This window comes from Peromyscus eremicus, chromosome 16_21, assembly GCF_949786415.1.
Source record: "Peromyscus eremicus chromosome 16_21, PerEre_H2_v1, whole genome shotgun sequence".
In the NCBI taxonomy this organism is placed as follows: domain Eukaryota; kingdom Metazoa; phylum Chordata; class Mammalia; order Rodentia; family Cricetidae; genus Peromyscus; species Peromyscus eremicus.
Window position 1 is genome coordinate 22866911 of NC_081432.1, and position 144179 is coordinate 23011089.

General features: G+C 43.4%; 2 protein-coding genes and 1 non-coding gene across 6 annotated transcripts in view; all 3 read left to right on the plus strand.

Moving 5' to 3' along the window:
- The first annotated feature begins 4355 nt into the window (after nt 1-4355).
- On the plus strand, nt 4356-77644 carry Tet1 (tet methylcytosine dioxygenase 1). Its single transcript, XM_059281977.1, is given in 18 exon segments — nt 4356-6206; nt 20353-20406; nt 43218-44402; nt 44404-44454; nt 44456-44602; nt 44605-44712; nt 44714-44878; nt 44881-45358; nt 45361-45438; nt 50549-50639; nt 51148-51241; nt 59632-59843; nt 62271-62421; nt 62730-62845; nt 65545-65626; nt 66838-66975; nt 70135-70420; nt 74857-77644. Coding segments are annotated over 18 exon segments (6168 nt in total). The 3' UTR covers nt 75738-77644.
- A 22955-nt stretch (nt 77645-100599) lies between these two features.
- Nucleotides 100600-144179, plus strand: part of Ccar1 (cell division cycle and apoptosis regulator 1) — a 49439-nt gene continuing 5859 nt past the window's right edge. The window contains exons 1-19 of one of the 4 annotated variants that reach the window (XM_059244083.1): nt 100600-100748; nt 101997-102117; nt 108158-108330; nt 109769-109813; nt 110718-110750; nt 114381-114574; nt 117538-117652; nt 117755-117947; nt 121759-121888; nt 122580-122741; nt 126314-126539; nt 127062-127175; nt 127681-127847; nt 128585-128795; nt 129600-129683; nt 134278-134463; nt 138377-138568; nt 140613-140852; nt 141648-141759. In XM_059244083.1, the coding sequence (XP_059100066.1) occupies nt 102045-102117; nt 108158-108330; nt 109769-109813; nt 110718-110750; nt 114381-114574; nt 117538-117652; nt 117755-117947; nt 121759-121888; nt 122580-122741; nt 126314-126539; nt 127062-127175; nt 127681-127847; nt 128585-128795; nt 129600-129683; nt 134278-134463; nt 138377-138568; nt 140613-140852; nt 141648-141759 (2650 nt within the window). In that variant the 5' untranslated portion in view covers nt 100600-100748; nt 101997-102044. Of the gene's footprint in view, nt 100749-101191; nt 101443-101996; nt 102118-108157; nt 108331-109768; nt 109814-110717; nt 110751-114380; nt 114575-117537; nt 117653-117754; nt 117948-121758; nt 121889-122579; nt 122742-126313; nt 126540-127061; nt 127176-127680; nt 127848-128584; nt 128796-129599; nt 129684-134277; nt 134464-138376; nt 138569-140612; nt 140853-141647; nt 141760-144179 lie in introns of those variants that run through there. The other 3 variants (XM_059244081.1, XM_059244082.1, XM_059244084.1) reach the window with 3 other exon arrangements.
- Nucleotides 127486-127550, plus strand: LOC131893989 (small nucleolar RNA SNORD98). The gene has a single exon (XR_009374784.1). It is a non-coding gene; the product is annotated as a small nucleolar RNA SNORD98 (small nucleolar RNA).

Genomic DNA, 144179 nt, shown 5'->3' on the forward strand with positions numbered 1-144179 from the left:
AACTCACTCTGTAGATCATCCTGGCCTTGAACTCACAGAGATCCTCCTGCCTCTGCCCCCCCCCCCCCCAGTGCTGAGATTAAAGGCACGCACTACCTCCCAATAAATACTTTTATTTTTAAAAACTTGGGCGTGCTGTACCATCACCTGGTACTAAAAGTAAATACTTTCAGTTTTAAAAAATTAACTACATTTACTGCGTGCGCGCGTGCGTGCGTGCGTGCGTGCGTGCGTGCGTGTGTGTGTGTGTGTGTGTTGTGTGTGTGTGTGTGTGTGTGTGTACTGAGTGTGCTGTGCCTGTACTGTGTGTACTAGTGCTTGTGGAGGACAGGACAGTCTGTAGGAATCCTATTGCGTGTTCTCAGAATCAAACTAAGTTTCTCAGCCTTATCGTTTAGAGACTTTACCCTGCTGAGCCACGCTTGCTGCCCTGATGATTATTTTAATAATTGCAAAACAGAATCTTAAGAGCTCTTAGGGAAAAAATTCATAAAATTCATATCATATTGAGGCAATTTTTTTTTGTTGTTTTTTTTTGGTTTTTTGTTTTTGTTTTTTTTTTTGGTTTTTCGAGACAGGGTTTCTCTGTAGCTTTAGAGCCTGTCCTGGACTAACTCTGTAGACCAGGCTGGCCTTGAGGCAATGTTTTAATCTTATCTGTTCACTAATTAGGTTAGATGAATTTAAATTTTGGTGGCACATACCCCCAATCCCAGCACTTGAGTGAGGCTTTGAGAAGGATCTTAAGTTCTTCAGTTTGCCACTTAGCAAGAAGACCCTGGTTGGATGGGGAGAGCTGGATGCGCACGACTTAGTGGTGGAGCACTTGCCTAGCATGTTCTAGGCCTTGGCTTCTACCCTCGACCTCATTATGTTTCATGTCTCAGAGATTTGTTTGTTTGTTTTGCAACAGGGTTTCTCTGTGTAGCCCTGGCTGTCCTAAAACTCCCTCTGTAGCCCAGGCTGGCCCTCCAACTCACAGAGATCCGCCTGCCTCTGCCTCTGAGTACTGGGATTATTAAAATTAAAGGTGTGTTCACCCCCACCACCCAGCTGATGGTTTTGCTTTGATTTCCCTGCCAGGACAATAGGAACTCATAGAACGGTATTAATGACACATGGTCGCCCTGGGCATTGCTATGTGTGTGTACTAAAAGGGGCACCAGGTGTATTTTCTTAGACAACGCTATATTTCATTGAAATACTTGGATACATTCGGAGGTTAGAATAAAACATTCTGAAATACTGAAACTTCTTTTGAGGATTAAACCTAGGGCGTTCCCAAGCCCTTTTCATTGTGAGACAGGGTCCAGTTGGACAGGCTGGCCCAGAGCTCACTCTGGGTCATGAATTTTCTAATCTCCCTCAGCCATTCAAGTAGTTGGAATTACAGACCTGTACTGCCAAGTTTGAAAGAAACTCAGTTTCCTTTATTTTATGGATGAGTGCTTTGTCTGCAATATCCCTGCCTGCCAGAAGAGGGTACCAGATCTCATTTTAGATGGTTGTTAGCCACCATGTGAGTACTGGGAATTGAACTCAGGACCTCTGGAAGAGCAGCCAGTGCTCTTAACTGCTGAGCGAGCCATCTCCAGCCCCCAGAAACTCAATTGTCCTCAAAAAGAAAGAAAGCAAAAAGAAAAGAAAAATCACACACACATAAAGGCTAGCTCAGGCTAGTTTCCAAACCCCTACATCCCACCCCCTCCAGCTTCCACCATACAAGTATTGGGATTAGTGACATATACCACCCAGCATGGCATTTTTGTTTACTGTTTTTGTGACAGGCTCTGGCTATCCTTGAAAGTGGCTTTGAACTCAGATTCTGCTGCTTCCTAATGTTTGTGGACAGGGTTTCATGCTTATGAGTCTGGTCTACATCTATAGGTTGACCTTGATTTTGACTCTCCTGCCTCTGCCTGGGTGCTGGGATTACAGACATCCACCACATTTGGCTTTGGGTTGCATTTTGTTTGTTTGGAGATAGTCCTGGCTGGCCTGAAACTTGCTTTGTAGCCCAAGCTTCTTTGGAACTCATCAATCTGCATGTCTGTGCATCTTGAGTACTGGGTTTAAAGGTGTGTGCCTCCCTCTCCTGGCTGGCTTTTTAATAGTGTCTACAATTTTTTTTTTCAGTTTCAAGATAGATTTTTCTTGGTGTTGCCCTGGCCTCAGCCTGCTTCGGCCTCCCAAGCGCTGGGATTAAAGACCACGTGCAACCACACCTGGCATAATGTTTATAAAATTAAAAGTTAAATTTTAGGGCACATTTTGTAATTAATCACTATTATCAACCTCCTTACTATGGCTACATTACACTTTTTTTTTTTTTTTTTTTTGGCCTCCCTCACGGTTTTCAAAAAGCATCCTTTCCTTGGAGACACTTTGGTTTATCACAAAAGGTTCCATTGCATCAGTGACTTCTCGGTGGTAAAGTTCAAGGGGCCGTGTTTTCTTCTGATTGTCTCAGAAGCCTGCCTGTTCAGTCACCGGCTTCTTCTTCTATAGTTGGGATTTTAGGGGTCACTGACCTCTTTCACAAAAACAAAAAACTGTTCAGTTGTGAAAAGACCTCCTCTTCGAGTCCACCTCTGCACCTCATTTCTTCAGCCATTTCTGTTTTCCGTTTCTGTCCCCCCCCCCATAAAGCTTGAGCAGTAATTTAACTACACTCTGAGTTTCTTAAGCACTTCAATTAAAAACAGAGAATTGACAGATCAATTTGTAAACCGCTTTCAAAAGCAGATCCCGGGATGTCCTCTGGTTTATCCAGATTACTGGCCCACATACCTGAATTTTAATTTTCTTTCCAGCACCTAGATTATATGCTTCTGTATGTTTTTCATCCTGCCTTCTTGGTGGGAGATTAAAAAACATACCTTGACACTTAAGTTTGTAGTGATTGGAATGGCTGTTAGTAAGATAATTCTTGGCTGTCTGAGGATAGTTCTCACTGTATCTAAGGATGTGTGTACACGGCTACAGGCGTCCTCGGAGCCTGTGTTCGTACCTCTGGAGCGCCCCCTATGTGTGGGTGCTAGGCAGCAAGCACAGGTTACCTGCAAGATGAGTACTGGAGAAGTTCACCTGGCTTCCTGTGGTTGATTTTTGCCTTGTGGTGGTGGCACACACAGGCAAACACTCAGGCACATAAAAATTAAGAGGAAAAGCCAGGCTGGGCAGTGGTGTTGCACTGTACGCCTTTAATCCCAGCACTCGGGAGGCAGAGGCAGGTGGATCTCTTGTGAGTTCAAGGCCAGTCAGGTCTACAGAACTAGTTCTGGGACAGTTAGGGCTACAAAGCGAGTTCCAGGACAGGCTCCAAAGCTACACAGAGAAACCCTGTCTCAAAACCAAAAATAAAAGAAAAAAGATTAAAAAAAGAAGCTGGGCATGGTGGAGCACACCTTTAATCCCAGCAGAAGTAGCCATATCTCTTGAGTTTAAGGCCGGCCTGGTCTCTTCAGGGCAGATAAGGCCAGAGACACCTTGTCTTGAAAAAAAAAAAGACGAGTGTTTGCCTCTGTGCACGTATGTGCACCCAGTGACATGCCTGGTGCTCACGGAGGCCAGAAGAGGGCATCAGATGCCCTGGGACTGAAGTCACAGACAGTTGGGAGCAACCATGTGGGAGCTGGAAATTGAGCCCAGGTCCTCTGGGTAAGCAAGCCATCCTAGCTCCTTTTTTTTCTTTCCCTCTCCTTGAGACAAGGTCTCATGTAGCACAGACTGAGCTCAAATTCACTGTGTAGCTGTGAATGGTCTCAAACTCATGATCATCCTACTGTACCTCAATTTCTGGGATTGCTGGTGGAACACCTTTTGTTTTGTTTTGTTTTGTTTTGTTTTGTTTTTCGGGACAGGGTTTCTCTGTGTATCTTTGCGCCTTTCCTGGAACTCACTTGGTAGCCCAGGCTGGCCTCGAACTCACAGAGATCTGCCTGGCTCTGCCTCCCGAGTGCTGGGATTAAAGGTGTGCGCAGCAGCCGCCACCACCACCACCCAGCGGAACACCTTTTTTTCTTGAGAGTCTCATACTGTAACCCAGGATATCCTACAACTCCATCTCATATGCTGGGAATATAAATTTGAGCCGCTCTGCCCAGTTAAATACTACCTGTATATTTTTTCCTTTGGCAGTAAACATTCTGTTTCTTTATTAATTTATTAGGAAATATCTTCACAGTAGAGTACAAAGACTAATCGTGATAATAAGTTTTTGTTTGTTTGTTTTAGACCCAAACCTCACGGGACCGAGCTTGGCAACAGCTCCTGATTCTCCTCAGAAGGAAGACTTTGCAAAGGACCAATGACTCTGTGTCCTGCATCCTTGCATCTTTTCCTACTCGGCAGCCATGTCTCGTTCCCGCCATGCAAAGCCTTCCAAACCAGTCAGGACAGATCTACACATAAAGAAAAGCAGCCACAAGGAGAAGACGTTAAAGCAGGCTGTCAAACATGGGGCTTTAGGGAAGGCGATAACCCCCGGAAGACTCAAGCAATTAATTCAAGGAAGAGATGGTAAGAAAGAAACAGAGGTTAAAACCCCCACACCGACCAGAAGCCTTCTGACCAGAGCTGGGGCAGCCCGAATGAATCAGGATAAAACCCAAGTCCTTTTTCAGAATCCAGAGTCCTTAACTTGTAACGGGTTTACGATGGCTCTCCGAAGGACCTCTCTTAGCAGGCGACTCTCCCAGTGCCCAGTACTTACACCCAAGCCTAAGAAAGTACCGCCTTCTAAGAAGCAGCAGTGTAGTCAGGATACCCAGGATGAGAGGGTGGTAACGCACTCAGAAAATGATTCAGTCCCCAGCCAAGACCCTAGCACATTCCCAGACACAGAGAACCTAACTGGTGAACAGAGCATGTGTCTAGCTGAAGGTGAGATCCAAGAGCTTCCCCAGTCTTGGCCTCAAAGGGCAGAAGAAGATTCCCAAAGCTATACTTCCACCTGTGGGAGTCCTGCAACAGATATCCTTTCTGGGCCACCTGAAGGGACACACTGTGAAGGGCTACTCCCGAGTCAGTCATCCGATGATGGTGGTATTTCCCCTCAGGAGTGCCCGCCTTTGCCCCAAAGATCAGCTCCCGAAGCCACCTCTCAGAAAAACATCAGCAGTCAGTTTGGAGACTTGGAGTCCCAAGTAGACTCTCTTAAGCTATCAAATCCTCCGAACCCCATGGGAAGTGAACATAGTTGCTTTCCCACCTCCAGTTTTAAGATCCTCCCTGAATTGGACCTTAAGAACTGCACGTCTCTTGATGGGTCTATCTATCCCGCAGCTCTGGTAAAATTCCTCTTGGCAGGCACACAGCCAGATACCTTTGGTGCTAAACTCCAAGAAGAAACCCTCAAAACTAACCCAGATCCAGGGGGCTGCTACCCAGATCAATTTCTGGACGCCACCTCTGTCCTAGGACAGGCTTTCAGTACTCTCTCTCCTCAGTGGGGATTTCCTGGTGCTAACTTAGTTCCTGGTGAGGCCCTGGGCAAGGTCTCCGACTCACCGGAGGATCTTGGTGCTATTACTCTGCCAAAACAGCAAGAAACTATGAATGTGGATGTGGGAGCTTCCCCAGACCTACCTGTCTTCCTTCCTAAGCTTCCAAACACAGTTGCTACCTACAATACTCCCGGGCCCCAGCCCCACAGCTATGCCTCCTGTGGGTTTGAGGTCCAAGGTGCTAAACCTTTAACTCTGGACTCAGGACATGCTCCCCAACCCCCACCGAACTCTGAGTTAAGTTCAATACCTCCAGCAATAGCTGCAAACAGTCTCGGAAATGAGAAGCAGTTTTGTGCGAGCCCTTTGCCGGCTAACACACAAGGGTTTGCAACGGCCCTTGAAAATGGACTCCAGCATGCGCCGGTGGATCTTACCCAGCGCTCTCAGGCTGCTCCCAGCAAATTGGAAGGAGGGATTTCTCAGGTCAACTTGACCAGCTCAGCTGATGTCAAAACCACAGGGATGCCTCTACCAGTGTCACAGGCCAGTGCCGCCTCCTCTCTTTCACGGAAGTCTACGCCGCCAACTGGGGAGAAAAGGAAACGCAAGCCCTGCGGCGTCTGCGAGCCCTGCCAGCAGAAGACCAACTGTGGCGAGTGTACCTACTGCAAGAACAGAAAGAACAGCCACCAGATCTGTAAGAAGAGGAAATGTGAGGTGCTCAAAAAGAGGCCGGTCAGCACCTCACAGGTACAGGTGAGGGAGCAGCCAGGGCTCGGGAGTATCTTCAGTGCTTGGTGGAGGGTGCTCCCCTCCCCACCTTAAAACGTTGATGTCTATTTATTTATTTTGGTTTTTCCGTAACAAGGTTTCTCAGTAAAACACTCCTGGCTGTCCTGGAACTCGCTCTGTAGACCAGGCTGGCCCTAAACTAACAAGAGATCCTGCTTGCCTCAGCTTCCCGACCGAGCATGCGCGACCACCCCAATGCTGTCTTGTGGTGGAGCGATGCTGGGAATTGAACCTAGGGGGTTCCAGTTCCAGCAAGCTGAGCATGTTCTCTACTCTCACGTGCTTCCTCAGCCTTACTTAAATCTTTTTTTTTCTTCTTGATTGGTAGCCAAGGTTGTATGTAGCTAGGCGAGGATGACCATAGTCTCTAGTCCTGTATTTAGGTGGTTCAGGACTGCCCGACACTCCCGCTGCGCCCCACCCCAAGTCTGATAACCTGAGCCTGCCACCTGGGACCTGCATAGTGGAAGGAAAAAACCAACTCTTGAAACTTTACATGACGTGCATGTCAGGCATGGGCCCACATGTGATTCAGGGTTCCTGTGAATTTGGGGCCAACCTGGACAACACAGCAAGTCCCAGGGTAACCTGGGCTATAGTGTGAGCTGCCCCAGCCTTCCAGCCTTCCAAGAAGTTATTGGGATTTTTTTTGTTATTTATTTATTTATTTGTTTGTTTGTTTGTTTTTCAAGACAGGGTTTCTCTGTGTAGCTTTTGCGCCTTTTCCTGGAACTCGCTTTGTAGACCAGGCTGGCCTCGAACTCACAAAGATCCACCTGCCTCTGCCTCCCAAGTGCTGGGATTAAAGGCGTGCGCCACCACTGCCCGGCTTAGGCTTCAGTTTATTAGCAACTAATATGAGATATTCAAGAGGGCGACTGAATTGCCCACTGACTCTCTTTTCCTTTGAGAAATGGCCTCATCCCAGCTGGAGTGAAGAATATCTTTGTGGGGAGGTTTATTTGGCTTACAGGTTACATTATCAGAAGCCAAGGTAGGAACTCAGGGCAGAAACCTGGAGGCAGGAAAGGAAGCAGAAACCACTGAGGAGCACTGCTTACTGGCTTGCTCTTCATGCACTGCTCAGCCTTTCTTTGTTCCTTTTTTAAATTTTTTTTTTTTTTTAAGATTTATTTATTATGCATACAGTGTTCTGCCTGCATGTATGCCTGCAGGCCAGAAGAGGGCACCAGATCTCATTACAGATGGTTGTGAGCCACCATGTGGTTGCTGGGAATTGAACTCAGGACCTCTGGAAGAGCAGCCAGTGCTCTTAACCTCTGAGCCATCTCTCCAGCCCCCTTTTTTTAAATTTTTGTGGCAGGGTTTCTCTGTCCTGGAGCTCACTCTATAGACCAGGCTAGCCTGGAGCTCAGGTTCACCTGCCTCTGCCTCTCTAGTGCGGGCATTAAAGGTGTGCACCACCCTCGCTGCTGGTCAGCTTGCTTCCTCCCAGGACCACAAGCCACAATCAGCTGGCCCCTCACTGAGGATGCTCTTAAACTTCTTTTTTTAAATTCATTTGCTTTGGTGTTTTGCCTGCATATATATGTCTGTGAGGGTATCAGATGGATGCCCTGGAACTGAAATTACAGATAGTTGTGAGCTGCCACATGGGTGCTGGGAATTGAACCCTGGTCTTCTGGAAGAGCAGCCAGTGCTCTTAACTGCTGAGCCATCTCTCCAGTACCAATATCTCCTGCCTTTACTTCTGAAATGTTTAATGTATTATACCTGGCTGAACTGGACTTATATTTATTATATTAGATGGACCATAGTCTCTTGTTAGCATTATTTAATTTGAGGGATTGAATACATGTGGCTGTTTGCATGTTAAATGTGTATTCTTCCAACAATTCATGTACCCCAGTCCCCTCTATTTGACACCCAAATTATCTCAAAATTAGCACAGTCGTACCTCCAGCAGTTGTATTTTTTGGCACAATATTCTGCTGACACTGTGTATGCGATCTTTACTGCTTCAGATCCCAAGCCAGCTGTTTATCAAAGGGGAGTTGGTTTTAGTGGCGAAGTGCAGCTAGGAACCACTACCTTGACGATAAAAATATTATTGCAGTGTTAGAAAGTTGTTACGGGGGGCCAAGCAGACAGATCAGTGGTAAAGGTGCTTGCCTTCCCATCTGACTTCTATTCTTGAGACCTATACGATACAGGGAGAGGACCAAGATCTTCTGACCTCCACATTTGTGCCATGATGTGCAGGCCAGCCCACCAGGAAATAGGGGTTTTTTTTGTTTGTTTGTTTTGTTTTGTTGTATTGTTTTGTTTTGTCATATAGTTTCTCTGTATAATCCTGGCTGTCCTGGAACTAACCCTATAGACCAGGCTGGCCTTGAACTCAGAGATGCACCTGCCTCTGCCTCCCAAGTGCTGGGATTAAAGACCTGTGCCCCCACTGCCTGGCTCTAGTAAATAAATGTAATACATTTCAAGAAGTTGTTACTTGTTTTGAGAGAAGGGCAGGTCTCAAACTTACAATGTAGCTAAGGCTGGCCTTTAATTAATTGCTGATCTTCCTGCCGCCACTTTCCAACTTCCTATGGGGTAAGGTCATGCCCCCTTTGCTTTGTTTTATGAGACAATGTATCCCTATGCTGCACAGGTTGGTCTGAAACTAATAGCATTCCCCTTAGCTCAAGATCTGGCTAGGTGTGGTGGGCACGCCTTTTAATGCAGAGGTAAATCCTATATTGGAAAATCAAGAAAAATCTAAAGAAGAAAGAGAGGGAGGGGGGGGGGAGAGAGAGAGAGAGAGAGAGAGAGAGAGAGAGAGAGAGAGAGAGAGAGAGAGAGAGAGAGAGACTGTGCTTCAGTTCCTGCCTTGATGCTCTGACTCCCTTTTATGATGATGATGGGTGGGAATTGGAATATGCAAGCCCAAACCCTTTATCCTCCCATAATTGTTTTTGGTCAGCATTTGGCAAGTCTAGCCAAATGGGTGAGCTCCTGGTTCACTAAGACGCTGCTTCAAAAAACAAGGTGGATGGCTGCTGAGGAACAGCTTAGGTTCACATGACCTCTGGCCTCCACACATGCTCGCATTCACACAGAGGAACCCAGGAGCAACCAGGACTCACCAGTTCTTCTTGTCTGCCGAAGAATTTTTTTTTCCCCTGCCGGGGCATTGTAAATAACCTGGTTTGTTCCCATGTGAAACATAACTCTCCTCTTGGTTTCCATTGACATAACTATGACACAGCCATTTTCTTGTCCCTGTGTACTAAGAGGCTTTTGGTATCTCTGTTTTTAGCTCTACAGCTTGTTTTCATTTATTTCGTATGCGAACCTATTTTGTGATCAAGTTTTCTGTCAAAGCGCAAAAGTGGGGTCAAGACGGGAGCACCTGGGAGGGCAGGACGGGGTGGCTACAGCTGACCCAAGCCATGGAATGTTGGGTAGAGTGCATACAGGGTACATACAGCAAAGAGTTCTTGCCTTTGTGTGTGAGTCACTTCTTAGAGAGCTAATTTGCATCTGCAGATCGTAAGATTTGCCAGAAATTAAAAAAAAAAAATTTTACAAAAGATTTGCTTATTTTTCTGCAAGAGGGTTTGCCTGCATGTATGTAGATACACTGCATACATGTTGCCCCCAGAGGTCAGAAGGGGACTTTAGATCCCCTAGAACTGGAGTTACAGATAGCCATGAGCCACCATGTGGGTGCCAAAAATGGAACCCAGGTCCTCTCTGCAAGAGCTTTGAACACTGAGCCATCTCAATAGCTCCTTAAAAAAATTTTTTTTAATTAAATTTTTTTTTTTTTAAATTTTGAGATGGGGGTTTCTCTGTGAAGCCCTGGCCTGGAACTCTTTGTAGACCAGGCTGGCCTCCAGCTAGATCCACCTGCCTCTGCCTCCTAAGTGCTGGGATTAAAGGCATGCACCACTACCACCCAGCTAAAACTTTGCTTTAAATTGTATTTTATTTATTTTACTAAATAACTTTTGTACTTTTATTAAGAACCGACCGCCAAGTCAGGTGTGGTAGCTTAAGCCTGTAATCCCAGCTCCTGGGAAGTGAAGACAGTTCAAAGCCACCCCTGGATGTCTAGAAATCTAGCCTGGACTATAGGAGTCCCTGATTCAGAGACAAATCTTGTTCAAGGAAGAACAAGAATAAACCCATACATACCTGAAGACTATGTCTTCATTACCAGCTAACCATGCAACTCTTAAGACTATTTAGATTTTGGCTTGCAACACTCCAGGAGAGTGGAGCAGACTAGCATGAGGTTGCTGTGGGCCAGACGCAGGTCATTCCCTCAGACAGGGTCTCAAATAGCCCAGGCTGGCCTCAAACTTGCCATGTAGCTGAGGACCACGAACTTCGCATCCTCCTGCCCCAACCTCTGTATTATTGGGAGGACAGATGTGTACCACATGGGGGGCGCTGCAGCTGGAACCTAGGGATCTGTGTGGGTTAGACAAGCACTCTGTCAGCCGCTCTGCCTGCAGCTCACTTCTCCGGGGTGGGGAAAGTGTGCCTGGCATTTTTCCAGTGAAAAACTGGAAACCAGCATATCCCAATTTACTGAAGAGATTTATGAAGGGTTCACAGGACAGATAAAGATGGTTTTAATTTCTTCACAGTCTTACTAACACATGTAAAATATTTTAAGTGTGTGTGTGTGTGTGTGTGTGTGAGAGAGAGAGAGAGAGACAGACAGACAGACAGACAGACAGACAGACAGACATCATAGCATGTTCTGAGCATCACAGCCCATATGCGGAGGTCAGAGGACAGACAACCTTGAGGTGAGTCTTCACCTTGTGGGAACTGGGGACTGAACTCAGATTGTTTAGCCTGGAAGCACCCTTATCTGATGAGCCATCTCCAACCTCACAGGATTGGGTATTTCCACAGTACGCCATCCTACTTACTTTGTTTAGTATTTTCAGTGTTGAGTCTCAGCATTGTCCCGGCTGTGGGCTCTTGAACAGTGGTGTCTACAGGGTATACCCAGTGCCTGGCTTTCACTATAATTTTTGTTTCACATGACAATTTTAACATGACAATGGTGTCATATTCCTTGTGCTGTGGCCTTTTACCCCCCCCTCTCTCTCTCTTTCTCTCTCTCGCGCGCGCGCTCTCGTGTGCGTGTGTGTGTGTGTGTGTGTGTGTGTGTGTGTGTTTGTTTGTTCGTTCGAGGCAGGGTTTATCTGTGTAGCTTTGCACCTTTCTTGGAACTCACTCTGTAGACCAGGCTGGCCTTGAACTCAGAGATCCACCTGGCTCTGCCTCCCGAGTGCTGGGATTAAAGATGTGCACCTCTTAAATGCTCTTGGTCCCACGCACTCACTTCAGTGGCAGGTCTGTGGGGCTAGGATTTTCTTCTCTCCCTCTTCAGTCCTTTTCCCATTGTGCTTGGTGGGTACAAGAACCTGGTGGAGGTGGATTCCATATAGATATTGATTGAATTGGAACTGTGTGTATATAGTAAACATTGCTATCTGCTTTTGCTTTTTTTTTTTTCTTCATATTTTTGTTCATTTTGGGAAAGGGTCTGGCTATGTATCCCCAGCTGTCCTGGAACTTGGCTCTCATCTCACTCAGCCCCTGAAGTTCTGGGACTGCAGTATGTCCTGCCACAAGTCAGGCAAGGCAACATTGGTGTCTTGAAACAGGTTGATAATTTGTTCCCTGACTATTGGGTCTCCAAAATGTGCTGGAAACATTTGACACACATTGACACTCCTCCCCCGCACCCCCAGACAGGGTTTCTCTGTGTAGTTTGGGTGCCTGTCCTGGATCTCGATCTGTAGACCAGGCTGGCCTCGAACTCACAGAGATCTGCCTGGCTCTGCCTCCCAAGATGCTGGGATTAAAGGTGTGTGCCCCCACCGCCCGGCCTGACACACATTTACTCTTGCACAGTTCTCTGCAAGACGCTGCCTCCAGCTGTTGAAATAACCCACTGGGACTTCGAGAGGCCAGATGCCTTGCCTGGGGCTGTGGTTGATGTGGAATCAGGATGTGTGCGGGAGGTCTGTTCGTTTTATCCACCATCTCTCTGAGCTGGGGTGATAGGCAGAGTAGGAGGGCTGGAGCAGCAGAACTACAGCAGCAGCCTGCTGGGGGGACCGTCACTGAACGAGATGCGATGGAATCCTAAATTCCTTTTCGGGTATAAAAATACTTACCTTGTTGCATTGAACTTGTGTGTGTGTGCATGCTTTTGTATAGAGGACAGAGGTCAATAGGGTTGTCTTCCTCACTCTTCCTTAGACTGGCTGGCCAGCAAGTCCAAGGGAATCCTCTTAATTAATGCCTGCCTCTCCAGTGCTAAGATTACAGCCCCTCGCTCCAAGTGGCTTTTTACTTACTTTAAAAAAAAAAAAAATCTTGTGTGGGGGTGGGGTGGTAGGGTGGTACTCAGGATTCACTCTGGAGCCTCAAGCAGACAGATGAACGTTCTTCTGAGAAAACCTGCATCACCAGGCCTCCGCAGTCTTGATACCAGATTTTTTAAAAATTATTTATTTATTTATTTATTTATTTATTTATTTATTTTTTGGTTTTTTGAGACAGGGTTTCTCTGTGTAGCTTTGCGCCTTTCCTGGGACTCACTTGGTAGCCCAGGCTGGCCTCGAACTCACAGAGATCCGCCTGGCTCTGCCTCCCGAGTGCTGGGATTAAAGGCGTGCGCCACCACCGCCCGGCTTAATTATTTATTTTATGTGCATTGATGTCTTGCCTGCATGTACATCTGTGTGAGGGTGTAGGATCCTCTAGAACTGGAGTTATAGATAATTATGAGCTGCCATGTGTTTGCTGGGAATTGAACCCAGGTCCTCTGGAAGAGCAGCTAGTACTCTTCACCACTGAGCCATCTCTCCAGCCCCTTGATACCAGATTTTTCTTGGCTTATATTTTCAGTTTTTCTCTGTGTATGTAGCCCTGGCCTGCCTCTGCCTCCCGAGTGCTGGGATTAAAGGCGTGTGTCACCACTGCCTGGCATAGACACAGAATATGGAGTTTTAATCGTTCATTACATTGTTCACTTGCAGTTGGTTTTATTAATTATGGACAGCCATAGTTCTCCACTGACATAATTACATTGGCTACAAATCCAGGGCATTCAGCGTTCAGTTTAATACCAGCACCAGTGGAGTGTGGGCCCTGCCAAGGACGTATGGATCTTGTATAAGACCGCATTATCTATCCCCTGCCCTCAAAGATGATGAGGCTAGCATACCTTTGAGTTCAGAGCCAGCCTCATGTCTCTAGAAAAAGGAGGAAATGGGGGAGAAATTAGTCACGTTAACAGCATGAGAGGACTTGAGCTGTGACTTGCAGGGAACCTGGGTGGCAGACACAGCCATCCCTAATTTAGTTCCAGGGGAATCTGACTCCCTGTATCTGATTTCCACATGCCTCAGAAACACATGTGGTTTATAGATACACATGCAAGCAAAGCATGTACATAAAATACTGTTCCAGTTGGGTTTTTTTACTAAGATGTTTCTGACAGAAATAGGCAATTTAAAAAAATTTGCATGAGTCTGCTCTGTTAAAGTCTTGTAAGGTTGAGGTCGGCACTGTTGGCTGTTCTTCCTGACCCCAGACCCCAACATGTGCACTGAATGTACTCCAACGCTCTATCCACCAACTGTCTTTTAAGGTGGCCTGTGGCAAAATAGCCCCGGTGCAACCCCTTAAGCTCCTGACACCTACAAGCTATCCCTAAAGGCTTTGCATTGCAAAGTCCTACACAATCAGCTTTCCTGGTTCAGAAATGGAGCAAGCACAGAAGCTTTTCTGGGTGGAGTAAGAATGTCAAAGGCCTTTCTTTGTGTTTTGACTTTTTGAGACAGGGTTTCTCTGTGTAGTTTTGGTGCCTGTCCTGGATCTCGCTCTGTAGACCAGGCTGGCCTCGAACTCACAGAGATCCGCCTGGTTCTGTCTCCCGAGTGTGATTAAAGGCGTGCGCCACCAACACCACCGCCATTAAAAACTGAAACAGTTTAGCTGTGTAGCCCAGGTTGACCAACTAACCTCAGGTTCATGAGTGCTTTTAATTATTTTATTTCAATATATATTCCTATTGTTTGTGTGTGTCTGAATCTGAGTGTATGTCACCTGTGTTGGGGTGCCTGGAGGTCGGAAGAGGAGGGAGGTCAGATCCCCTGGAGCTGTGTAACAGGCCAGTTGGTGGAGAGCAGCCTATAGTAGATGCAGGAAACCAAACTCAGGTCCAAGAGCAGCAAGCCATTCTCCAGCCCCTATTTGTATATCTTAGTCCGTACTTGGATAACAGAAAACTTTAATCATTGACGTCCTGCTATAGTGTATTTCTAGACCTGGGGAAGAGTTGGGGGCTTCCACTATAAATGTAGGCTCAACATTATTATATATATTGGGGGGCATTCTTTAGAAACAAGTTCTCACCGGCGGTGGTAGCACACACTTTTAATCTCAGCGCTTGGAGGCAGAGGCAAGAGGAGCTCTGTGAGTTCGAGGCCAGCCTGGTCTATCTACAAAGCAAGTTCCAGGACAGATAGGACTGTTACACAGAGAAACCCTGTCTCGGAAAAAAAAAGAAACAAGGTCTCATTTAATCCAGGTCAGCCTCTCCGTTCACTATGTAGCAAAGGATGGCCTCAAATTTGCAAGTCTCTGACCTGAAGGTTGACTACAGGTCTGAGCCAACTGTTCAGGCTTAGTTCTGCTTTTTCACACATTTTTTCCCCCTCTCCTTGGGAAATAACCCTTTTTCTGGGGGTGTGGGGGCATATTGAGACTAGATCACACCATGAGGCTAGGCTACGTTTGGCCTGGAACTTGCTACGTAGACCAGGCTGGCCTCCTAGCTCAAATCATGGGATTAAAAGTGTGATCTATCACAATTGGCCCAGCACAAAACTGCAAATTTTTTTTTTCCTCTGTGTAGCCCTGGGATCAAAGACATGGGCCTTTGATTGCCAAAACTGAAATTCTTTACCTGAATTATATGTTATCAAAAATCCACCATTTCAAAGATCGCCAAGGTGTTGAGCACGTATCAGTCTTTCTGCGCACTTTCTGGAGTGAATGTCAAAAAGAACAGTCTACTTAGTGAGTTTGGACCAAGCTGAAGAAGCTATGTGAGATCATAAAAGGAAGGAGGCTGGGGCTAACTTGCGAGGATGTAGAGCAGGTCTTCCTAGAACCACGCTAAGTGAACAAACACAATCCCACATTGACTGAGCTGTGCTCCATCTACTGCCTTTATTATGTGTGCATGTGTGGACATGTTCACGATGCTTGCGCGGGTCAGGTCAGAGAACAACTTGTGGGAGTGGGTTCTTTTCTACCAGGTGGGTCCTAGCTAACTCAGATTCTCAGGCTGGGTGGTGTGTGGCCATCTCACTGACCCCTAATTTATATATTTTACCAGACCTGACTTCCATGGGAACAGCGAGTTTTAGTGACTGACGTAGGTTCTGGGTTTTCTCCTTCTGGACTGCCTTACTTTCCAAGTGCTGGAACCACAAGGGTGTGCCGCCACACCTGGTTCCTAAAGCAAATGTAGGACTCACACTCTTACCTTTCTACAGCATCCACTTGATAATGGCATGGTTCTCTGAAATCTTTATTTAATATTCATTTATTGTATATGTAATGTATGTATGTGAATCTGCCGTGGCATTAATGTAGATGTCAAGATGGATTTGTCTCTGTGTCATTTGGCTTGGCAGAAAGTGCCTTTAACCACGGAGCCATCTTCCCATCCTAGAATGGTTCTCAGGGTTAAACGATTTTTTTTTTTCTTTTGGTTTTTGGAGACAGTTTCTCTGTCACAGCCTTGGCTGTCCTGGAACTTGCTCTGGCCTCGAACTCAAGAGAGATCCAGCTTCCTGTTGCTGGGATTAAAGTCGTATGCCACCACCACCCGACTGGTTAAATAATCTTTAATTATGCATGCCTGTGTGTATGTGTTCAGGTGAGTGTAGAGGTCATTGGATTCCAAGAGTTAGAGAGTTGGAGTTAGAGATTGGGAGCCACCCGCCATGGGTGCTGGGAATGAATCCACATCCTGTAAAGAGCAGCATACATTTTTTTTTTCTTTTGTGGACAGACACTGTTGAAACATTTTTTTATTTTATTTTTCTATCATACAAATTCTTATCCTAATAGTGAAATGTTTCACTGACAGCATACACTCTTAAACACTGAGTCGGACAACGGTTCTCTTGAATGCCTTCTATTGATTTCTGATTTATCCTATTAAAACTCACTGTTATCTAAGCTCTGAAGTGAACTGTCAGATCTTCAAGGTGTAGGCACCGGAACAGATTGCTGTGGGAATAGACACCCTAACTCTGAGCCTCTGTGTACCCCCATCCTACATCCTACTGGTTTGATACTGGAAGTCCATATAGCTCAGGGCACTTTCATGAACTACCTATTTGACTCGGACAAGCTTTGCCTTTATTATCTAATTTTTCAGAACACTGCATGCTTCCACTTTCTCTTAAGTCACCAAGTGCAGCGTTGTGTGGGTTCACAAGTACCACATCTAGCATGGGGCATCAGTTAACACATTTGTTTGAAATATATAATCATAATAATGTGTCGTGATGACTATATTAAATACTGAGCACTCAATGGGAAAGATACTGCTTTCTACAAGTCATTCATATGTGCAAAGGGTACCGTCCCTGGGAGAGTCATTCATATGTGCAAAGGGTACCGTCCCTGGGAGAGTCATTCATATGTGCAAAGGGTACCGTCCCTGGGAGAGTCATTCATATGTGCAAAGGGTACCGTCCCTGGGAGAGTCATTCATATGTGCAAAGGGTAACATCCCTGGGAGAAAGGCATGGCACTCCAGTAAGGGAGGGGCTGTCCTGAGTGACTGGTTGATGGGGTTGCACAGTGGTGTGGCGGATGGCAGAATGCTCTGGCAGTTCCTTGAAAAAACATAGGCCCCTTGAGGCGATTCGTAGGGTTAAAGAAAGGCTGTCGAGCCTGCCCTAAATTTCATCTCTGGGACCACTAATAGTGCAAGGAGGCAGTGAACTCCAATACTAATCCTTTGAACTCCATGCTATGGAGTGTGTACCCACCCAAACACATGCGTGCAAATAAATGCTTGGTAATGTGAAGGAAAAGGGAGTTGTGGTGTCCTTCAAGGTTCAACTAAATGAGGAGTAAGTGCTGTCTACCAGCTCTCCAAATGGTGACTGTGTATTTTCACCTGCTTCATGGCTGCTTGGACTTCTCACAGAGCCTCCAACCCCCCACCCCCCAAACAAGGTCTCACTAAGTAGCTCTTGCTGTCCTGGAACTCACTATGGAGACGAGGCTGGCCTTGAAATCACAGACATCTGCTTGGGATTGATGATAGGTGTGTGCCACTACATCCCGTTCCTCAGAGGTTCTTAGTGTGTGCTTGCTGTGTGGTTGCACTGGAGTTATGGTTAGGTCAGAATCCCTCTGTTTTTGGTTTAATAAAAAACTGAACAGCCTACACGTACTGGGTTGAGTAGAGTGTGCACCTTTCTTCCTGCTTCTTTGTTTTCCCTTTTTCTTTCTTTTTTTGGTTTTTCGAGACAGGGTTTCTCTGTGTAGCTTTTGCGCCTTTTCCTGGAACTCACTTGGTAGGCCAGGCTGGCCTCGAACTCACAGAGATCCGCCTGGCTCTGCCTCCAAGTGCTGGGATTAAAGGCGTGCGCCATCACCGCCCGGCTCTTTCTTTTTTTTGAGATAGAATCGTGCTATATACAGCTATGGCTGACCTGGTATTTGCTATGTGTCCCAGCCTGACCTTGAACTCTTGGTAGTGCTCCTGCCTCAGTTTCCCCTGGATGCTTCAATTGTAGGCATGGACATGTTTTTGTTGTTGTTGCGTGGTTGTTTATTTGAAGACAGGGTCTCACTCTAGCTGAAGCTCCTGTCTCGGCCTCCATAGTGGTAGAGTTAGTCGAAAGTGTTGTCGCCATGTCTAACTTCAATAGGTTTTCTTTTTCTCCCTGTCTGTGAATTAGTTAAAAAAAAAAAATCTGTGGATGGCAGGGCAGTTTGGGGGGAATGATGTAAAGTGGGGAATCTGGGAACAGGGGAGTATGGATAGCGCATTAGTACAGCATTTGTTTAGCATGCCCGAGTCCCTGGGTTCAAGCCACAAGAATAATAAATAGATAACTAAATAAATGGGAAAACAAGGAAAGCCCGCTTTCGCGGCAGCCTCGGAGCCTCCGAGGGGAGGGTGATGAAACGCAGGCCTTCCGGCCCTCACTCAGTTCCGAGTTTCTGCTTGTGGGAATCTGTTCCGAATCCAACTGCAAGTGGAAAACCCATTTTTGGCCCCGGGGCCAGGCAAGCCATCCTATCCTGCCAATCCTGCAAATGTACTGCAGAAACTTTGGCCCCAGGAGGCAGGAGCTTGGGCTTGCTTCCCAAGATCTGTGCAGCTGTCAAGGTGGCTGGGATGTGACTGAGATCTGTCCCCTGTATGGCTTTTTTGGCAGTGACCTTGGGATCAGCCCAGCTTGCCACAGCCACTCTGGTCCCCTGCCACTAGAGTCTGTTAAAAGAAGCGCCAAGGGAGCTAACAGAAGGGAGACTGCTCTCGGTCCTGCCTTTCCTGGGGTCTGGCAGGTGCCGCGTGGTGCCAGCTCCCAATGGCTACCACCCACCGAGCATGGGTGCAGTCTAGGTGTGTGTGTGTGTGTGTGTGTGTGTGTGTCTCGCAGAGGGGTGAGGGAGTTGGTGGCGTGTTCACCGCTGGCTCAGGTTCAGCGTCTGGGGAAGTGGGTGGTTGACTATTAGTATGGTGTGCAGGCAGGCTCCACCTGGGAACCTAGTTGGCGGCTGAGAAGGGAGGCTTAGTTGCAATTGATCTTGGGAGGAGAGGAGCCAGAAACGCCTCCTTTCCCCCCAAAGGTTCCGGTTGGAGTCTGCCGGGGATTTCTTTGGACACTGAAGGTCACCCGGCTTACATACAAGTCTTCCATCTCTGTAGTCACCGAGAGAGTGTGACAAGTGTATTTTGAAAATACACCGCCGCCCCCTCTCCTGTCCACATCCTGTCCTGTTTCTCTTCTAAGTGGCTGCATTTTTTTTTTGTAATCCGACTTTGTCGTTGGACATTTATTGACAGAAATCAAACCGTTGTTTCTGGGCCAAGCTCCGGCTGCACCGAGGTGTGGTTCCCAGGAATGAGACAACCAGCCCAACAGCTGAGCCTGCCCTGTCCTCACTTAACCTCCCTGCCTTCGATATCGCCAATATTTAGTCTTGCCTTATAAAGTCAAAATGCACAGTACCTTCCAGGGTTGCTGTGAGCCCCGATGCCCCCTTAGGCTATCTCCTGCCGGGTGGTAGAGAGCAGCGCGCCCCTCCCTGCGCCAACCTGTCCTGGTGCCACCCAGAGGTTCCTGCTCAGGGAGACTCCGCCATCGATCTGATGGTGGCGACCTGGGGGATTTGCGAACATTGTCTCTTGCAGAAGCCTCCTGTGATTTCGGTGGCGGTGACCAGATCCTCTGCAGAGAACTCCATGTCGCAGCTTGTGGCTGCCTGTGTCCTGTGGTGAGAGCCCAGCCTCACAGGAGATCCTTTGTCTGGGATAGTGCTAGGCTGCGAAGATCACTTTGGAGTCTCTAAGCTCTGCCTTGCCATTGGCTGCACTCTTTGTGGGGCTGTTTTTTGCAAAAGGCATGCCCAGCACGTCTACAGTGCTGGCAGGCCAGGGCTGCCTTTAAACACCATGATAATGATACCAAAAGCAGTTTGCAGAACTGCTCTCTGTGGAGGCTTCCTCTGCAGAAGCAGGCAAGATGGCTACCTCGTGGGCTTCGCCGTGAAGAATGCAGAGGCTAATTAAGAAAGACTTTTAGGGGGAAAGGGGGCATTTCCCTCCATCTTTATTTATGCAAGGTTGTTGGTTGTTTTTCTTTCCAGTGACTTTTAAAGTATGCATTTTACATGAGCTCTTCAGGGACTGACTGGCTAATATGTTGATGGTATTAAATGATATATAAGCAGTTTTTACAGAGAAGTAGCAAAAATAGTTTTTTTGGGGGGGGGAAGGGTGGGAGCTGATATATATATATTTTTAATGGAGGCTCATATTTCAATTTTACTTTTTTTTTTTAAATTTTAGGTTACAAAAGAAAACAAGAGGCCCCAGAGGGAAAAGAAGTCCAAAGTTTCCAAGGTAATCAGCTGTTGATTAAATGATATTATCCTTTTCCATTTCCTATGGCGTTTTTCTGTCACCTGAGGGTGAAATTTGTAGTGCAGTGGATTCTCCCAGGTTGTCAGTGGGTACATGAATTTTTCACTCAGCAAAAGTCTCTCTCTTCCTCCCTGCCTCCTGCAAGGTCCACATGAGCATCCTTTATTTTCAGTGTCTTACACAAGTCTTGCACGGAAGGAAAACTTTATATGCAAAGTGTTGAGTAATTCCTTCTCCTCTCCAGCCCCACCGACTGCCACCTGCGTCTGTGGCTTTACCCCCGGTGGACGTCAGCTCCACGGTAGAGAAGTTGATGGCTATGACTCATTGTGATTTTTTTGTTTTTAAACACACAGAAAATACTATTGTAAAATCTGGTATTTTTTCCCCCCCAAAGTGGGGGAAGGTGAATGTCCTAGGTTTGAATTCAATTTTACATGCATGGAGACCTTATAGCTACACTGTAATTGCTCAATATCAAGTGTTCACTATGTCTTCCTTAGTTGTTGTTGTTGTTGTTGGTTTTTTTTTGGCTGCCATAGATTTTAAGGAATCAGCATCGTATAGATTGCACGCTGATACAGATTGCACGCTGAGAGTTCAGCAGTAACCTGATTTGGTTGTTAGCTCGGGATCTGTTTGCAGCTTAGTTACGGTATTCGGAAGAGTTAATTTAAAAGCCCGTGGTCTCACTAGAAGTTCAAGGCTAGGGCTAGCCTTAGCCTAGCAAATTGCTTACAGGTTTAAGATTTAAAATGCTGTACAGCAAATCCTATTAAGGTAAGCAAGCCTTTTAATTGTGGAGGAAATAGTAAGCAGTAAAACCACCGGTCTATAGAATTGTTCTGTATGTTTACTGTAAAGGGACTTAAGTATGATCAGGGTTTTGTGTTTGCGAATAAAGTTTTGGCCCTCCAGCATGCTGAACTGTGGCAGATTCCCATTTCACTTGCTGCTGCCTGTTGTATCTACTGGAAATGCTGGCACTGAGAGCCAGGCATCACCTTGCTCGCTGGTTTTACTGACCACCTTGAGGTTTCTGTTTCCTGTGTGCACACAGAAAGGGCATGAACATTATTCATCAAATAAGAAGTGCTTACTAGGAATTGACCACAGAGTCAGCAAAGTGTGGTAGGCTCTGTGAAATGAGTGTAACTCATTTCATGAGGCCTGGACAAATCAAGTGGGGGATGGTGTGTAGGTGTATAAACCATCTTTTTCTTCATGTGAGCTATCCACCCACAACCTGTTATACCTCCCAATTATACACGAGACTATCAATGACTTTAAATCCATCTATTGCCTGTTTTGTGTGTGTCCGTTTCAGGTATTAGATTGTTCAAGTGAGAATGTTATTGGGTTGTGGTGATGCACACCTGTAATCCTATTGCTTTGGAGGTAGAAGCAGAAGGATTAGGCATTCAGGGGCAGCCTCACCTACATAGTGAGTTTGAGTCTAGCCTGGGTTACTTGACTCCCCCCACCCCAGACAGGGTTTCTCTGTATAACAGCCCTTGCTGTCCTGGAGCTTTGTCTAGACTAATCTGGTCTTGAACTCAGAGATCTGCCTGCCTCTGCCTCCCCAGTGCTGGGGTCCTGTCTTAAAACCACAAAGAAGCAATTTCAGTGTTTCTGTTGTAAATGGCTCTTAAATGGTAGAGGTGTGCGTGCGTGCGTGCGTGCGTGCGTGCGTGCGTGCGTGCGTGCGTGTGTGTGTGTGTGAAGCAGACTATATGTAGAACTAATTGTGTGTCCATCCTTGTTAGGACACAAAATAGGCTGGGGTGGGGTCATTTAATTAATTCTATGTTAGTTTGTGCATGTCTGTTACCTGTTGGAAGTAAATGCAGCATATGTTTCTTTGAGGACTCATGCATTAGACTGTGACCTTTTTACTTTTTATTTTTTGGGGACCGTTTTATTTTTTAAAGTGTCTATGGATGGCCTAATTTCTTCTGCTCTGGGAAGAAGGATTGAATCCTTGCTTATCAGCCACTCATAGTTAGTGTCCATTGAAGAATAGTAAGGAATTACATAAAAAATATTGTTTGTTTGTTTGTTTGTTTGTTTGTTTAACCCAGAGTGAAAATATTTCTTTGGGGGCATTGGGTGGCTTGGAACAGTGTTTATTCCTGTAGACCAGGCTGGCCTCAGATCTATCTGCTTCTGCCTCCCAAGTGCTAGGACTAAAGGTGTGCACCATCACCACCTGGCTGAAAATGTTACTTTGAATTTTTTGTGTATTTCTGTGTATGTGCAAATGAGTGTGGGTAACCATGGAGTCCAGAAGAGGGCGTCACTGAGTCACTTGACATGGGTGAAACTGAGTTAAGTGCCCTTAACTGCTGAGTCATCTCTTCAGTCAGGCTTTTACTATATTCTTTTTATTGTTTTTCTTCTTAAAATTTTTTCTTTGCTTTAAGACAGGATCTCACCATGTAGCACAAGGTGGCATGGAAGTTGCTATGTTGTCCACACCTCAAACTCCAGATCTTCTTGCCTCAGACTTCTGAATGCTAGAATTTCCACCATGAGCCAATATTTCTGGCTAACCTGAACGCATTTAATGTTGAGGTTTAAAAAGTTTTTTGTTTTGTTTCTTTTCTTTCTGGAGACTCATTTTTCTCTGTAGCCCTAGCTGTCCTAGAACTTGCTCTGTAGACCAGGAACTCACAGAGATCTACCTGCCTCTGCCTCCTGAGTGTTGGGATTAAAGGTATGAGTCATTACATCTCAGCTTTTTGTTTTGTTTTGTTTTTTAATTTAAGATATTTGGGGCTGGAGAGATGGCTCAGGGTTAAGAGCACTGGCTGCTCTTTCAGAGGACCCGGGTTCAATTCTCAGCACCCCACAGCTTACAACTGTCTGTAACTCCACTTTCAGGGGATCTGACACCTTCATACCAATGCACGTAAAATAAAGTTAAAAAATTAAGGGGTCACGTGGTGGTGGCAGCGGTGGCACATGCCTTTAATCCCAGCACTCGGGAGGTAGAGGCAGGCGGACCTCTGAATTTGAGGTCAGCCTGGTCTACAGAGTGAGTTCCAGGATAGACTCCAAAGCTACACAGAGAGAAACAAAAAACAAACAAAATTATTAAGGAAAAAAAAAAGATATTTGTAAGTATCTAGTACAGTGAATTTTGATCCTATTTATTTTTTTTAGTGTCCTGTCCTGTGTATATGTATACACACAGATGGAAATAAAAATCTTTAAAAAGAGATTTTTGTTTCTCTGCATCTTAGTAGAAGAAATTCAGATTTTTAACTATGGATGTGTTAGAGTTCAACTAGAGGAAACAGCCTTGTAGCTCCAGCGTTCTTTGGCATGTGATGCAGGATTTAGGGATAGTGTATCCCAAAGGTTCTATTTGACTGGCCTCTCTATCTGGGGGCTCAGTGACAGGACTCTGCAGATGGGGTTGGTCACCTGTCGCTTTTGAAGAGGTGACATTTTGCCAAAGTTCTGTTTCCCTTGGGTTTACTCTGATTCCTTAGACCTTCAAATATCCCAGGTCCCCTGCCATAATGGGTGGGGCAAATGACTGATTTTTTAGGTCCCTCCCTCCCCCATTATCATCTATCTGTCTAGGAGGCAGTTGCACGTGGAACCTGGTGATGGAGGAAATTGAAATTTAATTACATCCTGCCCTGAACATGGTAACTCGAGTCCAGTTGCTGGGCTAAATTTGCATTATGTCATATCTCCTTTTTTTTTTTTTTTTTTTTGAGACAAAGCCTCACTATGTAGACTGGCTGGCTTGGAGCTCACAAAGATCCTCCTGCCTCTGCTTCCCAAGTGCTGGGATTAAAGGCATGAGCCGCCATGCCTGGCCTCTTTAATTCTTTGTTAAAAAACTTTTATCTAATTGGGTTCCATTACTTATGTAAATTGATCTTTGAAAATGTTTATTGGCTTGGGGTTGGGGATTTAGCACAGTAGTAGAGCGCTTGCCTAGCAAGTGCAAGGCCCTGGGTTCGGTCCTCAGCTCCAGGAAAAAAAATGTTTATTGGCATATTAATTGTGCATAATACATTATGATTCTCCATTATGCACGTCTGCGTGGCATGCATCTGCAGAGACCGGAAGTCACTGTCTAGTGTCTTTCTCAATTTCTCTCCAGTTTATTTTCCAGACAAGGTCTCTCACTGACCCTCAGCCAAGCCCCTGGCATCCTCCTGTCCTAGCTCCACCTCTGAGCACCTGGGAGGGACTTTTCAAGTGGTGTTGGGGACCTGAATTCAGGTCTTCATGCTCAGTAAGACTTGCTGACTGGGCCATCTCCCCAGGACCTCCTTATGACATTTCATATATGTACAAACTGTATTTTGATCACATTCACCCTCTCATTACTCTTTCTTGGGTCCTTCCTACTCCTAAGTTGCTCCCCTTTCAGGCAGTGTTTCACTATGTAGCCTTGGCTGGCCTAGAACTTCCTATATAGACTAGGTTGGTCCAAAACTCAGAGTTCCTCCTGTTTCTTCATGAGTGCTGGGATTAAGGGCATGTGTCTCCATGTGCATGTGCCTATAGAGGTGAAAAGAAGAATTAGATCCCATGGAACTTTAGTTGCAGATGTTTGTGAGCCATCATGGGGGTGCTGGGGTTGGGCCCTGGTCCTCTGCAACAGCAACAACTGCTCTTGGGGACCATTTGTCTAGCCCCATCTCCCCAATATCTTTTATTCATCATATGATGATGTAAGTCTATAAGTACCAACACTTTGGAGGTTTAAGTCTGTCTGTGACAGACAAATTTTTGAGCCAATGGTGGTTTATACCTGTAATCCCAGCACGTGGGAAGCAGAGTTCAATTCCCAGACTCTACTTCCAAAAGTTGTCCTCTGATCCCCATATGCATATATATATATAGAGGGGACCAGGAAGGGGCCTGGCAGGATGGGACGGGTGGTAAATGAGGCTAATATGGGGGATGTGGTCAAAGCATATTATACAAGTATGAAGTTATAGAATAAAAAATAACTTGGTGGTTTGTTTTCTTTTTTTTCTTTCTTTCTTTTTTTTTTAAAAAGGACCAAAGCCAGGATTACGGAAATAGTAGCATCCGTGAGTCAGGCTGAAGTCAAGCTGATGCCAGTTTCACAACTCACCTATAAGTCTAAAACCATCTCAGACCCAAATGGGTATTCTAGGGAGGGGGGCACATAATATTCTTCACTTGGACCATGGTCCTTCATCACTAGGGGACATTTTCTAGTACCTGGTTATAAAATATTGTGAAAGTATTCGCTTTATTTGAAATAACTGGGAGAATAAATAAATGTCAGTGGATATTAAACCAGGAAGCTGTCTGCAGAAGCAGCTTCTAAAGAAGTGATGTTGTATCAACCCTTCTTAGTGTTTCCTTCCTTCTTGATGCTGATGAAGGAGAAACATGAATGGGGACTGGGAGAGAGGGAGACACTGGGTTTGTGTCACGCTAGCAGAAGACAGGGCACTTGCATGTATCGTGTATCTATGCATGCATGAAAGCGTGGTCTTGAATGGCACCCTTTTCAGAACATTTAGAACTATTCCCTCGCCTCATTTGAATGTTCCCTAAAAGTTTCTTTCTGAGTAACAATATTAACAATAATGGCTAAATGGTTTTCAAGTACATACAACAGCATGGGGCCACAGTGGTGTTTGTAGTACACACACACACACACACACACACACACACACACACACACTCCAATGTGTTTCCTGCCACAACTAGGAGATTAAAGGGTAACAAAAAAAGGCAAGCCTAAAAGCTAAAAAAAAACAAGTGAATAAATTATAAATTGTGCTCACTGCCTAGAAGGAAAGGAAAGGAAGACTGGGTGCTTTTTAGGTTTTCTTTCATAGTGTTTTGAAACAGGATGCAGGGTGGTTACCAGAATTTCCAGTTGTATCTTTGAGACATACTGTTTCCTTCACTTGCCAATTGTTACTATAATATTCTAGGGCTACATTATGTAGACTTGATACCTTTTTATTTTGAAACGTTTCAATCTGCTATAAATGTAAGATTATAACAGAATAGCTAAGGATTTCCCACACCTACTTATTTGCAACATTGTTTATTTTATTTATTTTATCTTTTTGAGTTTTTCAAGACAGGGTTTCTTTATGTAACCTTGGCTGTCCTGGAACTAGCTCTGTAGACCAGGTGCAGCTAAAAGTTTTCCTCCGGTCCTGTCCAGCCCCGCAGTCCGCAGCTGCTTATGAAATAATTACTCAGAAGCTTGTATTAATTAAAACTGCTCGGCCATTAGCTCAGGCTTACTACTGACTAGCTCTTACACTTAAACTCAGCCCATTTCTGTTAATCTATATGTTACCATGTATTCTGTGGCTTTACCTGTGTGCCATTACATGCTGCTCCCTGGACAGTGGGCTGGCGTCTCCTGACTCAGCCTTCCTCTTCCCAGACTTCTTGTCTGCTTATCTTGCCTATACTTCCTGCCTGGCTACTGGCCAATTATTGTTTTATTAATCCAGTATACAAAAGCATTATCCTGCCGGGCGGCAGCAGTGGTGGTAGTGGTGCATACCTTTAATTCCAACACTCGGGAGGCAGAGTCAGGCAGATGTCTGAGATCGAGGCCAGCCTGGTCTACAGAGTGAGACCAAAAGCTACACTGAGAAACTCTGTCTCAAAAAAAAAAAAAAAAAAAAAGCATTATCTCACAGCAGACCAGGCTGGCCCGCCTCACAGAGATTTGTCTGCCTCTGCCTCCTGAGTGCTGTGTTTAAAGGCATGAGCCACCACCAACCTGACTTAAATGTGTTTTAATTTTATTTGTTTTATTTTCTGTTCATTGGTGTTTTGCCTGCATGTATGTCTGTGGATCCTCTGGAACTGGAGTTACAGCCAGTTATGAGCTCCAATATGGGTGCTGGGAGTTCAACCTGGGTCTATGAAAGAGCAGCCCGTGCTTATAACCACTGAGCCGTTTCTGCAACCATTGTTTACATTTTTCAAGGAAATATTGGTGGCAGGGTTGAGGGGCTGTTGGGAAAGTGGGGTTTGGGGGTGTGGGGTGATGGCTGTTGTCGGTGGTGACACGCTCCTTTAATCCCAGAATTCAGTAGGTAGAGACAGGCAGATCTCTGAGTTTAAGGCCAGCCTGGTCTACAGAGTTAGTTCCGGGACAACCAGGGCTACACAGAGAAACTCTGTCTCAAAGAAAAGAAATAGCAGTGTAGCTGGGCATGATTGGTAATCCCACCACTATGGAGGTTGAAAATAGGAGGAAGCCAGCCTGCTCCTATAGTTGAGTTCTTAGCTCCAAAAAATCAAGGGTTGCTTAGGGATGTAGCTCAGCCTGTAGAGTGCTTGTTGCTTAAGTGTGAACAAAATCTCGATTCCATTCCCACTACTTCACCCACACAATGTGGTGGCACACATCTGTAATACTAGCATTCTAATCCCACCACTCAGAAGGCAGAGGCAGAAACAGCAGCTTCTAGGTTATCCTGTTAAATAGTGAATTAAGGCTAGTCTGGATTACATGAGACTGTCATAAAACTAACACACACACACACACACACACACACACACACACACACACAGTAGATGCAAGGCTAGAAAGAAATAATTTCAACACAGAAAGGGGTTTTGTGTGTGATTTCAATGGTCAGGTAAAGTGCTGTGCTGCAATGTTTATTCACAGGCACAACAGGGCTTCTGGTTTGCATGCCCAGAACTGTACAAACCATTTTGCCTAGAAATGACCAAACTGATTTCAGGGCTGGATTCTCACGAAGCCATCCTACCTGCAAGCATTTGTTTATCACTGCAACGTCAAAATTTTAATAATCTAAGATGCAGGTCCAACTGGGTGTGTTGCTTTGCACCTGTAATCCCAGTATCGGAGAGGCTAGGAGAGAATGATCGCTTTGAGGTTGAGGCCAGCCTGGCAACCTACTGAGAGCCTGGCTAGCCAGGCTATAAACCACTCGTGTGTCCATCTTGTGATTTCTAGGAATTATCGCAGAGAACTGGAGTCAATACAAGGCAAGTGGGGTGAATGGGCTGCAGAAAATCTGCATTCAGACTCTTCCAAAACAGCAAAACAGCTGTCATCCTTTGCTAAAAAAAAAAAAAACCCTGTGTGTGTGGTATGTGGTGTGTGTGTGTGTGTGTGCGTGCGAGCGCGTGTGTGTGTCTGTGTGTGTGTGTGTGTGTGTGTGTGTAGCCCAGAATTCAGTGTTCAGTTTCTTGCTCCCTCCTCATTCCCCCCTCCACTTTTTGAGGCATTGAACCTGGAGCTCACAGATTGGCTGGGCTGGCCAGCCAGTGAGCTCTGAGAGTCAGCCTGTCTCCAAGCCACATGTCTCCTAGTGCTATTGTTACAGACGTGCTTGTACAATAAGCACCTTAGGGTCTTAGCCGTCTCCCGGCCCCTGTATTTGTTCTGATGGTGCTAGATTCACCATCCCTGAGGTCACCTTCTTTATATCTATGGTTTTCCACATATTCATCATAATAATTCACCTATGAGAGACACAAATAACTACATTAAACATTTGTTAAGCAGTCACTCGGTTGCTTTTAATTTCATTTTCAAATGATAATGATGTTTATAGTAGAAGGTCTTTGGTATTTAGCTTTTTAAAGTTACATTTATTTACTTGTGGGGATTGGTGGCTATGTGCCAGCTTGAAGTGGTGGAGGTCAGAGACCACCTTGTAGGAATCCGTTTCTGAACCATCTCTGTGGTGTTTTTTTTTTTTTTTTTACAGTTTTCATTATATAGTCCAGCCAGTCCTAGTAGCCGAGGCTCCTCCTGCACCCACAATCTTTCTGCCTTTGCCACTCCACTGCTAGGATTAGAAGTGTGCACCAACACTCACAGGTTGGAAAAGCTTTCGGTGATGGAATTATTATTATTGTTGTTTGGTTTTTCGAAACAGGGTTCTCTGTAATAATCCTGGCTGTTGTGGAACTCACTCTGTAGACGAGGCTGGTTTTGAACTCAGAGATCTGCTTACCTCTGCCTTCCAAGTGCTGGGATTAAAGGCGTGCGCCACTGCTGCCTTTAGTGATGAAATTGTTGTTTGTTGTATTCGTAAGTGGTAAAGCACCAGGGCTACTGTCCTGTCATCCTTGCTGCCTGGGTCAGAGTCAGTTCTTAAAACAGCAGGACATTTCAGTATGTCTGCCCTCAATCCCAGCGTCTTTTTTTCTAAACATTGCAACACTTAGCTTGCTCTTCCCTAGATGGAATTCTCACATGTGACCTCCGACCATTTCATTATTGCTTTGTGTATTAAATCACAAAGTTTTCTCCTAAATTGTATTGTATTTGTTTTGTGTGTTTGCACAGAAGCCAGACAATTACTTGAGAGTCAGTTCTCTTATGTAGGACCCAGGGCCTGAACTCAGGCCAGCTGGCTGTTCCTGGCATCAGGTGCTCCCAGCCACTAAACCATCTCCCCAGGTTTATTTAATTCCTTGATTTCATTTTATTTCTGGGTAAAAGTATGCCTGTGGGTAAGGCCCTTCATTCTGAGCTATGAGAAACTTTGAAATAGTTACAAATGGGATAAACAGTAGTAAGAGGGGCAGGGAGACAGGATAGAAATGACAAGTGTCTCCAGCTTTGAAGAGCATGGGTTTTTATTGTTGTTGTTGTTGTTTTGTTTTGTTTTGTTTTTTGAGACAGGGTTTCTCTGTGTAGCTTTGCACCTTTCCTGGAACTCACTCTGTAGACCAGGCTGGCCTCGAACTCACAGAGATCCGCCTGCCTCTGCCTCCCGAGTGCTGGGATTAAAGGCGTGCGCCACCACCGCCGGCGAAGAGCATGGTTTTCGATCAGTGTACAATGATCATCTGGGGAGCTCAAGGCCCTAGGCTTGCATCTTGGTTATTGTTTTATCTGTTTGGGACAGGATCTCTCCATAGCCCTGGAACTCACTGTGTAGACCAGAGATCTGCTTGGGTTTGGAGGCATGTGCCGCCATGCCTGGCAACATTTCTTTCTTTTTGGGACAGGGTCAGAGGCCATGCTGGCTTCTGTCTGCTATAGGTTCTAACCCTGGAATTAACAGGCGTGAGTCACCCAGGCAGCTTGTGGCTCTGGTTAATTTTCAGATGACTGTAAGTCCACCAGTTAATGAGGCTGTGAAGCTGCAGTTAAGGTTACCACAGTGGCCACCAGTGGAATGTGAAACAGACTTCGTTCCCCCTTTATCTGCCTTTCACAACTCCTCCTCCTCGCCCTTCCTGCCTTATCTTACCTGCAAGGCAGAGCATGAGAAAGAATCCCAGCTTGGACAACGGGACTTCAACCCCCTCAGCCTGACCAGCCACTTCTCCAGACCTGGGTGGTGTCAGCTCTGAGGGAAAGATTTGCCTCTGGTCAAGATAACGAAGTAAGTGGTATCAAGTGTCTGTCGGCCTGCCAGACGCAGGAAACAAACACCACGGAATCTCTTAGGACCCCTCTGAGATATTTATTATTGGCCTATGCTTGGCAAGTTAGCTCAGTGATAGCAAGAGCAAGGTCTTAGGATCTGTGCATAGCGACAGGAACAGGAAAGCTTTGTTAGACAATGTCACTCAGTGTAGTCAATTAAATTTATTTAGGAAAAAGTTGTTTGCCAGGTAGCAGTGGCGCACACCTTTGATCCCAGCACTCGGGAGGCAGAGGCAGGCGGGTCTCTGTGAGTTCGAGGCCAGCCTGGTCTACAGAATGAGTTCTAGGAAAGGCGCAAAGCTACACAGAGAAACCCTGTCTCAAAAAAGAAAAAGAAGAAGAATAAAAAATTTTTTTTTGGAGACAGGATCTCACTATGTAGCTTTGGCCATCCTGCAACTCACTATGTAGCCTAGCACTCTGTCTTCTGAGTGCTGGGGTTAAAGGTGAGCAACACACACACACACACACACACACACACACACACACACACACACGATTAGATATCTTTTGCAGATTTATTTATTTATTTTTTTGAGCTGAGGATCGAACCCAGGGCCTTGCGCTTGCTAGTCAAGCGCTCTACCACTGAGCTAAATTCCCAACCTCTTTTGCAGGGTTTAAGTAGCCCAGGCCCATGTCCTGACAGCTGGGCACTGTGTTTGTTTGGTAATAGTCCTTCTGATGGGTTTGTGCCTGCTGATCTAGAGGAAAATGTCAGTTTTTGTCTCTTCATGAAATCCATCCTGGACTGGAATTTCTGATCTCTGGATGGATGGATGGATCTAAAGTTGCTACTTAGCTAAAGATGACATTGAACTTCTCATCATCCTGCTTCCCCCTCCAAATATGGGGCTTACATGCCAGCCTCAAGGAACTTTGCATGGTGTGGCTGCATGTTCTTGTAATTCTAGAATTTTGGAGACTCAGGACACAGGACTGAAGAACTTTAAATTATACTTGGCCTATATAGTGGAACTATTTCAAAACAAAACAAAAGACAAAAAAAACTATTCTTGAAAAGTGTCAAAGCAATATAATGAAAAAGTAAATTGTCCACATTGTTTCCTGTTTTGATGCCTTGGATATTGTGTGGGAATTTTTGGTTTTTCGAGACAGGGTTTCTCTATGTAGCTCTGGCTGTCCCAGAACTCACTCTGTAGACCAGGCTAGCCTCGAACTCAGAGATCGGCCTGCTTCTGCCTTCTGAGTCCTGGGATTAAAGACTTGCGTGCCACTACCGCCTGGCAATGCATTCATTTTAATGTCTTTGTTCTTTGAATTCTTAAATGTACAAGAAGACATTCGGATTGTAAATAATAATGTCTAATTAATTTTTTTGAATCTATAGCAAAACACCAGTCATCTCTATCATCCCAACATGGCTTTGCACTTCTTCAAAGCATTAATGTTTCCACTCTTTCAATAATTATTCTTTAAGTGGATCAATAAATTGATGGACAAAATATACCACCTGGTCTCCTTTGCCCATGCAGCCTTGAGAATCACTGTTGTCTAGGCCGTCCTCAAACTTGGGGGACTCATCTTGGCCTTAGACTCCCAGGTATTGGGATGACAGGGTCCAGCCAGGATACCTGATGCACCACTGTTGTTGGTTTTGAGGTAGGGTCTCAGGTTGCCCAGGTTGGCTTCAGTTTTGCTATTCAGCCAAGAATAATTTTGGACTCCGGATTCTGATCTTCCACCCTTCGCCTCCTGGTTGCTGACATGATAGGTATGCTCTGTCTTTCTTTTTCTTAGGCATTTGCTTTGTTAGAATGTAATTCCTATATCATATATGTGTATGTATAATATGAAAACAAGCCTGCGGTTTCTACTGTATTCAGAATTGTGTATCTATCATTACAATCAATTTAAATTTTTTCCATTACCATATCACCTTGGCTTTCGCTGTCCAGGTCTTCCATCTGCCTCAACTCTTGGTGGTCACTGTAACCTACTTCTGTGTCTGTATTCACCTCTTTTTCTTTTTTCCTTAAGATTTATTTATTTATTATGTATTCAGCATATACGCCTGCACGCTAGAAGAGAGCCCCGGAATGCATTATAGGTGGTTGTGAGTCACCATGTGGTTGCTGGGAACTGAACTCAGGACCTCTGGAAGAGCAGCCAGTGCTCTTCACTGCCCACCCGCCAGCCATCTCTCCAGCCCCATGTATTCGCCTCTTAAATTTCATATAAATGGAATCATACAAATCTTGCCTGTTGCTATAAACCTTTGTCTATAAATCCAGCAGTTGGAAGGATGAGACAGAAGGATAATTGAGTTCAAGTCCAGCTTGAGGTGTGTGGCAAGACTCTCAGACTCTCAGAAAGAAAGAAAGAAAAAAAAAAACAACCCACACAGGGGACTAGAGAGATGTCTCGGTGGTTAAGAGCGTTTCCTGCTGAATTCTCAGTACCTGCGTCAGCCGGCTCACACCCACCTTTAACTCCAGTTCCTGGGGATCCAATGCCTTTTCCTGAATTCTGATGGGAATTCTCCACCACACCTTACTTCTAAAGCAGGCTTTAAAATTTCATTTTAGGCCGTCCCCCCTTTGGGGGATTGTCTCAACAACCACAGAGCTGCCCTGCCTCTGCCTTCAGAGCGCTGAGATGAAAGGCATGTGCCGACATGCCTGGCTGTTGCCGAAGCTCTCTTTTTAAAGTGTGTACGAGTGTTTTGTTTTCAGTATATGTGTGCCACGTGGGTGCTTGGTACCTTCTTGGAGGTCCAAAGATGATGTCATCTCCTGGGGCTGGAGTTACACACAGATGGTTGTGAGCCACGTCTCCAACCCTTGATGTCATATTTAAAAACCTGTCTCACAATCCGAAGTCACTCTTCCTCTTGAGGACTTTTTCTCAGGGAAGCAGGGCACGGACAGTTTCTGCCATTCACTCTTGTGTTTACTACATTCATTTGTTCCCTTTTATTCCCGAGCAGTGTTTCATTGTTAAATATACTATGTTGTGTTCATCCATTGTGTGCTTTCTGATTGACATTTGAATGGTTTCTTTCCCTGCTATGAAGAAATCCACTGTGAAGATTTTTTTTTTTTATTCAGGGTTTTCTGTGTGGAGGGACAGAACATATGCTTTCACTTGTCCTGGATAAATGGAGGTGGACTTGCTGAGTCATGGCAATAATGAGTTTCACTCGGGGGACCCGGGAGATTTTGCCTTTAGTCATTCTAAGCACAGCTACAGCATGTTTTCATTCTTAACCCATCGTGTGCTTGGATTTCTTGTTTTTGAGGCAGGGCTTTTTAGGTAACACTCAGACTGACCTCAACATCCTGATCCTCTTAGCTCTAGCCCTTTTTGAGACAGACTCTTAATGGCTGGCCTGGGAACCTCTATAGACCTGCTGGTTTCTCAGTGGAGGCTGTCTTTCCCCCTTGGTCTCCAAACTGCTCTGGCTACAGGTGTTTGCCACCATGGTCAGATTAGGCTAAAGAGAGGATTCCAACCAGGCAGTGGTTTGGTACACCACCTTTAATTCCAGCACTGGGGGTGGGGGGTGGGGTAGAGGCAGGTGGATCTCTGAGTTCAAGGTCAGCCTGATCTACAAAGCCAGTTCCAGGACAGCCATGACTACACAGGGAAACCAGAGGGCGTGGGGAGGTAGCTTTCACCAAGAAGCCCAGAGTAACCTTGATTGCACCATCCCCCTGCTTCAGCTTTGGCAGAGGGAGGGTTGCAGTTAGGAGCTGTCACCTCTGACCACCAGCTCAAAATTGTATTGTCTGGTATTCATTTAGCTATTTTAAAATTTATTTTGAGGTCTGTATGTAGCTCATGGTGGCTTTGAGTATGAGGTTTTGTCAGCTCTATGGATGAATGAGTGAGTGAATGTGAATGAATGATTTTGGATGTTTCTCCCTTAATCCTTTCCAATAAAGGGCATTTTTTTTCTCCCTTTTCCCTAATATTTCCTTCTTTTTAATTTTTTTTTCTTTTTAAAGTAGACTGTCACTAAGTAGCCTAAGCTAGCCTTGAATTATTTGCCTTCCTTCTGCTACAGTTTCCTGGTGGAGCCACCGGGCTTGGCTAAGAGTAGCAGCTGAATTTGTTTGAGGAAAGGTGTGTTCTACACATAGTTTCTGGCTGGCCAGAAACTCACTATATATAGCAGAGGCATCCTTCAAACTCCTGTCCTGGCTCACTATCCCATTGCTGCGTTTCTAGGTGGGAGCCACTGCACTAAGCCTTAGGATGTACTTTTTTTTGAGACAGGGATTTTCTGTGTAGTCTTGGCTGTCCTAGAACTCGCTGTGTAGATCAGGCTGGCCTTGAACTCACAGAGATCTGCTTGCCTCTGCCTCCCCAGTGCTGGGATTAAACCAGAGAAAGTGGATAAACTTGATCTTGGCTTAAGTATCTATCACATTTCTTTGCAAAACTAGTTACCCTGCCAGAGGTGGTCTGCACTGAAAGCTCCAGATCTTGAGGTTGAACAAGATTAGTGGATTTATTTTCCTGTTCTTCATCTCTATTCGGTGTTAGCAGTGGTATAGAACTTCATAGACACAGCTGGCCTCAAACTCAGAAAGTCAGCTGCCTCTGCCTCTCAGCTGCTATGATTCAAGGTCTGGGGCACCATACTTGTATGTGGTGTTGATTTTTTTTTTCCCCCTGAGACAGGGTTTCTCTGTGTAGCTTTGCCCCTTTCCTGGATCTCGCTCTGTAGACCAGGCTAGCCTCAAACTCAAAAAAATCCTCCTGCCTCTGCCTCCCGAGTGCTGGGATTAAAGGTGTGTGCCACCACCGCCCGGCTGTGATGTTGATTTTTGATAGAACTAGGAAATAGTCCCAGGGTCTCTGTGCTCTGCCACAGTTTGGTTTCGTTAACCAAAGAGAGATTTGCCAGGTTAGGCTGCAAGGGATGTGTGGATTAGAGGGGTACCAGGATAGTATAGTTTGAGAGCTGGCACTCCTCTGCTGTACTGGCACTCATGGTGGGAGTATACGTGATTCTCTCAGCTGGTTCTTTGCTAACTTACTCAACTTCCAGTGCTTCTGCAGGGGACAGTCTTTTGCATACCAGCCATTTGTCACCTAATTAGTAAAGAACAACGAGACAAGTCCCAGGCACACTGTTAAAAGTTCAGTGTCATTAGTAAGGGTGGCTCAGATCTGAGGTCTCCCACTATTTTGATGCCTCAAGGTCAAGGTCAAGGTGACTTTGTAAATGTGTAATGGGATTTATTTCACTCCCTCCTCTGCCATTTTGAGAATGAGCCTCATAGCCTACACTGGACTTGAACACCTGTTTCTCGAAACTCTACCTCTGAAGTGTTGGGGTTATAAGTATGCACCAAGAACCCCTGGCCATCTGTTGTGCGTGCGCGTGTGCGTGTGCGAGTGTGTATGTATGTATGTGTATGCACGCGCAGGGGATACAGAAGACAGAAGAGGGCATCAGATCTCTTAGAACTGGAGTTATAGGCAGTTGTAAGCTTCCAGAAGTGGATACTAGGAACCGAACCCAGATCTTCTGCAAAGCAACAAGCTCTCTTAACCACTGAGCCAGACCCTAGTGGTGTTTTATAATCCCAAGTGCATACTGTGTGATTTTTCTGCCTGCTGTCATTTCAAATTCTTTTCCAGAATTCCAGCCTTTATTTCCACAGCCACTATATAACTGCAATAAACCCACGAACCTGGTTTGGTTTTTTGGTTTTTTTTTTTTTTTTTTTTGAGCCAGATTTTGCTTACGTGGGTTTGTTTGTTTATTCTGAGTGTGTTTTTGTGTGTGCGAGCATGTGTACATGCTGGCTTACCTGTTCTGAAGCACCATGTGGAGATCAGAGGACATTTTTAGTAGTTTATTTTCTTTCCACCATGTGTGTTCTGGGATCAAACTGAGGTCCCCATACTTGGTGACAGTCACCCTTACCCATAGTCTTTTCTCCAGCCCTCAGTATTTCATTACATGCATGTGTATTTCATTACACGTGTAAGTGTGCTCAGTACTTCTTTATGGTTTGTAGTGTAAACCTCAATACTAGCCAGCGACACAGTTGTTATTTCTACTTGATTATTTTTGTTTTTCTCAAGACATGGTCTCTCCATGTATCCCCTAACTGATCTGGAACTCACAGAAATCCACCTTTGCCTACAGAAGGCTGGCATTGAAGGAATGAGCAATTGCACCAGGGTGATCCTCATTTCAGGGCATTGAATTGGGGGCCTGAGAGTTTAAAAAAAAAAACAAACAAATGCCGGGCAATTGCTCCTCTGGGGTATATTGCCACACCCACATCTTGGTGAGGCGTCTATGCAGTTGAACCTCCTATCGGCATGCTCACTGGTGCCCTTTAATAATTGCTTAGTCAGCTTCTGCTGTCTGTAAGACAGCTCTTTCCCAGGCGGATGTACCTGAGTTGAACCAGTTTTACAACGGCTTCCCTGATAGTGTAACACATGCTGGGGCTTCCTGTTGTCAAGTTTGTGTTGTTAACGTTTGATTCATTGCTACTGCCCTCCTCTCCTTGGCTGGCAGCACACAAAAAGTCTCCATTTGGTCAGAAAAACATAGTTAGTAGTGTTGTAAGAATAGGGGAATAGCCGGACGGTGGTGGCGCACACCTTTGTTCCCAGCACTCGGGAGGCAGAGCCAGGAGGATCTCTGTGAGTTTGAGGCCAGCCTGGGCTACAAAGCAAGTTCTAGGACAACCAGGGCTACACAGAGAAACATAGAAACTCTGTCTTGAAAAGCTCCCCCCCCCAAAAAAAAAAAGAGAGAGAGAGAAGAGCAGAATGGAAGTGTGTTAGGGGTTAAAAGCCTCCTAGTCTGTGTGTTAGTTTGCATGGGTACCCCGGTTATATAATAATGTCAAGGTTTTGGTGAGAGACTAGTTGTGAGAATTGATGGAATTCAGAATCCTCCTTTGATTTGTCACATAGCCCAGGCTGCTGAGGATTTTTCTTAGTTCCTGATCTTCCCGCCTCCACCTCCCACGTGCTGGGGTGACAGGCACAGGCCGGCACCTGCAGTTTATGGGGCTTCACACACACACTAGGTGAGCCTCCTACCAAGTGAGCGACATTCCTGTCTCTCCTCTACAACCCCAACCCGGCTTCATTTTTGGACATAGTCTCACTTTGTGGTGTCCAGGCTCTCCTCACTCAAACCTAGGTCATCCAGAACATAACACCAAAGACTACATTTTGCTTGTGTTCCCATAACTAAGCTGATTTGGAATGTGATTTAAATTACTTCCAGGGCTTTCTTTCTAGCGTGTGGTTCCTTTTGTGTTGTTTGAGTTGTTTTTTTTTTTTTTTTTTTTTAAAGATTTATTTATTTATTATGTATACAGCATGTATCCCTGCAGGCCAGAAGAGGGTGCCAGATCTCATTACAGATGGTTATGAGCCACATGTGGTTGCTGGGAATTGAACTCAGGACCTCTGGAAGAGCAGTTAGTGCTCTTAACCTCTGAGCCATCTCTCCAGCCCCAAATGAGGTTTTTTTTTTTTTTTTTTTTGAGGCATGGTCTGGCTGAATAGTCCCTGGTGGTCTGGGATTGCCTATGGAGACCTGGCTACCCTTGAACCTGTAGCTGTTGAAATTGTGTGACAGGATCTTACTCTCTTCCAGGCAGACCTTAAACTCCTGGCAATCTCCTGCCTCAAGTCTCCCATGTGCTGGGATGACTGGGATGTACCTCAGCCCTCAAAAGTCTTAAAATGACTTGCTCGGGTAGCCTGTGGGAAAGGTACCAGTTTTCCTGTTGGGAATTTATCAACACTCTCATGGTGGAGTCACCTTTGAGGAGTTTCTGTTCTTCTTAGAAAGCAGTAATAATGAGGAACTGACTAGAGACTGGATACTGTAGGCGGAAAGACCCAACCTTCAGGTTCCTTGTAGGGCCCTGCATTAGTTATTGGGTTCCTTCAGGATGGAATTTCAAGGGTACTGTTGGAAAACGCCAGGGGTAGCATGTCCTGAGTGACACAGAGGAGGTGAGAAACTCTAGGGCCAACAAGACTTGTCAGAGGAAGAAATCACAAAATCTTGAGGAATGTTTAAACCATTATTTAAAAGGAAAATAAGATTCGGAGGTTGTTTCTATCTAGATGGTGGAAACCCAAGGTTCATCCCAGCTCTGGGAAGCAAAATGAAAGGAACAGGCTGGTCACCTGACCCAAATCTAGTGTCAGCACTGGGGTACATAATAAAATCTCATGGGGGGATGAGGTGGTGCAGTCTGGGTCTTCAGGATCTAAATGTAAACTGATTTGTTGAACTAGTAAAGTTGACTTACGTGTCCCCGGCTCCCATTAGCTCAGGCTCCCATTATCGGTGTGTGTACCCTGGTGTAAGTATGATTGGGACTTACCTCATGATGGTTATGTTTTCTGGCTTTTGTTTGGTGTGTAATATAATAAATGTGCTGTTTTCAAGATCTGTGCGCTGTCCCATGCCTGTGAGCCCGGCAATCGGAAAGGCAAGGCAGTCAGGTTACCAAGAGATTGAGGCTACCTTGGCCTGGAGAAGGACCATGCCTCAAAAACATTAATACAGTTTGAACACTCCCGTTAGAGTATTACAGTATTTCATTTCCAGGCATCCATGATAGACTCACTTAGTAAATATTGATAATAGTCAATCTTCTTAGGGCTAAATAAAACTCCACTGTGTTGATCTTCTTGATCTGCCTGCTGAACAGCAGCGTGCAGGCTGGTGTCTTAGAACTTGGCTACTGTGACAAGATCCACAATAAACATGGATGGTGTGTGTAGGCATCGCTGGTGATTTGGCTTTCCTTTCTTCCTCCCTTCTTTTTATTGCGTTTACTTACGCGTTAGTGTCTTGGCAAAGCTAGGCTTGCTCAGCAAGCAGCTTTCTCTGGCCAGACAGGTTGACTGCACTAGATCCTTTGGAGTGCATGGGTTATATAAGTAGTGTGTGTGGCACTTCCATTTTCTCCATACTGATTTCATAGTGGCCAAAATTACATTGGTATCAGCAGGGAGATGAAGCACTATTATTCTTTTATTGTTTTTTTTTTTTTCTTTTTTTTTTTTTTTTTTTTTTTTTTTTTTTTTCTGTGTAGCTTTGGAGCCTGTTCTGGAACTCTGTAGACCAGGCTGGCTTGGAACTCACAGAGATCCACCTGCCTCTGCCTCCCGAGTGCTGGGATTAAAGGCGTGCGCTGCCGCTGCCGCCGCCGCCGCCCGGCCCACCATTCTTAAAACTTGGAAACTGTATGGAGCCCTGGCTAGCTTCAACTTTCAGGCATGATCCTCCTGCCTCTGCCTCCAGAGTGCTAGGGTTACTGAAGCCAGTCACCATGCTTGCTTCAAAGTGATTCGAGTGGAGGGAGGTCAGTAGGATGACTGAGGACAGATCTGAGGGAGTCGCTTTTGTCATGGCGTAGCCTCCAAGGGCACCTGTGTTTGCAGATGGTTACTTCATTTCTATATTTCTGAGGCGATCCTGCAGTAATATACCTTAGAGGGATTTTAACCCTACTTCCCAGATTTGCTCTCGTTTCTCACTGTAAACACCACCTCTCCCCACCAAGCTAAAAGTGGATTGGCTTTGCCGAGGTAAGAATTAAACATTGGAATAGAAAAGAAGCGTCTGTAATCCTGAGATCACCACGGTGACTCATTGCAGGCCCAAATGTGCAGGAGCCACTGGCTCTGGTGGTCGCCAGGCCTGATGAGCCACCAGGCTCCTGAAGAACAGTAGGGTTTGTGGGGGGGGGGGGGAGCACTCTAGCACTGGGTTAGAGAGCTGATTTTCTGCCCCGCCCCCCCGCCCCCCCCCCCCCCCCAAGACAGGATTTCTATGTAGCCCTGGTTGTCCTGGAACTTACTCTGTAGATCAGGCTGGACTTGAACTCTGCCTCCTGAGTGATTAAAGGTGTGCACCACTACCATCCAGCATGTAGGGTTTTTTTTGTGTGTGTGTGTGTTGGTGTCTGTGTGGGTACGTGCATGTGAGTGCCAGAGGTTTTGTATGATTCCTCCTGGAGCTGGATTTACAGGCAGTTGTGAGCTGGGAACTGGACATGAGTCCTGCAAGATCAGTACACTGCTAACCACTGAGCCATCCCTCCAGCACCTTCTGTGGGTTTTTTATTCCCCAACTGGGGTTACAGGCTAAGCAGATACCTGAAAGGAATGCCTTGTAGGGTTTTGCCTTTTCACCTTTCAAAAGGGAAAAAGTATAATGCTTTGTTTTTTGTTTTTTGTTTTTTTCTTCAAGACAGGGTTTCTCTGTGTAGCTTTGTGCCTTTCCTGGATCTCACTCTGTAGACCAGGCTGGCCTCAAACTCACAGAGATCTGCCTGCCTCTGCCTCCCGAGTGCTGGGATTAAAGGCATACACCACCACCACCCGGCAATACTTTGAAAAGGCAAAAATGCTGCCTTCAAAGCTTTGCTTTAGAAACGATTTATCAGTCTCTCTGCTGTGGATGAAACCAGGGGCAGGAGCACAAATGAACTATATTCTCAGTCCCCGATGGAGAACTACCATTGTCTTAAATGTCAATTCTTTTCTTAAAAGATTTGTTAATTTTTATCTTTATGAGGTATAAGAACTTTGCTTGCATGTATTTAAGTGCACTACATGCTTACCTGGTGTTGGGAGCGTCAGAAGAGGGAGTTAGATCCCTTGGAATTAGAGTTGAAGATGGTTATAGACCACATCTGGGGGGGGGGGAAGACAATAGGAATAATGGTTGGGTGGAGGTCTGGCTCAGTAGCAGATCCCTTGTCTAGCATGCACGAAGTACTGGTCCATAGGCCCTCAAGTTTGCCTGGGATTTTCATTGCCACACTGGGCTATAGTATGAAGCCTTGACGGATCCCTCCCCACACTCGTGTGTGTGTGTGTGTGTGTGTGTGTGTGTGTGTGTGTGTGTGTGTGTTTGTGTGTTTGTGTGTGTACCTTTTACCCATGACAGTACCATTTTTTTAACAGATTTTGACAAAAATCGAGCATCTATATAACTTATACTGTGATCAAGAGATGAACAAGTTGGGCTGGCTCAGTGGGTCCAGTTTCATCTCTGAGCACCCACATGGTAGCCTATAGTACCCTATAATTCCATTTCCAGGTGTTCTGACACCCTCTGCTGGCCAGGACAGGCTCCTGTACACATGTGGTGGGCATACATACATCCAGGCACACACAGACATAAAATACATAAATATGAAATAAGCAAATTATTTATTTTTGAAAGACTTAATTCATATATATGCATAAATATAGTATACAAATTGCTAATTATGATGTACCATAATTGGAATGTAATTACTGGTGGGAACATTTCCTAAAACTACTAAAGCTGAATCTGCACGCAGCACACACTGCATGACTCAGAACTTCCCTGTATGTATATGTTTTTACCAAACAAGAACATGAGGTTCGTAGCTGTATATTTACAATATTCAATCTAGTAATGTGGGTACGAAGTATCCAGTTTATGAATTACTGCACAATAATGAAATCAGTGAGCTATGCTTACCCTCAACCAAATGAACGTAAGGCACAAGCATCATTGTCAGTGATAGGAAGTGACATCAGAGTTGATGCTAGGGCTGGAGAGATGGCTCGGAGGTTAAGAGCACAGGCTGCTCTTCCAGAGGCCCTGAGTTCAATTCCCAGCAACCACATGGTGGCTCACAACCATCTGTAATGAGATCTGGTGCCCTCTTCTGGCCTATAGGTGTATGTGCAGGCAGAACACTGTATACATAATAAATAAATCTTTAAAAAAAAAAAAAGACTTGATGCTAATCTTCACAACGATGGCTTGCAGGCTGACTGATGGCAAGTTCATGCTTGTGATGATGAGGTTATAGGGAAAACTCACCATGCTGTGCACTTGAGAGTTGCACCACACGCCACCCATCCTTTGTGATGCTGGGTATTGAACTCAGCCCCACACATCCTTTGCAAGTGTTCCCACTAAAGAAACATATTACTTTTGATTGATTGATTGAGTCTCTCTATGTAGCCCCGGCTGACCTACAAGTCACATGCTATAGAAACCAACCACAGAGGTTTGTGTGCCTCTGCCTCCCTGGAGTTATTACAGGAGTGAACTGCTCTGCATGGCTTAAATGGAAGCAGGGATGAGGGGAGTGGAGGAAGAATGGAGGGATGAGGTCCCAGACTGCACGCATGTTATTGAAGTCATATCTCTAACCTCACTTTAAGGGTCATTAAATTGTGGAATCCCAGCGAGGCACAGCTGCCCTTACCTGTAATCCCAGTGCCTGAAACTGAGTCAGGGGCATTGCCACAAATTCCAAGCCCGCTTGGATACCTAGAAAGAGTCTATGAACAAAAGAGTGAAGTCGTTGTTTTATTTCAGCAGATAACGGGAGGAATTTCTGTGCTTGCTTTACAGGCTGCCTTTAACATCAAACCAGTAAATGGCCCCCAATCAGAGTCCATGGAATACAGTCAATGTGGTCATGGGGAAGGAGAGCAGAGAGTGGATTTGATCACACATGCCCTTGAAAATGTAGGGAAAAATGCAGAAAACATGACAGGCGTCGAGGTGGAGAAATGGACGCCAAGCCAGAAATCACACCTGGCAGGTCAAGTCAAGGGAGGCCTCGATGCAAATTTCACTGAGGTTGAAAATTCCCCACCCCCCGAAGATGTCAAGCAGCAAACCCAACCGTCCCCAATGTTTGCTCCGACTGTAAGAAACGGCATGAAAAATGTGCACTGTTTACCTACCGACACCAACCTGCCAGTCAATAAGTTGGATCTTGAAGAAATTAGCAAGGTATTGGGAAATGATTCCTCTAAATTGCTGACTGACCCCTCAAACTGCAATGATGCCATGAACGCCGCCATCACTTCCGCTGGGAGTTGTGATCATCTCAAGGGGACGAGTAACATCTTGCTCTTCCAGAAGCCCGGCTTGACCTGCAGATCTGGTGCAGACTCCACCATCTTTAATAACCACCCTAATACACACAGTGCTGGTAGTCAACTCCAAACCCCCGAGAAGGTACCTAGTAAAGAACCAAAAGATGACTCTCCAGTTCAGCCAAGCCTTCTGTCTCTCATGAAAGACAGGAGGTTAACACTGGAACAAGTCGTGGCCATAGAAGCCCTTACTCAGCTCTCAGAAGCTCCATCCGAGAATTCCTCGCCATCGAAGTCAGAGAAGGATGAAGAAACAGATCAGAGAACGGCTAGTCTGCTTAACAGTTGCAAGGCTATCCTCCATTCTGTGAGAAAAGACCTCCAAGACCCAAACTTACAGGGGAAGTGTCCTCAGCACCAGGACACTGTCGTCTTCAATGGCCAGAACTCAGTGTTCAAGTTGCCTGATAGTTCAGCTATCCAAGCACTTGTAAAGGCACATGAACAGCCGGATTCACGTACAGCTGATAGGAAATGCATTGCTGGAGGCAAGCTTACCCTTGATAGTTCTAAGAATTCATACCCACTGCCAGTAGAAAGTCATGATCCAGAAAACTGCACTCAGGCACTGAACAGCGATCAAAAGTTGAAGTCCCAGCATGACCCACCATGCCAGGATGCTCCGTACAGTCAAATTGAAGAAGATGTCGCCAGCACAATTAACCCAGCTTGCATCCGCAATTAATTGCAATCGCCCAAGCCCAGTAGTGGAGAAAGTTGGAAGTAACACCAGGGAGCCTTGCTGCAAAGAATGTCCATCAAAAACATAGCCAGGAGAAAGGCATGGTCCAAAAGAAACCACCTTCAAGTATACAAAACAAACCTAGCGTACCACCAGCAAAGCCAAAGAAGAAGACCCGGAAAAAAAGCAAAAACCAACCCCCAAAGCAGACAAACGGAAAAAGGAGCCCCCAGTCCCTAGCTCTCAAGAAAATGATCAGAAGAAGCAGGAGCAACTTGCCAACTCAGTATAGTAAGATGTGTGACATTTGGATGTCATCTAAATTTCAAAGATTTGGCCATTCTGGTCCACATGATGTTCCTCTCCTGTTGGGAGCTATTCCTACCATTGATCACATATCAGCACCGATGGCTCCTTACAGCATATCCTTACAACACAATACTTTTATTTCTCTCCTCTCAGTCAGATAACATTCACAAGACACTCTGAATTGGCAAAGGAGAAAGTGAAAGTCGAGCCACCGGATTCTCTACCAACATGCCAATTCAAGACGGAATCCAGCGGGCAGGCAATTGCAGAGCCGGTAGATAATTCTCAGGTCCAGCCCACGGTGAATGTCCATGAGAACAATGCTCACCCTCTGCCCCAGCCCTCCTCTCCATCTATCCAGTGTGCTAACATGACGCCTGGTGCTACTGAGACACAATCTCATCTAGGCACTCAAGAGAACCTGGTGCACCAGATACCACCAACGTTGCCTGGTACTACGCCTTTGCTAAACCCAATAACCAGCTCCGAGAGAGGGACTTTGTTGATTGTAAATCAAATCTCAGATGGGACCGTGAAGCATGAAGCAGAGGCATCAAGTGACGGACCACTGGGTGACTCCGCCACCCCCAGGGCACAGGAAGAACTGAATAAGAGCATCAGACCTTGCTTAGCGAGCCTGTCAAGGTACTGCTAGCCGGAGTGAGTGACTCAGAAGAGCCAACCTGTCACTGTAATGGTGAGTGTTCACTTGTGTGGATGTTTTCTTTCCAGTTCATCTTTTTTTGGGGATGGGGCAGCTTTGGCTCTTTTTCGTCTTGCTAAGCTAGCCGCACTGGTCTTTCTGTTCCTGTTTTCCTATTGAACTTTTATTTATTCTATTTAAAAAAATGGAAGTTTCAACCCATAAACTGGGAAAGGATGTGAACTTTTCCAAGTGGAAAATAGTGCTGGGTCCTCTCAAGTAGTTCATTTTCCTGACTAAGAGTGAATGTCCTCAATGCTTAATTATATTTGCTTGTTGTTCTACCTCTATTCAAACAAATTTCAAGCTGCAAGTATTTCATTTAATTTTTTTTTTCTTGTGAAATCAAATAGGCATGCAGAGGATGTAAAAATATGTACAGTTGAAGTAACACTGTGTTTTGCAGTAGGAAAGGAGTGCCCACAAACTCTAGTTGAGGTGGGATCTTGAACATCATGATCTTGGTTCCTTAAAGGTTCTGTTAGTTATGGAGGTGTAAGGCACTTGCACAAGCCTGGCCCCTAAATTTTGTGCTCAGAAGCCATGATGGAGGTTGAGGTTCTCCGACCTCCAAATAATAAAATTTCTTTTTAATTAAAATAATTCAATTAAATAATTTAATTAAAATAACTCATTAATCTTTTTTTCTGGAAGCACTGACTTTTCTGTTTTGAGGAGGTGTGGTGGAACCCTTAGTTGCAACCTTCGGGAAGCTGTGTGAGACAGAGTTTTAAGTCTATCCTGGGCTTTTTTAATTTTTATTTTATGAATATATACTCTGCTTCTGGGCAGAGAGCATCAGATCCTATTATAGATGGGTGTGAGCCACCATGTGGTTGCTGGGAATTGAACTCAGGACCTTTGGAAGAGCAGCCAGTGCTCTTAACCGCTGAGCCATCTCTCCAGCTCCCTAGCCTGGGCTTTCTAGCAAGAACTTGTCTTAAAAGAACAAAAATAATGCTGGAGAAATGACTCAGCACTTTAAAGCAGTTGGAAAGGACACAAGTTCAGTTCCCAGCAACATGTCCAGTGGATCACACAACATCTGTAACTCCACCTTTAGGAGATCCTACCTACCTACATCTCTACTGGTGACCGCAGTTACATGCACTTACCCACACAGACATACATTTTTTAAAAGTTGTAGGAGCTAGAAAAAAAATGTTTCAGAGGTTAAGAGCACTTGTTTTTGCAGACGACCCAGGTTTGGGTCCCAGCACCCATAATTGTTTACAGGAAATCCAATGCCCTCTTCTGACCTCCAGGGGCAATAGTCAAGCAAATGGTATACATACAGACATACATACGTACATAGGGAAAACATTCATATACAGAAAACTAAGGAAAAAGGAAAGCTTTTCCTCAGCCTTAGGAAGACCCACAGCCCCTGTTTCCTGAATGCTGTGAGTCAAGGCTTTTGCTGCTACTGCCAGAGGATTTTTTTTCTTTTTCTGAATGAAAAAGATTCTACACTGATAAAAACACCCATCCCTGCTGGTGTAAAAATGATGATTGCTCATTCCTTTTTGAGAAATTTGCTCAGTATGTGATACATGAAAGTTTAACTTGTTTCCTGACTAGTAACTGTCCACCCAGATTTCATGGAAGGACTCTGTCTCACTGTAACAACCATGTTACATGTGGTGGGACAGGCCTGGAATCCCAGCCCCAGGAGGCAGAGACAGGTGAATCTCTTGAATCAATACACAGACAGGAGAGCCAAGGACTTGGAGGGAAATCAAAATAAAACAAAGAGAGAGAGGTGGTACAGATGCTCTTGACGTTGTCTCCGAGATGCAGGAGTTTGTGATACAGGGTTAGTTTTTAACGTAGTTTCATGTCACGGGTGGCCCAAACTCAAGATTTGCTTTGAACCAAATGTGATGAGTATTTTTCATACTAGAAATGGGTGGGGTCCGCCGCCCCCCCCCCCCCCCCCCCCCGCGTGCGTGCTTTGTTTTGTTTTTGTTTTGTTTGTTTGTTTGTTGAGAGTGAATTGTTAGCTCTGGGCTGGAGGTAGAATGTAATTAACTTGAAAGAATGAAACTGGCTTTGATACTAAACACCGTTTAAAACTGGGTGTAGTGGCCCCTCTTATATTTCCAGTCTACTCAGAAGGAGAATCGTTTTTGGCTTCTTAGCAAGTTCAAGGCAAGCATCAGACATATAAGGCCCTGTCTCAATCAAAATACACCCCTCACCTCCTCACACACATCTCCTGCGTTCAAGAATATTCACACTAGAGTTGTGATAGTGTGAAACAGGCCTGCATGTAGCCTCCACCTGCCGTTCCTTTAAAATCCTAACATTACACGAAGTACTTTTCTGTGTATCTTTGCAAAGGGAAAAATAGATTTCCATTCTTTAAAAAAAGCCTGCATATTTCTGGGCTAGTCTATGAGGCTATTCGGCTCTTCATTCAGAGTCACTGGTGACCATTTGACAGGCCTGGCAGCCCATTGCTGAACATTAAGTTCCACTTTTTGGGTCAGTGGTTCTCAACCTGTGGGTTGAGACCCCTTTGGGGTTGTTGAGCAACCCTTTTACAGGGGTCACCTTAGGCCATCAGAAATAGCCGATACAATTCGTAACAGTAGCAAATTTATAGTTATTAAGTAGCAACGAAATAATTCTGGTTGGTGGGTCACCACGACATGAAGAACTATATATTAAAGGTCGCAGTGTTAGGAAGGTTGAGAACTGTTGTTCTAGGTGACTAGGTGATGTTTGTGTGTTCTTAGGCATAGGGAAACAAATCTCCTGTCATCTCAGTAATATCATTGTAGTTTTCAGGATAGTGTCGAATAGTCAAACAGAGTCTGCTATTTCCGGATCAGTGCTTGTCCCAGTTAAAGTCTGCAGTATTGACATTAGACCCAATTAATAGGGAAATGCCCTGCCGTGAGTGATTTCATAGTATTCCTGGCCCTATTATGTTAGGTAGAAGCCACAGTGCATGCACGTACCTATACTTCACAGAAGTAAAAATGACCAGAGCTATATTGCCAAATGTCGCTGTGGGCAGAATCACCCCTGGTTTTTTTTGGGGGGTGGGGGGGTTGTGTAACAATAACAGGCTGTTGACCTGCCTCTGTCTCCCAAGTGCTAGGATTAAAGGCGTGTGGCACCACAGCTCAACAATCGCCCCTGTTCTTAATCACCAATGAAACAGTCTCTTACATATATCTTGCCAGGAAAGGAGCTGGTGAGATGGCGTGGTGGTTAAGAACATTCACTGGTCTTCCAGAGGACCCATATTCAATTCCCAGCACCCATACAGAGGCTCACAATCTTCTATAACTCCAACTCCTGTAGATCCAACACATTTGTTCTTCACAAGCACATACCCACATGCAAACACACACACCTAGACATAATTAAAGAAAATAAGGGCTGGGCTTGCTCTAGGTTCATCCCTTGCTTGTTGGGTTTTTTTGGTTTGGTTTTTTGTTTTTTGTTTGTTTGTTTGTTTGTTTTTGTTTTGTGTTTTTTTTGTTTGTTTGGTTGGTTGGTTTTTTGAGACAGGGTTTCTCTGTGTAGCTTTGGAGCCTGTCCTGGAACTTGCTCTGCAGACCAGGCTGACCTCGAACTCACAGAGAACCTCCTGCCTCTGCCTCTCGAGTGCTGGGATTAAAGGCGTGCACCACCACCGCCCGGCAGTTGTTTTGTTTTTTAATTGCAGATATTCCCTTGCTTGCTATAATGCTTCCCCTCCCCCCATTACCAGTGATTCTACCTTCAGCCTTGTATGTGCTAGGGAAGCGCCCCACATTTGAGTACATCCTCAAACCAGAATAATGACTTGTGTAAAAACACTGGCCAGAAATACATACAGTATGGAAAAGCCTCAGTGACAGGTGATCATAAGAGGCCAAACTGAACATGCTAGTCCAGGATTCCACAACAATTCAAAACAAACTGGACATGGAGGTGCATGTCCGGCAGGCATTCAAGGATAGCCTGGGCTACAGAGCAGGACCGGGTCTCATTCTCAGAAAGTCTCAGGCTCTTTTTTAGGACACAGTCTACAAGAATTTAGGACTTTAAACATTTTTTGTCAAGTGGACTTTTGGTTGTGTTGGTTAAAAAAACAAAACAAAAAAAACACTCCTAACATCTTCCTGTGTAGCCCTGGCCATCATGGAACAGATTCACCTGCCTCACAAATCCAGTGTGGACCACCTCACCTGGCCTTAGTAGCCTAGTTCCTTTTTAAAAGGACATTAACATAGAAGGCAGGACAGCCTTGAGCCCTAAAACGTTCTTTCAGTTCTCCTTCCCTGGTACTAGGGTTACGGGTGTACACCTCAATCACCTCAATCTCAGTAGGGACTTGCCTTTTGCAGTCACAGCCCGTGGTTTTAAGTTAGGCTGTCATGTAGTCGAGGCTGGCTCACACTCACTCTGTAGTCCAGGCTGCTCATGCCTCAGCCTCCCAAATGTGTGAACATCTACACTTCTACTTTTTAACTTAATAAAATTTCAGCGATATTCAAAGTTTTTTAGTATTGCTCTAAGAGCTATTGTGTTACTATATAAATGACCTATAACTTATTCCCTGTTTGCAGGTGTTGAAGGAACCGATAATTGCAACAAGTAACATTCTTGTACGCCTTTATTATAAATACCTAACTGTGGAAATGTAGTAGGCTAACTTTTTCCGGCATCACTTCGGATACTGAGGCTAACTTTATCAGATTTATTGTTCTTCGAGTCCACAGTTACTATAGAAAACTACCCAGGCAGAAGATCTGTGTGTGATCCCAGACCTTTGGCAGTAGAGTCAGGCTCATCAGGAGTTCAAGGTCACCTTGGCTGTCACTGAGTTGAGGCTCTACTGAGACCCCATCTTAAACTGTTAGTCCTATTAATAAAAAGGTTGAAGACGAGAATAAATAGGACCCCCTCAAATAGTTTTGTCTTCTCTCCTTTGACTCCTAGAAGAATTAGGAGCCAAAAGGTGGTAACAGGGGCGAGTCCAATGCCAAGACCTGTTGTCTTATTCTTTAAAGTTGAAACTTATTTAAAAAAAAAAAAAAAAAAAGCCCCCCCCCCCCCGTGCTATTTTGCAAAACTGGGTCTAATAATCTTATTCCTTCCACAGATGGAGGTACACAAAAAGACAAAGGCCCATATTACACACACCTGGGGGCAGGACCAAGTGTTGCCGCCATCAGGGAGCTGATGGAGACTAGGTGAGGAGATGTGTTCCCCTGCTAAAACTATTCTGCACCGCGGACCTGGGTCAATGCAGAGGAAAGGTCTTGGCGTGGTCATGAGGTGAATGAAGACATTCAGGAGTGTGAGTTGGATGGTTCTTAGGTCTTCCTGAGTCCTTCCTCCCAGGAGCTCGGGGCACTGGAAACATGCCCTCCTCACACAGCAAGCCTAAGGGAGAAATCAGGAACATGTATTTTCCTATTACTGTACAATGGTACAAATAGGTCAGATGACCGCCACCAACGTTTTACCCCTAACTTCCCAACACTTGTCTTGAGGCCAGGCTATTTCTAGAGTGATCTTGAAGTCAGTAGAACTGGGTAACAAAAACAATCTGCCACGTAGCAGCCGGCTTTTAGCCAATGTCTATGATAACTGTTGGATTTTAACTGATGTTCGTGTGTGTCTTCGGTGAAAACACCGAGGTTCGAAGTAGAGATTGTCATTAATTAGCCCCACCCCCCTACTGTGTTCTGTACCCAGGTTTGGCCAAAAGGGAAAGGCCGTCCGGCTTGAGAAGATAGAGTACACGGGGAAAGAAGGGAAGAGCTCCCAGGGCTGCCCCATCGCCAAGTCTGTGAGTGCCTCCGCTCCGCTCTGCTCTGCTCCGCTCTGCTCTGCTTGGTTCTCCGCAGAATGGGTTTTCTCCACTGGTTACAATTACAAGCTTTTGTTTTGGCCAAAATGGAGACTAGAAAGCTTGCCACGTCCACAGGAAGATGAGCAGGAAGCTGTGCCGTGACTAGGTTTTGGGTTTCAGTGGTAGGGTGTTAAATACATCGAAGGGCAAAGGAAAAGTATAGGCCTTCCCCACGGTCTCACAAGGACTCTTTACAACTGGGATCACACATTGGCTCTGGGGGTTTTGTTTGTATAGTTATTGAGTGTGTATGTGTTTTTCAGTTTATCTGCTTTATGAATCTCTAGTGACTATACATCGATAGATTTTGTTGTCCTTTTCATGAGACTCCACCTCAAAAAAAGGAAAAAAAAATTTTTTTTCAAAATCAAGTATTCCCACATCCTAACCCCAGTTTTATGGTGCTTTGGTAATGTTCTTGTCCTGCCTCCTTCATTTTGTATTAATTCTTCTAGAATATTCACATTAAGATGAGTAATCAAGGGGCTGGAGAGATGGCTCAGAGGTTAAGAGCCCTGGCTACTCTTCCAAAGGTCCTGAGTTCAATTCCCAGCAACCACATGGTGGCTCACGACCATCTGTAATAAGATCTGCTGCCCTCTTCTGGTGTGCAGGGACACATGCAAACAGAACACTGCTTACATAATAAAGAATAAAAAACATTACTTTAAAAAAAGATAAGTAATCAAGAGACTGTAAAAGGACTTTTCAATGGGCGTGGTGTTGTATCACTCCAGCCTATGGAGTTAAGGTCTTCTTATGCACTATGGGGTAGGGGGAGAAAAAGGGAGACTGAACTGAGGAGAGGGAAGCCAAAGATACCCTTCCGATGTTAAGATTTTATTTATTTTTCGAGGAAGAGCCTTGCTTGGCAGAGGAAAAGCAAGTAACAAAGGTTAAGGGGGAGGGAACCTAAAAAGTAAGGCAGTAGCCACCCGTTCTGACCGTCATGATTCCATCCTGGAGGTCGGTCATGTGATGGAGGGAGAGAACCAGTCCTCCTTGCTGCACACATAACCCAGCAATTAGATAGAAGTAGTGCTCCAAGAGCCCAGGCAGACTGAGAAGGTGAAGCTGGGATGCTATAAGGATGCCAAGTCCGGGGTGACTTGATTGCCGTAGTGAGCAGTTGTATATTCTGTATGCAACTGCAGCCTTTGAAGGACCTTAGAGAAGGGTATGTTGTCTGCTTCCTTTTTTTGTTTTCGTTTATCAAGACAGTGTTTCTCTGGGTAGCCCTGGTTGTCCTGGAACTCTGTAGACCAGGCTGGCCTCAAACTCAAAAAGATCCGCCTGTCTCTGCCTCCGGAGTGCTGGGACTAAAGGCGTGTGCCATCACAGTGGCCATTCTTATTCAAACCACCACACCATCAGAGGGCAGGTAGATGTCAGGAAATCTGAGTGTCCTGTGAAGCAGGAGTCATATAGTCCTATAGTCCACCCCCACTTTTTTTGAGACAGGGTTTCTCTGTGTAGCTTTGCGCCTTTCCTGGATCTCGCTCTATAGACCAGGCTGACCTCGAACTCACAGAGATCTGCCTGGCTCTGCCTCCCGAGTGCTGGGATTAAAGGCGTGCGCCGCCACCACCCTCCACTCCCACTTTTTTTTTTTTTCCCGTTTTTCGAGACAGGGTTTCTCTGTGTAGCTTTGCGCCTTTTCCTGGAACTCACTTGGTAGCCCAGGCTGGCCTCGAACTCACAGTGATCTGCCTGGCTCTGCCTCCCAAGTGCTGGGACTAAAGGCGAGCGCCACCACCGCCCAGCCTCCACTCCCACTTTTAACACAGCATGAAGTATTTAGTGTACTGTTTATTAAGCCATTTATTTATCTGTTTATTAGAATGAGTGCTGATGATGTGTGTTCCAGTGCACATGGCCATGTGTGTGGGTATGCACACACATACATGTGCCTACCGAAGCATTCCTTTGGTAAACGGCACACCTTTTCAACACAGGCTCTCGTTAAGGCTCTCGTTAGCCTGGAGCTTGCCAGTGAGCTCCAGAGATAACTTCCTTCACTTGCGGTGCAGAGATTACAGGTGTATCAAGTCCCTCCTGGTGTTTTCATACGGGTTCTGGGGACTCGAACTCAGGCCCTCACGATTGGACAGTAAGTTTTTTACCTACTAAGAAATCTCACCAGCCTCTAAATGTGTTTTGTTGTTGTTGTTGTTGTTGTTGTTTTCCTTTTTTTTTTTTTTTTTTTGTTTTTTTGTTTTTCAAGACAGGGTTTCCCTGTGTAGCTTTGTGCCTTTCCTGTTATACCTGATTTGATAATTTTAACAACTTCGTTATTGTTTTGTTTTGGGTTTTTTGTTTTGTTTTTGTTTTTTTGAGACAGGGTTTCTCTGTGTAGCTTTGTGCCTGTCCTGGATCTCACTCTGTAGCCCAGGCTGGCCTCCTACTCACAGAGATCTGCCTGGCTCTGCCTCCCGAGTGCTGGGATTAAAGGCGTGTGCCACCACCGCCTGGCTTTAAATGTGTTTTTAAAGATAGATGTAATGTGTGCTAATTGCTGACTGGTCTCTACTGCAACCAAACTGAAGACAGGGACCAAGGAGGCCTCGGGGTAGTGCTAGAGATGGAGCTTAGTGATGGGGTGATCCTCTATAGTTCACTGATGGTTGGTTTCCCAGTCTGAACCGATATAATGGCATAAATAAACAAATTCCTGGACAGATCCTGTTGAAGTCACAAGTTGACTGAGTGCGGTCCAGGGCTCAGCGGTACTCATTGTTACCTCTGACATGTTAAGGGTTTTGTTATTTCTATAGAGAATGAAAGTCTTCTACCCAACCGTTTGCTCTACAAATTAAGGGTGAATCTAGGTCTTTGTTCTAGAGTATTTGGTTACTCTTTTGTTGGTGTTTGAGACTGGGGTCTCCCTGTGTGGCCTTGGCTGCCCTGGTGTATGCCGTGTAGATCAGGCTGGCCTCAAGGCCATCATCTGTTCATGCCTGTCTGGAATTAAGGTTTTGAGTCACCAAACCCAGCCTCAGTCTATTTTGCTTTATGCTTTAAATTTTTGTTGTTGTTGTTTATTTTGCATCTGCTTCCCTGTGCAAGCGTGTGTCCGTTTGTGCACATGTGTGGAGGTCGGAGGACAACCCGAGAGAGTTCAGTTATATCCTTATCGAAGTCATGGTGTCGGTCTTGGTGGCAGAAACCTTGTTATCTTTTCAGGCCTTCTCCAGTGTTTTGAAGTTGAACCATAAAGCTATAGTGATCTGTGCTGTACGGTGCACTGGTTAGTCACTTTGACACAAGCTACAGTCATCTTGGAAGAGGGAACCTCAGTTGAGAAAGCATTCATCAGATCAGTCTGTAGGCAAGCCTGTGGGCCATTTTCTTGATGTGAGTAGGTCTGTCTGCCCATGGGCAGGTGGTCCTGAGTTGCAGGCTGAGCAAGCCAGTAAGCAAGCAGTGTGCGCCTCCGTGGTCTTTCCTTCAATTTCTTTATCAGAACAAAGGTGACCGTCATCGGATGAGACCGTCAATGGAACAGAATTGATAGTTGACAGTAAACCTTCAATGACTTTTTTTGTTTGTTTTTTTCAAGACAAGGTTTCATAGTCTGTTTTGCTGTTTGACTATATAAGTAAATGTAAGGGCTGGAGAGAGAGGCCTTTGCTTAAGAGCTCTGGGTGTTCTCCCAGAAGACCCAGGTTTAACTCCCAGCACCACACAGTGGTTCATGATTGTCTGTACTGCACTTATTTGTGTGGAGCAGAGAAGCATGCAGGCAAAACGCTCATAGGTGTGAGTATAAAGATTAAATTTTTTGTGTTTTTTTTGGTCAGTTCAGACTGATCTCATTGTCTATATAGTCCAGGACATTTTCAAATGTATGAACCTCCTGCCGTAGCCTCTCAGACACCATAGTTATAGACATGGCTACTATGAACAAATATATTTATAACAAATGGGTTTTAGTCTGCTTTAATTTTTTTCTTTTCTGATGGCCATATTTAATTTATTTTTGTTAGTGCATGTGTGTGTGTGTGCATACATGTATGCTGCAGAGGAAAACTTAATTCTTCTACTATGGGTTCTGGGGATCCACTGACTTTTGCCCATCTTGCTCTAAATTGTTTTGGATGAGTGCCTTCACTAAATTTGTTAAAAACTAACATCTTCATCTACCATTAATGGTAATGGATCCTTCACTTTGAAAGAGTTTAACCTACCTGCTTATATATAACAATACCTCAACAGATCTTCTCAAAGGAACCAAACTGATGTACACAAATCTGTTAGTAACCATCTAGCAGGAATCATTGTCAAAAGAGTGGGTAACCAACGACCATCAACTAAAGAATGTAGCAGCAACAAAACGTGCTTTACCCATGCCATGAAGTAATCTGAATCAATGAGAATGAATAAAATGCAAATGACTATCTGGATCAGGCTGACCCAAACTCAAAGATACAGCTGCCTGAGGTCCTGGCAAGCACCCCTACCCCCACCAAGCCCAGAGAGAATTTTAAAATTATCTATATTTAGTTGTGGTTGAATATTGAATCCAAGACTTTGCACATGTCAGACAAATGCTACGTTATTGAGCCCCCCCCCCCCCCCCCCCCGCAAACACACACACACACACACACACACACACACATTTAAAAATGTTTATTGTGTTGCTGGAGGTGGGACTTGTGCGTCAAGTGTGCTTCTCTGTGTTATAGCTGCATTCCCCAGACTCCAGGCTGGAACAAATAGGGAGAAGAGGTGAATGGGCTCAGCGGACACTTTCTCTATCAATAAGAGGGTGAATTCTATGTGCAGAGGAAATCTCTAGTACCGATATCTATGGAAACAAGAAAACACTAGATATGGAGGTACGACCCTGTCATCCCAGTATTCAGGAGGCCAAAGTATAAGGTCATAAGTTGTAGACCACCATGCACTATGTACCAAGACCCAGTCTCCAAAGTTATAATAGGATGCAAGATATTTTGAAGAATATGATAAGTTCCATAAAACATAGCATATGTTATAAAACAGTAAGTCTTGGCTTTGCTTTGGTGTATATGGGGAGGGTGAATGTGAATGCATATCAGGCATGTGGGTAGCATAGCAGGACCTCAGAGACCTCCCTCCTGCTGACCACCTTATTCCTTCAAGACAAGGAGCCAGAAGCTTCCCATTTCATCCACCTGCTTGGTCTGCAATACTCTGGTTATTAGAGGGCTACGTGACCATGTCCAAGTTTTTAGTCCTTGGTGGGGATTTGAACTCAGGTCCTTGTGTTTACACAGTAAACAGGCTTGCTCAGTAAGCCCTGGGACTCCCTTGGCCCCAGAGCATAGCAAATACATGAATGACTAAGGAAGCAACACAGTGTTCATGAAGAGACTTAAGACTTGGGGGAAACATTTTTGTGCTCAAGTCCCATTGCAATTTGGCCCCCACAATTCACAAGTTGACACATCGTGTTAGTTGTAAAATAATGAGATTTGATTTGGTTTTCACTTACTAAATTTTGAGAGTCTCATACAGCTCCAGCTGGCCTTGGGCCTTGGGGCTCTCCTGCTTTGGCCTCTAATTGCTGGCATTATAAGCATGCACCGAAACGTAAGCTCTGACAATTTGGTCCCTCACAATGTTTCTGTCTAATAGTAAGACCTTTAGTCTTTGGAATCTAACTCCACTGGACTTCGTGGTTTAATTTTTTCTCTAACCAGTGTTTGTGCTGTGTTCTGAAGTGTCTGTGCACAGGAGCCTCTGTTGCTGCCTCAGAACAAAAAACTTGAAACAGCAGACTCTCTCTTTCACACACACACACACACACACACACACACACACACACACACACACGTAAATCTTAGAGCTGAAGAGACATCTAGCGGTTGAGTGTGTGCACACTGCTCTTAGAGAGGATCAAAGTTCAGTTCCCAGCAGCCATGTCAAGCATCCATGCATGCGTGTGGTACACACACACACACACACACACACACACACACACACGCAGGCAAAGCATTCCCATATAAAATAAAATTAATACAATAATTTAAAAACAGTCTTTCTGGCCATGCTGTAGTGGCACACGCCTTTAATCCCTGAACTCAGAGGCAGGCGGATCTCTGAGTTAGAGGCCAGCCTGGTCTACAGAGCAACTTCGAAACTTGGTGGTGTTGTGAGTCTGTGGTAACCAGGAGCCAATTTTCAGTTTCCTTATCAATTAACTCATGTTCATTTCCTGGAATAACCCTCTGTCTAGTGCTATGACTCTGTGATAGGTCGGTCACCTGCTTCTGTCCCTCTCCACCCTAGAAACAACGATCCCCACTTCTGCCAAGAGTGAAAGTGCAGTTTTGTAACTGCAGATAGAGCTGCCTGGAGTTTCCTTGGTTCTGAAAGTCTTAGGAGAAGTTACTTGCAGTTTTTGTGTTTGTCCCCAAGGTTCAGTTCCTTCAAGTTTTGATAGTTTGTATCTTTCATTTGAAATGCCTTTGAGATTTGTTTTACCTTCGTGTTTGTGTGGGTGGAATGGTGTATCGGAGGGCGTTCGAGTTATTTGATTGTTTGATTGTTTGTTTGTTTGTTTAGGTCTCTTGTCCAAGGGATGGAACTCAAGGCCTCTTGAATGCCAATCAAGCCCCCTAGTACTGTGATGGGCCTCCAGATAGTTTAAACAGCTTTTCATTATGGCTGATTGGCTGGCCAGGAACTCTAGACTGGGAGCTCTTGGTTTAAATGTCTATGCCACCAAGCCTAACTGTGTTGCTTCTGGGGACTATAATTCAGGTCCTGTTCGTGCTGAACCTCCTTGCTGGTCCTACCTCCAGCATTTTTATCATACACACAGGAAAAAAATTACATAATGTATATTTAATATACATATGATTTATGCTTGTATCATAAGTGTGTGTCAATGATTGGCTGAGTGTCATATTTTGGGGCACATTTGTTGACTAGAAGATAACTATAGACAGCTAATGCTTTGTACCATGTGAGCTTCACGCATCAAACTCAGGCTGTCAGTTTTTTGCTGTTGTTTGGCAGGCCTCCACTGCCTATGAAGAGCAGGCTGGCCTCCTGACCTCCAGATGCTGTAATTAAAGTTATGCCCCAGCACATCTAGCTGGCTGTCAGTCTTGTTGGCAGGCTCAGGGCAAAACCAAACCACGCATCCCACCTCATGAAGACAGCTAACATGTAACATTTATTGAAAAGACTATTAATATCATTTGTTTGAAACCGAGCCTCTTATATCCCAGGCTGGCTTCAAACTAGATGTGTAGCCAGGGATCATCACAAACTTGGGTTCCTGCCCCTACCTCGGGGGCTGGGATTGCAGGCACCCGTCTCTTTGTGCTGGGTTGATGTGGTGTTTGAGACTGAGCACAGTGATGGAGACTCGGGCACGCTAAGCAAGCGCTCCATTATTTGCGCTATAGCCCAGTCAAAAAGTCCGTACTTTTTACATTGAAGGTCATGTTCTCCTTAGGTTAATTGCTCTTTAACATAGTAGAAGCACCTTTAATCCCAGCACTCAGGAGGCAGAGCCAGGCGGATCTTGTGAGTTCGAGGCCAGCCTGGTCTACAGCGTGAGTTCTGGGACAACCAGGACTGTTTCACAGAGAAACCCTGTCTCGAAAAATAAAAGAAACTTTCTTACAATCAAACACAAACGAATCATAAAGTTTTGTTTGTGATTGCACGAAATCTAGACAAGTGTTCCTCTGCCATAGTAGCTACATTTCTTTGGCCTTCAACATTCTGAGAACTTACACAGCTCCTAACCGATGTGTTTAGTTTGTTTTTTCACTATAGATTTCTTCAAATAAGACAAATGTTTCTCTGGGCATAGTGTCCCATGACTAGTCTCCACACATTGTTCCTGGGCAATGATCAGTTCAACTAAGCAAGGTGTGGTTGACACAGGAAAATTCTGTCCCAGCCAGCGACAGGCAAGCCTTTCCGATACAAACAGCTGATGAATATAAGTTGTTTCCGGGGCTGGAGAAGTGCCTCGGTCGTTAAGAGAATTTCTGTTCTTACAGAGGTTCCAGGTTCATCTCCCAGCACCTACATGGTGTTCCAAAACCGCATGTACTTGACACTCTCTTTTGGCACCCCCAGACACTAAGCTCCTCCCGTAGGCTGCATATATACATATTCACATGTAAACACTGTAAATTTGAAATTTAGTGAAAATCTCTCTCTCTCTGTCTCTGTCTCTCTCTCTCTTTAAGTAATTTTTTTTACAATGAGTCAAAGTCCTGGGCTATATGAGACTTTCCTCAAAAAGAACAAATAACAATAAAAAGTCTGGCCTTCCAATGCATAAAGCTGGTATAGATGAATCCATTCTGCTTTTCCAGGTGCTTAGGAGAAGCGGTCCTGATGAGAAGGTTCTCTGCTTGGTCCGGGTGCGTGTAGGCCACACCTGTCAGACAGCTGTGATGATCGTGGTTATCATGCTGTGGGAAATCATCTCTCGCCCGATGGCTGACTATCTGTACAAAGAGCTCACGGAGAACTTACGGTCCTACAGCGGGCATCCTACTGACCGAAGATGTACCCTCAATGAAAAGTAATCAGATTTGCTTTCAACTGCCTTGACTTTTCTCTCTCTCTTGTTTGTGCTAAATGTATAAGTAACTGTCATGTGAGTAGTAGGGTGTTTTAAACACTGTGAAAGGAAGATCAACCTTTGCCGGGATTGGTGTGCACACCTTGAGGTAGCTGAACCTCCAGGAGGTGGAGGATAGCTTGCTTCATCTTCTTAATGTTCTGGGCCAGCTAAGACTGCACAGTGAGAGCTTATCTTTTTTCCTCCTTGTCTTTTTAAATGCCCTTAAGAATATTCTGCTTTGGGATTCATAGGGGTGGGTGAAGGGCTAGTGATTGAACCTCAGCCTTGTTCATCTTAATGGGCACATATCTACCATGTAAATATATACACCCACAGAACCTAGAATATTCTTATTTTTGTTACTGTATCTGAACCAACTCACTGTTAGAGAGTATGAGGAAATGGTCTTTAATGGAGCATTCTTCATCAGAATTTGAGGCCTCTTCCCAATAAATTTAAAGCAGAAGTAACATCAATGGGATTTTGCTTTGGCTCCCATTATTGTTGATCTCCCAATCCCATGTGCCCCCTTCTATCCTATGACTATGAACTTGTGGTCATTCCTTTTTATTTTGTTTGAGGAGTCTTTCCTTAGCTGATCTGTATGGAAATGTGTCTCACCCAGTCTGCAGCCACTCAGACCCAAATAAACACACAGAGGCTTATATTAATTACGAACTGTATGGCTATGGCCTATGGCTCAAGCTTCTTGCTAGATAGGTCTTATAACTAAACTTAGCCCATTTCTGTTAATCTATATGTTGCCATGTTTTCCGAGGCTTTGCCTGTGTGCCATTACATGCTGCTCCCCGGACGGCAGGATGATGTCTCCTCTGCCTCTCCTTTCCTCTCCCACTAACTCCCTTGGATTTTCCCGCCTGGCTCCATCCTGCCTTGCCATAGGCCAATGCAGCTTTATTTGTCAGTCAATCAGAGCAACACATATTCACAGCATACAGAAAGACATCCCACAGCATCTGTGCATAGCCTATCAACCTTCCTGACCCTTTGGGCTTTATACCTCTGTGAGTTAATGATTCTGGGTCAATTTTCTAAAGGACCTTTTTCCTTTTTTGAGACAGATTCTCAGTAGGTAGTACAGACCCTGAACTCATGATTGATTCCCCTGCCTTTTTATAGCATTATCTTAAGTATTGTGTGCTGTCCATTTGTCCAATTTCTTGTTTCCCAAAAGTGTAAAAAGGACAGCATAGCTGAGAGTGTGTAGCTCAGTGGTAGATTGTTATCATCCGAAAAACTGAATATAATTTTTTTTTTTATTTGTCTACCAAGTTTAAATTCCTTCTGTTGGGATTTGACCCTTTGGACCTCACATCAATCCCATGGTTCCTTCTTTTCAGGTTCTTGTAGTGCCTTGTACCCTGGTCATGTCTGCAGATTCTTCCATTGGTTTATTTTTGAGACTTGGCTCATTGCAGAGCTAACAGCACATGTATCATCTTCCCGTAGCCAACTCTAAGGCACCAGGCTTACGGGAATGCATGGTTTGATAGTGTCCGGGCTGCTGGGAACAAGGATCGACCAGCACGCCTCATCTTTCCTGATTGTATTTTTCCATACAGTCTTAGGTTATTGTCTTGCCTTTCACATCTAAATTTTTTATATCATTTTAAGGTAATTTTAAATTAAATCCAGAGCTGACAAGTATCTCATCCACAGCATCACAGAAAATAAGGAAATAAATCAATAAAATTCAGATATTTAGGATTTTCCCGCCCTCTACTGGGACCGATTCAGTGTCTAATACCATTCGTCCTCATCCCCTGCTCTCTGGAATTTCAATCCTTTATTTACTTTTGGATTTTTAAGACAGGGTCTATATAGCCCTGGTTGGCCCGAACTTCTAGGCTTGTTAATTTAGAATCTAATTTAGTGCTGCAGAGAAGTCCCAAGGTGTTAAATTTACCAAGTTCCTGAACAAAATAGCCTTTCTCTTCATTATTCCTATTGTAATCCTCCTAAAGTCTTTTCATTAAAATTGTAGATGATTGCATAGTTAGTGTATCTTAGTCTCATTTCCAGTTTGATGGAAAGGAAAAAGAAATTATGTCCATGTTCATTTTAGACACAATGTAACTTGTTCTTTATGTTAGGGAAGATTTTTAGTTGTGTGCCTTCTATTTCTCTACCTCAAGCAAAGGATAGTTTTGTCTACTTGGATTTGGAACCTTAAACAACAATTTTAATAAAAAAGAATCAAGAGTGGATTCAGAGTGAAGAGGATAGATTGTACATTTGAGGCTGGATGTAGCCAGGGTGTGTTTTAATGAAGAGAATCAAAGTAACTGTTATAACCTGTTCATAATCCATACCTGGCTCTGGAACTCTGTGACCTTGTCTAACACCCGGCTCACCACCTTCCAGTCGCACCTGTACCTGTCAAGGCCTCAATCCGAGGACGTGTGGAGCATCTTTCTCCTTTGGCTGTTCGTGGAGCATGTATTTCAATGGCTGTAAGTTTGGCAGAAGCCGAAACCCCAGAAAATTCAGACTTGCTCCAAACCATCCATTAAACGTGAGTTTCCTTTTTAATTTTTATTGTACCATCTACAGGATATAACCATGTATAGTTCCTCAAAGGTCTTTTGAGGACAAAATTTTAGCTATTAAACAGTCATAAGTAACTAAAATATGTTTGTAGATACATATTTCTAAATATGTCAAGTAAAGACTTCAGCTATTTCAGTTGTCTGTGGGTCTGTCTTCCTGCTTCCCAACACCAGAGGGAACCATTATTAAAGGAAGCTGGGACTTTTCGGGCAGTCAGAGTAGAACAGACCATTTGCCGACTTTCTAAAGACTGAGAAAGTTTCCTACCCGCAGAGCTACTACAAGAGAATTACTGGAGTGCGTTTTGTCAAAAGAAGACGCGTGAAGCCCGTGAGACCCAGACGGATGGTTCCAGAACACAAGGCCCTGGTGAGCAGAGAGTAGTCAAAGTCAAAGTGAAACATGAACTTGTAAGTCCAGCTAGTCAAGCTGGAGCTGGGTGGTTACGGCTGGATAGGTACTAAATATGGAGATATATTTGTATTTTGTTAGGGAAAAAAAAGATGGATCAATTACCATCACTAAACAAAGTTCTTCACCTAATTAATACATTTGCAAATTTCTTTCTCGGATACACCAATCACTATATTCTTATTTTTATTAATTAATTTATTTATTTATTTATTGAGGCAGAGTTTCTCTGTGTAGCTTTGGCTGTCCTGGAACTCACTCTGTAGACCAGGCTGGCCTCAAAATCACAGAGATCCACCTGCCTCTGCCTCCCAAGTGCTGGGATTAAAGGTGTGCATCACCACTTCTAGACTAAACTTTATTTCTTAAACTGAATTGTCTTGTCTGACACCTATAATTTCAGGCTAAGACAGGAGGATTGCTGCTAGTCAAGGCTTCATAGTGAGATCTTGTCTCAAAATCAAATGCAGAAAGGCTAGATATCTGCTATTACACTGACTTGATACAATAATTTATGGAGCTCTTACTTAATCAGGCCATCTCATATGCATCCAAGGAAGCATGTTTGGTTTTGTTTGTTTTCTTTCATTTTGGGGGAGGGGTGTTGGAGACAGGGTTTCTCTGTGTAACAATCCTGGCTGTCCTGGAACTCACCGTGTAGACCAGGCTGGCCTTGAACTCACGGAGATCCTCCTGCTGCTGCCTCCTGAGTGCTGGGATTAAAGGTGTGCACCACGACCCGGGAAAGTATGTTTTTAAAAATATTCATCAGTAATCTTTTAACGGATAGAAATTATATTTACATTAAGTATTCAGAGAAAATCACATAATTCAGCACATTGGAATTAAACCATTTTAATGCAAGGTAAGTAATAAGTATGATATACAGCTGGTGTCAATGTATTATACATATTTCATATCTCACCGTAACATTCATGAGAAAAATTTCTGTAATATCTGCTGCTTAAGGTATATAACGCCTCAGAACAAGACTAATGGAGTGCATTTGACCTTTAGATCAGTATAGAAGCAGATTCTGTAGATAACTATAGAATATCTATATTGTGTTATCAGTACTCCCTTAAGGTCTGGCAAGCTAAAGGTAGGTGTAGCGGCATACAACTTGAAAGTCAAAGCCAGGCAGGTCGGAGCAGAAAGCAAGGCAGAGCTAAGCTACATAGGGAGACACTGTCTCAAGAAACAAACCAGGGCTTGAGACTTCATTTTTGTCCTGCTGTATGACTGAATTACCTGTTTATAAGTACCTTAGAAGTAAATTTATAAGCAGGACGAAACCCAGGAACTGTCAGTACACTGGCACAGCTGGTGTGTGCATCCGCTCTGTAAGCCAAAGGCGAAAATTGGCAAGTCATAGAAAGGCTTGACCTAAGGACACTCATCCTTCATGATGTTTCTCCAGATGCTCTCTTTCTTAGTTATGGACTGGAATTAGCCAAGAGGCTTTGCAAATGGACTGTCTCTAAGGCATGGGGATAGTAACTGTGTTCCAGCGACTTAATGCTGTGCCAAGTTTGGTTGGAGATGTAAAAAATTGGCTTGAAATAAAGAAATCAGACTGTGTCAGTCAAGACAGCTCTTCCGTACAAAGCGGGATTGTTGATTTGACATTTCCTGAGTGATGAGTAATGTCATCTTGAGGATAATGTGACTTAGGTAGTTGACAGAGCGGTCCTGGGTGCAGGATCAGTGTGCCTAAACCTTAGGAATGACTGAGAAGAGTAGAGGGTCCTGGGGTTGCACACCAACAGGCAAAGCTCCATTCAGAAGCCATGAATAGGCTAGAAAGAAGCCTCAGTGGTTAAGTGCTGTTATTTGCTTCTGTTCAAAACTTTTCCCAAAACTATCATACAGGTGATGATTTACTCATTCTGACTCTGACACCGGTTTGTCCATACTAAAACAGGTACTACCATAAAATACAGATCTCCTGGTGTGCTGAAATTATAAACATATCCATTTAACCTAGATTCTTGGGTAATTGTATTAATCATCTTATTATTTCTCAATCTGGAGCATTTATATAGAAGAGAACCCTGAATACTAATAAATCTCAGTGCGTTGTTTTCTTTTTTCTTTTCAGTGTTGTGTAGATATGAAAACCCATAGCCTCTGCAACAGCAGTAAGGGGGAACCATCTCCCTAGCCCCTCTCACGGTTTATTTAAAGATAGGGGATCTTTTAATGGAGCGCTGGCCAGCCTCTAACTCAAAATCCTCTAGGCTAGCCTACCAAGCACGTTCACCAGCATGCTTATTTGAAACTCCTAGGACAAGATATTACATACATACAATACTTGATATATGTTGCTCTCTAATCTGGAAAACATCCTTCCATCCCTCACCTTGCCTTGAAGTGTCCAGTTCTCTTAAGTAAATAGATATATTTTCTATTCAAGAGCAGTGTTGGAACGTATCCTTCACTATATAGGTTTCTAATGTTAAAATTTCCATTTCAAAAGATATAATTAGACCGTAACAACTTCTAGTAGCCCAGATTAAGACAATTATCTTCTTCTACCCACTGTATTATGGTAAGTAAGAATTATATGTCAGCCATGCCGTGACATTACTTATGGTAGAGTTTTTGTGCCTGTTAACTCACTTTGCAGTCTTTTAAAATTATCTTATGGGGATTCTTTTTTACTATAGGAAAAAAGGCTTGAAGACATGTTACAGGGCTTGGCGACCAATTTAGCTCCAATTTATAAGCAGATGGCTCCGGTTGCTTATCAAAATCAGGTAATTTTTTTTTTTTTTTTTTTAAGAACCCTTCAAATGACCTTAAGCACACGTCAACTTCCTATGTCAAAACAGGTATTAATTGAATCACAACCATAGGCAGAGTGGGTGGGGGGAAGATTCCGTTTAGAGGTGGTGCTCTGCTATCTTCTTTAGGCTCTCCAGAGTTCTAGGGGCAACAGAACTAGGTGGGACGCCAGCCTGATACACAAGGCACCTTGTTTCAAAATGAGAAAAGGAGGATAGAAAAGACGGCTCAATGTTTAAAAAGCTCCTGGTGGTCCGGCAGTAGTGGCTTATGCCTTTATTCCCAGGGCTTGGAAACCCTCCAGAAAGAAACAGGTAGATTTCTGGCTTCAGGGCTAGCCTGGTCTACAGTGAGAGACCCTGTCTCAACCCCTCCCCCCAACACGCACACAAAAGAGCTCTTGAGATTCTACAGAGCACTCACACGATGGCTCACAACCAACTCCAGTGTCAGGGGATCCTATCCGATGACCTCTTGCTTCTGTGGGCAGGGAATGGCTGTACATATACATGGTGAGCTACATACACGTCCGTGCAGACAAGACATTTGTAAGTATAAAATAAATACATTAAAAAGTAAATAAACATAGAGCTGGGCATAGTGACACACGCCTTTAATCCCAGTGCTAGAGGCAGGCAGATCTGTGAGTTCGAGGCTAACCTGGTCTACAAGGAGAGTTCCAGGACAGCCAGGGCTACACAGAGAAACCCTGTCTCAAAAATAAACACTATGCTGGTATGCAGAGACAGGTCCCGCTGACTCATAGTTCCTAAAATGAGTACTTTCTGCTGCTTAACTCACTGGGTTTGTTTCGGGGTGAGGGCCAGCTTGTGACTCAACAGCCAAAGCACCAAGCCTATATCCACTGAGGCATCTTATCTACCAGCCCTTAAGACTCTTATGCATATGTACACATATGTAGACGCAAAACCAAACTCACACTTAGGAATTTAAGGAGGAAAAAAAAAATCGGGGCTAGATACATAGTTTGGTTCAGAACACTGGCTGCTCTTTTGAAGACATGGTTTCAGTACTCAGCACTCACATGGTGGCCAAAACTCCCTTCACCCTCTTCTAGTTTCTGAACTTGCACCCGTGATACACAGATAGATGCAGACAAAACCACCCATACATAAAACAAGTCTTTTTAAAAAACGTCTTTTTATTTATTTATTTTTTTAAGGTGGAATATGAAGATGTTGCTGGGGACTGTCGATTGGGTTATAAGAAAGGCCGTCCTTTCTCTGGTGTGACCTGTTGCATGGATTTCTGTGCCCATTCTCACAGGGACATTCACAACATGAATAATGGAAGCACTGTGGTACGTACTTGAATGGCTTTTAGTCCTCCTTGCTTTATCCGTGCTTTGTTTTTTTTCCCTTTCCTTCCTAGACAGGGTTTCTCTGTGTAACCCTAGATGTCTTAGGCTCACTCCGTAGACCACACAACCTGCCTCTGCCACCCAAGTTCTGGGATTAAAGGCGTGGGCCACCACTGGCCAGCTAGCTGTGCTCTTGAAATGTAATTGTATTGAAAATATTTTTTATATACTGTGAGATATTAAGGTCTCTATATACATATGTGTGTGTGTGTGTGTGTGTGTGTGTGTGTGTGTGTGTACATATATATGTGTGTGTACGTAAAATTTATTGTTGGACATAGTTGCACATGCCTTTAATCACTGCAATCAGGAGGCTAAGGCATTTGGATCTCTGTGAGTTCTAGACCAGTGTACATCTACAGTAAGTTCTGGGTCAGCTGGATAATATATAATAGTACAGCAGGAGCACATGGCCCACAGAATCAAAGCAGGGCTCCCAGGGGCCTGTGGGTCTGCGCTAGGCCCTCTCCGTGTACGTTACACTTGTAGCTTGGTGTTCTTACTGGACTCCCAACACTGGGAATTAGGGGTGTCTCTGACTTTTTCCTGTGTTTGGGACCCTTTTGTCTCCTGAGTTGCCACATCCAGTTGTGGTGATTATATTTATTTCAGTATTTTGAGACAGGGTTTCTCTGTGTGGCCCTGGCTGGCCTGGAACTCACTCTGTAAACCAGGCTGGCCTCGAACTCAGATCCACCTGCCTCTGGCTCAAGTCTAATTTATTTTTTACCTTAATAATAGATTAGAACTGTTGAGTACTCAATACTTAAATTCTTTACTCTTCTTTTTATTTATTTATTTATTGGTTCATCACAATTTATCAAAGCCAAATTTTAATGAGATTCTGGTATCCCAAGAACTAGGAAGCCGTAGGCAGGAAGATTACACAAGCTGAAGATCATCCTAGATACTCTATGTCAAAAATTACTTCATTAGGACCTGGGCCTATGCAAGCTGCTGATGCTGAAAACCTGAGATCTATCCAGTACTACCACATGGTAGATGGAGAGACCCAACTGACTCCTTCAAATTGTCCTCTGACCTCATCGGATGCACCATACATCATGCCCTTTGCTTGTTTGTTTTGGTGTTTACAAATAAGTGCTTTAAGAAATCATGACAGAATCATTTGATGTGGCCTGCCTTATGCACCTAAAGTAAACCCAGTTATGTTTTCCACAAGTCCTGAGGTTGGTAGGGGTGGAGATTTTATTTTATATTTTTACATACTGGCCTGGAAAACATCAATACAGCTCAGGTCAAGAATATACTTAATAAATTCAGTTGCGCCCAGCAAGATGGCAAGTAAGCATATAAGTATATATAAATTTAAAAACTGTTGAAGGGCCTTGTCTTAGTTAGGGTTTCTTTCTGCCTCCTGAGTGCTGGGATTAAAGGCGTGCGCCACCACCGCCCGGCTAGTTAGGGTTTCTGTTGCTGTGAAGAGGCACCATGACCATAGCAACTCCTATAAGAAAAACATTTCATTGGGGTTGCTCACTTATAGAGTCAGAGGTTCGGTCCATTACCATCATGGAGGAGAGCATGCCTGAGTGTTCAGGCCCCAGAATGTCACTGACACACTCAGGTGTCCTGAGCATAGGAGACCTTAAAGCCCACACCTACAGTGACACATGTCCTCCAACAAGGCCATACCTACTTCAGAAGCCACACCTCCTAACAGCGCTACTCCTTGTGATATTATGATGGCCAGTTACATTCAAAGTGCTATAGGGCTTTAGAAATGGCTCAGCAGTACCTGTTTGCACAGTTCAGTTCCCGGCACCAAGGTCAGACTTCTGTTCCTTTTGATCCCATGGGGTCCTCTTAACTTCTCAACCATCTGCACATATGTACACACATAGACGGGTACACAGACTCACACAAAAACAAGGACAAAAATTAAAAAGAAGACAGGAAAAAAGCATTCACAAACTCTCGCACTGACAGGGTAAGGTCAAATGTGTTCACTCCATCAGACAAAGATGCAGAGACCCGGCATTCAAGTTCAGCCTCGCTGCATAGTGAGGTGGAAGCCAGGCTGGGCTTCAAAAATAATTGTTGGAAAGAAAAGGAAAGTAAGAATATATAAATAAAAGTTTGTTTTAATTTGTGATCATTTATTTACAATTTTACTCATCTGCTTTAAAAAAAAAAAGTGAGAAGCCACTAGAATTGAATTTTTTTAGTGGCTTGATAGATAATATTTAGTTAGGATTAGTATGCCAAATGTAGCCACTTGACACAAAACTGAAACAAAACAATAACAATTGGCTTTGTTACCTGCTGTCTTGGTCACTGTTCTATTGCTGTGAAGAGACACCATGACCACAGCAACTCTTTTCCTTTTTTTTTTTAAGGTCATAGCAACTTTTACAAAAGGAAGCACGTAGTTGGGGCCTTAAAGTTTCAGAGGCTTATTAGTCCATTGTCATGGCAGAAAGCATGGCAACAGGCAGATACAGTGTTAGAGAAGTAGCTGAGCCCTGCCTACATCCAGATCAGAGAGACTTACATTACAGGTCTACACCTTAATCCTCACAGTCCTTTCAAATGGTGTCATACCCTCTTGACTAAGCATTCAAATATATGAGCCTAAGGGGCTGTTCTTGTTTTGTCTTTTTTTTTTTTTTTAAAGAATTTATTTATTATGTATACAATGTTCTTTCTGCACATATCCCTGCAGGCCAGAAGAGGGCACCAGATCTCATTACAGATGGTTGTGAGCCACCATGTGGTTGCTGGGAATTGAACTCAGGACTTTTGGAAGAGCAAGCAGTGCTCTTAACCTCTGAGCCATCTCTCCAGCCCTTGTCTTGTTTTTCAAGATTTATTTATTATGTATACAGTGTCCTGTTTGCGTGTATTCCTGAAGGCCAGAAGAGGGCACAAGATCTCATTACAGATGGTTGTGAGCCACCATGTGGGTGCTGGGAATTGAACTCAGATCCTCTGGAAGAACAGCCAGTGCTCTTAACCTCTGAGCCATTTCTCCAGTCCCTGGGGCTATTCTTATTCAAACCACCACATGCCTGCTGTTGGTGCAGCTAGGCATAGGATGAATGGACACATGCCTATTTCCCCTCCCCTATGCCTCAGGTTCTTACGTTGCTTCGAGAAGATGGCCGAGACACGAATAATCCCAAGGATGAGCAGCTCCATGTCCTTCCACTACACCGGCTGGCAGACACGGATGAATTTGGCTCCCGGGAGGGGATGGAGGAGAAGATCCGCTCTGGGGCTGTCGAAATCATTAAGCCAACCAGGAAGAGGCAACGACGTTTCAACGAGCCTATTCCTCGGTGTGGGAAGAGGCGGACCACAATGAAGGAGCCAGACAAGAAACCAGCTGCGGCTGGAGTCAAAAGACAGAGGAGCTCCTCCAGTAAGTGTGCCCCACTGCTGCCCCCAGAGGAACCAGGCTGGTGTTCCTTAAACACCTTTCATCCCCGGAAAGACTTGAACTTCAGCTTTCTGGTCCTCTTCTCTTTTCTGCCACCTTCTTGTATAATATTAGCGGTACCAGCCTTAATATTACACATCCCAGGGGCTCAGGAGAGAGAACTGCTAACGGCGAGGACTATTTTCAGGAAATAGAATCTCAGCACACCAAGCTCTATAGTCCACTTGCTTTAATTCCTCTGGCATAACATCCTTTATACACAGCTTCAGTTCTGTTCTCGTGCCTAGCTCCTTTCTTGCCTGATTTCTCTCTACACTTATCTAAGTTCTATCTTAATTCTCTCATCTTAATTCTGCCTCATCTAGGTCCTTTTCATCTGGGTACATTCTAGTACCCAGCTAGTACTTCCCCACCTGGTTCTTCCTCATCTTCCATCTCATTCCTCTGGTACTGTCTTCTAGCCCTTCAATCTAGTTCTTCCCCATCTCAGTTTGTTCCTCTTAAGTTCTTACCCATCCAGTTCTTCCGTTCTCTTTTCTCTTCTCCCTTTCCGTGCCCTGGAGGTCCTGGTGTATAAAGCCGGGCTTCCAGGGTCAAACGGAGGGGTGATAAGAATCACATTGAGAGGCAATAACCGTTAATTATCATTTGCAACCCCAAAGGGAAGTGACCAATGGGGAAATGAATTAACTAAAGGCTAGATTTAGGTAATATCTAAGAAGAGGGCTCTTATGTGCTCAACTATAATCTTGAACGTGATTAGAAAACGTTAAGAATCTATAAGTTGCTAGGTAAATGGGAGAAAATAAAACTCCTTTTTTCCTGTGGCTCCTATCTGTCCAAGCTATCATCAGTTTTTCTGCAGGGTGGGGAAAGTGCTCAGTCGCTAGGCAACCTGTGTACAGCTAGATGCCTCTGGTGATAGTTAAAGGGAGATCTGGAACTAGAGGTAAGATTTGGGAAAGGAGGAAGTAAAGCTTAATTGGCACATCCGCCAGGCCTTCTCAAACAGGTGAGTACAGAGGTATCTCTGATAAGGTACTTTCCTCCATCTGGGGATGGACCTGGCCGGATGCTGCCAATAATGATAATTACAGGGAGGCTTGAACTGGGGTTCTGGCTGAGCATAGCTGTCAGCACAGAAAGTTATCTAAATATTCCTAGAAGTGCTTAGGTAAGGAGTTAAAGGTCTATAAAGTTAGTAAGGCTGTAGGAAAGGAGGGTCCAAGCTGAATTGTATAAAGCTATTACTTAACGTCCACCTGACCTAGGCGGTGTCTCCTTGTGGAATTTACCTTAAATCAGGAGACTTGCATGTGAACTGTTATTACTGCTAGTCCTTGAAAGTGGCCAAGGGAGAGATCTGATTCCAGAGAAAGCCTTTCCCGAGGCTGTTCTCCAAATGCCTGGAATGTGTATGTCGATAGAGTGATCAGTCCACACTGTTAGCCCTTCTTAGGGAAAAGTCAATTGGGAAAACTATGAAGGCACACATGATTTTCATAACAGAAGACAGCTGATATATAACAAGCCAAGTAACACCAAAAGCTCCTTGGAATTTGGCTTCCTCTGGAGGAAATCCTTGATCCCTCCAGGTAGTGACTTTGCCATACCCAGCTGAGTTCTTATGATAAATTCCTGCGGCCCGCAGCACCACCTTACCTTGACACCCTCACCTCCCCCAGGGAAATGTGTGGTTGGGGGTTTTTACTCTTTTGGGGGGGGCTACCACCCATCTCACACACAGAGATTTATTATTACTTATAAATGCCTGGCCTTAGCTTGGCTTCTTTCTTTCTTTTTAAAATATTTTTATGTACAAGTACTCCATTTGCATGTATGCCTGCATTACAGACAAGGACATCGGATCTTATTACAGATGGTTGTGAGTCACCGTGTGGTTGCTGGGAATTGAACTCAGGACCTCTGGAAGAGCAGCTAATGCTCTTAACTGCTGAGCCATCTCCAGCACAGCGTGGCTTACTTCTAGCCAGCTTTTCTTAATTTAAATTATTCCGTCTACCTTTTGTCTCTGGGCTTATACATTTCTCTTACTTAGGTATATCTTACTTTAACTCTTACTCCGTGGCTGGTTGGGTGGATGGTCCCTAGGGCCCTCCCTCCTTCTCTTGCTCCTTTCTTTTTGATCCCAGATTTCTCTTGTCCATTCTCTCTGCCTACCAGCCCTGCCTGGCCCTTCACTCTGCTCAGCGGTGGCCATTCAGCTCTTTATTAGATCAACCAGGTATTTTAGACAGGCAAAGTAACACAGTTTCACCGTTAAAACAGAAGCAACATAAAGGAATGCATGCAACGCACGTTTGCATCATTAAAATAAATGTTCCACACCATAAACAAATGGAACACATCTTAAAATAATACTGAACAACAGACATGACTCCATTCTGTATTGTCAGCCTCCCCAGTCCTCATTCCCATCACTCGTGGTACCTGCTGTTCCTTCTGCTACCTTTAAACCGCTGTTAGCTCTAGGGACCCCTGCCATTTTGGGGTTAGTAACTTTGTAGTAATGCTCTCGGGCTTTTGATTTTGATTTTTCAAGCCAGGGTTTCTTCGTGGAGCCCTTGTTGTCCTGTGTACCAGGCTGGCTTCAAACCTGCAGAGATCTGCCTGCCTCTGGGATTAAAGGCAGTGGCCACTGCTACCTAGAGCAGCCTGTTTTTTGGTTTTTAACTAAATATCTTTTGTATTAAAGTGAGAATATTAACTGATTCTAATGTGATCACTTTTTAAATTTTTGCTATGGATTTTTTTCCATCTCAGAATGACTATAATAATTTGTTTTATATTGCCTTTTAGATTTTTTTTCCTCTTTGCTCACAGATTTTCATTTTTAAAGTGCCTCAATGCAGCCTGGTGGTGGTGATGGTGCATGCCTTTAATCCCAGCACTTGGTAGGCAGAGGCAAGCAGATCTCTGTGAGTTCAAGGACAGCCTGGTCTACAAGTCGAGGTCTAGGATGGCTAGGACTGTTACACAGAGAAACTCTGTCTTGGTGGGGTTCGGGGGCATTGCTCAATCTTCATTTCCCTGTCTTAAGTTGTAGAGACCTCTCAAACTGACTTTGAAATCTTAACACAGACCTAATTGTCTCCGAGAGCTCCTGTTACAGTAGGATGTTCAGGCTTTTTCTTCAGTTTTCAAGTGAATATGATGAGGGGCAAGGAAGACGGCTGCTTATTAAAGAGCATTAAAGAAGGATCTTTGAGGAAAATTGTTCCATGAACAATACAATCAGCTGAGGTATAGCTCCATGGTAGACTACTTGACTAGTCTTAGGGAATTCCTGGGATTCGTTGCTAGCATGATCCTAAAACATTAGAAGCCTGGGTATTTTGACTGACGCTTATAATTCCAGCACTGAGACAGGAGGACCCTGTAAACTGCAGGCTGGTCCATGTTATAAAGATCCTCTTTCAGACACACATTTTGCCAGCTTGTGCATCCCTGGTGCCTGAGGAGGTCAGAAGAGAGTGTTGGATCCCTAGAACTGGAGTTACAGATAATTGTGAGCTTCCATGCGGGTCCTGGGAATCAAACCCTCGTTCTCTGCAAGAGCAACAAGTGTTCTTACTTCTCAGCCAATTGTCCAGTATCCAAGACACTTTTTTCTTTTTTTTTTTTTTTTTTGGTTTTTTTTGGTTTTTCCAGACAGGGTTTCTCTGTATAGCTTTGCGCCTTTCCTGGAACTCACTCTGTAGACCAGGCTGGCCTCGAACTCACAGAGATCCACCTGGCTCTGCCTCCCGAGTGCTGGGATTAAAGGCATGCGCCACCACCGCCCGGCCCAAGACACGTTTTTAAAAAGTGAAAAGAGCAGGCCATTTTGGCACACTACTTTAATCCCAGTACTGGAGAGGCAGAGGCAGGCAGATATCTGAGCATGGTCTACATAGTGGTTCTTAGTCTTCTTAATGCTACTACCCTTTAATGACTCTCGACCATAAAATGATTTTCATTGCTCCTTCATTACTGATTTTGCTACTGTATGAATCGTAATGTAAATATCTGATATTTCAGTAGTTTTAGGCGAAGGTGACCCCACGAAAGGGCTGTTTGACACCCACTCACACACAAAGAGGTCTCGACCCACAGGTGGAGAGCTGCTGGTCTACATAGTGGGTGTCAGGACACCCAAGACTATGTAGAGAGATACTGTCTCAAAGAAACCAAAGCTCATTACAGGCCTAATCACAGCCAAGTGATAGAGTGCTTGCCTACCCAGGGGCCAACACCAGGAGGCAGAAGAAGCATTTAAAACTAATTTGTAACAACCGACAAGGGATCGCACAGCTGATGTTTGTTTTCATATTTGTCTTAACTTTCTGTTCACGAGCTGATAGTGAGAGTGCAACCCAGAGTTAAAATTGAAACCACGCCCCGTTTTATTTTTAAAGGTTCAGACAACACTAAAAACTGCTCATCAGCCTCATCTACGCCTCACCCGGTGAAGGAAGAAGACTCTCCAGACTTCTGTCCCACCCAGGCTCCCTCCGTGAAAACAGCTACCTGTACGTACAATAAACCAGCCTCAGGCGGGTCCCCAGAAGCAAGTAGCGTTCCCCACTGCACAACGCCTTCTGGAACACACAGTGGTGCTAATGCAGCTGCTGGCGAATGCCCTGGCATTGTCCAGCCTGGGGAGGTGGCTCCTCCTCCTCCCCCGTCTTTTCCCAGAGCAGATGCCTCTGGTCTTGCTGATCCGCTCACTAGTCCGTCTGAGCAGCTAACTTCTAATCAGTCCCTCAGCTGTCCTCAGGAACCCGCTTCCGGTCAGGTGGAAGATGCGCCGCGCTCTGGCGCCGATGAGCCTCTCTCCGATGACCTGTCCTCCGACGAGGATAATAATAATGCTCAGATTGATGAGTTCTGGTCGGACAGTGAGGAGGTCTACTTTGATCCTAGCTATGGTGGAGTGGCAATAGCCCCCATTCATGGCTCGGTGCTGATTGAATGTGCCCGGAGAGAGCTTCACGCTACCACCTCTCTGAGTCATCCCCAACGAGACTGTCCTTTACGTGTGGCCCTTGTATTCTACCAGCACAAAAACCTGAATAGGCCTAGGCATGGTTTTGACCTCAACAGGATTAAGTATGAATCCAGAGACTTAAAAAGAAAAAAGTCCTTCGACCGGGAGGGTCCTGATTTATTCCGCGAAGCCAATTTACTGTGCAAAATTCCCTCCCGTGTTGCGCCAACCTTAACCCGCGACAACATTGTCACTGTGTCCTCTTACGCTCTCACTCACGTTGCAGGACCCTACAAGGACTGGGCCTGAAGGCTTTCCTCCCATAATGCCTTTGCTGGTGCCGTGTAGTCTCTACGGTGCTGTTCAAAAGAAAGTCTCATTGTTGTTTACTGTATAATTTCACCCATTTCAGCTCGGAGGTAAAATTTAAAAAGCAGGGGAGTGCTTAACTGTGACTATATTTTGAGAATCAGTGGAAGGTATACATTTTCAGCAAAAATGCAAGTTTTATAGTTTAAAGACGTAAGGAAATATCTTGGTTAGGTGTTGACCATGATAGAATCGTAGTTCGGTGCTTCAAATTAAGCTTGTTTACTATGAAGAGGATTTTAACAGGTTCCTGCAATAAGATGTAAAAACCAAGATACACAGTGTTCACTCTATTCAGTTCCTGGTGCTTAACCACATCAATACGTGTAGTAATGAGCTGAATGATTCATGGTGCCGTCCCTCCAGCAGCTTCCGGTCATTGCTATCATGTCTGCACATTTCTTTGAAATAAACCAATGAAATGCTTTCTCTCTTAAAATATCTCTCCTGTATAAAATAATTCTTTATTCTAGTGATGGTTGGAGGCTGTTCGTTAACTGTAAATATATCTATTTTGAAAAGCACTTTCTATTTTTAAAAGTAACTTGAAATAGTATAGTAGCAGAATCCTATGTCTATTATGTATGCATATTTGCATACCAGAGAAGTCATTTATTTGTGTAGAGTTCCATACTGTTAAGTGCAGCCTATATTCAAATAATCTATGACTTACATTCTCTACTTATAAAATAGAGGATCTCCAAAAAATTAAATACAAAGTGCCACCAATATCAATTTCCCCTTTTTAACTAGAAGGAAAAAAAAAAGTGTTCTGAAGTGTCTTCATGACAGATGTTTTCAAAGGGAGAAGGGACAAATTGGAATCAATAAAAGCTCCCAGTGTTTCAACATGAGGAAGTAGATATTTTAGTTTTTCTTCCCAAATGAGAAGAAAATATCCTGTAGAAATAATTGAGGGGGAAAATCTATTACCTTTATTGCTTCTAGGCCAGAGTCACATGGAAAAATTTGTACTGTAAGCCAATTAAGAGCCTAACTATTCATTACACTTAACCTCTTGGGTTTAGGTTACTGATAATTTATTTGGCAACTCCAACTTCTTTAGTAATCCCCTATTTTGAAGGTCGTTCTGATTAGTGTTCCAAGGTTCTTCTCACTATTTAAGAAAGACTCCCCTAACAAGAACCCTAGAACTAAGAGAACTTTCAGTGAAATCCCAATGCACAGGTGCTATGACATTGAAGGTATTGGATTCTTCGGAAGTACAGGAACCCTAATGGTGCTTCTCAGTTTCCACAGGAAGCCCACAACTACTACCACAATCTTGGTGCAAATGCAAACAGTTCCCGCAAGCTCTCTAGAGAATAACTTATTAAAATAATATATGGTGCAAAAGTTCTGACTAAGGAAGAAGAAGGGAATAGGAAGTGTCCACTGACATTCCATTATTTACAAGTAGATTCATGCTCCTTGAATATATACAGTAGGGTAATCTGTCGACCTGATTTAGTGTTTTGTGTGCCTTAGATTTCTGTTTAAAAACATGTCTATTTTAAGTCTAGGGTTTCTTACATGTGTAAGTATATAAATGTGATTGTTTATTGCTTCGGCTGCTTCAGTAAGGTATTTGTTAGTGCATACTATCAGGAATACTCCCTTGTGAAGTTACCTTTGAGGATTTGGCCTTAGCTCCCACTAGAAATTGTTTCCTTGCCATGCTCACTCCTGGGTAAAATCTCCTCCTGCCTTTATTCATCCATTCATCTACCCATTTCTCCAATGCACACTTAATTGAATTTCTGGATTCGATTTGATTTTGTTTTTCCTTGAATCACTTCCCAGGATGCAATCTTATATAGACTGCTTGGAATTACTTTCTAAGGAACTAGCAAATTACCTTTTAAAAAGATATATACATTCAAACTAATTTATTTTTAAGATTAAGGGTTATTCAAGACAGGGTTTCTCTGTGTAGCCCTGGCGGTCCTGGAACTTGGTCTGTAAACCAAGCAGGCCTGGAACTCAAAGAGATCCATCCACCTGCCTATCCCTCCCGAGTGCTGGGCTAAAGGTGTGTGCCAGCATGCCTGGCTCAAGAATGGTCTTTCTTATGAAACGACAAAATAAATTGGTTTGAGATGACAGTCGCTTATCAACTCCTTTAACATTCTCTCTGCACCTCTGTTGTTTTACTATAACTACAAATTCCTTTTCTTTAACCTTATTTGTGAAGCTCAGGTTAAGGCTGTTCATGGTGTGGACACTGTCATATAACCTCCATGATAGCCCACCTGACGCTTTATGAGACTGGGTCTCTATGTAGTCCTGGCTTTCCTGGAACTCACTTGGTCGGCCAGGCTAGCCTACAATTCACAGAAATCTGCCTGCCCCTGCCTCTGCTGGGATTAAAGCTTTGCTCCACCCCTCTCCAAGCTGTCTTGTTTTTGTTGTGCTTGTTGGCCTCACGTATATCTATATCCCGTTTCCACTCTTCTACATGGTACCAAATAGACCATGTCATAAATTCCATTGAAATGTATTGTTGGGACATAAGGCTGATAGAGGTAAATTTTTGCAATGTGTTCACATCTTCAATTACCTCCCAAATGTAATCATTGCATTTGTGAGACGCAGAAGAACTTCACTAGGGGAGAGCTGTAAGCCATTCACCCTCTTACAGAGCTGAATGGATAGCCCTGTGGAACTGACTTGATTCACACGAGCTAAACTACTTTCGAGTACTTTTACTCCTTAACATTTCACAATAGCAGGTACAAAACTAACCCTAGATTGGTCACATATGTTGAGACTTCTATGTGGGATAAAGCTATGACATCTTCCATCAATTGTGGGCACATTTGAATGTGCCAGCTAAGGTGTATGCAGTCTTTGATACAAAGTTGCCTTCAGTTAACACCGCTCACTGCATGAGAATCATTTTGAGTCTAGATTTAATACAACTGAATTTTCATCTTCACTAGTAACTATAAGAATTATGAGGAGAAAAAAAAAAAGGAAGAAGATAATGTAGTGGATCTCACTGCAGTAGAAGTCATAAAGCTCAGCCTCTGTGCCCACAGCACAGATGGCCCCATCAGCTTGTAATTGCTTGAAGGCTGCTCCGTTCTTAGAACTGTACAAAACAAACTTTAATTTTCTCACCCAGAGAGTACTGTATTATGCAGAACTATCCTTATTTTTGTACAAGTCAAAAATAAAACAGCTTTCTGTCCTCGAGGGAGGTTCAGAGCAAGAAAAGTAATGGTTAAACTAGGTCAAGAATCCCTTGACTATCAATAGCCTGGGCTTTGTGCGGAGAAATTAGCTGACATTTATCTATGACTCTAGCCTATTCGCTTTCCTGTAAATATGGCAATCCCTGTCTTTGCCATTCTCTCTGGAACCTAGTGTTAGGAATACTTTGGCTTTAAGGGGTGGCTGGTGAAGCAGTTGAGAACAGCATATTTTCATTGTATATACTCCCTAGTGGTGGATGCACAATCCCTTCCTGCCCCTCACCTAATTAAGTACCAGCAGTTAATTGTGATGTGGCCATCTTTGTAACGGGAATGCTGGTTTATTGTGCATAGCGCTCCTGAACTTGTTACTACAATGTGGCATATTGAGCCCTGTGGTATAGTCATTGCTTGGTTGTTTAAGACATCTAGATCTTTTCAGATGAAGTGGGTGTTTCATATTGTATTTCTCTTAGCATTAGGAAATGAGTAATACCAATCCTGTTGTCAGGAGGACCATTCAGAGAGAGTCAGTGAGTCCTCCTACAAAACTTGATTCTGTATATTTTCTGACAAAGTGTGAAGACTCCTGAGCATGTCTTTCTTTGTGTAATGGGAGATGGGCTTCTGTATATGTTGTAGATAGAGCTGGACTTTTAGAGTTTCATGGTCTTGTGTAGCCAGTCTTGAACTATGGCTGAGGGTGTTGAGAACTTTTTCCCTTTTTCTTTTGAAACTGGGTCTCACCATGCAGCCCTGGCCAGTCTAGAACTCGAGACATAGGCCAAGCTGGCCTTGAACCTGAGAGAGGTTCCTCCTGCCTCTGCCTCTGACTACACCCCTGCTGGTTTCTGTAGTTCTGGGAACTGAACCCAGGGCCTTGAGTGTGATGAGGAAGCACTCTTATCAACCTTCCCACCATAGGGGAACTTGTTTTTGTTTTGTTTGTTGTAGGGAGTCATGTCTCTACAAAAACCTTAGCGTGTTGCCAAGGTTTTTTCTGAAATTTCAACCTTAGATATCTCCTTTCTTATTTGCTAGGGAACAGACACAGGACACCCTGCCCAGATAGCGTACCTTTGTATTGGCCCCAGTTCTTTTCCCAGACAACCAGTTTGCTCAAACTACGTTATTCATAATATCAAGTTGACCCTGAGGCCCCATAGTGTTCAAAATTACCTTGTGGCAGTCTGTAATGTCTCTAGCTCGAAGTGACTTATTCCTTTTGCACCTTCTGATTTCCTCATGATAAAAAACCTGCTGCTCTATGTGGATTCTGGCTCCATCACCCAGCTCATCCCTTATGCAAATACATCTGGTTCATTTGAGTTGCCATGCAGATCCTCACTCCTCTGCCTTCCTTTTTGAGACATTATCTCATTTTGTAGTCCAGGCTGGCCTTCAACTCTGTTTTGCCTCAGCATCTTTGAAAATGTGTCACGAAGCCCCACACCCAGCTTGGCTCAAATCTGTAATCCCAAACTGTCTGAGGGACTGAGGCAGGCTGATAGAAAAACTACACGAACAGGGAACAGGGCTGCAGAGAGCTGAGTGCTGAAGTGCTTGCCTACCGAGCTGGAATACCCCTGGGTCCAATTCCCAGTACTGCAGAAAGGATCAAGAGCGTGCGTGCACAACTTTTCAGTTAGGGGTAAATACAATTTAAATATAAGTTAAATATGCCCACTCTCTTGTGTGGCTTTCCCATCTCCATCTGCTAGATTACAAATCAGCCAGGCAGTTTTAGTCACTGGGTTTTATATGCAGATAGACTTGCTTTTCCTTATCCTACAAACTTATTTGTTGATAGGAACCTGTTTCCTGAGATAAATTTACTCTTGAAATTCTTCAACTGTAATAGGTAATAATGATTGCCCTGGTATAATGGAATTAGAAACTTCTTGTCTGAAACCCCCCAGCTCAGACCTTATAGCCCCACATTACTACACATAATCTAATTTCCAAAATAAGTCCTTGGTGATGAGCAACCGGAAGCTCTGGTGATGGAGGCAAGGTACAGAGAGGGGAATTATGCTCCCTTCAGCAACCAGAGAGAGATTCACGCGCCAAAGCTCAAAACCAAGAAGTACCTGTAGTATTTCTCATCTGCTCTCTTCAAATTTTAACTAGAAATGGATGCTTAATCAAGGTAATACTTTGAAAATAAATAGAACATTAACAAAATAATAAGCATCTAGCCCTTGGTGTGGTCCACACACCTGTAACTTCAGTTTGTGGGGAGACAGAGGCAGTAGGATTTTAGGTTTAAGGCCAGCCTTAGCTACATGAGATCCTGTCTTATGGACCGCTTTGTACAACTTTTTCTCCCCAATATTGAAGCTTAGAAAACACAGTTCTCTTTTAGAGATGACTGTAAGCAACAAGAAAGGCCAGCAGCTTACTCCATGTCACATAGCCAGTCAAGGAATAGAAGTGATGTGGTGATTATGAGTGTTTTGCTTCCGTGTACATGAGTCACGTGTTCGGTGCCCGTCGAGGCCAGTAGCATCCCCAGGAACTGGAGTTAGGTTGTTGGGAGCTGCCATCTCGGTGCTGGGAATCTAACCAAGGTCCTCTGGAAGAGTAACAAGTGCTCTTAACCAGTGAGTCAGTCACCCAGGAATGAAAGGCTCTCCAGCTGCCAAGTGCTCTATGCAGTTAGGCAGGAAAAACTGAATTAGGGTGTTACTGAATAGAGCTAGCAGAAAAATATGAAAATTATTTATAAAACATGTTTCTTAGCAATTTTGTTTCCATTGTTTAACTACCCATTGTCATTCACATGTTAAAGGTTTCCTCAAGTTCTCTTTTGTGCATTAAAGGTTAGGTTTATGATTTATATTTTGCTCTGTGTGTGTGTGTGTGTGTGTGTGTGTGTGTGTGTGTGTGTGTGTTTAAGGCAGGTTCACAATATGACTCTAGCTGACCTGGAAAATTCTATATAGCCCAGGACCAAATTCTATGATCCCTAGGTGCAGGGAGTGTATGTGTGAACCACCCTATTCAGTGATCAAAAGCATAGAGAATATCCCTTTACTATTAATAGGAAGACAAAATACACTTTCCACCGAGTAATTTTTTAAATAGGACTTTTAAAGCCCCTCACAATCAAAGTTTAATATATTTGTTTAAATATATTGAAATGAAGGTTTCTTGAAGGAAATGGTGCTAGCTGAACATTTTAGTTCCTAGCCCTTTGTTATAAATATGTGAAATTATTATCTCTAACAGGTTGTATTGTCTTGTTGGATTGTGTGTGTGAGTGTGTGTGTGTGTTCCTTCTGCTTCCTTTGTAGCCATATAAATCTCTGGAGCAAATATACCTTTACCTAGAAAGTTAAGAATACTGAGATGTATTTGTAAAATTTCTAGTAATCTCCCTATCGGTTATTTTACCGACCTCTCTATGTGGAAGTAGCATATTTTGACTATTGTGATTACATTCTTTGGCACAAAAAAAAAAGCAGTGTGTCTTTGGGTTTGGGGGAACAGGCCAAGTAACCTTGACTATTCAAGTGAGACCTCCTCTTAAGTTGGCGAGTTTCTTTCCAGCACCTGTTTTGTGCTCTGACGAAATGGCTGGCTGTATTTGACTTTACAAACACAGCTCCTAGGAAAGATTAAATATTTTTATTGCAATGTATGGTCCTATTTTTTTTAGCCTTTATGGAGTTAACATTGTGATAGGTGCTTTAAGAGAAATATTTTTCCAGAAATGGTTTTATAGCTAAAACTATGGGCAGCTTTTGCATTGTGATGTGTGGGTCGATGGTTATATTTGGGTTACTAGGAAATTTTGAAGTGTTCCCTAAGGAGAAAGCTGAACGATTCCATGGCAGAGAGATCAATATGAATTTCTAGTTTGATCATAATGTAAGTTAACATGCATGCCATTAGCTTAGTTTGCAGGAATCAGCAGAATGCTTATCATTGGTGAGATTAAAACATTTTGTTCATGTTCTTCACCATATACAGCAGTGCTGAATTTCCTCTAGGCACATAATCATTTCCCTAAGATAAGGCCTTGCCGCCTAACTCTTGGAATATGTTTACTGTTGACTTTCAGCAATTGCCATCCTGCCGTTGTATCTCACTAATTGAAGTTTTTATTATAGAAAATGCTGTTCAGATTCCAAAAACTATTTGATTTGGTTCTTCACCTATGAGGGGACAGTTATGGAAAGCACTTCATCACATTAAAGGGAAAGAGAATCTTATAACCGTGATGGTTTTAGTACATGATCAATACTGAGTCCTCTGCACAGAATGGAACACTTCCTAGCAGTACTTGAATACTTGTGAGTTGGAATTGCATGTTACTTGAAAGATCTAATTAAGCTAAATTTTGGTGCACAGCGGTTGTACATGATTTCATGTTTATGTAGCAGAATACATTGAAATGTATTAGTATTGAAACATAAATGTAAAAATAGTTGTGGAAATTGTCTTATATTTTCCTTATGTCTCATTTGTTTAAAGCATAAATTTTCTTTTATTGTTCTAACTAAATAAGGAGAAATGAATACTGTAATTGAAAATATATTTTAAATCTTTTTGTCATGTGTTTTTTTTTTTTTAAGCTATTGCAAATTGTATCATTCCTGATTATACAGAACTTTGTGGGTGGTATAAAATAAATTTTATACTTCTATTTTGCACCTGGTGGTCTAATTTTTCTTTGCTCTTCATAATTTTATTTAAAAATATAGCTACCATTTCCATTTTAATTGCAAAAGACTTACGGTTTAAGCAAACAGAATATGTTTAAGCAGAAAATCAGTGCTACGTGCTACATTGGAAGACATGCTAAGCATACCCAAAGCCCGAATCCATAGAACCCAAAGAAAGGGTTTTAATTTTATTTTATGTGCCTGAGTGTTTTGCCTATATATACATACTGTCTGTGCACCAAGTGTAAGCCCCTGGAGGCACTCTAGTGGGCAGGCCCCTCCCGCAAGGACCTCTAACTGCTAGGTTCCATCCCCAGAATACTCTTAAATTCCCTAATTGCTGGACCCTACCCCCACCCTGCAGAGCAAAAAGCCCAATCTCTGGACATGAAATTCCACCCTGAAAAGTTCTATCCCCTTCCCAAGAAGCTCTATATAAGCTCTCTATCCTGTTCAGTTTGCTGCTTTTTCTTGCTCAAGCAGAGGCAGCCACCCTGCTGGGTTTTTTCCCTCCCAATAAATCTCTTGTGTGAGGTTTGTTGTGTGGTGTAACTTTGTGGTATTCCTTGGCTTCCAGCTACCCATCCAAGCTGCAATGGTTATGTTTGGTGCCGTGACTCAGATAGGCTGTCCTAGTGCCTACATTTCCCCTCATGGTCTAAGCAGCACTGGGACACTGTCCCTCATCTCCAGTCCACCCTCAACAGACTCATCTGGCTCACTGATCGCTCAGCACCCCATCCACTAGAATCAAATAGGTAAGTTTTCCTTTCGGTCTGTAGAAGCGACCATTGAGTGTCCAGCACCCATCTAGTACTCTTGGAATCAGGCTGCAGTGACCTTTTCCCTCACCTTGCTCATCCATTGGGAACTCAGCACTTCAGACCCCCCCACTACCCCTTGGGATGCCTCTTAGAAAATCTCCAGCCTCTTCACCTGACACCCAACCTGAAGGGCACTAAATTTACTTGCTTTTGCAATCAAATTTGGCTTCGATACCCCTTAGATAATCAACCCAAAGGGCCACCTAATGGCACCTTAGATCCTATTATTACTTGGGACCTTTACAAATACTGTGAGCAACCGGGGAAATGGAAAGAGATTTCCCTAATCCCTTATTTCTGCTCCAAGCCCTGTTTGTCTAGTCTCCCCTCACCCACACACTGTGTAAATGCCCTAAGTTACCATAGATGGATCTGTAAGTTTGTCGCAAAGTGGGAGCTAGGAGCTAGACATAGCAGGATCGGGAGGAAGCAAAGGAGTAGACCAGCTGCAGCATGCACACACTCCTCCCTGGCTGGTGCTTCTCTCAGCTCCTTCCTGTGGTGTCCTCTGTCTGTGTCCAGAGTTCAAAACTTCCTATCTTAAGCCTTCTTTGATAGCTTACTGGATTCAGTTTTACTGGGATTCAGGTGTCTTTCAAGTATGAGTGGCACTGGACCATTGTTCTGTGCTATCCCACTTCAGTTGAAAGTTGGCTCTGGCCGAGCGGTGGTGGCACACGCCTTTAATCCCAGCACTCAGGAGGCAGAGGCAGGCAGATCTGTTCTGAGGGTCTAAGAAAGTGTTGTCTGAGGATGTGATCACTTAAGTAAGTTTTAAAGGTATAGGAAAGTGTTATGTAAATCAAAGTTCTGAAGGTAAAAGTGATTTAAGGAATGTACATGAAAGTCCTGAAGGTATAACAGAGTGATTTGGAGTGATGGGAAGTGTTTCAGATTTCTTTCTTTCCCCTCTATGCTCTTGTGAAATCTATATTTAATGGTTCAACCAGACCACTTGCACGGTGGAGGCTGGAGACTGCTCACCAGCAGGTTGCCAGAAAGAGATACTTATCCCTGTGACACCTAAATCAACTTCTAAAACACCTGTCCTCTATTCCTTCTTTCTCTATGATCAAACTAGAGATCACCATCCACATTGGCCAGATGTAGTCTGCCCTTAGCAGTCATATAAAAGTAAGATCAGACAACTTCAGACAGATCTCAGCTTGATGCCTCTGGCCAGTGGATCATTGATAGTCCAATATAACACTGGATGCGGCCTTTCTCAGCCTTTCTTTCCCTTCTTTTCTTAATCCTACTAGTCGTACCCTGGCTTATAAACTTCTTGTCTAGATTTCGTCAACAACAGATCCAAGGGATTTCTAATCAGACTTTTTTTTTTTTTTTTTTGGTTTTTTTTTTGTTTGTTTTTGTTTTTCGAGACAGGGTTTCTCTGTGTAGCTTTGCGCCTTTCCTGGGACTCACTTGGTAGCCCAGGCTGGCCTCGAACTCACAGAGATCCGCCTGGCTCTGCCTCCCGAGTGCTGGGATTAAAGGCGTGCGCCACCACCGCCCAGCCTAATCAGACTTTTAACCAGTTACTATGACAGGATTACCAGCCCCTAGAGACCTGCAGCACCTGCTTACATCCTGATGATGAAGATCAAGATTGCCCAAAGAACCTCGACACCCTGATTTAACAGGAAGTATTCTAATGATAACATCACCCCCTTTCCTGTGACCTGACGGTTTATTAATAATAATCAAAAAAGGGGGGAATGTAAGCCCCTCAAACCACTCCTGTGGCCAGGGTGATACCTCAAGGACCTCTGATTGCCAGGTTCCACCCACAGACTACTCTAACTGCTGGACTCTGCCCCTGCAGAGCTTGTCCAATCTCTGGACATGAAATCCTACCAATCTCCACCCTGAAAAGTTCCACTCCCTTCCCAAGAAGCTATATAGAAGCTATATAGAAGCCCTCTATCCTGTTCAGTTTGCTGCTGTTTCTTGCTCAAACAGAGGCAGACACCCTCCTGGCTTTTTTCCTCCCAATAAATCTCTTGTGTGAAGTTGTGTAGTGTGACTTTGTGGTATTCCTTGGCTTCCAGCTACCAGGATACCTTTCCATCTGAGCTGCAAGGCTCACACCAAGTGTATGTCTGGTGCCTATAGAAGTCGGATGAGGGCATTCAGTTCCCTCTAGCAATAGTCCTTTCTACATATAAATGCACGTAATCTTCAATTGGAAAATAGGCATAGGAAAGTTAAATCACACTGACCGGTGGTGGCGCACACCTTTAATCTCAGCACTCTGGAGGCAAGGTCAGGTGGGTCGCTGAGTTCAAGACCAGCCTGGTCTAGAGTGAATTCCAGAACAGCCAGGATTATACAGAAAAACCTTGTCTTTTTTTTTTTTTTTTTTTTTTTTTTTTTTGAGCTGAGGATCGAACCCAGAGCCTTGCGCTGCGCTCTACCACTGAGCTAAATCCCCAACCCGAAACCCTGTCTTGAAAAAACAAAATAATGTGTGTTGAGGGAGAGCCAGGATTGAGCCATGATGGGTGCTCTTAGCTTCAGCTTCCCTTGCCTTTCCTATATTTTTTCTGAGACCAGATCATGCTGTGCATAGTTCAGGTTGCTGGCTTTGAACTTAAATCCTGTAGCATCATTATCCAGAGTGTTAGGTTTACTGGCCTGTACCACCAGGGTACTCACTCCCCAAACACACCCCATGCTGCATGTGTGGCTCTTTCTTTTCTCCCCTGTAGAGAATCAGCTCTAAAGAATCAAATCTAAAGCCTCAAACTTGCCAGCTTACAAGCTCTTAGTACTGAGCTACAGCCTCAACACGCTCCCCTACCTGAGTGTGTGTGTGTGTGTGTGTGTGTGTGTGTGTGTGTAAATGAAAGTGAGAAGCGAAAGGATGGCAACTCTGCTTCCTCAATTGGACCTGAGGTAGTATTTCTCATATTGATTGTACCAGGCATTGAACCCAAGGCCTCCTTTGTGCTCCCCAAGTACTCCCTCAGCCCCTTTCCAGTTTATTTTTAAGACAGTTTCACTACATTAACCATGGCTGGCCTTTCGATCGCCCTGCCTCCTCCCAAGTTCCTGGCATTATGAGTGTGCTCCACCATGGCCAGCCATAGAATTTCTCTAGCTTTCAGCAGAATGATACAATGGAGTTATTACCCCAAGATTCTCAGGATGCTACAAAACAAAAACTAGATCCTTTTTAAAGACAAAATGTTACTTTTTCTCTTTCCTTAGTTGTGTGTCTGTCTATACGTCTATCTGGTTTTTTCTTGTTGTTGGTTTGTGTGTGTGTGTGTGTGTGTGTGTGTGTGTGTGTGTGTGTGTGTTTTATGTCTCATAGCCCAGGCTGGACTTGAACTCAAGGGGATCTTTCCTCAGCCTTCTAATTTCTGGGATTTACAAGCATGACCTCCTGTGCCCAGGCCTACATATAAATTGTTTCATGGGAAGGCCTGGCGCTCTCTCTAGAGTTCATGGTTGCTTAGTTACTGACTCTGTCTTCTTAGATGGTAAAGCAAAATTCCTTGGCAAAGGACTAGAACACGTTTCCACCTACTGATCCTGGATTGTCCGAAGGTTAAATGGCCTTTGAGCAGAGCCCCGATTTTGACAGGCAAAGCTGATTCCAGAACTGCCACTGCCTTTCTCAGTTTGACCTTTGACGTTCTCTGATCATCCTTGTAGTCCTTTTCTTCCAATCCCGTCTGTTCACAAATGGTGACAGGCATTTTCTTCCGGGTGAAAAGACTTTGGCCATTATAGTTTGTAGGATCTCTGAGTTTGAGGCCTGTCTGGTCTACAGAGCAAGTTCCAGGATAGCCAAAGCTACAAAAGAAACCCTGTCTTGAAAACCAAAGAAAAAAAATGTAAATAACACTCTGGGCCCATATCTAGGCACCCAGGATCTGTGAGCTCTCTAAGTATTATTGATTGAATATCTGCCTTCCAGGCACAAAATTCATATATTGACATCCTATGCACTAAGTTAATGATCTTTAAAGGTTGAACCTTCAAAAGATTACAACGTAAAGTTAAAAACATTGACCTTATAAAAGAAGCTCCAGCCGGGCGGTGGTGGCGCACGCCTTTAGTCCCAGCACTTGGGAGGCAGAGGCAGAAGGATCTCTGTGAGTTCGAGGCCAGCCTGGTCTACAGAGCGAGATCCAGGACAGGCTCCAAAGCTACACAGAGAAAGCCAGTCTCGAGAAACCAAAACCAAAACAAACTCACAAAGAAAAAGCCTCTTTGTGTGATTTATTTGGGAGCTGGGTGGCGGGCCCCCAAAAGAGCAAAAACACCACCACCAATGTATGTACAACACGTGTGTGCCTGCACATAGGCATGTACAACATGGGAGTAGCCGGTGCTTGGTGGAGGTCAGAGGCTGGTATCAGATTCCCTGGAACTAGAGTTACAGACAGTTGTGAGGTACCAGGTGGGAGCTGGGAACTGAACCCAAGTCCTCTGCAAGAGCAGCAGAGGCTCTTAACCGCTGAGCCAACTCTTTAGCCCCTGGTCTCAGGCTTTCAATCTCCAAGAACTTGAGAAATAGCACCGATCATTTTAAGTTTGATTAAGACTCAAACCGGCGAAGAAAGTGAGAACCTGTGGGAATATTCAAACTTCAAAGGGGGGAGGAAAAAAAAAAACAACAACACCCACAACTATGAGTGACCGCCACTCACTCGTTATCAGCCTGCTGGAGGCTGGAACAGGAAGATCACTGGAGCCTGTGACCGGCCATGGAGCCTCAGCAGCACGAGGAGACCTTACCAAGAGAGAGCACTGGGGATGCAGTCCAGTTGGTAGGGTGCTAGGTGTCACTTTATTAGCGCATAAACGGAGCACGGTGACAACACACCTGCAATCCTAGCACCTGGAAGATAGAGGCAGGAGGATCAAAGGTTAAAGGTCACTGTCAGCTCTATAAAGTGAGTCAAGGTTGCCATGGCTGCATGAGATTCTGTCTACAAAACGAAACAAAGCAAGAACAACTGAGATGGGGTTGGGGATTTAGTTCAGAGGTAGAGCGCTTGCCTAGCAAGTGCAAGGCCCTGGGTTTGGTCCTCAGCTCCAAAAAAAAAAAAAAAAAAAAAGAACAACCGAGATGGTTCAGTGGGTAGAGGATCTTTCTGCCAAGCCTGAGCAAGGTCAAAATTCAATCCCTAGAACACATATGATATTAGGAGAGAACCAGTTCCCAGAAGCTGTCCTCTCATTCCCACATGTATTCTGTATGAATACATGTGCACACACACACTTCATACAATAAATAAATACGTTTTTGAAAGATTGTGGATTATTAAAAAAAAAAAAATTAGACTAGGGGGCTGGAGAGATGGCTCAGAGGTTAAGAGCACCGACTGCTCTTCCAGAGGTCCTGAGTTCAATTCCCAGCACCCACATGGTGGCTCACAACCATCTGTAATGAGATCTGGCACCTTCTTCTGTGTACATAATAAATAAATAAATCTTTAAAAAAAATAAGACTGTCAGAGTATCCATACTTTTCAAAATGCAATTAAAAGTGTCTGGGAATGGTGTGAGCACATACAGTCAGGTCAATTGAATAAAACTGGAAGTCCACAATTACTCCCATGAATACACAGTCAAGTGTCTTTTAACAATGTACAGAACAAGGTATTTAACAGAAGAAATCACCATTAAAGAGTCGGTGCTGAGGAAACTTGGTTTTTACATGGGAATCAATTGCACTGGGCTTTTTTAACTCATGCACAAAATTAATTTGAAATGGATCAATTGGATTTATGTTCCTCCTTTGGAAATCAATCGCTAACTTATGTGTATAGTGACTTCTTTTACTGTTTTATTAATAAATAACTCTTGGAAGTCAGATATTAGTGTTGAAACCTGATAGATTCCCCCAGAGCAACAGAGAAAATGGTCAGCCAACCCTACTCTCCATCTTCCCAGATGAAAAAAGCCCGAGAATCTTTCCAAGTCACTCTTTATTCCTCCCTGTGTCTATCTTCATCGGGGTTGGCCAGAAAACTCTATGGTTTATTCTGTCCATCTGAACGTGGACTCTTATCTCTGAACTAAGTTTTAACTCCATTGGTGGTCTTGGAGCTACAATACTAACAAATCTCCTGCAACGTATGCAAGGCCCAGACTGACATTAGTTCAGTCCCTGGATTCTCCACTGTGGAACGAGAGAACTGTCTCTGACTTGCTCAAGTTCTCTATAGGTCCTTAATGTTGTCACTCACATGCATGCACATCATATACACACATGCAACAATAAAATTGCACACACATGCATGCACTTCATATACACACATGCAACAATAAAGTTATACACACATGCACTTGGGAGTTAGATCCCTGAGTTTAAAGTCAGCCTGGTCTACATAGTGAGTTCAAGGACAACCAGTTCTACACAGAGAAACCCTGTCTGGGGGAATAAAGGAAGAAAGAAAATCCTCAAGATTTTGAAATTAGCTATTGGTCTTTAGACAGCAAAAAGCATTTTTTTTTAAAAAAAAAGTGTGTGGGGAGAAATAGATAAATTCAATCTATATACAGTTAAGATTTATGCATGATCTGGGTGGGCATGCTACTCCATCCTTTAATCCCAGCACTTGGGAGGCAAAGGCAGGTAGATCTCTGAGTATGAGGCTGGCCTGGTCTACATACAGATCACCTTTCAAGTCAGATAGCTCTATTGTGGTAATTTGAAAGTTATTGGCCCCCATAATCTCACAGGGAGTGGCACTCTTAGGAGGTGTGGCTTTGTTGGTATGCATATGGCCTTGTTGGAGAAAGTGTGTCACTGTGTGGGCGGGCTTTGAGGTTTCCTATGCTCAGGATACTGCCTAGTGTCTCAGTCCACTTCCTGTTGACTGCAAGATATAGGTCTCCCAGCTACTACTCCAGCACCATGTCTGCCTGCACACCATCATGCTCCTTCTGATGATGATAATGGCCTGAACCTCTGAAACTGTAAACGAGCCACCTCAATTAAATGTTTTCCTTTAAAGTGTTGCCTTGGTCATGGTGTCTTCTCATAGCAATAGAAACCCTAACTAAGACAGCTAAGTAGAGAGCTATTTCTGAAAACACAAAAGAACCAAAAAGGTGCATGAAAAAAACACCAAGAAAGAAGAGTCATGGTGGTGCATGCCATTAATCTCAGTGCTCTGGGGGCAGAGACAAGTAGATCTCTATGAGTTCAAGGCCAGTCTGGTCTGTGGTCTATACAGTAAATCCCAAGGCTGCCAAGTAGAACTTTGTCTCAAACAAACAAGGTGAGATTCTTTTTTTTTTTTTTTTTTGGTTCCTTGCTTAGCTCAATCCCAAGCTCCACATACAAAATAAGTGAAAATACGTTTTTAAATAATAGTTGATATTATTAACTATATATTTTGTTTGGTTGGTTGGTTTTTTCGAGACAGGGTTTCTCTGTGTACTTTTTGGTGCCTGTCCTGGAACTTGTTTTGTAGACCAGGCTGGCCTCGAACTCACAGAGATCCTCCTGGCTCTGCCTCCCAAGTGCTGGGATTAAAGGTGTGTGCCACCACCGCCAGGCTATTAACTATATTTTTATTAGAACCAAAAATTGCCAAAAAACTGGATGGTAGTGGCACACACCTTGATGACATGATTTTTTTAAGTGTTAAACTTGAGGACCCAAGTTCAGATTCTAGCACTCATATAAAAGCTGAGCATCTGGGGCCCCAGTGCTGTAAGCTTGAGTGGCTTTGACATTGGCACTGGGGACAGCCAGGACACTGGGGACAGCCAGGCCACTGGGGCTCCTAGGGTGATAAGAAATGGTACTGGCCAGCACATTTTTAGTTTAGACTATAAGCCCCAGCTTCAGTGAGAGACCATGTATCAAAATATGAGTAGAGCTGAGCTGGCTCTGTGGGTCACCAAACATGCTGCTCTTTCAAAGAATCTGAGCTCAGTGCCCAGTGCCCACACAAAGGTGGCTTGCCAGCACCTGGTAACTCCAGCTCCAGGGGATCTGGCAGTTTCTTCTGGCCACCAAAGATACCCTACACTCATGACACATACTGACTCATGCACATAGACATAAATACAAATAGATATGAAAAAAAGTAAGTAGAGGTCTGAGAAATGACTCAGAGGTTAAGAACACTGGTTGCTCTTCCAGTGGACCTAGGTTTGATTACAGTCACTAACAAGGCAGGATACAATAGTCTATAACTTCTGTTTCAGGGAATGCTATACCCTCTTCTGGCCTCCATAGGCACAAGGCACACACGTGGTGCAGACATAAATGTAATCAAGACAACCATACACAGGGGAAAAAAAAGTTGTGCTGGGCAGTGGTGGCACTCACCTTTAATCCAAGCACTCTGGAGGCAGAGGCAGGTGGATCCCTGAGTTCAAGGCCAGTCTGGGCTACAAAGTGAGTTCCAGGACAGACAGCCAGGGCTACAGAGAAACCCTGTCTCGAAACAAACAAACAAAAAAAGATATAAGAATGTAGAGATGGTTCAGTGGTTAAGAGCATTGGCTGTTCTGCTCTCTTAACAGTCCTGGGTTCAATTTCTAGAAATCACATTAGATTATGTGGTTTCTAATGGAATTTTATACCCACTTCCAGTGTGCAGGATTACAGGCAGATAAAGCACTTATATACATAAATACACAAATAAATCATTGTCAGGTGGTGGTGGCATATGCCTTTAATACCCAGAGGTAGGCAGATCTCTGAGTTCAAGGCCACCATGATCTACAGAACCAGTTCCAAGACAGCCAGGACTATGCAGAGAAACCCTGTCTTGATAAACAAAACAGATAAACAATTAAAAAATTTCAATAGAAGAGGTAGTCAGTGTTGACCTCTGACTTTCATGCACCCATATCCTGGTATGCACACATGCAAACATATCCAAACAGACAATGTTAATAAATAAAACTTTTTCAAAAAAGGGGCATGGTGGGGGAGGTTGGCGAGGATGTGGCACATTTCTTGTGGGAATGTAAAATAGTACAGCCACTGTAAAAATAGCTGAACATTATGTCAAAAGATAAATATAGAATTATCGTGTGACCCAGAATTGCACCCTAGGATACAGTATATCCCCAAAGGGATTGAACACAGTTCAAAGAAAAGATTGTGAATGCTCTGCAGAGGAGGGAAAAGGGAAAAAAAAAACCATTCTGAAGCAGGGTCAAATTGTGTGATCCTGCCCAAACTGGTATTTACCATGTAGACAAGGCTGGCCTTCAACTTGCAGTAATCCTCCTGCCTGGGATTATAAGGGTGTACTCCCATGGCCAGCTGGAGAACTCTTCCTTCCATCATTATAGGTTCTTTGTGTAGTTCTGTAATAAAAGAGATTATAACTCGAAGGGATGGTTATAGAATGGGTTTGTAAGGCATCATAACAAAGGAATAATGAATTTAGTGTAAGCATGACAAAATCTCAACACCCCACCCCCCAAAAAAAGGGAGCAAGGAACACTTAGTGTGGCTGCACAGGTCTGTTATCTCAGCCAGTCAGGAGTACAAGTTCTAGACCTGCCTGGTATAAACTGAGTTCACATCCAGCCCAGGCAACTCTGTGAGAGCCCACCTCTAAAGTACAAAGAGGATAAAATACAAAGACTGGGTAAAAGAGTGTTTGTGCAGAATGCTCAAGGCTTGGGTCAATCTCAGGTAACATACTCTCTGTCTGAGAGAAAATATCATGACAAAGGAAAACAATTTCCATTACTAATGACAGTATGGGGATAACTAATAAAGCTGTGTTTTGTGTGTGTATATAAGCCTGGGCCTGGTGGCTCATAGCTGTAATCCCAGAATTTGAAGCCAGAAGCAGAATTGCCACAAGTTTAAGGCCAGCTTTGTCTATATATCAAGTTCCACTCCAACTAGGACTACTAGTGGGATTTTCGTCTCAAAAAATAAAACAAAGCCAACCTCAACTACATATGTATACATATATATGTATATATATGTATGTATATATATATATATATATATATATATATGTTTTTTGAGACTGGTTTGTTTGTATAGCTTAGGAGCCTGTCCTGGAACTCACTCTGTAGCCCAGGCTGGCCTCAAACTCACAGAGATCCGCCTGGCTCTGCCTCCGGAGTGCTGGGATTAAAGGCGTGCACCACCACCGTCTGGCAACAAAAAATATTTTTATCTAATGCTTTTAGGGGCAGTCTACTACCTGATCAAAGTTTAGGGTCATCTTCAGAGAAAGACAATTTATATTCTGCCAATAAGGAAAAAAGAGAAAGGATTGAGATAGATTTTTTTTTCCTAATTGCCTTTGGCTAAAAGTAATTTTTTTTATTTGTTTTTTGAAACAAGGTTTCTTGGTGTAGCCCTGGCTGTCCTGGAACTCACTCTGTAGACCAGGCTGGTCTCGAACACACAGAGATGGCCTGCTTCTACCTCCCGAGTGCTGGGATTAAAGACATGTCTCACCACTGCCTAGCTAAAAGTAATTCTTAAATCAAAGAGGAAGCTCTTGGTGTGACATTCTGGTTTCCTTCAGGACTGTTCATAGAGGCTTAAAAGCAAAAGTAACCCAGAAGGTCAACCAACGAAATAAACATAAGTGCAGTATGTTCATATTATAAATGTAAAGAAGAAGTTCTGGAGACATTGTCTCTTTTTGTAGCCCTGGCTGTCCTGGAACTTACTATGTAGAGCACGCTGGCCTTGAGCTCACAGAGATCAATCAGCCTAACTCTGCCTCCTCAGTGCTGGAATTAAAGGCATTAGAGGAGTGTGTCACCATGCCCGATTTATGTATACAGTATCATAGAAACCAGAAGAGGGCAACAGATTCCCTGGTGGAACAGAGTTACAGAAGGCTATGAAGCACCTTTTAGGGGCTGAGAATAGAATCCATGTCCTCTGGAAGACCTGGCAGTGCTCTTAACTGCTGAGGCTTCACTTCAGCCCCAAGATTTTATTTTTGTTTATGTGTATGTGTATATGTTTGTGTGTGTATGTCACATGTGTGCAGTACCTTAGGAGGCCAAGAAAGGGCCTCAGAGTTACAGGTGGTTGTAAGATGTATAGTGCTAACATGGCTGCTGTGATGGAACTCTAGGCCTGTGGGAGAGCATACAGTGTTCCTCATTGCTGAACTATCTCTCAAGCTCCTTTTTGTTTGTTTGTTTTTAAAACAGTGTTTCCCTACATAGCACTGGCTTTCCTGTATCTTACTCTGTAGAGCAGGCTGGTCCGCAACTCACAGAGATATCTGTCATCAAAGTACAGAGATTAAATGCGTAAGCCACCATGCCTGGGCCTTCTTTTGGGACTTTTGGATAAGGAATATCAGATTTTACTTTCTTTCTTTCTTCCATTTATTGCTGGAAAACCTGGCCCAGGGTGTTTTGAATATATACAAATTCTTATAGTGCAATGACAGTTATATTGTAATAGTTTGACTTCAGGATGACATTTGTAGGGACAGAAAGTAACTGTTGAATATTTGTTCACAAAGTTATACTTTACCAAATTGCTATAAATTATAGCTAAGTGGGGGATAAGGCCGCTCAATGCTTGAAAAACTTTAAAGGACATGTAACTATGTGATTATGTGATCATAAAATTTAGTGGAAAAGGTACATGGAACAACACAAAAGTCTACAAATTTTATTATGTTTTTTTTTTTTTTTTTTGTTGATACTGAATGAAAAAAAAAGAAATAAAAAGGAAAGAGGTAAGAAAAGGAAAGGTGGCCATGTCATAGGAGCAGCAGGTGGCAATGGACTTGAGGGTGTCAGCCCACCAGGAGGCACCTCCCTGATGGGTGAATCTTGGATAGGCAAGGCCGGAGACCACAGACCCCAGAATGTCTTTTGCTTCTGCTGTGCCTTTACGTGTTTGCTGCTGCCATCTTTCTCTGGTATCTGGAATTGTGTGATTGGTTATGGGGAGATCCCCTCTGCCTGTAATGAAGTGTGTTCGTCTCATGGAAACATCCCACTCTCCTGGGCATTTTTACCTGTGGATTATCATGAAGATGATTTCTTCCTAAGCTGTACTGTCTAAATGAAAATAATAATGTTAATTTAAATAGAGTTTCGATGATTATAAATACAAACAAGAAAGTGTCATGGGTCGGGGATTTAGCTCAGTGGTAGAGTGCTTGCCTAGCAAGCACAAGGCCCTTTTTTAGCTCAAAAAAAAAAAAAAAAAAAAAAAAGCATCACACTGCTACAACACATGAGTTTCTATTGAGGAGCCGTATAAACTGTGGCTTAGGTTATTGATTAAGAAAAACAATTGAGCCGGGTGGTGGTGGCTCACGCCTTTAATCCCAGCACTCGGGAGGCAGAGGCAGGAGGATCTTTGTGAGTTCGAGGCCAGCCTGGTTTACAGAGCGAGATCCAGGAAAGGCGCAAAACTACACAGAAAGAAACCCTGTCTCGAAAAACCAAAAAAAAAAAAAAAAAAAAACCAAAAAAAAAAACCAAAAAACAATTGAGTCCCAGTAGCCTAGCTGGCTTAAACTCTTTTAACCTTAATGTTGGGAGATGTGTTCAAAGGTTTCAGAGTGCATCACAGTTGAAACAAAGCTTTGAAAATAACTTAAAGTTAGAATAAGTTGTTTTCATCAAATAGCTTTGAGGTGAAATACCCAAGAAGAAAATCTAAAGTTTTAGAAAGGCCCATAGTTGAATGCAGAACTCTTTTTTTTTTTTTTTTTTTTTTTTGGTTTTTTTGAGACAGGGTTTCTCTGTGTAGCTTTGCGCCTTTCCTGGAACTCACTTTGTAGCCCTGGCTGACCTCGAACTCACAGAGATCCACCTGGCTCTGCCTCCCGAGTGCTGGGATTAAAGGCGTGCGCCACCACCGCCCGGTGAATGCAGAACTCTTTAAGGTCAGAGAACAAGAACAATGCAGACCAATTATTACTAGCTGGTGGACCTTTCTTCCTAGGATTGGTTGATGAGCAAAGATGATGATTAATTCCTTATACCCATTTTTGCCCTCAACCTCCTGATATTAAAAAAAAAAAAAAAAAAAAAAAAAAACTATTGATGAGTGGGTATGTACTCTAAAGATTTAAAGTAGAGCTGATTCTTTTTCATATATAAAAGTTTAGGTTTGTGATTCCTTTAAGATTACTTATGAGATTACCTTTCAAGATAAGTAATAAAGTAATTGGCCCTTTCTTTGTAACTGCAAAAATGCAGCCTGCCAGTAAAAGACCTGACTGAGAAGAATAGCCTGCTGTTCCACACAGTTAATCTATAACAAGTTGCTTGGGTATGAATGTATATGGGTTCTTGGAATAAACTGTTTTCACCTGTAATATGTAAAATGTTTAATCATGTAAAGGAGATGGAAAAACATGTTTTTATCTGTATTCAATGTAATCATTCATTTGAAAAACAAAATGTAACCTTTTTTTGCCTGAAAGATTTTTTTATTTTGCCTGAAAGATTTTGCTGGGGTATGTATGCTGTAAAGGAAAGAATATTGATAAAGTTAGAGTTTTTAAAAACAGGCTAAAAGAAAAGCATCAAGAATGAGATTTAGAAGGAACTAGAAGGGAAACATCAAGAATAAAGATAGAGTTGGAAGGAAAACATCAAGAATGAGAGAAGGAAAGCACCAGGAAAATAAAGAACAGAGATGCAAAAGAAGAATAAGGAGTTGGGTGGTGGCGTACACCTTTAATCCCAGCACTTGGGAGGCAGAGGCAGGTGAATATCTGTGAGTTCAAGGCCAGCCAGGTGTACAGAGCAATTTCTAGTTCCAGGACAGCCAGGGCTACATAGAGAACCCTGCCTGGAAAAACCAAAGGGGGAAAAAAAAAAAGAAAAGAAAAGAAAACAAAAGAAAAAGACAAGGTCTGAAGGAAACCATCATGAAAGTGTGTGTGTGTGTCTCTTCCCCTAACCTCCTCAGATAAAAAAGTCTAGTACTCACTGATGCTGTGGATTTCCCTCTGAGCCCTGTCCCCAGGCAGGGATAGAAAGGACATGACTGCTCCTAGTTATGATGGAAGAGAAAGTTTATTGTAGATATATTGGGAAAGCTGAGTCAGAAGCTGGGATATCTGGGAGAGTTCACAGTGGACATAACCAGGATGAGCTGGGCCATCTGGGAGGGGAGCCAGGTGCAGCAGCCAGGAGGCCAAAGATCCAAAAGGGGCAAGTAACCAAAATGTCTGGATTATATAGGGAAGAGCTTCTAGGGCAGAGAGTTCAGGGTAGAGAGTGGAGTATACCAGCCATACCGTGTAACAGGTAGGGACCGAGGGATGCTTGGGGAACCTGGTGGCCAGGTCCAGCTTGGATATGTTAAATAGACATCTCTGCCAGTTTGTCCCTGGTTTGACAGTGGACGGAGACAAGGTGTCTTATGGCGTAGGCTGGTCTTGAACTCCTGTTCTCCCTACCTCCCAAGTGTTAAGGTGACAGATCCTCTTCATCATGCTTGGCTCATCTGACTGTCCTTACGTGACATGTCTAGCATATGCTAATTCATATTGAGAAAGATCGGTTGTCACCAGCAGGTGCAGGGCAGAGTTAGAGAGGGACTTAATAGCTCTGTGTTTTGTTTTGTTTTGTTACAAGGAGGTGATGAGAGCGTTCTTCAAATAGGGTGATGATGGCATGTTGTCACTATACTAACGTCTACCGAGTTGTACACTTCCAGTCTTAGTGCTGAAGAGACGGCACTGTGGTTAAAAGCACGTGCCTCTTTTGTAGAGGACCTGGGAGAGATCCCAAGCACCCCTGCGGTGGTTCACAATCACCATTAATGACAGTTACAGGGACTCCTTCGTCCTCTTCTGACCTCCAAGCACACACCTGGTGTGCATGAATACATGCAGGCAAAAGCCCTCTAGAAATGAATAAAATTCTAATAAAAACATTTGTAAAAATTCCGCCTGGCTCAGTGGTTTGTTCCTTTAAGTCACCGGCACTATGAGGCTGAGGCAGGAGGATTTCTTGAGCCCAGAAGTTCGAATCCTGTTAGGGCCACATGTGGAAAATAAATAAATAAATAAATATTTATTTATTTATTATATATAATATACATATAAAAAAACAGGTCTTTCTTTGGACAGACAGCTAATAATTACAGAGACTTTTTATTAAACATGCATTGTTGTTTTACTGGTATGTATGTCTGTGTGAGGGTGTCAGGAGTTACAGACAGTTGTGAGCTGCCATGTGGGTGCTGGGAATTGAACCCAGGTCCTCTGGAAGAGCAGTCAGTGCTCTTAACTGCTGAGCCATCTCTCCAGCCTCGACATGGAGACGTTTTATTAAATATGTAAGCTTGGCCATGGGTTAGGCTTGTTTCCAACTAGCTCTTAAAACTTAAACCAACCCGTTGATATTAACCTACATTCTGCCATGTGGCCTGTTACTGCTCCTCAGTACCATGTCCAACTTCCTCTATGTTTGGCTGGCGAGTAGTTCATAGGTCTCGTAGGAGTCCTGCCTAGCCGGGCAGTGGTGGCACTCATGTTTAATCCCAGCACTCGGGTAGGAGGCAGAGCCAGGCAGATCTCTGTGAGTTCGAGACCAGCCTGGGCTACAGAGCGAGATCAAGGACAGCCTCCAAAACTACACAGAGAAACCCTGTCTCAAAACAAACAAACAACCAACCAACCAAACAAACAAAAAACCAAACAAACAACAAAAAAAGAAGTCCTGCCTACCCAGCTATTGACCCTTCAGCTCTTTATTAAACAATCAGAAGGTGCCTTAGGCAGGTGAGGTAAGACGGAAGAAACACATCTTCAGAGTGTACAAAAACATTATCCCAATGCATACGAATGTACCAGTATATATTCCCAATACTGATTTAAAAAAAAAAAAAAATATTGTGTCTCCATTTAAAAAAAACAATTAAGATCTGACACGTTCGCTCTTCCATGCAAATAGCCCGAGAGCAGAAAAAGGACAACCACAAGATGGCGGCCACCGCGGCCGGCCCACGTGACCCCGTGTCGCTTTCCCCCGGCCGCCCGGCCGCAGAACAGCCAGCTCATTGTTGAAGGAACCCAAGGTAACCGGGCTGGGTGCTCGTGAACGCGCACGCCGGGAGGGGGTGGTGGTGCGCGCGCGCCGGGGGGGGCGGGGGGGAGTTCGGGGAGCGCGCGCGCCCGCCCGCGCGCCCGCCCGCCCCGCCGAACGTCCCTCCGCAGGCGCCGCCGGTTCCTCCCCGAGCTGGGAGGAGGCGGTGCGGCGTGGAGGGAGAGGGAGAAGTTGGCGCATGCGCCGGGGCTTGACGGCTTTTGAAATGGCTTCGGTGTTAAACCGGCCCCGACTCAGGTGAAGGTCTGGTCCGTGCGGGCTGGGCTGTGGCGCGGCGCGGTGGTGGGAGGCGGCCGAGTCGGCAGCCTGTGTCCGGCGGCCGCGGCGTGGGGCCGGCGGAGGGGGGTGGGAGGCGCGGGCGGGCCCTGGCGGCCGCGGCGGGGGCCGGCGAGCGGCGGCCGGCGTCCCTTTTGTGCGGGTCGGAGCAGGCCCCGCGCGGCGGGCCGGCGCGCCCTCCTCCCCCCCCCCCCCCCCGTCCCCGTCCCCAGCGGGCGGCTCCCGGGCCCTCCGGGGCGGCCCGCGGGCCCTCGGCCTGGGCCGGCGCTGCCGCGGTGCCGAGTCCCAGCCCGGGGCCGGGCGCTGGGATTGTTTTCCGGGTTCGAGGCTCCCCTCAGACCGGCCCAAGGGCCTCGGGGACTGCGACGCCCGCGGGCTCCTGTGAGCACGAGCCGTGGCCGTGGCCTGGGGCGCCGGGGTCCGTCTTCCGCGGCCGGGACTCGCGGGAGGCCGGGACGGGAGGAAGATGGACGGCCCAGCCTGGCCCCGTCGGGTCCGCCGCGGAGGATGCCGGGCCCATCTTTTTTCTCTTTGACTTTGGGGGAAGGGGTTTCTTCGCAGTGGCTCTTTTCGGAGCCGTGCGTTCTCTCCACTGCCTTTTCCCCTCCCCGGAGTGGAGACTGGGGTGACAAAGGCCGTGGTGACTTCCCAAGCCCTTCAAGTAATGTTCGTTATTAACATGGTGTTCATCGATGTCTTTGCCCTTATGGGGGAGGGGGTGTCTGGACGCAGTTTCCGTTACTGATTTAACCACTGCCTGACCTCAGCCGTGCCCCGAACACTCAGGCTCGGCCCTGTGGGTCCATCACGTTGCCCATTTCGGTTGTTCATGTACAGAGCCTCACTGTCTAGTCCTAGCTGTAACTCCGTATAAACCAGGCTTGGCCTGGAGTTCACAGAGATCCTCCTGCCTCTGCCTCCTGAGTGCTGGGATTAAAGGCGTGGACCACCAAGGCCTCTTCTGAAAATGTCACTGTAGTCCCCTGAAAGACATTCCTTCAAATCTACCCCTAAGGATACCTTTTAAATAGGGTATGCCTAGTGATGTTGTTGATAGTGTGTTTTGTTTTATTTTAAAGGTTCCAGTTTGCACACATTCTATTTCCAGGTCTGCTTCGGAGCATGTCTTTAATATATCAACCGTTTCGCTAAAATAGCCTTTTGTGGCGTTTGTAATTTTGGTTGAACTTTGAAACATGAGTCCTTTCTTCATAGATATCTGCTATAGAAGAGAAACACGTGAAGGTTTAACCTCCTTGCATCATGGCTCAGTTTGGAGGACAGAAGAATCCACCATGGGCTACTCAGTTTACAGCCACTGCGGTATCACAACCAGGTCAGGCAACTGAACACTTACACTGTGAACGTGAGTGTGTGTGTGTGTGTGTGTGTGTGTGTGTGTGTGTGTGTGTGTGTGTGTAGGGGCTGTTCAGTTGTGATTTAAGTTAATGCATGGGACAGCAAAATGTTTCAATATGTTGTATCCTTTATCTTTTAAGATACTTTTGGAAATTAAAACATCAACAACAAGAAAACCTATTTATTCAGCAGTTTAGCCCTTTTTTTGGTCTTTGTATCTTAAGTGTTTTTAAATTAAGGCTAGAATACTGATGGGCTTTGTCACATTATCTTTATACTTGTGTTCTGGTTCTTTGTCCTCTACTGCACTTATCATGTTTGTTTTGCATTTGCTACAGGGTTTCCATTAGTAGGAATCCTTCAGGCATGGGCCACCACACCTGGCTACAGTGTTTGGTCGGATATCTTAAGTTTTCTTTTTTTTTTTCCTTCCGGTTTTTTGAGACAGGGTTTCTCTGTGTAGTTTGACTGTCCTGGGGAACTTGCTCTGTAGACTAGGCTGGCCTTGAATACACAGAAATCTGCCTGCCTCTGAAACTAAAGGTGTGCACTACCATGCCAATAATTAAAATTGATTTAATTATGTGTTATAGAACATTAATTTATTAGAATGACCCTCCCTCCCTCCTGCCCTCCTTCCTTTTTTTTTTTTAAATTAATTTATTTGTATTTTATGTACCCACATGTATGTCTTTGTGAGGACATCAGATTCCCTGGAAGACAGTTGTGAGCCGCCATGTGGGTGCTGGGATTAGAACTCAGGACCTCTGGAAGAACAGCTAGTGCTCTTAAACCCTTGAGCCATCTCTCCGGCCTCTCCTTCCCTTCTTTGTGGTGCTAGGGATTTAATCTATCTGAGGTTCAAATGGAATAAATTTTATTTAGGATGTTTTCAGTTTTAAGATATGTGTTTGGCCAGGCGTGGTGGTACATGCCTCAAAAAAACAACAAAACAAAAACAAACCTTCCAAAGACAAAAAGCCAAACTTACAACAGCAGCAAACAAAACAAAACAAAAAATACATACATATTAAATATATCTAAATGACATAATTTATAAAGTGTTTTATATAACTTTCTCTTAAAAATTGTTTATTTATTTATTTATTTATTTTGCTGGGCATTGTGGTGTATGCCTTTAATTCTAGCAGTCAGGAGGCAGAGGCAGGTGGATGGATTTCTTTTAGTTTGAGATCCGAACAGTGAGTTCCATGACAATCAAGACTGCATAGAGACACCTTGTCTCAACATTCCCCCACCCCCTCAAATAATTTGTATTTTTAAAAATGACATTTGTGTGTGTCTCTCTGGGGTGAGAGTTTTGGGGGAAAATACTGCACATTTGGAAGTCAAGAGAAGTTGTGGAAGTTGTTTCTTTCCATCATGTACGACAAGCACATTTACCCAATGAGCCTTCTCACTTATTTATCATTGTTGGTGTGTATAATGTATATGAGTACAGGTGTGTACTTGTGTGTGGTTAGAGGACAGCTTTTGGAAGTTGGTTCTTTTCTTCTATGATGGGTTCTGGGGATTGAATCCAGGTTGTCAGACTTGCATGGCAAGTGAATTTACCCACTGAGTCATGTTGCTAGTCCATTTACGGTTTTCACTTGTTTGAATTTGATGCAGAAATACTGACTCTATAAGAGCTTAATTGCAGCCGAGCGGTGGTGGCACACACCTTTAATTCCAGCACTCGGGAGGCAGAGCCAGGCGGATCTCTGTGAGTTCGAGGCCAGCCTGGGCTATGGAGTGAGTTCTAGGAAAGGCGCAAAGATACACAGAGAAACCCTGTCTCGAAAAACCAAAAAAAAAAAAAGCACTTAATTGCCAGTGTCTTAATTGCCTTAGAATTTATGGCTTAGGCAGTGAAGTGCTTGCACAGCACCCACAAAGCCTTGGGTGTGCTGCTGCATTCCTGAATGAAGCACTTGTGAGGTAGAGGCAGGAGAATCAGAAGTTCAAGTCACCCCTGACCACAAGTGGTCTTGTCTTTTAAAACAATATAGAGCTGGTCTTGGTGGTGCATTCTTTTAATCCCAGAACATTTAGGAGACAGAGACAGGTGGGTTTCTATGAGTATCTGGGCATCGTGGTCTATATAGCAAGTTCCAGGACAGGCAGGGATGCATAGTGAGACCCCATCTTGACCAAAACAAACCAAAAAACAAACAATTGAAAAACTAATAACTAATAGGCTAAAGAAATAAGTAGCTGTAAGCATCATAAAGGAATGCTTACAGTTTTAAAGTAAAGTTAAAAAAAAAAGAGCCATTTTCCAGAGGCATAAAGCCAAAACTAAATAAATAAAAAGCCATTTGTTATTTACTGTGGGTCTTTTGTTTTGTATTCCCCCACTCCCATCTCCCACCTGCTTGATGGCTTTGTCAATGCTAGGCAAGCTTCATCAGAATCTTCAGTTTTTGTGTTGTGTTGTGTTGTTCTTTTAAACATGCATGTATTTTTGTGCATCTGTAATGGTGGGTATGTACAGGTCAAAGGACAGTCTGCAGCAGATGAGTTGGTTCTATACCCACCATGTGGACTCCAAGGTTCAAACCCATGTCTCAGGATTAGAAGCAGGCACCCTTATCCACTGGGTGGTTGTCTTAGTAAGATTTCTATTGCTTTGGTAAAAGACCAATCAAAAACAACTTGTTGTGGGGAGAATTTATTTCATCTAACAACTCACAGGCAGGAACTCAAGTTAGGAGCCTAGAGCAGGAACTAATGCTTCACAGACTTGTCTATAGGCCTGTCATGGAGCAATGTTCTCAATTGTGGCTCCTTCTTAGATAACTTTAGTCAAGTTGACAAGGAAAAAAGAAAAGAACCAGGACAGTTGACAGCTTGTCAACTTGAATCACAAACACATTTTTCTATTTTAGGGTTATTGCTGTTATAAAACACTGACCAAAAGGGGAGGAAAGAGTTGATTTCATCTTACAACTCTCAGAAAAGTCAGGGCAGTATCTCAAGGTAGGAACCTGGAGGCAGAAACCATGGAGGATTGTTGTTACTGGTTGTTCTTTATAGCTAGCTCAGTCAGCTTTTATATAGCATCTAGGACCACCTGCTCAGGGTGGGTCTCAGTAGACTGGGCCCTCCCACATCAGTCACTAAGAATTGTCCCACAGGATTGAGTATATTGTCCCACAGGCTAATGTTGGAAGAATTTTTCTCAATTGTTGTCTTAGTTAGCGTTCCTTTTACTGTAAAGAGACATAATGACCATGGCAACTCTTATAAAGGAAAACATTTAATTGGGACAGGCTTTATAGTTCAGAGGTTTAGTCTGTAGTCATGTCATCGTGGTGGGAAGCATGTAGGAATGCAGGCAGACATGGTGCTGGAGAAGGAGCTGAGAGTTCTTCATCTGGATCCGCAGGCAGCAGGAAGAAAGAGTGAGCCACTGGGCCTGGCCTGGTCTGCGCTTCTGAAACTCCAGCCCATCCCAGTGACACACTTCCTCCAACAAGGCCACCTAGTCCTAATCCTTTCAAATAATGCCACCCCCATGAGCCTATGGGGGCCATTTTTATTCAAACCACTACAATTGTGGGTCCTTCAAGTTGACAAAAACAGCCAACCAGGACAGCAGTTTTGCCAGTTTCCTCTCTAGTGTTTTTAGACAAGATCTCCAGGCTGGCCTTGAACTCCTCCTGATTTTCCTGTCTCGACTTTGCCACGTGTTCCAGCTGTACTACAACCCCCACATACCTATCTATACATGTATTTGGTTTTGTGTTTCGAGACCAGAGCTAAACTTGAATCTGCTATGTAGCTAAAGGTGACATTGAGCTTCAGTTTTCTGGCCTCTACTCCTAGTGCTGTCCTTACATGTGTGCACCACTGCACCTGTTTGTGCTGTTGCTAGGGGTCACACCAGGGCTTTGGATGTGCTAAGCAGGCCTAAGCAGGCCTAAGCAGGCCTTCTGTCAGCCCAGTCTCATCCCCAGGCCCCACCACTCCTTAAAAAGCTTTCTTTCTTTATTTAAATTGTATTTATTATGTGTGTGTGAGTATGCAAGCATGCCACCACTTTGATAGGGGGGTCAGAAGACAACTTGAGGGAGTGAGTTTTCTCCTTGTACCATGTGGACACTGGGGTTTAAACTCTGGTGTTAGGCTCAGCAGCAGGTCCCTTTACCCACTCAGCCATCTTGCTGGCCCTAATTTTTTTTTTTTTTTTTTTTAATAATAGTGGGGATGCAAGGTGACTTAATAGTAAGAATTCACATATCATTTTTTTCTTTTTTTTTTTTTTTAAAGACCAATTATGGTTTTTGGTTTTGGCTGTTTGGGGAATTATGTTGTGTGTGAGAGAGAGTGTTTGTGTGTGTGAGAGAGAGTGTTTGTGTGTGTGTGAGTCACTTAGAGGACAACTTTAGGGCATGGGGTGGGTTGGAGGACAACTTTATGGAATTAGTTCTCTCATTCCACATTGGGTCATTGATGATGCGTTCATGGCAAACACCATTACTCCTTACCCATCTTACTAGCCTATGATATAGCCACACTATACAGCCTGGGCTCAGAACTCACTCTGTAGACCAGGCTAGGCTTGGACTCATGGAGATCTACCTGCTTCTGACTCCCAAGTGCTTCTCAAGAACTGAGATTAAAGGCTTGTACCACCACACTCAGCATAAAACTAATTTTCAAAATCTTATGCTTGTGTGTGTGTGTGTGTGTGTGTGTGTGTGTGTGTGTGTGTGTGTGTAGGTTAGCCTGGTACTCCTTTTGTAACCAAGGATTGCCTTTAACTCCTGCCTCCATCTCCCAAGGGCTGGGATTCTAGGTGTATATACTCCCACACCATGCTTGCTTTTTTCTTAAGATTCTATTTGTGTGTATGTGTCAGTGAATGCCACGTGTGCATGCCTGTGAAGGCCAGAAGACGATGTCAGATCCCTTAGAGCTGGAGTAGTTAGAGACAGTTGTGAGCCACCCAGTGTGAGTGCTGGGAACCTAACACTGATCTTCCTGGAAGAGCAGCAAATACATGAGTACAGCCTGTATCTGTGTACATGTGCCACTTATATACCTGGTATCTTCAGAAGTCAGAAGAGTGTATCATGAGCTACTCTCTGGGTGCCCCAAACCAAACCTAGGTCCTCTATAAGATCAGCAATGTTCTTAACTACTGAGCCATCTCTTCAGCCGTTCCCCACCAGCTTTGTAGTCTTGAATGTGGATAAGAAGTACACTGCCAATCTTTTCCAGTGGAAAACTGTCAGGAATAATTCCTCCTATTAGCTGGCTGTCCTTGTCTCATCTGCTTGTAGATAAAACAGTACATTCTCAAAAAACCAACCAAACAAACAAAAACAAAACCCAGTACATTGTCACTTTGTGCAATAGCAGTACTGAAGATCAGTCTAAGGGCTTTCTACTCACCAAGCAAGGGATCTGTCATTGAGCTAGTTTCCTGCCCCAGAGGAAATTGTAGGTCGGCAAAACAAGATTAAATAAACAATAAGATCTTTTTTTTTTCTTTTTTCTTTTTGTTGTTGTTGTTGTCTTGTTTTGCTTTTAAGAGAAGGTATGCTGTAGCCCAGTCTGCCCTGCATCATCTTATGTGATTTAGGCTAGCCTTAAACTCTTGGTCCTCCTGCCTCCACCTCCTATATGCAGGGATTTTAGCCATGTATTACCATACCTGGTTGAAAATGCTATTTATTTGTTAGTTTGTTTTTTGAGACTAGGTTTGTGTGTGTAACCCTTACTGTCCTGGAATTGATTATACAGACCAAGGTGGTTTCAAATTGACAGAGATCTTCCTGCATCTGTACACCCCCACCCACCCGCCTTCTAGTCCTGGGATTAAAGGTGTATGTCACCACATCCAGCTCTGAAAGAATACTTTTGATTTGAGTCTGGGTCTAGGTGAAGTTGGTTGTGTTACTGCAGGATAGGTCAGTAGAGCCAGTTTTTCCTCTATTTGCCATGGAAGATTGCTGCAAAGGGACCAAGTAGTCTGATCTTTCTCCTCTCTTCTCATCTCACTTCAGCTGCACTAGGTGTTCAACAGCCATCACTTCTGGGAGCATCTCCTACCATTTATACCCAGCAGACTGCATTGGCGGCAGCAGGCCTTACCACACAAACGCCAGCAAACTATCAGTTAACACAAACTGCAGCATTGCAGCAGCAAGCTGCAGCTGCTGCAGCTGCATTACAGCAGGTGAGTTTTAATGAGATGCATGAGGTGATAAAAATGATAGTCCTTTGTTTTCTCTTTCATTTGTTCCTTTCTTTTGTTTTTTGCCACAGGCTGTCTTCATTGTTCATGTTGGCCTTGAACTCATTGAATCCCCTACTTAGCATCTCAAGTTTTTTTTTTGTTTCTTTTGTTTTGTTTTGTTTTTTGAGACAGGGTTTCTTTGTGTAATTTTGGTACCTGTCCTGGATCTCGCTCTGTAGACTAGGCTGGCCTCGAACTCACAGAGATCCGCCTGGCTCTGCCTCCCCAGTGCTGAGATTAAAGGTGTGCGCCACTACCGCCCAGCACCTCCATGTTTAAAACAATGAAGACTATAGATTAAAAAAAAAAAAAAGGTATGTGTAGCACATACCTTTAGTCCCAGCAATTGGGAGGCAGAACCAGGCGGATCTCTGAGTTCAAGGCCAGCCTGGTTTACAGAGCAAGTTCCAGGACAGCCAGGGCTACCAAAGAAACCCTGTCTCGAAAAACCAAAAAAAAAACCAAAAAAACCACAAAACTACACACACAGGAAGTTTCTTCCCGGTGTTAAAAATTATACTGTAGCAGGGCAGTGGTGGCACACATCTTTATTCCCAGCACTAGGGAGCCAGAGGCCAGCCTGGTCTACAAAGTGAGACAGCAAGAGTTAGACTGAGGTTTTTCTTGGTGGCACATAACTATCGTCTCAGCACTTGGGGAAGGAGAGACAGAGAATATTGAGTTTGAGGCCTAACTGGAGTGCATAGCAGGACTCTATCTGAAGCCAAACAAAACAGAGTTGTTTCTATGCTCAGCAAAGAGTGTAGTTGTGTAGTAAAAAATCTTAAATTCTTTGTTTATTTTTTCAAGATAGGATTTCTCTGTGTAGCCTTGGCCGTCCTATAATTCACTCTGGAGACCAGGCTGGCCTCAAACTCAACAGAGATCTGTCTGCCTTTGCTTCCCAAATGCTGAGATTAAAGGCGTGCACTACCACTGCCCATCAGAATCTTAAATTCTTTTTTTTTTTTTTTTTTTAAGATTTATTTATTTATTATGTATACAGTGTTCTGTCTGCACATATCCCTGCAGGCCAGAAGAGGGCACCAGATCTCATTACAGATAGCTGTGAGCCACCATGTGGTTGCTGGGAATTGAACTCAGGACCTTTGGAAGAGCAGCCAGTGCTCTTAACCTCTGAGCCATCTCTCCAGCCCAGAATCTTAAATTCTTAATGTTTCTGAGTTGTTTATATATACCTTAACTATTTTATGAAAAATTCTGGCTTCAATGGCTCTCAGAGTATAAGTAACCATTTTGTTAATTTTAGATGAAGTATCACCGATTTAGAAAATTTCAATGTAGTTTTTATCTGTATATACATTACTTTGAAAATGAATAAGCTTAACCTTGTTTTTCCTTTAATAATCTTTTTCAGCAATATTCACAACCTCAGCAGGCCTTGTATAGTGTGCAACAACAGGTTAGTATAAATTTTTTTTGTTAAAAACTGATTTAAAAACAGCGATTTCCCTGTTCTTCCACATTAAAGTGATATCCTTTAAATTCCTTCTCACTGTCTACCTTACGTGTGATTTTTAACCTTTGGTGGGATAGGGAACAGCTAAATCCACATGAAACCCAACATACCATTTCTCCCACCCCCCAGACAAATCAGCTTTTAAAAATTTGACTTAATTATATAATTGTATTTTGAGACGGATTCACAATGTGTAGCTAAGACCTGGGACTCTTATGGAGACCAGGCTATCTTGGAATCACAGAGATCTGCCTACTTTTGCCTCCCAAGTGCTGGGATTAAAGATATGCACCATCACAGTGGGTCCCAACTTCTTTATTTTTATTAATGTGGTTTAATATTTGGTTTTTGAACGAGTTACTTAGGAATATCAGATGTGTAGTTTGAAATAGTTGTCAGTAACCTTGTAATTAGTTATGTATTGTTTATCACATTGTTTTAATAAATAAGCTAATGTGTAAAACCAAGATTTGGGGTCTGGAGAGATTTCTCAGTGTTTAATAGCACTTGCTGAGTCCTCCAGAGGCTCTGGGTTCGATTCTCACCACCCATATGATGGCTCATAACTGTGTAACTCTAGTTCCAGGATTAGATTCCCACTACCTGTGTGCAGTGGGTCACAAACACCTGGAACTCCAACTCCTGGAGATCTGGTTCCCTCTTGGCCTCTGCCTCCACAAGGCATGCTCTTGGTACACAGTTATACATCTTAGGCAAAACACCCATCCACAGAAGACAAAATAATATATGTTTTTAAAGATAAAATTTTGAAAAACAAGAATACCACTATAAATCATTTTTGAAAGAGCAATCTTGACTGATCTTGTTTGTTTTTTCTTACTTTCAGTTACAGCAACCCCAGCAGACCATTTTAACACAGGTTAGTTTGGTGTTAATTTATTTCTTTTGAGCATCTGAGTTAAGTTTTATTTCTGTTGTAGGTTTCCAATAGGAGTTTAAAGATACTTGTGGATTTATGTGATAACATTGCGATATTTATTTATTGTTAGATAAAGATGCAAAGTGTGCTAGTGTGTTTTGTGTTGAGAATAGTGTATTGTGTATTATATGCTTCCAACTATTTTAAAAGGAGTAAAATATGTTTTGTTTTTATGTACAGATGTAGATAAAACTCCAAGTAATAACCAATAGGAGGTAGCTTCTTCAGTAGGAAACTGGGTATCTGAAGCTGCTTGGATAGCATAGAAGCTTTTTACCTTGTAATTCCTTGTGCAGTCCCCACTCCCCCTACCCCCCACCCCCAACCCCGAGACGTGGTTTCTCTGCAGTTCTGGTGCCTGTCCTGGATCTTGCTGTGTAGACCAGGCTGGCCTTCATCTCAGATCTGCCTGGCTCTGCCTCCTGAGTGTTGGGATTAAAGGCGAGCACCACCACTGCCTGGCTCCTTGTGCAGTTTTAAGTTGTGAATATGTCACTTTGTTTTGTGTTCTGGAGATAAGTCTCTTGTATTCCAGGCTAGCCTCAACTGGCTATGTAGCCAAGGATGACCTTGAATTTCTTGTCTTCCTGCTTCCCAACTCCCTGGTGCTAGGATTACAGGCATGTTCCACTGTATTTATAAAGTGCTGGAAATTTGTGTCAATGAAGTGGAGAACACATGGAAATACATTTCATGTCTTATTCTGGCCTCCATGTTTATACGTGTGTGTGCACACCAGCACATTCTCATATACATGATATATACACAACACACAAGCACACATGCATGCACACACACACCGTATTCCCTCCATCACACATGTTTGGCATGCACTCTAGCAGCTAAGTTACATCCTCAGACTCTTTTTTTTTTTTTTTAAACCAACGTCGGACTAGAGAGTGGGCAGCACCACATGCGCACATACAGATACACACTCATTCACATAAAAGAAAAATAAAACTCTTAAAATGTAGGTGTATGCTTTCAGTCCTAGCATTAGGGAGACAGGTAGGTCTCTGAGTTTAAGGTCACCCTAGTCCTCATAGTGAGTTTCAGGCTAGCCTGAGCTACAAAGTGAGATCCTATTTAAAACAAACAGGAAAACCCCACCAATAACACTTCAATTTTCTTCCTTACATAAAGAATTAAAATTGGTTCTAGCTTCGTGATACACACCTATAGTCCTGGCCCCCAGGCAAGGGATCTCAGCTTAGATGAACAATTTGCACTACATAGTAAGGTCCTATGTTTATAAATCAAACAAACAAAGCCAAATTAGCTCTGGGGTACTCGCTCAGTGTGTATGAGGCCTGGTTTGATCCTCAGGACTCACACATATTTGAACATACACCACAGAAGATCTAAAATGGATAAATATCTTAATTCATTTTCTTTAAAAAAAAAAGTTATTTACTTCTTAAGTATGTGGTGTTGTGTGTTGGATGCAAGTCGAGATCAGAGGATAATTTGCAGGTTCTGTGGCTTGAACTCAGGTCATCAAGCTTGGTAACAAATCTGTTGAGCCCTATCTTTGACTCCTAGCTTGTATTTTCAATCCCTAACAGAACTCTCCAATTAAGGCAGGCGGTGGTGGTGCATGCTTTTAACCTCAGCAGTTGGGAGGCAGAAGCAGGTGGATCTCTGTGAATTCAGGACCAGTCTGGTCTACAAAGTGAGTTCCAGGACATCCAGGGCAGTTATACAGAGAAACTTTGTCTGAAACAAAATAAAACCTCTCCAATTAACTGGAAAGCTATAGGAGTTTCTCTCATTAGAATAAATTTCTCGGGGGCTGGAGAGATGGCTCAGAGGTTAAGAGCACCGCTTGCTCTTCCAAAGGTCCTGAGTTCAATTCCCAGCAACCACATGGTGGCTCACAACCATCTGTAATGAGATCTGGTGCCCTCTTCTGGCCTGCAGGGATATGTGCAGACAGAACACTGTATACATAATAAATAAATAAATCTAAAAAAAAAAAAAAAAAAAAAAAAAGAATAAATTTCTCCCAGACTATGCCTGAAAGCATTGGCATGCTGGGAAGTTAAAGACATTTCCTGAGATGGTAACTTTGTTCAAATTAAAGAAATGCTGAGTTCTTTTACTATATTTAGGACTTTGCTGTAGCTGAAGTTTTCCTGTGTTCTACCTGGCCCGTGGTCAGGACAAATTTCTCTTACCTGCCAGTCCTGCAGCCACTTGGACCCAAGTAATCACACAGAGACTTATATTACTTATAAACTGTATGGCTGTGGCAGGCTTCTTGCTATCTAGTTCTTATATCTTAAATTAATCCATTTCTATTAATCTATAAGTTGCCACGTGGCTTGTGGCTTACTGGTACTTTACATCTTGCTTCTCATGGTGGCGGCTGGCAGCATCTCCTGACTCAGCCTTCCACTTCCCAGAATTCTACTCTCTTTTATCCTGCCTATACTATACTTCTTGCCTGGCTACCTGCCAATCAGTGTTTTATTTATCCATCAGAGCAACACATTCACAGCATACAGAAAGACATCCCCACTACTTTGCTAAGTCTTTAACAGAAGCATTGGTTGGTTGCTTGGTCTTTTTAGTTAGGATATCATAGTAGTTGCCCCTGTTTAAGCCTATGGCAATTGAGTGTTTTTTTGTTTTGTTTTGTTTTTGTTTTTACTCTTTGGGGGCCCACTGCCCAGCTCCCAAATAAATCACATGGAGGCTTATTCGTTCTTATAAATGTCTGGCCTTAGCTTGGCTTGTTTCTTGCCAGCTTTTCTTAAATTATCCCTTCTACCTTTTGCCTCTGGGCTTTTATCTTTCTCTGTTTCTGTATATCTTTCTTTACTTTTTTCTTTGTGGCTGGCCCTTGGTGTCCTCCTCTCCTTCTGCTTCTCTGCTCCTTGACATTTTCTTCCTCTCATTTATTCTCTGCCTGCCAGTCCCGCCTATTTCTCTTTCTGCCCAGCTACAGGCAGATTCAGCTCTTTATTAGACCATCAGGTGTTCCAGACAGGCAAAGTACCACAGCTTCACAGGGTTAAACAAATGCAACATAAAAGAATGCAACACATCTTTGTATCATTAAACAAATGTTCCACAGCATATACAAATGTAACACATCCTAAAATAGTATTCTACAACAGTTGAGCCTCATGCCTCAGCTTCCTATATGCTGGGATTATGACTATGATCCTCCATACACGGAGTTGGGGATGTGTGTGTGTGTGTGTAAATGTGTGTGCACACACATATACATGCATACATATACTTGTACGTGTTTGAGGTGAGCAGGTGACAACCTTGGGTGTCACCTACTGTTTTATTTTGTTTGAGACAGGATCTCTCACTGCCTTGGAACTCACACTGCAGGCTAGACTGTCTGGTCAGTGAGCTGGAGTAGCTTCCTGATTCCAGCTCTTCAGACTATAAGCAATAAGCAGCATGCCTAGTATTTTTTTTTCCTTTTCTTTTCCAGTTTGTTTTGGGAATGGAGCTATTTCTTGACTAGTACAGTTCATGAGTTTACAGTCATTTTTACTGTTTATTTTAGACAATTGCTAGTCTTGATGTGATGTTGCTTTTGTTCAATAGCCAGCTGTTGCACTGCCCACAAGCCTTAGCCTGTCTACTCCTCAACCTGCGGCACAGATCACTGTCTCATATCCAACACCAAGGTCCAGTCAGCAGCAAACTCAGCCTCAGAAGCAGCGCGTTTTCACAGGAGTGGTTACAAAGCTACATGATACATTTGGATTTGTGGATGAAGATGTATTCTTTCAGCTTGGGTAAAAGCTTCATCAGACATGTAGTAACACTTTCTCAATCATGGAAAAAAATTATAGTTTTTTTTTTTTTTTTTTTTGGTTTTTGGTTTTTGGTTTTTGGTTTTTTCGAGACAGGGTTTCTCTGTGTAGCTTTGGAGCCTGTCCTGGATCTCACTTTGTAGACCAGGCTGGCCTTGAACTCACAAAGATTTGCCTGGCTCTGCCTCCCGAGTGCTGGGATTAAAGGCATGTGCCAACTTATGCCTTTTTAAAATAAACTTACATTTATTTATGTATGTCTGGGGGTGGTGGGGTTGCATACTTGTGGAGGTGAGAGGTGGGAGTTGGTTCTCTCCTGTCATGTGGGTTCCAGGGATCAGGTTCAGTCCTCAAGCTTGGGAGTAAGTGCTCATTGATCCCTTTTTAATTCTTTATAAATGTGTTGTCAGTTATGTGGCAGTTCTAGTAACATTCATGTCCAGACTCAGAATGAAATTAGAGATTGAGGCAGGTGTGGTAGCACACACCTTAAATCTCAGTACTTGAATGGCAGAGGCAGGCGAATCGCTATGACTTCCAGGCCAGTCTGTTCTACATAGTGTGTTCCAGAACAGCAGGGACTTTGTAGAAAGACCTTTGCCTCTAAACAAACAAACAAGTAAAATAAGATGGAGGGTGAAATAGCCTTTTAAAATCTAATATTCCATTTTTTACATATTTAATACTGACTAAAATTATTTTCTCAATTGTATGTGTGTGTATATTTGTGCATAAACATATTCGTACTTTGAAGGAAAGATATATTCACCTGAGCATGTATTTGTGTAGGCCAGAGGTTGGCTTTGTTGTTCTTTTTTTTTTAAAGATTTATTTATTATATATACAGTGCTCTGTCTGCATGTATCCCTGAAGGCCAGAAGAGGGCGCCAGATCTCATTACAGATGGTTGTGAGCCACCATGTGGTTGCTGGGAATTGAACTCAGGGCCTCTGGAAGAGCAACCAGTGTTCTTAAACCTCTGAGCCATCTCTCCAGCCCTTGTTGCTCTTTTTTATATATAATTTGTTTAAATTTATTTTTTGTGCGTTGGTGTAAAGGTGTCAGTTAACCTAAAACTGGAGTTACAGACAGTTGTGAGCTGCCATGTGGGTGCTGGGAATTGAACCCGCATCCTCTGGAAGATGGCTCTTAACTGCTGAGCCATCTCTCCAGCCCCGGCTTTGTTATTATTTATTGTTTTCCATCATATCTTTATTTTACTACAAGGTATTTCACTTCACTTGGAATTCACCATCTCTGCTAGACTGGCTGGCCTTCAAGCCCCTGGGATCTATCTGTCACTGCCCTCCCAATTCTGTGGTTATGGGTGTGTGCCACCATGCCTAGTCTCCATGTGGGTTCTTGGGATCCAGACTTGAGGCTTCATCCTTGTACAGCAAGCACTTTACCCAATGAGTTATCTCCTCTACCCCTAAAAATTAGGGCGGTGGTTGTTTCGAGATAGGATCTCATTGTGTAGCCCTAGCTGGCTTGGAATTCACTGTATGACTGGGCTCACAGTGAACTCAGAGATCCATCTACCTCTTCCTCCTGAGGCTTGAGATTAAAGGTGTTTTCCACCACGTCTGGCCAAAGAACATTAAGATTTTTTTTGTGTGTGTGGTTGTTTTGTTTGATTGGTTTTTTGATACAGGGTTTTACTATGTAGACTTGGTGGACCTAGAACTTGCTATGTAGACCAGGCTGGCCTTGAACTCTTAGATATTTACCTTCCTCTGCCTTCTGAGTGCTAGGATTAAAGATGTGCACCACCCTATCCATCAAACATTTATTTTCAATTGACACCCATCCCCCCCAATTAATTGTATCAAGTTTTTAATATTCTTTGTTTTGTTTTGAAGACAGTTTCTCTGTGTAGCTTTGGAGCCTGTCCTGTCCTGGAACTCGTTCTGTAGAGCAGGCTGGTTTCAAACTCACAGAGATCTGCCTGCCTCTGCTTCCTGAGTGCTGGGACTGACTCACTCTTTTGAAGCAGGGTTTATCACTGAACTTGGAGCTAGGCTAGTAGTCAGCAAAACCCAGTGATCCTTTGTCTCCACTCTTGACAACACTGTGGCTACAGGTGTGTGGAAGGAACCACACCTGACTTCTCATGTGGATTTTACTATCTGAACTCAGGTCCTGATGCTTGCCCAGCAAGGGCTGTTGCCCACTTAGCTGAGGTGATTTTAATAAACTTCCTTAGAAGTAAGTGCTATGTTAGGGAAACTAATTATTGCTCAAGGTTTTTGTGTTGTTGCGCCTCCTTTTTTCCATCTTCTCTAAAATCTTCCGCTTAGGCTATTATAGTGACAGAATTGTGCATGGAGGAGCATTGAGAAAAAAGAAGGGCACATTGTTCCTGTACTTGAAACCTCCTTGTTTCCATATAGTGTGCCAATTCATCTAAGCACAACCCCAACAAACCCATAACAGATAGTTAAAAATAAAAAGAAATCTTTAAGGGCTGAGTAGTTTAAAGCATTTGTTATTTTTACAGAAACCCCATGTCTGGTTTCCATCACCTGCATTGTGGTTCCCAACCACCTGTAATTCTAGTTCCAGTGATCAGACACCCTCTTCTGAGCTCTGTGGGCCCTGCCACGCACGTGGTCTACATTTTTATGTGCAGGCAAAACATTTATACAGTTACATAAATTTTAAACATCTTTAAAAGATAAATAACAAACATGAATGTACTATCCAGGCTTCCATTTTAGTTGTAATGTACTTTAAAATCACTATAGCCTCGAAAGGCAGAATCAGATCTCGGCAAAGCCAGCCTGATTGATATACATAGTGAGTTCTAGGCATTCCAGAGCTCCCTGTCTCCTAAAGAAAAGAAGGAAAACAAACAAAGTATATAAATCTTCTTTGTGTGGGAAGATCTATTCAATGGTATATAAATCATTTTTGTGTTTATATTCACCTTTCTTTCCCCCCAGTGCTGTTAAAGGGAAAACCCCTCAAGTTGGTGATAGAGTGTTGGTCGAGGCAACTTACAATCCTAATATGCCTTTTAAATGGAATGCACAAAGAATTCAGACACTACCAAATCAGGTACATAGTTATTGACTTCAGTACTATAGAAACTGGTACCTGACTTTGCTGGTTTACAATGTAATTTCTTTTTTGTATTTATTTATTTTCGTTTGTTTTTAGAATCAGTCCCAAACTCAACCTTTACTGAAGACTCCTACTGCTGTTATTCAGCCGATTGTGCCACAGACAACATTTGGTGTTCAGGCACAGCCCCAACCCCAGTCGTTACTGCAGGCCCAGATTTCAGCTGCTTCTATAACACCACTCCTGCAGACGCAGCCACAGCCCTTATTACAGCAGCCGCAGCAGAAAGGTATGCAATGTAACGTATCACTGCTTTGTTTCTGATCAATATGAGACGTTTAAACAGTGAGAACGTACTACTAATACAGAGATATCATGCGCCGGGCAGTGGTGGTGCACACCTTTAATCCGAGCACTCGGGAGGCAGAGGCAGGCGGATCTCTGTAAGTTCGAGGCCAGCCTGGGCTACAGAGTGAGTTCAAGGAAAGGCGCAAAGCTACACAGAGAAACCCTGTCTCGAAAAACAAAACAAAACAAAACAAAAAACAAAACAACAACAACAAAAACCTGAAGATATCATGGACTTTGAGGAGACTTGAAAGGAAGCTTAAGTATCATGAATAGAACATTTTCTGCTTTATGGATTTTTAGGACAGGGTTTCTCTGTGTAGCCCTGGCCGCCCTGGATCTCGCTTTTTAGACCAGGCTGGCCTTGAACTCACTGAGATCTGCCTGTCTCGTCCTCCTGAGTGCTGGGGTTAAAGGAGTGTGCCACCACCGCCTGGCATACAGGGACAATTTATGTCTTTGCCACCGATTTGTAGGTACATTAACAAAGCAGCATGTATGAGTGTAAACGTGTCCAAGAGTGCACATGTGGAGGTCAGAGGACAACTTTGCAGAAGAATTTTCTCCTGCCTTTTCTAAGGTTCTAGGTGTAGAACTCAGGCTTGTGGCAAGAGGTCTACCACTGCTGAGGCATCTCACTAGCCCTGTGATAACATTATGTTTTTGATTGTTGTTTACATTTTGTTTTTTGAGAAAGGGTCTTATATAGCCCAGGTTTGCCTAAATTCACTGTATCCAAGCATTATTTTAAACCCCAGGTCCTTCTGCCTCTACTTAACAAGTCCTGAGATAATTTATTTATTTTGGTTTTCATCATTACATCTATGGATTCTTTTGGAATGTTTTTTTAATTCCTTGTGATTTTTTACCTTGTCATAGAAACTGAAGGGGAAGTCCAGATTCTTATGGCTGATGCTTTGTACCTCATGCTGCGTCCTTTTAGATGCTTTCAGTTATCCCAGTGGTACTGGTCCTGGGTTTGATTTCTTGCAAGCATCAGTATCCGGAGAGTTCTCTGGTTTAAAGGAATCCTTCTTCCCCTGTACATGAATAATCTCCCAATTGGTATTTTAGTATTCTCTGGCTATCTCATTCCATAGTATTCATTAATTTAGTGTATACATCAGGTGTTGGGAAACCTTAGCCCTTGATTTTTAACTCGTAGTTTGACTGATACTGATACTGAACAAATTTTAAAGGAAAAATGCACCCTCCCTCCCCACCGGAACATGAATTCCTAAATGTTCTTAATAAAAATCCCAGAGCCAGATATTAGGCAGATACTGGGGTAAATACTGAAAGATCAGAGCGACAAAGGAACAAGCCACATCTTACCTCTAGGACTCCTCAGCCTGAAAGGAACACTTCTGCCGAAAAGTCTTCAGTTCCCGTCTCCTCACCCCTTACATACCTTTCTCCGCCCAGCCGTCACTTCCTGGGGTTAAAGGTGTGTGCCACCACTGCCTGGCTCTGCTGCTCTCCTAGACTGAGTCAATCTCATGTAGTCCAGGGTGGCTTTGAACTCACAGAGATCTAGACGGATCTCTACCTCCCAAGTGCTAGGATTAAAGGTGTGTGCCACCACTGCCTGGCATCTGTGTTTAACCTATGGCTTATTCTATTCTCTGATCTTCAGGCAAATTTTATTAGGGTACACGATATATCAACACCCCACCCCAACCCACTCCACCCTTTTTTTTTTTTTCTTCTTTTTGGTGTTTTGAGGCAGTTTTTTCTGTGTAACCCTGGCTGTCCTAGAACTCACTCTGTAGACCGGACTGGCCTCAAACTCAGAGATCCACCTGCCTCTGCCTCCTAAGTGCTGTTATGAAAGGCATTGTACGCTGCCACAACCTGGCTGGAAAAATGTTGTTTTAGTTGTTTTTTGTTTGTTTCCTTTTGTTTTAAAATATATTCTGAAGTCTATAGAATTGTAGAATGTTGAAAAGGAGATGAGAATTTAAATTTTGCATTGTCTAGAATAACTTCTGACACCAAGGGCACAAGTCATAAATGTGGTACACATATGTACATACAGGCAAAGAAGTACAATGCTCACTTTCTCTAGGGAAGGACCTGGGTTTGGTCCTCAGCACCATCCAAAAAAAGAAAAACTAGTTGTAATGACATAAGACCAGCCAGCCATGGAAACAAATCTGTTCTTTTGGTTTGCATTTCTTTTCCACTGATTGATTACAGTCAATATTGATGGTTCTAGAGTTGAGAAGCCAAAGGCAGTTTTGTTTGCAACAGAATTTCATTAGAATTCTCTTGGTTTCTTTTTTTTTTTTAATTTTTTCATTTTTCACTTTTTCAAATTAATCAATTTATCCACCTTTCTATTACCAGCTTGATACAGTATGTATTCCCATCTTAATTGTGAAATGTTTCATTGAGGCTAGCTCAGTAATTGAGTAAAACCAAAACTTATTATAAGCCACAGTCGTCCTAGGGTCCCCCATGCTATATATATATATATAGTCTCCATGGTTCTGTGGGTTGTAGTCTGATTGTTCTTTATTTTATATCTAGAATCCACTTATTAGTGAGTACATACCATGTTTGTCCTTCTGGGTTTGGGTTACCTCACTCAGGATGATTTTTTCTATTCCATTCATTTGCCTGCAAATTTCATGCTTTCATTGTTTTTCTCTGCTGAGTAGTACTCCATTGTGTATATGTACCACATTTTCTTAATCCATTCTTCAGTTGACGGGCATCTAGGTTGTTTTCAGGTTCTGGCTATTACAAATAGTTCTGCTATGAACATAGTTGAGCATGTATTTTTGTGGTATTTTTGGGTGTATGCCCAAGAGTGGTATGGCTGGGTCTTGAGGTAGTTCGATTCCTAATTTTCTGAGAAACCGCCATACTGATTTCCACAGTGGTTGTACAAGTTTGCATTCCCACCATCGGTAGAGGACTGTTCCCTTTGCTGCACATTCTCTAATACAGGGTCTCACAGTGTAGCCCTGGCTGTCTTGTACTTTGTTACATAGATCAGGGATTTGAACTCACAAGATCTACTTGCTTCTGTCTCCCACATGTGCTAGAATTAAAGGTGTGAACCCATCACACGTGGCAAAGAAGAACTTTGATACACAGTCTCCTTTCTTGGTTTTGTTTAGGTTTTTTTTTTTTGGTCTGGACAAGGTTTCTCTGTGTAGCCCTGGCTGTCCTGGAACTCCCTCTGTAGACCAGGCTGGTCTTGAACTCCCAGAAATCTGCCTGCCTCTGCCTCCTGAGTGTTGAGATGAAAGGCGTGCACCACTCCAGCCCAGCTATATTCTACGTTTTTTTTTTTTTTTTTAAAGGATTTCTTTATTATGTGCCAGATCTCATTACAGATGGTTGTAAGCCACCATGTGGTTGCTGGGAATTGAACTCAGGACCTCTGGAAGAGCAGCCAGTGCTCTTAACCGCTGAGCCATCTCTCCAGCCCTATATTCTAGTTTTTGACATAGATTTATCCCTATTCTGCTTCCATTGTACTTTCAAAGAAATTGACTTTTATTCTGTGTGGAAAAATAGATAACTATGTTATTTTAAAAAGAAAACTTTTAGGTTTTGGCACCAGGGAGAAACCACCAAACAATACCTCTTCCTTTAGAAGTAACTATGTATTTTGTTGACTTGGGAAGCAGACCACTTTGGTGAACCCACTTACTTGGTTATCTATCTCACTCAGCCTTGTGGTGTGTTCTGAGCTTTGTTTAACAAACTGTTCTGTTTTTCTTCTCTGTCCTTTGAAGCTGGCTTATTGCAGCCTCCTGTCCGAATAGTGTCACAGCCTCAGCCGGCCCGGAGACTAGATCCGCCGTCGAGATTTTCAGGAAGGAGTGACCGCGGGGATCAAGTACCTAATAGGAAAGATGACCGAAGGTATGTTTGAAAGTAACACTGTGGGCTGCAGAAATGGCTTCAAGGTAAGAGCACTGTTTGCTCTGCCATGGACCCAGGGCTGGTTCCCAGCATCCATGTGATTCTCTCCTCTGCCTTTCTCAGGCATGCATGTGGTGCAAACGCACGCACGCACGCACACAGACAAAGTACTCATAGACATAAAAATAAAAAACAAATTAGAAGTTCCTCTAAGTTCAAGGCTTGAAGCCATCCTGGACTACATAGTGAGTACCAGCCAGCCTGGTCTATGTAACAAGACTTTGTCAAAATAAATATAATAAGTAAATAAATAAGTAAAAGAAAGAAAAAAATTAAAAGAACCATTTATTTGTGTTTAACTATACACCCTTGGGTGGCCTGGAACTTCTAGATTCACTTGCCTCTGCTTCTGAGTGCTAAGATTAAAGGTATACACCCCATACCTGGCAAGAGCTGCTTCATAATGCCAATGAATATTAGTGATTTTATTTTTCCTACATTTATTTAATTTACGTCTGTCCCCATGCCATGGTATATATGTGAAGGTCAGAGGAGAACTTGGAGGAGTGTGTCCTCTTCTACCGTGTGGGTTCTGGGAAGGAAACTCAGGTCCTCAGGCCTGATAGCAGGGCCTGCACCTGCTGAGCCATCCCGTGGGCCCCAGAGTGATTTTAGACATCCTTGCTTTAAGTCGTGAAAGGGACAGAGAAAGACGCAGATCCAGAGAAAGATCACCTCAGAGAAAACGTTCCCGGGAGAGGTCACCCCGGAGAGAAAGAGAGCGATCCCCTCGGAGAGTCCGCCGTGTTGTTCCCCGCTACACAGTGCAGTTCTCAAAGTTTTCTTTAGATTGGTAAGTTTTCCCTTCCGGGTTCATTCGTTCGTATGATTTCAGTATTAGTGTCATCGTTTTGTGTAGTTTGGTATAGAATATAATGGTGGATATATTTTCTTAGAAAATTTATTTAGTAACATTTTGTGCTATTTATATGAGGGCAGAAATGCAGTTTGAATTTGGAATGTAGTTCTGTATAAAGAGAATTAGTTTTGGATCCACATTTAGGATAGCAACTACTTAAAAGACACAACTATGGTTTGGGGGTATAGTTCAGGACTAGAGTGCTTGCTTAATGTTGGAGGCTCTTGATTCGGTCCCAGTACCAAAGCCAACCAACCAATAAGTAAGCAAGCTTCTAGAGAACACTTTTTGTAATGAAATTTTTCTTTAAGGTTAGAATCATATAGGATTAGGATTTACTGATAAATTCTAATTCACAAGTAGTCCATTCTGTGATGAAGATATAATAAAGTTGTTAAACCAGTTTTAAGATTAACTGTGGCAGGGTACTGTAAGATAGAAACATTGAGCTGGGCGGTGGTGGTGCATGCCTTTAATCCCAGCACTTGGGAGGCAGAGCCAGGCGGATCTTTGTGAGTTCGAGGCCAGCCTGGGCTACCAAGTGAGTTCTAGGAAAGGCGCAAAGCTACACAGAGAAACCCTGTCTCGAAAAACCACAAAAAAAAAAAAAAAAAGATAGAAACATTGACCTATTATATACATACACAAACTTGTATAATTTACATGCTTGTGTCTTTAATGGATTAACCCTTAGAATCTGAAGTGAGAAGGAGGTAACTAAATTTCTCAGCTCATCTATAAAATCTCATACAAACTTAAAGAATTATCATGAAGTTTAGTTAAATATCTGTAGCACTTGACTTAGTGTAGAACACTTACAAATCCTCTGTAATTCATGGTGGTAGTGAGCAGTATGGTACACCTCGATCATAGATAACAGGTGGAAAAAACAGATAGATGAACAGATGGATGTGATGGCACATGCCTTTAATCTCAGCACTCAGGAGGCAGAGGCAGGTGGATCTCTGTGAGTTCGAGGCCAGCCTGCCTCTGCCTCCCGAGTGCTGGGATTAATGGCGTGCCCCACCTCCACCCGGCGCAAATAAAAGTTGTAAAGTTCTTCATTTGTACTTGTTGAACTCACAATTTCCTTACACTAATAGGTTTATGAGATAGTATGAAGGGAAAGAATTGTTTGTACTTAACCTCTTTGTTTCATTATAGTTTGCGGCAAAATATGACTTGTTCATTTTAGTGTTTGAAAATTTGGATGCGATTCTCTTCCTTAAAAATAAAAGTGCAGGAAGTGGCCTGAAGAAATGTCTAGCAGTGTGCGGTGCCCTTGAAGAGAACACGAGTTTGATCCCCAGCACCACTTCCACAGCTTACAACTCCCTGTGCCCATACATACCCACAAACAGGCCTGCACATAACACATAAGTAAAAGTGATAATACAACAAATCTTTAAATAAAAACAAAACTGAAGGGGCTGGAGAAATGCTTCAGTAGGTAAGAGTACTTGATGCTCTTGTAGAGAAACTGGGCTCAGTTCTCAGCACCCACATTGAGTTTCTCCTAACTACTGTTTAAGGAGGTCCTACACCTTTTCTGGTACCTGAGTGCACATAGTGCACACACATAAACACAGACCTACAGATATACATATAAAATTAAATAAATCTAAAAAATAAAGCTTTTGTGATATTTTTCCACATTTCTGTTATTCTGACAGTGGAGTCTTACCAGCAGTGGTATTATATCAGCAGCCATAATGGTTTGGCTGTGTATACCTGCTGTTCCTATTTTGGAAGGGAAGTGTTGGTGTTTTACATCACATGGACCTTTTGGGTGTTCCACAATCATTTTACTACTGAGCTACATCTGCAGACAATTTGTGTTTCTTAATTTAGACTTCAAATAAAGACATTTTCTTTTATATTGGATTTCTTATTTTAAATTTCAAATAAAGACAATTTTACATATAGATTAGTTGGTATTTTTGCCTATTTTTTTTTTTTTTATTTTTATTTTTACTCTTAGATTTTTTTGAAGCAGGATCTTACTGTGTAGCACTGGCTGCCCTGGAACTTGCTTTGTAGACCTGCTGACCTCAGACTCTTACCGGTCCTTTTATTTCTGCCTCCTAGATTCTGGGATTGCAGGCCTTCGCCACCATGCCTGCCTGTCTACTTTCATTCACTGTGGTCTTAGCAGATATCTTGGTCCTTTTACCAGGTTGACTTATCGTCGATATACTTGAGTTTCTTTTTTTTTTTTTTACTTTCTTTTTTTCCCCCCAGTGTCCTACTAAAGAAAATGAAATTATCATTTGAAATAATGTTAGAGGGCTGAAGAGATGGCTCAGTGTTGAAGAATATTAGCTTGCTCTTCCAGAGGACCCAAACTTGATTCCCATTACTTACATGACAACTGTCTTTAGTTTTTTTTTCTATTTCTGTAAAGAGACATCATGACAAGGCAACTTATAAAAGAAAGCATTTTGTTTTTTGCTTTAATTTGTGGCTTATGGTTCCAGAGTGTAGTAGATTCCATGACCATCACAGCAGATAATAGGCAGTGGGCAAGCAGGCCGGCAGGCCTGGCTCTGTAGAAGTAGCTTATTCATAAGCACAAGGCAGAGCTGGAGGTAACTGGGAATTTATCTCATGGGCTTCTGGAACCTCTAAGCCCACCTCCTGTGACATATCTCCAACAGGAAGGACCACACCTAACCCTTCCCAAACAGTCCTACCACCTGCGGACCAAGCATTCCAACTACCACAGCTATTTATTTCCAGAGTGTCTGATGCCTTCTTCTGACCTCCTCTGACACCAGGTGTTTGTTTACCTGGTGCACAAGCAACACATAGAGACAGTATACACACACACACATCTTTTTTAAAGGTTATTGTCAGTTATAAACACCCAGAAACATATTGCCTCTTTGCATAGTAATATGGTATAGATGCCTTTCATATTGAAGGGTATGTAGATGTGGGTAATCAGAACTGATGTGGATTTTGATTTCATATGAATTTGCTTTGAACTCACAGACTTCTGCCTTCCTTTGCCTCTGAAGTGCTAGGATTAAAGGTGTGTACCATCACACCTGACTCGTGAATTTTTCATGAATTTAGTATGTTCGATCTAGGCACTTACTATACAGTGAAAATTGTATTTTTCTACTTACCTTAGAAATGACTGAAAGGCATTCAAATATTGACTTGGTGCCTCTCATCACTTCTTTTACGCTTATGTATGAACTGTAATTATTTTCAGGTATGCATACTTGGAAACTGAGGGAGAACTCCTTTTGTTCAGATGTTCTTTAGAATTGGGGTTGTAGTTATTTTAAAGGTTTTTCTCTAAGGAATTAGAAGCTACACTCAAGAAATAGAGAAGTAGAAGTAACGTTTAGATATCATTCATTCAGCAGGGTACTTATGCAGATTTGAATCTGTCCATTTTTACTCTGTCAAACTTTATATAGCTTCATAAGTAAGTGAATATATGTATCACCTTCTGTTTTAAGGCTGTTTATTCACTATTTATATCTATTTTTCAGTTCCAGTTGTGACATGATGGAACTAAGGCGCCGTTATCAGAATTTATATATTCCTAGTGACTTTTTTGATGCTCAATTTACATGGGTGGATGCTTTCCCTCTGTCAAGACCATTTCAACTGGGGAATTACTGCAATTTTTATGTGATGCACAGAGAAGTAGAGTCCTTAGAAAAAAATATGGCTGTTCTTGATCCACCTGATGCTGACCACTTGTACAGTGCAAAGGTTTGTATTCCATTGGGATGCGCTTTTTGAAACTCAGAGCTTTTGGAGTTATCCTTTAGAAACTGGTTGTTAGATAGAGGACCCAAATCCCTGCCTGATTTTGTCTTAGCTATTTAAAAAATGTTATTTTAACCACTGTCTTAATTCTTATGTTATAAAACAATGGCTATTGATTTTGTCATTTTAAACTTCAAAAATGTGAGCCAGTTGATCTTGAGCACCATATGACTTCCTATAGACTGGGTAAAACTTAATGTTGGATAAATGTGCTAAAGACTGGCCTTCAGGGGAGCTTTTGGTAGATTGCTTAGTCAGTTAGCTTCTGTTTTAAAAAGTTGATCTGAAAAATCGCTTCTTGAAAATGTAAGGTTGATAAGGCATCTAATGCCTTCTTTTTTTTTTTTGGTAGCATTTTACATTCCAGTTTTAGGGAAAAAAATCTCGTAGTTAATTTGTAGTACTTCTCATTCTTTTTACATTACTTTAGACTTTTGACAGGATTGAATTATTTGACTATAATAGGTGATGCTGATGGCTAGCCCTAGCATGGAGGATCTGTATCATAAGTCATGTGCTCTTGCTGAAGACCCACAAGAACTCCGTGATGGATTTCAGCATCCTGCTAGACTTGTTAAGGTAAAATGAACTAGTTGTTTTGATTTTAGTTGTATATTCCTTTATCTTAGTTCTTATTTTGTTTACACAAAATTGAAAACAAGCACATTTTAAATCTTGTTAGTTTATAATAATCTACTTCCGTATACTTACAGATAATTTTCTTGTTTTAGCATGTGGCTGTATATCATTTGTGTCTTTCTCGTTCAACTGTGAATGTGATGCTTTATACTTGTAGCCCAGTAAAATCTCTTGGATGCTCTTAAAGTTTGTATTGAAACATAGCTTGTTTCTTTGAAAGAACTCTTAACTGATGAAATATTTAGAGGATGAGTTATGATGTGTAAATCCTATTCCATTGCTGAAATGCAGTGTGGAACATGATGAACTGAACTCTTCCTTGACTGACAGATACCAGAGGTAGTAAAAATGCTATTGGGAAGGTTTGTACCTTTCCTTTTTGAGTGTCTATTTATAATTTGATGGGCTATGTTATATATGTAAATGATTCTTTGTTTTGAATTAGTTTCTAGTGGGCATGAAAGGCAAGGATGAAGCCATGGCCATTGGAGGCCACTGGTCTCCTTCGTTGGATGGACCAAACCCAGAAAAAGACCCCTCTGTGTTGATTAAGACTGCCATTCGTTGTTGTAAGGCTCTGACAGGCATTGATCTAAGTGTCTGCACACAATGGTAAGTACCAATTCATTTCTTGATTGATTAGGAATGCTTTTCTAATAGTTTATGTAGCTGTTCTTGTCAATCAGCCTTTCCCCTTTCCTTATTTTATCAACACTGGTCGTGCAGGTAATCTCAAAGGAAAATCCCCCTTTGTAGCAAAAGTTTATTTGGTGCCAAAAATGTTTTGGGGGAAGGGGCATTAAGAACTAATCAAAATACACCGAAAATCTAAATGTTTCATTATGCTGTACTTTGGAAATTGGTTGAATGTTGAAAAATACTTTTCATTTCATGTATAGCTGGAGAAGATCGTCCAGAGAGAACTTCATTTCATTATAATTCCTTTGTTATAAAGTGATGTAGTTGCTGATTATTTTTGTTCAGCCATATTTTCTCTTGAGGCTTATTTGTCTTGTGTATTGTAGTGTATTTCTTACAATTTAATTGAGAATATTCTTTTTTTAGCACATGAAATCTGAACAGCTTTCCAGCTTCTTCAGGTATTTTCTAAAGTATGGGTAGCTCTGTAAGCACACCAGCAATGTTTGTGGAAATGTATTCTTTTAACCAATAAACTATGACACAAATGTACCAAAAGAGGAACTATGGCTTCTATAATTTTTTTTTTCTTTAGACCAACCTCAAGTTCTTGCAGCAAAATTTCTTTACTTGATGTGCTACAAGTGAACTAGGGTCTTTAAAATGTATTGTAGAATTTTTTTTCCAACATGCTTCTTCCCTTGCAACAGGTACCGTTTTGCAGAGATTCGCTACCATCGCCCTGAGGAGACCCACAAGGGGCGTACAGTTCCAGCTCATGTGGAGACAGTGGTTTTATTTTTCCCGGATGTTTGGCATTGCCTTCCCACCCGCTCAGAGTGGGAAACCCTCTCCCGAGGATACAAGCAGCAGCTGGTCGAGAAGCTTCAGGGTGAACGCAAGAAGGCTGATGGAGAACAGGCACTGAACGCTAATCCCTTTTCTATTTCCGCTTCTCACAGGCACAGGAACACAGGCACAAATGCACACCACACACTACATAACAGACACACATGGAGGAACATAACTGGTAACAGCGACTGGTAGTCCAGCTTTCAGCAGGGTAGTTGTATTTGCTCTTCTCATAAACCTGTCTGCTCTGCCAACTGAAATTTACGAGTGCTGAGACCTCAGAGAAAAAGTTGTGCTTATATTGCACAGAACTTTGTTTTTATCATAGGTCTATTTGCTGGAATCTGGGACCAGTTGTTGAGCAAGGTTCAGTATTAAGCCATTTTAAACATTTTGCCATTTTCTCAAATTTTAAAAAATTTTCTCTTTCATGGTCATCAGTTCTAGTCATGGATATTTGAAATTGGACAACCACAAGTCTGAGAGATTTGAAATTTCAGGCTATGTGGCAACGTCTTGGGTGCATTTCAAAGGTCTGACTAAATCAGTCTTTGGGTGGCTTGAAAATTGGGGCAAGATCACACACTGTGTGGTTAGTGGAGACCGGCAGTGTCTGTGTATCCCTGATATCCTTTGTGTTGTAATTTATCACCCTTTTGTGTTTCACAGATCTGGCTTTGATTGGCTGATGTCTTTGTGATCAGTTAAAAGTGGTAGAATGTGTGTATGTGGACTTGCCTAAAGAATAACTTTAGGAGAAGACAATCTGAAACACTGTGACCTTGCACAGATCAGCAACAGACTTTTAAAGAATAAATGACTGACAGTGGAAGATTTCAGAATAGTAATTTTCTTCTCAACTTTATATGCTAGGATGAAGAAGAGAAGGATGATGGTGAAGTTAAAGAAATTTCCACTCCTACCCATTGGTCCAAACTTGATCCAAAGGCAATGAAGGTAATGGAAAATGTATGCATATTATGTAGCACACACAATAGCACAAAGTGAGAATATTTTAAAATTGTAAATTTCAGAACAGAAATTAGTCAATTTGTTGAGACTGAGAGAATTGTTTCAAGTAGGAAATAGTCAATCTGGGTGTGGTGGCTCATATCCATTACCTCAGGATTTGGGAGGCAGCAGCAGGAGGATTGCCATGCATTTCAGGAGAGTGAGTTCTAGGATAGCCTAGGCTATAGAGTGAGACCCTATCTTTAGAGGGGGTAGGGGGTGGGACATGATGGTACACATTCCTTTAATTCCAGCAGAAACAGGCAGATCTCTGAAGTTCCAAGACAGACAGGGCCACACAGAGAAACCTTGTCTCAAAAACTCAAAAATAAATAAGTAAATAATATAAAATGGTGTGGGGCATTCAAAATGAAGTGCTCTAGTTTTCTATAACTATGATGTATTGTGCCTATACATATATAAATTAAGAGGCTGTATGCATAGTTCAGATATATAGTATCTGCCAAGGCTTCCAGTATAATTACGTTGATAGCACTGGTTTCTGGTTTGGAAAGTGACCAGGATTGCAGGATTTTTGTGCCCAAATAACTTAAATTTAAGGGAGAATAGGAGAAGGAAAAGGTAAATCTGGCTAGGTGGTGGTTGCGCACACCTTTGATCCCAGCACTTGGCAGAAGCAGGCGGATCTGAGTAACAGCCCTGGCTGTCCTGGAACTCACTTTGTAGATCAGGTTGGCCTCAAACTCACAGAGATCCCGTCTTTCTCAGCCTCCTGAGTGCTGGGATTAAAGGTGTGGGCCACTACACCTGGTGGTAAATTTGGTTTTTGTAATCAATTTCAAAGTAAAATGTAGGTAAGTTTACCATTAAACTGGGAAGGAAAATAAGAACTTAAAAAATCTTTGATTAAGACAGCTGTGCTAGTGTTCATGTGCAGTAAATCTGGACTAGTAATCATGTGGTTCTGCCTCTGTGGGCCTTTAATTTGATCAGACCAGATACTGATCATTACGCTGATTTGTGTGGCAGCTATATTTTTAAGACAGGGTGTCTCCATGGCCTGGGACTTGCTGTGTAGACCAGGCTAGCCTCAAACTCAAATCTACCTGCCTTTGCCTTCTGAATACATATTAGGACAGTTGGCCTCATTACTTGAGTTTAACATTTGATACTCTTTTAGTTATATTTTGTTTTGTTGTTTTGTTTGTTTTAACATTTGGGGAGGTGGCATTAGCTTACCACAACACATGTGGAGAGGTCAAAGGACAACTTGTGGGAGCTGCCTTCTCCTTTTCTGTTACATGAGTTTCAAGGATCAAACTTGGATATCAGGTGCTTTGGCAAGTCACTCTACCTGTTGAACTGTCTTGCCAGGCATTTTGTAAAAATGGTTTCATTTAATTTTAGCGTAGAGTCTCATGTGACCTAAGGTGTACTCGAGCTTGCTATATGGCTGAGGATGGTCTTGAACTTCTGATCCTACTGCTTCTACCTCCCAAGTGCTGTACTTATATAGACGTGCCACCAACACCATAGCCAACAACTTGTGTGTGTTTGTACCAGGCATGTGTGTATATGCAACACATACGTGCGTACCTGCTACCTGGAAGTAGAATTGCAGATGGTTGAGCCGGGGGGGGGGGGGGGGGGGGGCATACCTTTAATCCCAGCACTCAGGAGGCAGAGGCAGGCGGATCTCTGTGAGTTAGAGGACAGCCTGGTCTACAGAGCGAGGTACAGGACAGGCTCTAAAGCTACGGAGAAACCCTGTCTTGAAAACCCCCCCCCCAAAAAAAATTACAGATGGTTGTGAGTTGCCATGTGGGAACTGACCCTGGGTCCTCTGCCAGAACAGCAAATGCTCTTGACTACCAAGCCAGCTCTCCAATTGATCCTTGAGATGAGGTCTTACTATATTGCTTAGGCTATATTAAAACTTTTAGGCTCTAATGGAATTTCTATTTCAGCCTCATGCATATTTGCATTTATAGGCATGTATCATCATATTTAACTAAATGAATCTTTGATTTTGTTTTTTGTTCTCACTATGTAGCCCTGGCTGGCCTCAGAGTCAAGAGTTCTGCCTACCTCTGCCTCCAGAGTGCTTAGATTAATGATGCATATCATTGTACCTGACTTGAATCTATAAAATTCTTTATTTTAAAATATGTGCCAGGCAGTAGTACTGCATGGGTTTAATGCCAGAACTGGGGATCACTTGAGTTTAAGGTCAGCATGGTCTACATAGTGAATTCCAGGCCACCCAGGACTATACAGAGAAACCTTGTCTTGAAAAACAAAAAAAACAAAACAAAACAAAACAAAACCCACAAAAAAAAAAAAAAAACCACATAACTAAGCATAGGGGTATATGCATTCCCAGCACTTGGGTTGGGCCTAGAGAGTCCTGAGTTTGAAGCCAACCTAGTGTATATAGCTAGACACTGTCTCAAAGAAAAAGCAAAAACAAAACCAACTTGTATTTCTTTTGATTATTAATAACAAATACTTTCTTTTTTCAATTACACATAAAAAATTTACTCATGCCTATCCAATATAACCTAATAAAATTCATAGGCAGGTACCAATGAACTATTTCAGTGGATAGGAGCTTTTGTCACTGAAGCTCATGATTTAAATTTGACCCCCAGAACCTATGTGGTGGAGAGTCCGCTCCCAGCAGTTGTCCTCTGACCACTGCTCAGACGCAATAGTACACCCTCCCCTAAATAAATACATGTAATAAAATGTTTTCTCAATTTCTTTCCTTCTAGCTTCTTTCTTACTGGGTACAAGGTTTTTGATGATTGCTTGGTTGTAATATGTTACATATAAAAAGTATATATTATCCTTTTTCACTTAGCATTAGTTTTCCCAGTGTAATTTTTATTTGGCTTTGTTTTTCAAGACATAGTTTCTCTGTGTAGCCCTGGCTGTCTTGAAATTTGCTCTATAGACCAGGCTGGTCTAGAAATCAGAGATCCACATGTCGTCCTCTCGAGTGCTGGCATTAAAGGCGTATGCCACCATGCCCAGCCCCAGTGTAATTATTTTTAAACATTATATTCTCTTCAGTATGGATTCTGTGTTTAGTTAAAAATGTTTATTATTATTATTATTATTTTTTAATGTGCATTGATGTTTTGCCTGCATGTATGTTTGTGTGAGGGTGTTAGATCTGGGAGTTACAGACAGTTGTAAGCTGCCATGTAGGTTCTGGGGATTGAACCTGGGTCCTCTGGAAGAACAGTCAGTACTCTTAACCGTTGAGCCATCTCTCCAGCCCTAAAATATTTATTTTTGCCGGGTAGTGGTGGCACACATCTTTAATCCCAGCATTTAGGAGGCAAAGGCAGGTGAATCTCTGAGTTCAAGGCCAGCCTGGTCTACAGAGTAAGTTTCAAAATAGCCAGGATTACAGAGGCTCTGTCTCAAAAAAAAAAAATCAAAAACAAAACCAACATTTCTTTGAGACAGATTTTCACAATATTGCCAAGCTTGGCCTCATGCTGGGATTCTTAGCTTGTGCCACCTCACCTGGCTTAAAATAGTTTTAAGCATCTTACAACTTGTTTGGGGGTTTCAAGAGTTGGCTAAGTACTTAAGAGTGAGTATTGCCTTTGTAGAGGACTAGAGTTCAGTTCCCAGCACTCACATAGGGCAGCCCACCACCACTTGTAACTCCAGCTCCAGGTTGATCTGATGCCTATGGGCACAAGCACTCATGTACACAGACATATGCACATACCTGTAATTAAAAGTAAAATAAAGCTGGCAGTGGTGGCATGTGCCTTTAATCCCAGCACTCAGGAGGCAGGGGCAGGTGGATCTCTCTGAGTTTGAGGCCAACTTGGTCTACAAATTGAGTTCCAGGACAGCCAGGGCTACACAGAAAAACTGTTTTGAAAAAACAAAAACAAATCTTTAAAAAAAAAAAAAAAATTCGAGAGCTAGGTTTGATGATGTGTGTCTGTTATCCCAATACTTGGGAGGTGAAAACAGGAAGATCTAGAATTCAGGGCCTGCCTCTGCTACATAAGCACTTTTGACCAGCCTGGGCTACATGAAACTGTCTCAGGAAAACAAAAGGGTCAGAGTGATGGCTCATTGGTAAACGTGCCGCTGTGCAAGCCTTCACGAGTAAAGGTTGATTCCAGGAACACAGATAAAACAGCTATGGTGGCATTCAGCCGGGAAGGTAGCAGAAATGATAGACCCAGCCTCAGCATGGTGGAAGGCAGGAACTGCCTACTGGAAGGTTGTCCTCTGACCATCATCACAAGTGCCCCGGCCAGTGTGCCTTTGTATACATACTCAAGGGCACATGTTTTAAATTATTTTCCAAAAATATTCTGTCATTTTGCATTTTCAAAAAGCACTGGATGGTCAGCATCTCTTCCACTAATTTTGGCCTTTTGAAACAGTGTCTCACTGTATGTAGCCCTGGTTGCATTGCCTGAAGCCTCCTATGTAGACCACACTAGTCTTGAATTTACAACTTTTAAGGATCAGACAAAAGAGAATTTGTTTTTTTATATCATACTTTTTTCTTCTGTGTTTTTATGCTCCATGTATTTAGGTAAATGATCTCCGAAAAGAATTAGAAAGTCGAGCTCTTAGTTCCAAAGGACTAAAATCCCAGTTAATAGCTCGCTTGACAAAGCAGCTTAAAGTAGAAGAACAGAAAGAAGAGCAGAAGGAATTAGAGAAGTCTGAGAAGGAAGAGGAAGAGGAGGATGATAGGAAGTCTGAGGATGATAAAGAGGTATGTAGTCCACATTTGCGTACTGTACTGTTATTAATACTGTGTAGAGGGAGCTCGTGGAACATGTGACAAGTGGTGTATGTATGTAGTTTTGAGTTACAATTTAAATACAGTAAACTACAGACTTTTCTTTTCAAAGACTTTGTTGCTGTGCTAGCTCAGGCTGGTCTGAACTGAGTACTCAGTACTCATGAGGTAGAAGATCGTAAGACTGAGACCAACCCGGGCCACGATGACTGCTTTCCTTATCAAAAGCGCTGGGTGGGAAGGCCTGGACGGATGGCTCAGGAGTTAAGAGCTTTTGCTGTGCTAGCACCTCTGCTGAACTGGGTTCAGTTCCCAGCACCAACATGATGGTTCCCAGTCATCCCTAACTCGTTCCAGGGGCTCCTGCTGCATCCTCAGTGGCTTCAGTCTGTGGAGCCCTGGCTAGTGGTGGCAAGGGAATGGAGAAAGGACAGGCACATAGAAATGAAGCTGCAATCACAGGAGGTTTCCTAACCAGTACCGCTGCATCCCGGAATCTTACCTATCCTGTTTATTAAGTCTGGATATGAGATCTCGGTCGGTTAGCCATCTTAGGCTGTAAACACCCAGGAGGAGCTAACTGCAGCTGCTCGTCTTTACACATACTGATCTGATCCATAAACGCTCATACACAGACTCCAAGTCAAACTTTGCCACTTCTCTTAAGCTTGGCTCATGAGTAACAGCTTGTCCAATTTACCGTGGGACAGTTGGTCTCAGAGTCCTTTGGCAAGCCTTGCTCATGTCAGAATACACATTAAATCAGCCCTTCCGCTACTCCCTATGGGATCTACTGCCCTCTGCTGACCTCAGAGGGCACTAGGCACGTAGTTAACATAGGTAGGAATAGACCAAACACTTGTACATATAAAGCAAAAAGAAAAAAGAAGAATATAGAGCACAAAAGTCATAAAGTAGCTTGCCAGAATTTTTGTTTTAAAAGGTCATGTAGTTAATGAATTTCAAAAGAAATGTAGATGCTGTCTTAGAGTAAAGGAGTTTAGTGAGACATGACAAACCAACAATTTTTTTTTTTTTTTTTTTTTTGGTTGAGAGGGTGTCACTGAATAGTTCAGACCGGCCTAGAACTCACTATTTAGCCCTGCTGGCCTAGAACTCACTGGGAAGCCCTCCTGGCATAGATCCTGTGACTTTGCCTTTGCTTCTTGAGACCTGAGGTTACAGACATAGGCCTGGCTCAGAAATCAGTGTCTTCAAGTTTGAGGACCTTGGAGTGTAGCTCTATGGAAACGCACTAGTCTAATGTGCATTTGAGTTGGATCCCCATCACTGGGGAGAGAAGAAAGAGTTCTGGGGTAGTTGGGAAATGTGCTCATTGAAATGGAGATGACAGTAGATACACTGAAGATGAACCAGTGATTCAGGTAGTACAACAAGGACCTGAGTTTGGATCCTGGCGCCCTGCAGAAACCCAGGCCTGGTAGGACGTGTGCCTGTAACGGCGGAGCCACCTTGAGTAGTGCATCCAGGAGGCTCTCCTAAGCTCACTGGAAAGGGAGGAGGAAAATTTATGTCATTTTCTTGTCATAGTTGTTGTTAGTAGGTGTCTTCAGCCTTAAGCCTAGGAGAGGCAGACTAGGTAAGTGTAGGTCAAATTCACTCTGTATTCTACTTTAACTTCTCAGATGATCATCATTTCTTTAGACAGAGCTGAGTGGAAACTGACCCCAATGATAAGGAGAGCAGAGGGTACAGGCATAGTGAAGGCAGAGACACCAGGCTTTCCTGTCCTCTCCAGACAGCTGCAAAACTAGTCAGTGTTGTTAGTAAAGTGGCCTTGAAGTCTTTTTTTTCCTCCTTAAGGTTTATCTATTTTATTTATATTTTCATGAATATTTTTTCAACATGTATGTGCACCACATGCTTGGTGCCCACAGAAGTCAGAAAAGGACGCTGGGTCTCCTAGAACTGAAATTGTGGATGGTTGTGAGCCCCCATGTGAGTGGTTGGAAAAACAAACCTGGGGCCTCTTCAAGGTACATGCTCTTAACCACTCAGCCCTCTCTCCAGCCCAAGGTCTTTTTCTTTATTTATATTATTAGCATGTGTGTGTAAGTCAAGAATTTCACAACTTGGTTCTCTTTCACCTTGGGTTAAGGGGTGAGAGGTGGGCAGGGGATACTTACTTGGGTGTTTAGGCTTTCATAGCAAGCACTATTCCCCATGGTCCTTTCACTGACTTTTGAAGTCTTTCAAAAGTAATGTAGATTGAACCTGGTCGTGGTGGCACACACCTGTAATCCCAGCACTCGGGAGGCAGAGGCAGGTGGATCTCCGAGTTCGAGGCCAGCTTGGTCTACAAAGAGAGTTCCAGGACAGCCAGGGCTACACAGAGAAATAAAACAAAAATATGACATAAATGGAGGCGGTGGCACAGAACTTTAATCCCAAGAAGCAGAGGCAGGTGGATCTCTGTGAATTCCAAGGCCAACCTACTCTACATATTGAGTTCCAGAACAGCCAGAGCTATATAGTGAGACCCTGTCTCAAATAAACAAAAGAATTCATTTGTATTTATTTATTCTGTGTGGGATTGAACATGCCACTGGACTTGCCCAGGGGTCACAGGATAATTGCTGGAGTTGGTTTTCTTCTTCTACCCTGTGGGTCTGGGGGTCAAAATAGGTCATCAGGGGTGACAGCAAGGTCCTTTACTCACTGATTCCTCCCCCCCCCCCCCCCCATCCCCTGTTTTAATTGACTTTTTGGGAGAAGGTACTACTGATGTGACTCTGGCTGGCCTGGTAGTCTCTATGTAAACCAGGCTGTCCTTATGATCCTCTTCCTGTCTCTCTGACTCTTCATGTGCTGTAATCACAAGCATGTGTTCCCATAGTTCCTTAGTGGTTTCTTGTTTGTTTGGTTTTTGAGATAGGGTCTCTATGTAGCCCTGGTTGTCCTAGAACTAACTCTGAATGTAGACCAGGGTGGCCTTGAAGTCAGGGATTCACCTGCCTCTGCCTTCTGGGTTCTGAGATTAAAGGTATGCTCCACCATGTCCACCAGTTTTGCTTTTTTCTTTTAATAACTCAGCTAAAAGCAAGTCGGTTCTTCCTCAGAAACACCAAGTGAGAGAGATTGGTTATGAAGGGAACCAGCCTCTGCTCTGGCAGACTATCTGCTAGGCCTGATAATTCTGGGAACTTCTTGAGGACATTTCTTGTGACAACAGGAAATTTACTATGTTCCTAGGCAGTTTGTGGAGTTTGTGGTTTCTTGTTTTATTCCGTGGGTTATAAATATCTTTTGGATGATACTGTTCCAGAGCTGGCCAGGGCTTGAGTCCTTCAGCTTATGTCGCTACTTTATAGCAGGATAGGGTGTGTACTGTCCATATCCTAGCTCAGGAACAGACTGTTTCCTCAGGAAGGCTTGATATCCTTTAGCGAAGTTATTTTTAAAAGCCAGATATATTCACTGACACTTCTGCTAAGCTTGACAACAGCAGTTCAATCTCTAGAACTCATAGTGGAAGAGAGAAATAATTACCTGTCCGCTGACCTCCACACGTGTGCTCCTGCCCCCTTAAATAAACCAGTGTAACCAAAGAAATTGAAGAAAGAATCAAGAGCCATAAAAGGTTTTGTCTCTGGTTTTTAACCATTATTATCACATATTATCACTGTAAGAAGTCAGAAGATTTTGATCTTTGTTTTTTGAAACAAGAACTCACTCTGTAGTGGAAGCTAGCCTGATACTCGCTCACTTGGGGTCATCCTTCTGTCTCTGCCACCAAGTGTTGGGATTGCGGTCATGAACCACCACACCCAGCTCCTTTATTTTATTTTATAACTAGAGTACGTTTCAATACACATGCGCTTTGTACATGGAAGCTTCATCGTGATTTAAAATTTCCCGTGTCCAGGAAGAAGAGAGAAAGCGACAAGAGGAAATGGAACGGCAGCGTCAAGAAAGAAGGTACATTTTGCCCGATGAACCAGCCATCATTGTCCATCCAAACTGGGCTGCAAAAAGTGGCAAGTTTGATTGCAGCATCATGTCTTTGAGTGTCCTTTTGGATTACAGATTGGAAGATAACAAAGAGCATTCGTTCGAGGTAATGTTAAAGTTGGAATTATCCAGATGATGCCCACAGTTGTGACTGACTCTTCAATGTATTTCTTGAATCCTTGAGTGTTATCTTTGATTGTTCCCATTGTTTGTGATGAGAAAGTCAGATTTATCCTCTAAGGTCTCTTACTAGACACAAAAGACTAACTTTAGCTGTCCCAGTCCTTTGGTGTGGTTTTGTCCCTTTTTTTTTTTTTTGCTGTAAATTAACAATTAGATGTAAGTTATTCTTTGTTTTTTTTTTTTTGGAGACGATTTCTAGTAGGCCTAGCTGATCTTGCAGTAGCTCTGTAGCCCAGACTCTGTCTTCTGTGCTGCAGTCACAGGCCTGTGCTCCTGTGACTGTCCTATGGCCATTCCTGAGAGGTGTCAGGAGATTCATACCTAGTTGTCTTTTGTGTTGAATTGTTTCTTTGTGTGGTTGTTTTGTCACTGTGTATGTCTGTGCTTGACATGTGTGTCTGACACCTGTGGAGGCCAGAAGAGGGGGTCAGATCCCCTGGATCTGGAGTTCCAGATGTTTACAAACCTCCATGTGGGTCCTGGGAATCAAACTGAGCCATCTCTCCAGCCCCTGGTTGTCTTTCTTGAGGATGGTCTAATGTTTTATTGTTTTCTTTAGAATTGAAATATCATTTAATGGATTTGAAAATTTTGTGACTGCTTGGATTTTAAGAGAAAATAAGTGGTATTATCTTTCAACTTGAGTTTGTGTTCTGTCTTTTCTGTCTCTTGTCTCTCTCTCTCTCTCAACAGGGTCTTACTACATAGTTCTGTCTGGCCAGGAACTCGCAGAGATCCACTTGCCTCCCAGGCGTGCACCACCATGCTCAGCTCCTCTCTATTGGTATTGAACTCAGGGGCTCATGTATGCTATGCAAACCTCTGAGAGGTTTTTTTTTTTACTCTCCAGTCTGTTTTTACTGTTAGTAGTCTTGCTGAGTCTCCAGGCTGGCCTTCAGTTCAATCTGTAGTCTAGTCAGGCCTTCAACTTACGATTCTTCTGCTTCAGTATTCTTAGGGCCTGCAATTACATCAATGCATCACCAAGCATAACGATATTTACATTCTGTTTTCTGTATGTTTGTTCTGCTTATATGGCTCTGGTTTTTTGTTTGTTTGTTGTGAGATGGTGTCTCACACAACCCAGTCTAGTCTCAAACATGCTATGTGGCTCAGGCTGGACTTGAAGAACTCCTGATCCTCCTCTTTTCTACCTTTGATATATGGGATCACAGGTATGCAGCACTATACCCAGCTCTAGTTTTTTGAGTCGGAGTCTCATATGACCAAGGATAATGGTGGACTGTTGATCTTCCAGCCTCACCTCCCAAATGCTGAGTTAACAGGAACATACTACATGCCTAGCAGTACACCTTTTACACACAGCATAACATGAACTTGTAATGCCAGCATTTAGCAGTCTGAAGCATGAGGAACATGAGTTCAAAGCCAGCCTGGGTACCATAGAAAGATCTTGTCTTTAAAAATATTTTTTTGGGTGGTGATGGTTGGTGCACACCTTTAATCCCAGCACTTGGGAGGCAGAGGCAGGTGGATCTCTGTGAGTTCAAGGCCAGCCTGGTCTACAGAGTAAATTCTAGGACAGCCAAGGCTACACAGAGAAACCTTGTCTAGAAATTTTTTTTTTTAAATGTTGTTCTTTGAAGGTATTTATTTATTTATATACAGGGTCTCACTGTACGGCGGTGACTGGCCTGGAACTCATTAATAGATCAGAGTGGCCTGGAAGTCACAGAGTTTTTGCCTGCCTCTGCCTTCTAAGGGCTGGGATTAAAGGCATACACCACCACAACTAGTTCTTTTGAGGATTTCATAGTCTTCACATCATTTTAATCCATTTTTATAGTGCTTGATTTCTTCTTTATCTCCCTCATAAAATATTAACAGCTCTCCTATAGGTATAGATAATATGTGTGGCAAGATAGTGCATGATATATGACTAACTGTTTTATTTATTTAGTATTTGTATTGAATTTGTCTAGATTAATGTTGGTGTCTTTTTATAGGTTTCATTGTTTGCAGAACTCTTCAATGAAATGCTTCAAAGAGATTTTGGAGTCAGAATATACAAATCATTACTCTCTCTTCCTGAGAAAGAGGACAAGAAAGAAAAGGAGAAGAAAAACAAAAAAGACGAGAGAAAAGATAAAAAAGAAGAAAGAGATGATGATACTGATGATCCAAAACCAAAACGGAGAAAGTCAGGCGACGATAAAGACAAAAAAGAAGACAGAGATGAGAGGAAGGTCTGTAATTTCCAGGATAGGCAACAGAACTTAGGAATGTGCACTTCCAACCTCTAGACGGGACAAAAGCCAAACTGAAAGTGTTGGATATTGTGTTGGGTATTTGAGACAGGTCATATGAGAGTGTCTCAAAAAACTAGAGCTTGTGTGATCCTGTATATCAAAGGTGGAAGAGGAGAGTCAGGAGTTCAAGTCCAGCCTGAGCCACATAGCAAAGCCTAATTAAATATCCATAGCTAATTTTCTGCTTTCTTTTCCTCCTTCCCTCTCTTCCTTTTCTTTCTTTTTATTTTAATGTATATGTTTTGCCTGTATGTGTATCTATGCGCGCGCGCGCGCGCGCGCGCGCGCACGTGTGTGTGTGTGTGTGTGTGTGTGTGTGTGTGTGTGTGTGTGTGTATGTATGGTGACTGTGGAAGTCAGAAGAAAGCGTGGCTCCCCTGAGATTGAAGTTAGGTTACAGATGGTTGTGAGCTGTCATGTGGGTGCTGGGCAGGTTCCCTGGAAGCGCGGTTCACTGCTCTGTATGTCTGAGGCAACTCTAGCCCTTCTTCCTTTTTTTCTGTTTCTCTGTCCTTTGTCTTTCTTGCTGTGAGCGGGGACCTCCTCATTCTCCTGCCTTCACCTTCCAAGTGCTCAGATTGTAGACATGCCCACCATGCCATCCTTGAACAGGTTATGATGTTGCAAGAAATCTGTAATTGGACTTGTTACAAATACATCCATTTAATGACTTAGGTTTGCTTGTCTGTCTTGTCATCATATTGGTTCATTTTAAGGCATCTTAAATTACAGAAAGAAGAAAAAAGGAAAGAGGATTCTAAAGATGACGATGAAACTGAAGAAGATAATAATCAGGATGAGTATGACCCAATGGAGGCGGAAGACGCCGAGGATGAGGAAGATGGTACGCAGTAGGTGACCTCAGAGCTGGAGGATGGACCAGATAGTTTGTGCTTTCCCAGTTTTTGGGAGACAGTCTCACTGTGTAACTGATACTGGCCTGTGTACCCAGGGTGGCTTTGGGTGACACTCTTGCCTCCCTGTCCTCAAGTGAGAGCTGTGACTACAAGCTCATCCTGCCACATCTGGCTGTTGATTTTAATTACTAATTGAACACTTGATGGTGTTGGTCATTTGTTTGTTCGTCAGTGCATGTGGCATGGTAGTTTTAGAACATTTACTGTGGCTCCTGTGGAAGTGGACAGCTTCCGGAGTCGGTGCTCCTTTCTCTACTGTGCGATCTGGGCGGTGAACTCAGGTCGTCCTGCTTGCAAAGCCAGGGACTTACCCACTGAAGCATCTTGCTGGCCCTTGCTCCTCAGCACTCGGAGGTCTTGAACCTGTCACTGAGGGCTCTTCTGTTAGGAGCCGGGCACTGACGGTTTCCTCTGCTGTGCTCTTTCCATCCGCAAACCTCCTGAATCACTGAGGCCTGTCTGTCCTGACGCCAACCTCATGTAAAATTGCTTCGGCTACATTACAGAGTGGTCTGCAGTGTACCTTCATTTTCCTTATGTCTTCCTCTGCATTCATATATTAGTACTTAAAAAATATTTTCAAACTTAATTATTTTATGTGTGTGAATGTTTTGCCTGTATGTGTGTCTGAACCTCATGCATACCTGGGGCCTCTGGGAGTCAGAAGAGGGTGTTGGATCTCCTGTACCTGGAGTTACAGACGGGTGTGAGTCACCATGCAGGTGCTGGGAATTGAACTGGGTCCTCTGCAAAAGCAATAAGTGCTTTTAAAAAATTCTGACCCATTTCTTCAGCCCCAGAAATGATAGTTTTAACAAATATTCAGTGTTTGAAGTGGTGACTGATCTTATTAGTAATCATAAGGGTAGATAACAAGGTATGTTTTAATTCATTAAGTTGATCAAAATTGTCCAGCCCTGGTATAGCAAATCTTTAATCCCAGCTGTTACGGAGGATTAAGGCAGGATGAATTCAAAGCCTTCTTGGACAAGGTAATAAAAGCCTATCTCAGAATTGGAAGTTTGCCAGGCATAGGAAAAGGTTCCATTTAATCCCCAGAACTAGAAAAATGGATTTTTTTTGGGGGGGGTGTCAAAAATTAGGATGTTCTTTTGTGTTATGTTACTAGGGGTCAAACCCGAGATCTTACATATAATAAATAGGCAAACATTCTAACATTCTACCACTGAGTTATATTCCCAACCAGAAAAGTAAGGTTTTCATTTTAAAGGTACCAGTTTTTTTTGTTTTGTTTTGTTTTTTTCTTCGGAGCTGAGGACCGAACCTAGGGCCTTGTGCTTGCTAGGCAAGCGCTCTACCACTGAGCTAAATCTTCACCCCTAAAGGTACCAGCTTTTAGAAGATTTATGTGCCTGTTATCTCAGGACTTTGAAGGCAGTGACAGAATTGCTGTGAATTAAATGCTAACCTGTGCTACATAATGAGACTATCTAAATTTTTAAAACATATTGTGAAATGCCACCACACCTAGCTTATCTTCACCTTTTGTATTACATCGTGGGTTTGTGTGCCCGTGTTTCAGTGGGAGGACAACTTGCAGAAGTCCGTTTCCCCATGTAACAACTCTGTCTGGTGCAGTTGGTGGCAGGTCCCTCTGCCTGCTGAACAAGCGCTCTGGCTTCCTCTTTTGTGTACTCTGTGAGCTTCTGATGTGGACGTACAGGAGCAAGCCTGGTGATCTGAGGGCGACCTTGGGCTCTGGCCTTTGCCTTTTACCAGGGTTGAGACAGTCTTCAGTTGCCACTGCATACACTGAGCTAACTGGCCAGGAGCTGTCGGGGATTCTCCTGTCCCCACATTCACCTCACCAGAGCAACCATGGGATTGTAGACTCAAGCCATGGCGTCTGGCTTTGTCTGGTCCCAGGGACTCCAACTCTTGTTCTTGTGCTTGTTAAGCAAATGCTTTGCTCACTGAGCCTTCTCTCCACTAATCACGTAGTAGTGCACACCTTGGATTCTCAGCACTAGGGAGACTGAGGTGGGGTGGGGTGGGGGGTGGAGCTAGTTTCAGGCTAGTTTGTGTTATAGAACACCAACGGTTCAAAGAAGCAAGGGGGAAGTGTTAGGTTTTGCATGTATTTATAGATGGGCTGAGAAGATGGCTCAGTTGCTAACGTGCTTGCTGGGCAAGCATGAGGCCATGAGTCTGACTCCCTGAGTACTCACGTGGCATTGTACTAGCAGCCCTGGGGAGGGTGATGACAGCTGGATGCCTGGAGCTCATTACCAGCCTAGTCAAACCAGCGAGAGACACTGTCTCAGAAAGATGGAGGACAGTCCAGACGCCTCACATGAGCCTCTGGCCTCCATGCACAGGACACGTG